This window comes from Sciurus vulgaris (assembly GCF_902686455.1).
Source record: "Sciurus vulgaris genome assembly, chromosome: 2".
In the NCBI taxonomy this organism is placed as follows: domain Eukaryota; kingdom Metazoa; phylum Chordata; class Mammalia; order Rodentia; family Sciuridae; genus Sciurus; species Sciurus vulgaris.
Window position 1 is genome coordinate 139,423,161 of NC_136462.1, and position 144,179 is coordinate 139,567,339.

Genomic DNA, 144,179 nt, shown 5'->3' on the forward strand with positions numbered 1-144,179 from the left:
TTCATGAGATTTTTTATCTTCTTTCTCCATCTCCCTGTACTCTTAGCATCTTTAAGGCATAGCTTTAAATTACCTTTGCAAAGGTTATATGTTTATTTACAAAGAGCTGGCTATGAATGGGCCTTCCAAGGGTGGCTTCCGGGGATAAACATCTTTAGCTCTCTTAATCATGGAGGCCAACTGAATAAGGGGAGGTCTAGTACTTCAGATATAGTGTAGATTATGGCCTCATTAACCACCTGATCTGCATTGTGTGCAAATTTCATGAAAGAAGGTTGCATGTTTATTCCCTGAGGTATGCTGCTTAGTGGTTTTTTTTTTTTTTTTTTTTTTTTTTTTTTTTTGCTTACAGGGAAATCATGAAAATTATCCTTCAAGGTAAGAGTTTTCATTTGCATACAAAAATATGTGAAATTTGGTCTTGCCTACATACAAATGTTTTTGACTGACAAACACCTAGGTACTAATTATATGCATAGCAATGTCAGGAATCTCAACCCCACCCTAGCTCACCCAAACATGTAAGTGAAATAAAACACTGGCATGACAAGCTGACTCACTCAAATGAAGGTTTCTATTTGGGGCCTCAAATATCTGACCATTTCGAAAAACTACGTGTATATTTTTAAATCCAAGATTTCCAGATAAGTAATATGTTTAACTAAAAATAAAGGAAAAAATAGGAAACAATCTGATTCATTTTGTCTTTATAAATAGCCAAATGTGGAAACAAAACCTCTTGGGATTTGTGTTTATGTGTGTCAAAATTAGACAACATGTCACTGAAAAATAATTTTATGTAGCAAACTTGTTCATGTGTGGGAAAATAGGAAACATGAAATGTTGAAAATTACAGTCTAGTTTTTGTTTATTTAGATAAGTATTTCTGAAATTGATCATCATCATGATAAACATTGGCCTTTCCCCTTGTGTTCAAGACCTTCCATAATTATTCCTGCCCTCTGAGGGAAACAATCTCCCCTCCTGGACACTCACCCTGTGTATTACTTTGTGTTTTTTCCAAAGCTCTCAAATCAAAAGTTTCTATACTGGCCGGTCTTTCCATCGGGTCTCTGTCTCTGTCACCTGCCAATCATTACCATTTAGTAATATATTAATTTTACATTTTCCCATGCATGTGCTTGCACGTCTTATTTCCCCAAATATATTGACAAATTTTAGTAGTGCTGAAAATGCATCTTTATAGCCACTTTCAGCATTTCACTATTAACTACCTCACCCATAATAGGTTTTCAATAAACCTTGTTTGTTTGATTGGCATTAAATCCAATAATGAGTATTCAGTGCTCAGTGTAATCTCTGGCACTTAGTAGGTGTTCTATAAATGCTAACAACTTAGCTAACCAAGCAAAGAGAAATATTTCTTGCTTGCTTAACAGTTGAATGGAAACTTGATGAAAAGACTTGTCATATACAAATAAAACAATGATTTCCTATTTCTCATGCATTTACTTTTCTCTTTATTATTAAGTACTGAATACTTCTTTGCCCAGTGGAGACCTCAGGGATCCATCCAGTTATCTCTAGCGATCTCCTAGGACAGATCATACATTTTCCAGATTGCTATAGAGAAACCTGTCACTTTTTCAATCTCCCGCAGCTATGCGTGGTGCTGGGGAATCTCAATGGGGGCTGCTGCTCCCTGATGCTTCCCAGCAGCAGGAGTCCCAGGCTGATACTGCTTTCTGAGACTTTTATGGCTCATCCTCTCACTTAGAGTGGTTCTGTCTAACTACCCCTTCCTAATCACTGAAATTAAAAAAAAAAAAACAACTCATCAGAACCTTTCAACTTATGTTGGAAAGTGTAAAATACTTCTTTGCACAAAGCCTAACACAAAATATTAGACTGACGGATTTTATTTATTTTTTCAATGCATGTGAATTTTTTCCACTTTAACTCTCAATTTATCTAGAAGTTTGCAGTGGAGCATAGCCATATTGCCCCCAGGATAATTATGAACAAGGGAAAAGTTTCCAGAAATTTTGGAATGGACCAGGCCTGTTCAAGACAACTAGAAAATTGTTTGCCTTAGGTCTTTAGGGGATGTAACAGATAATTCTAGTCTCTCTCTCTCGCTCATAACTTAAGACAAATAGGTGTGCTTTAAAAAATTGTGTGTTTTCTTTCTGCTTGGTCCATGGTCTGACAGATCTTTAATAGATTATTTTTGAACTACTAATAAGAATCCTAATGCAATCTTTGCTTTAGAGACAAGGGAAATCATTTTTATTGATGGAAAAAGGGGAAACCTACTTTCTCTATGAATTACAGACTTCTAAAGTGGCATGAAGGAGCTGATAAAGGAACCCAGTGATTGGGAAGAAGTTATGCCCCAATTCATTAATGGGATTAACACTTCTATAGAAGTGAGAAGCAGAGAATGATTCCTAGGAAATGAAGACTGAAAAAGTCATCATGAGGGAAAAAGAGATTTCCTCTTGATGCTATCAATTTACATTTGGTTGTGCAAGTTGAAGAAATAAATTTAGAGGGCATGATTTAGATGAAATTGAAGTAAATCATGCCTTCTAGAGAGATTTGTAGTGCACGACCTGTAATACCTCTTTATCTGATTGCGCTGCTTTTAACACAGTCATAATGGGGACACTGGAAAGACTGAAAGTTCTGCAACAGAACAGAGATTTTTATAAAGTTGTTTCTTTCCATGTATGCCAATGTGACAGGTTTCAGACTCTAAATTGGGTGCCTGGCCATGATTATGACATTGATGAGACCCAGTACCTTTGAGTCCAGCAAGCCCTCTGGTGGTCTAAAAGCAGGAAAAGGGAAGGACACTGTGGTGACTCATTTCAGGTGACAATGGTTGCTATCAATGATACTTCTCTCATAAGTCAGTAACTTTGTATTATGTAAATTATTTCTCAATCACATAAATACCCCCTGGGCATTTCAGGCGATATCCTTCAATGAGTGAGGGAGAGGCCTGAGTTTTTTCCACCTGTGGCTCTTGCTTCAATCAGCATGTGGTTGTCACAGGAGAAAAGAGCATAGAGAAGGGTTCCCTGAGAGGTATCTATTAACCAGGTCTGCAGAGGAGAAAGTATCTATTTCAAAGAGTTTTGGAAAACACTGCTTGTTTCACTATCATCTAAAAGAAAGAACATTGTTTTACTGACTTTCCTATTTCTGACCCAAATGACATTCAAGGGAAATATGCACTTAACAACTCTCTCTCTCTCTCTCTTTGCTTTCTTTTAAAACTACCTTGATTTATTTCACTTAGCAAATATCCTCCACTTCCATCCATACTGTTACAAATGACAGAATTTCCTTCTTTTTAAAGGTTGTGTAATATTCCTTTGTAGTCCATATACCACATTTTCTTTATCCATTCACCCACAGATGGACACTCAGGTTGTTTCTTATAGATGAATATCTATATGGATATGAATCTTCTATGGGTGCCGTGAATAATGTTGCAAAGAGAATGTGAGTACAGTTACTTCTTCAATGTATGATTTAAATTCCTTGGCATATATACTCAGAAGTGGGATGGCTGGAATGTACAGTAGTTCAAATTTATTTTTATTTTTAGAGGAACCACCATACTAAGGACATTGTGCAAGAAGACATTAGGCTGAGCAAAATAAGCCAGAAAGACAAATACTGTATTATCTCGCCTTCATGTGGAATCTAAACCAGTAAATCTTATAGAGTCAGAGAATAGATATGTACTTATTAGAGGCTAAGGAGATGGAAATGGAAGGGGAGACATTGATAGAAGGGTACAATGTTTCAGTTAGGCATAAGAAAGCAGTTTCAATCATCCATTGTTTTGCATGATGCCCACAATTAATAATAATATGATGTATATTTCAAAATCACTAAAGTAGCTTTTTTAATCTTTTCATCAGTAAACTGATAAATTAGTGAGATGCTGAAATCTTCCTATAATACATACATAGATCAGACTTCATATACTCCATGAATATACAAGATTATTATTTGTCAATTAAAATAAATAAATAAAAACCACATTGGGGTCCTGTGTGATATCTCTCATCCATCTTTGCCGTATTTGCAGAGAATTTTATCACCTTCAATTTAGTTTTGTTTACTAAGAAAAAACTAAACTAAAATTCTTTGCTGTCTCATTGTACTCACTACATTAAATTTAATACTCTGAAGATGCACACAGCCTCAAGGAAATGTGCCTGAGACCTCTGTGTTCTCCCCACACTTCATTTGCCTCTTCCTTTTGAAACACCAGCAAAGAAATCCTTGTCAGGAAGTAGTAAATCTGGTATATAGAGCCAGAGGGTCTTTTAATTTCTTGCTTTCAGACTTTCCTCTCTCCCTCCCTCCCTACTTTCCTTCCCTCTCTCTTAACTTGAGAGCTTGGGAACCTATATTTCTTGTTCATATACTAATATTTTTCATGTTTCCGTTCATGTTTACTTAAGCTTAAGACTGTGATTGACATGTGGAACTCTGTCCAGCCAGATCTGTGCCACCACATGCAGTTTCTGTCCAGGCAGTGTACCCACAGTGCTGCTTGGATTTTCTACATGGTGGCAAGCTTTCATCGTGCTTGTCCTGTACATCATCTTTCCCAATGTCAACGTTGGATGTTTCATTTAAATTCCACATTTCCTCCTTTATCCTCTGTAGCAACTTTCTTATAGACATGCAATTTGATAAAAGTTAAAGAACTTGTCATTATCCTCCCCATTTAAATGCCTTCCACACACCTTGGAAAGTTTTACACCTTACAGCATTCAGGTATGCTGTGGATAATGTGGTGTTTGCTGTCATTTCTGTAAGTCATTAAGCAGCAGAGCCTTGGACAGACACAGAATCTCCCATTATAACCTTGTTTCAATGGGAAAATCAGAGTTTCCTTACATCATTTGGAATTACAATGTCTTTTCCAGGAACATAATTCATGGTCAATGCAGAGACTGCTGGTAAATTGAGTGATAGCTGCTCCTTTCTTTCCAGGAGTGAGTGAAGGTTTAAAGAACTGGTCATGTTTATTGGAGACCAACTACGAGTGCCTACTGCTGGAGTTTCCTCTGTGTGCGTCAGGTTTTCCCTACTCACGCTGAGGAGATACTGCTGGAAAAGATGCATTCCTTTGTGCCCTGCTTCCCTGTTGTCTGATCCTAGTTTGGTCTGTTTGAGAAGTGTTTTGCCGACACCATTTAAGCAGTCATCTTGACTGCATGATAGTCCAGAAGTGTCCATCAACCACAAGCTGAGCTCACACCTTTTGGGGACAAAGTTCTGGAATAACTTTAAGAATGTACACCTGTGTTTTCACTTGATTCAGCTGGACAGCATGGCTCTACTCCACGTCTGTTCTATAGCTACTCTTAAGGCCTGAACCAGCCTGAAATTTCTTTGGATGACCAAGCCAGCTATAAAGTTGTGCTCTACCTCTCATGAGGCATATTTAATAAAAAATAGTGAACTTCTGTCACCATTGTATCCTGAGATTCTAGGATCCAAACGTAAGTGAGACCATTTCTGCTCTAAACTGGCTCATATACCTAAATGGGGCTTATTAAGGGGAGACAAACATATATACAAATACATGTAATAAAACAAGAGACTGGAGTAAGAGGACACGTCCAATGTAACTCAGAACATTCTATAATAATCTGGATACACTAGAGAAATCTTCTGGATGGACTTCACTGTCCTCATCCTGTATCTTTAGTGTTATTCAACAGAAAATCCAACCTCTAGGGTGTGAAAAAAACTCTCCCCATGATTTAAGGGGATTATGAAAATGTGTTCAGTGGTGGAAATGACTTTACTGTATAACTTATCTGTGGCTCTCTGGATTATCATGAACTGGAGGGTAACTCCACACACAGGTAGAAACTGGCACAGCTGATGAGCATGTGGGGAGCACACCCAGTGCATACAGTTTTACCAGGGCACTTCCATTCTACATCATTTTTAACCTTGATACTAGTCCTGTAATACTTTTTACACACTAAAAAATAATAGACTTCCTTTGAACTTCAGCATCTGTTTGCATTCGGACATTTGAAATTGGTCCTCTTGTGGTCATCCACTTGGCTCTTTCCTAAGTATATGTCACATCTTGTACCTGGCACTGTGTGGTCCACATTTTGAAACCCCATTTAATTGTTGATTGATGAATGGATAGGTGAATGAATTCATTGGTACCAAATTTCCATGTCCTCATTTCTGCAAGAATCTAACAGCTTCCCATTTTTCTATTTGGATTGTGTTTCCCTTGTAATTTATAAGCTAGTTGTTTTTCATTCAGAGTCATCGACAGGCTATTTCCTCATTGAAAACAGATTCAGCAAAATTTTCTTTATCCTCTTTGCCAAATCTCAAGGAAGGGATGAGAAGAAAAGAAGAGAGTAAGTGCTTCATGTAGGCCCTCGGTCTGCCTTTGTATGCTTGTCGCTTGCCTTCTCTTTCTGCATGGATAGGCACATACAGAATCACACTTTTTTTTTTTTTTTTTGAATGAGTAACATCTGTTTGAACCTGAATGGGTCAATGTGTTCCTTAAGAATCATGTTTACAGAATTAATTTGGTTATAAATATGAGAACAAATTTAGGGTACAAGTTTAACTTGGTCTCTCCCTAAGGCAAGTTGATTCATAAAATCAGAAATATTGTTCTGGCCATGAAGTAGTGTTTCCTCTAACTTCATAAGTAAATAGAAGAAGAAAACCTAATAAAGCTCAAATTCCCAGCAGCTGAAAAGTTAACACCTTTGGTGATGAAGAGTCAAACAAGAAAGAATCAACTCTTACCAGCACAGCAGAGGTCCCAAACCCATGAAACCTCTTTCTGAAAATGGTAACACTTTTCTTTCAAGTTATTCAACCTTTCACCTAATAGGTCCCTTTCACTGACCCTTGAACTATAACTATTTGTTTAGCATTGCAGTAATAGAGTTTCAAAATCTGAAAAACATTAAGTTAAATTCAAGGGTGTTGAGAAGGTGAAATTCTTTAAGCGAGTTGAAGCAATTCTATCTGGAAGATTTAAACATTTTTTTTTCCTTGTAAGATTAAGGAATAAGAAAAATGTAAGTCTCTGGAAATATTATCAAAGTATTTTTTTAAGTAAAGAAAAAAAAGTTGATAAAATGGATGAATAATAGAAAAAAGTTAAGTTCTCTTTAGTGGCTACTTATTTTGAAATTATTACAAAAGTAAACAATGAGACAGATCAATCTAAATTTTAATTGAAGTGTGATATATTTTCAAAAACACCAAAACGGAACAATGAAATTATTTATTCAATTGACTATAATTTCCAATCTGTGACATTATTAAATGAAGAAGGTCCAAGATTCTTACAAAGTAGATTTGCTTTCTTTGCTGTGCTTAATTTGAAGTTTCAGCATTAGTTCAAATATATTAAGCAGAATAAAATGAGGACCTGGTATTGTGACTCCTATGAAATAAACCTAAAAGTATGTTTTGACTATCCCCAAGTGTCATGACTAAAAGTATGAAAAACTTGAGCAGTCTTACCTCTGTTTCTTTATAATATCCTCCTCCTCTTCCTATTTCCTTTCCTCCTCATCAACATCATTTAGAGGTGGCTCTTTCATCCATATTTTTAACTTTTTGCCTCTGTGGACTTTCTTCTGCCAAAGGTTTTTGGTGTTAAGACTTTTCTGTATTATTCTTGATAGTCTAGAATTTAATATGTAGAGGACAAAACAAGAGATTCTAATTTTTTAGTTGGGAATTGGCAATAAAGGTTAAAATCCACCCATCTTTAAAAAAATGTTTTTTTCTTTTTGGTACTAGGTATTGAACTCAGTGTGCTTCACCTCTGAGACACATCCCAAGCCCTTTTTATATTTTATTTTGAGATAGGGTGTCTCCCTAAATAGCCCAGGGCCTCACTAAGTTGCTGAGGCTGGCTTTGAACTCTCAATCCTCCTGCCTCAGCCACCTGAGTTGATGGGATTATAGGCATGTGCCACCATGCCTGGCTATAACCTTGAAGGAAAGTAATAAAAGTAAGTATTATAACACTATATATATAGATCACAGTTTCTTTATCCATTCATATATATAATGGAATATTACTCAGCCATAAGGAATGATGAAATTATGGCATTTGCAGGCAAATGGATGAAATTGGAGAATATCATGCTAAGTGAGATAAACCAATCTCAAAAAAACAAAGGACAAATGATCTCACTGATAAGCGGATGATGACACATAATGGGGGGTGGGAGGGGTTTGTGTTAGGGTTAGAGTTAGGGTTAGGGAGGGGGGCAAGAATGGAGGAAGGAAGGACTGTATAAAGGGAAAAGAGGGGTGGGAGGGGTGGGGGGAGGGAAAAAAATAACAGAATGAATCAAACAACATTACCCTATGTAAATTTATGATTACACAAATGATATGCCTTTACTCCATGTACAGAGAAAAACAACATGTATCCCATTTGTTTACAATAAAAAAAGGTGAAAATAAAAAAAAAGAATATGTACCTTGTATTTTGCATATCTTATTATGTGACAGAGATCTCTGTTGGTGGCATTCAGTACAATAGGCAGCTTTCACCTGCCATATGGCAACTTAAGTCTATTAGACTGTGTTTTGCAATTTGTTGGAGGATGAGTCAAATCAGAGAACTATGCATAACCCTCTGCCCCAGTTACTGATAGTCTAGTCAAGAACAAATGTCTCCCTTCCTGGTTCCCACTCTACAGCTGTTTTATGTACCATATCATATCATCATCTTTAGGATGACAAATACTCTGACATTTGTTTGACCATTTGTATAAAACTCCCAGATCATTATATCCGCTGACATTAAACATCTAGGTCTTTTCAAATATTGATTACATTGCTATTTCTACACACAGAAGTAGTTTAACTTTTTTATTTGGTCAAACAACTAAGGAAGTCATCTAAGAGATTAGTTTGTCAGGTGTGTAATATAAGGTGAACCCAATACGTGTTTGTTGGGTTAGTATATTCACTTTGCCAATTAATTTGCATAAAATAGTGTCTGAATATTAGAAATTCCATGTGAAGGAGGAATTGGGATGTCAATGGTTATGTAGAAACTCTGCAGAATACAATATTCGTGCACAAGCATGGGGCAAATGCTCCTATGTTCAACAAATGTACATGCCAATTTAGAATCCAGGAACACAGATCTTAACCCAAAATACAGGAATAAAACCCATCAACATTTTGAAGGTGTATGTGGCAATTCTGCAGACCTTTTCCTACAATAAGATGATATAGTCCTTGTTTTCAAAGTTTCATTTACTTTATGACTTGGTTATTGAGTTGAATTCTGGGACCTGAAAAGAAGTAAAAGATTTTTTCAAACTCTGTACCAACTTCACCAGTTGATGCTTTTGAAAGAGTGACAATGCCATACATCCTATGCTGTCAGTCACAGTCTGTACCAGGAAACTGACTGCTAAGTTTTATGTATTTTTAAAATCCTACTTCAGAAAAAAATAAATACGTAAGCCCACAGTTATTTAAAAAAAAACAACAACACTGTTCATTGCTATTAAAAAAAAAAAAAAAAACCTGTGCTATCCAAGAGATTTTTTTATATTTGTTTGTTTAAATCAGGAATAATGCCAAAGATTGATATATTCCTTATATTAAGATGATAATTAGGACATAAACATTTAAATATTACCATGCTGATTGACAATTGTGTTTTGGTAAAAGGCATGCATGATTCTATTTATGGATTTATTGGGGGTAAATTAAGGGCAAGTGGAGTTTTTCCTTCTTAGATGAAAAAAAAAAGTTTAGCCGATGCTTTAAAGAACCATCTGTCTATCCCCTTTCCTCCTGGGGTTTAAAAAATGTAGAACCAAGGAATTTCATTGATCCTATTTTGCATCCCCAGGGATTTACTTCTTTAATGTCCTTTCCCAAGTATTTGTCATTTCCCATGAAGCTGTATCTAACTTTTAAGTACACAGAGTCTCTTTCTTGTTAATCCCATCCTGAGCCTAGAACTATTCTTAGCCACGGTTAACTTTCTTCTAGGGACTTATTACATTTTTTTCCTGTAAATCAGCTTCATTACAGAATATGACAAAATTATACCAACAGATTTTATAACTCAGTGATCTTTAGAAAGTTAATTCTTAGTTGTAATTTTTAAAAGTGATTTTTTCCAGTCCGAAATAGAATTTTCACCTCTCCACCCAACCTCCTTGTTTTCTATTTGTATGGCATTTCATCCTCATTTTGGTTTCATGCGTATGTGTTCCCAGACATCCTCTCTGTTCTCTACATATCGCTTAGCTTCAGTATTTACTTTTGTCATTGATTCCTACCAAAATGTCTTGGTAATTTGTGTTTGTTTGTCTTATGCATTTCCTTCCCACCGAGATGGCTCAGGTTCAGATCCACATGATTGCTCTCCTGTTCAGACTAATCTCTTAATTGAATTTTCAAGCCTCACCCTTCTCTAAGCAATTCTCTACACAGCTCCCTAAAACACAGCTCAGAAATGCTCATTTCCCAGGCACAATTTGAGAAACCTTTTAGTATTGCATACACAATAAAAGCAGCATTCTTGACCTCTCAAAACTCCAGCTGTGCGCTTCCCTCTCCCCGCCACTTATCTAGCACCCAAGCTACCTTTCTTCAACTTCCATGTGAATAGAGTGTGCTAAAAGATGGAGAACTTTTAGCACTGTCCTTCAATTACTATCCTTCCAGCAGAGAAGACTCTTCCCATAGGAAATTCAGTTATATAGGAAAGATCAAGGGCCTTCAGGTCAGACAAATGGGAATTAGAATTCCATATTCCATAATTTTCAAGTGTGCCAGTTCAAATATCTCAAGTGGAATATGGAGAGAAGCCAACCTTTGGTAGATGCAATAAATGTTAATGTGAAAATGCATGCTATGTGAATGAAAGCATGTATTATTAGTAGTAGTACATGGGATTGAAGGATTGTGCCCAGGAGCACTTAACCACTGAGTCACACCCCCAGGACTTTCTTTTTTTTTTTTTTATTTTGAAACTTGGCCTCTCTAAGTTGCTCAGGGCCTTGCTAAGTTGCTGAGGCTGGCTTTGAACTCATGATCCTCCTGCCTCAGCCTCCTGAGCCACTGGGATTACAGGTGTGTGCCAGAGTGCCCCACAATCAGCATTATTTATATAATCACCAGGTTGAAAAAAAAAAAAAGTGCCCCCAGTTCCGTTATTGTCCCTACTGCGATGGTCTAGCCAACTGTGTTCAGTGGGCTGGGTCCAGTTGCCTTAAGGCCAGTTTTTAAGAGATTGTGTTTCCAATCCCTGAAGGCCCCTAATTAGCAAGAGTCTTGCTGGCAGGTGGGGATTCCATGCCCTGGACATTGTTTTCACTAGCAAGTATCTTCTCATTAGTTTCTTCTTCTCAATAGCATCTCACTTCAGATTTGCTCAAAAGAGCAGATCAAAGAGAGTATGTGAATTTCAGCTTGGATGTGAAGATAAGGAAGGATGGTGACAAAGTACAACTCTTTTTTCCAAAGTGATTTTGTAAGGGCTGAAGATGTAAAAAAAGATCTTCCTCAACTTTCTTTTTACCTTCCACTCATTAAGGTCTGTGCTGCAACCCCAAAAGCAGCTAATTAGAAACTAAACAAGGTAACTTTTTTTCCTAATGTATTCCTACCAGCATAAGAAAATCTATTGGAATTAATCAAAGAGAAGTGAGTAGTTTAATAAAAATATGTAATAAATATGTAGGTCTGACTGGATTAAAAACTCATGGAAATATACGTTAGCTTCTCGACTTACTGTGATGGATGAATATGCATAACAATAATAAGACTTAGTGTTTTATTTATCCAAAGGACTGACACATTCAGCATGTTTGGAAATCATCCCATAATTTGGAACACAGACCATATTTTTAAAAAAGGAAAGATGGTACTTCTTCCTAAGTATGATCTCTGTTCTAACTTTTGTAGTTTCTCCATTGTAGACTGACAAAGTACTTTTTGATTATAGCAGTTATGAAGAAGAATAGTAATTTTGATTATTTTTTTTCAGTAAAAGTGATTTTTAAAAACATATCCCATATGATGTTTTTAAATAAATTGTAAACCTCTTACTAAGGAAAATTAGGGTAGTTTCTGTTAAAAGGAAAATGTTTAAAAATACACATTAACTCCAAAAAAAATGTTTATCTATTACCCATAGAACTATTTATTATTCAATGATTGGTACATTTTCTTTCGATGTATTTTCTTCTGCTATGTATTTCTTTTAAATACAGGGGATTTTGTTGTTCTTTTTGGTACTGGGGATATTTATCATTTACCACTGAGGTACATCGCCAGTTCTTTTTATTTTTCACTTGAAGTTGCTTAGGGTTTTACTAATTTACTGAGTCTGACCTTGAACTTGTGATCATCCTGCCTCAGCCTCCCAAGTCTCTGAGATTACAGGTAGGTGCCACTGTGCCAGCTTTTATATGTATTTCTTTTAATGTGTGTGACACCTGGACATTCTTGAATTGACTCTTCCCATCCATGATTATGTAATATTTCTATGTTTACTTAGAACTTTGATGTCTTTGTGTTTTGTGGTTCTCCATATATTGATCCTGTGTACATTTTATTAGACATTTTTTTTTTGTTTTTGGTGCTATGTTAAATAGTATTGATAAAAAAATCATATTCCAATTATTTGTAAGTGGTAGATAAAAAAGAAATTTATAAACCTTGGGTTTTGTAACCTTATTATTCTTACCTATTCACTTTAGGAGTTTGGGTTTTTTGTTTGTTTTAGGGTCCTTTAGATTTTCTATGCAGATGATCCTTTTTAAAATAAATGATGGCAGTTTTAGTCCTTCCTTTCCTACATGTATGTTGCTTATTGCTTTTCCTAGTCTTATTGCACTAGCTAGGATTTGTGAAATGCCATTGGAAAGGAATGCTGAGAGACAACATTCTTGTCTTGTTCCTGATTTCAAGAGGTCTAGTCTCTTTTTACTAAGCTTGATGTTGGCTCTAAATTTTTGTGGATTTTTTTTATTATAGTGAGAAAGTTCTCTATTAATTCTCGTTCCCTTAGGGTTTTTACATAGATACTGGATTTTGCCAACTGCTTTTTATTTTATTTTCCATAAATTGAAGGAGTTATATAATTTTCCTTCTTTATCTTGTTGATGTTATGGCTCGCATTGATTGATTTTCAAATATTGAACCAGACTTGCATACTTAGAATAAATCGAAGTTGATTACAGTATTTAACTTTTAACATACTGTTAGATTTAATTTGTCACTATATCATTGAAGTTTTTGCTCCCATTTTCTTTTGATATTTTAATTAGTTGGAGATTTATTGCCTCTCAAAAGTTGAGAGAATAACCAAAGAATCAGCAAACAAAGAAACTCTGAACAACATGATTAACTCCCTTGACCTAATTGATAAAAGATACTGATTTATAATTTTCCTATGCTATAATATCTTTATCTGGTTTTAGTATTAAGGTAATGGTAGTTACCTCGTCAGTATCATCATAGAGTATACTTTGGAAATGTTCTCTCTGCTACTACTTTCTGGAAAATATTGTGGAGAATTGTTATTTCCTTTTGAATATTTGATATAATTCACTGGTAAAACCATCCAGGCTTGGTGCTTTTTTGATGGGGCAACTGTTAATTAATAATTCAATATATCTTTAATAGACTTCTTAAATAATACAGTAGTAGAATAGAGATATTCAGTTTATTTTTTATTTCTTGTGTGAGATTTGACAGTTTGTCTCTTTCAATAAATCAATTCATTTCATCTATGTTAATTATTTTGTGGGGAGACTTTCTCACTGCATTCTTTAGTATTCTTATAATGTACATAGAATTTTTCAATTCTGCTATTGGTTTCTCTTCTGACTTCCTTTTGAGCCACGAGTTTCTAAAAACCCACAAATTCTATTTCATTGTTTAATTTCCAAATAGAGTTTTCAATTACTGTTAACTTCATTTAATTCCCATTTTGGAGTGACAACATCCTTGGTATGATTTCTGCTCTTTTAAATTTGTCAATGTGGGTCATCAGATTTTCAAACCAACAATTCTGTTGCATCAGTATACTGATGCATACTGATCAAATGATGCAGTATCATTTTCTATGGTTTGAATCTCTCTAACCATTCTCATAAAAATGATACATCGACTCTGATGTTCAGTTACTGACTTAAGGAAAATCATTGCAGCCAAGCAGCCCATTATGATGGCATTGGCCGTGGGAAGGTATTACAGGAGGTCGAAGTTGCTTGCTCAGCAATGGAGCCATAGACATGGCAGAGTGCCTTCTATGAATAGACTCTAATCATCAAGAAGAGAGTTGCTGCAGGTCTGCTCCAGGGCGTGGAGATGCACACCTTGATCCTAATCCCCTGGGAAGACTGAGGCAGAAGGATCGTGAGTTCAAAGTCAACCTCAGCAACTTAGTGAGGCCTTAAGCAATTCAGTGAGACCCTACCTCTAAATTAATATATATATATATATATATATTGTTTTTTTTTTTTTTTTAATTTGGGGGAGATTAAGAATGTGGCTCAATGGTTAAAGTGTCCCTGGGTTCAATCCCCAGTACCAAAAAAAAAAAAAAAAAAAATGACTGGACATGACTGGATTTTCATTCTTCCAACTTATCAAAGGGGAATCTCCTGGGGTTAGGTAATCAAAAATTCTGTGTAAGAACTTGAAGTGACTCAGGAGCTAGACAAAATCATTTTGTTTGAGACATCTGATCAGATATGTTGATTTTACCTTTCCTGCATTTTGGATGATCACTGTATTTTAACCTTTCCTGTCTGGCTTCTCTCTTCAGAGTTCTTTTATGTGATGGGTAGATCAAACTGGAACATTTTAACATATCTCTACAGTTTTAATTCTTATGCCTTGCTTAAGACATAAGGCAAATAGCACTATCATCTTCCAAGCTCTCCTCACAGTAGGTCTGCAGCTCTATTGTGACTCTCTGCATTTATTTTCTTGTTTCATCTTTTTCTGCATACTGATCTATCTTCCTCATCAGGTATGTTTATGTTGTATCTTTGTAACCTTTGTATGATTTTTGGAAATTGAAGGAATAGTCAATGTTCACCTCTATAATGTAGGTAAATAGAGACTTTAAAGCATGATAGTCATGTGTCTTCAAGATAGGATCAACAATAACAGAATTAGAGCTGTGTTCAAGTTAGGAGCTTTTCAAATTAACAGTGAGTGCTGATGGGACAAGAGAAAAAAGAAAGGCAGAGAAGGAAAAACTCTGGCATATGCTGATGGAGAATTAAAACTTGCATCAAAGCACTTAACTGGGGAGTCATTTGCCTAAGAAAAAGGTGAAGCAGTGCCATTCTTTCACCAAAATGCAACAGAAAATTGATTTTAAGTGTCCTTACACACACACACACACACACACATACAAATGCTAACAATGTGAGGTAATGCATGTGTTAATTACCCAGGTTTAACTATTCCACAATATACACTTACTTGGAAATATCTTGCAGTGCATAATACATATATGCCTACATAATTTTAATTTGTTAACTAAAATAATTATTTTCAAGAGGAATTGTCTGCACTCTGTATAAAACACATATATCCCTTAGAAAAATCCACACATATTTATATTTGTTGAAAATGGGTTCCAGCCCTGAAAGAAGCATTATATAAAAATATTCATGTTTCTGTTGGTTAGCCAATCTGGAACCTCCTGTGTTAGGTGACTCTCCTGAGTTAGATGCCATAAGAGAAGCAACAGAAGATAGTCAGTCATTCATAGTCTGATGTTTGGAGGTGAATTCTTAAGAACCTGGTTGGTGGCAATGGAGATTCTGAGTGCAACTAGTTCCTTCACTATCATTATATTAAGACCTAGAAACAATATCCCAGACAATTTATCATTGATGTCTACTTCCCACACACAAAAAAATAGAAAAACATACATACATTTAGAAGGAACAAAAATTAAAAGGACTGAGGGAGCAAACAATAGAGAATTTATGTACATTAACATTTTCTAGGTGAAGATGGAAAACATAATCTCTATTTTTGACTCTTATGTCCTATTAGAAACATTTTAATGCAAGAAATTTGAAGGTGACAAAGCTATTCATGAAACTATTTTTTAAAAAGCTTTGATAAAGACAAACTGAATCCATTTTTTTTTTTTTTTTCTGACCCACATGATGTTGGATGGTAGCTGGCTTGTTAGCTCTTTATGAATGCTTTAAAGTGATAAAGAGAATCACAACAGTTACAGCTGTAAATTGGTGGATTCCAAACCACCAAATCTGCTTCCAGTCGAGGCAGCCTTCCTTAGGGTTCCTGGTGGGAGTCGTGTTGGGGGTCCTCTCATTAGGGAACTGGAATAGTCAGCTGGCCCAGTCCACCTCTAGCATTCCTGTGCTCCTCAGTGATATTCCCTACGTTTCCCTGTAAAGCTATTGAAGATTCTGGGAAAAGATGTGGGGTCAGATACAAACTGCTCACAGATTAAACATCAAAATCAGAACATGACAGGAAGAACAGAGCAGTGAAAAAATTAAAGGCCTTCTAGGTAATTTAGGCAGCTATCACAGCTTCCAACCTCATCCCTCCCTACTCAATCTACCCATCTGGGGGTGTCTTAAAGAAGACATATTACAATTTCCTTAAAAAAATCACATATATGTTTCTAAATGATAAGCAAGAGAGTTTTGAATAATTTATCAAAGTCCCCTTGATCAAATTCATTGCAAAGGGATAAGCACACATATCATCTTTGTTTCTCCAGACTAGGCAGGGAGACCTCTCCATGCATCCTCTGGTCCCTTCTCTTGGAGGTTCCCAGAGAGGAGCCTGAGTTTTGGAAGTGTCAGAACAGTGTAAATGCTGATGTATAGGCCACAGTTGTTTCTCTCAAAAGGCCTTCAGAACCCTCCCCTTTCCTCTGTTCCCTTCAAGTTGGGAATGATTCATCAGCTGGCCTTCAGCAAGAAAAGAGGCCAGCCTGAGGTCTCGGGCCTTTGACCTCCGTGAAGAGAAAGGTCATACTGTGGGCAAGTGTGCAAGCTCCAGAGCAGGAGCCACAGGCATAGAAATCCAGGCAGGGGCGCCCGGCTGAGCAGAGGGGGATGGTGGGAAAGAGTGGGCGCTTAGAAAAGTGAAGAGTATATTTCTAAGAGACTCAGTGGATCAGCTGACAAGCAGGGTCAAGGGTCATATTTATGCTTGATTCCCGGAGCACGTTACAGTAACATCTGCTTATTAAGGGCCTTCAGGGAGCAGGCCTGGGGACCCAAGGCTGCTGACCTCCTTCTACAAAAGGGGGCCAGCTAAGAGATTAGGGGTCCCTGTTAATGTGTGTGTTTGACTTCATGGCTGCCCCCCACTCTCCTGGCAGGATTTGTCAGCTTCACCCCATTTCTTTTTATAATCTTGCAGAATATTTAAATAGGCCCAGGGTTATTAGTGGGACAGTTTGGAACTACCAAAAAGAAAGATTTTGACTGGAGAAAGTCTGGGTAAAAAGTATAGAAAGGGAAACACTGAGGCAGGGGAAGAGGGAATTCTTCATGTGCTAGAATCAAATCAATGTCACAGAAACTTCTCAACATTTTGCATCTTAAATAGAAAAAAAAAAAAAAAAAAAAAGAACAGTTTTAATTATGTGCTGTCATATTCTGCAGGAAACTTCCTAACAGGAGAAACAACTTGGTCATTCATGTGTCAAGATGTCATAATTTTTTGTGTCATTGGTATCTCAGATGTTGGCGTCCTGAACTCAAAGGGAGGACAGAACTCACAATCCCAGGGAAACTGAAGAATGAACATTGATTCAACCTCTTTACTAATCTTATTTGTTTGAATCATTTCTATGTTTAAAAAAAAAAATCTGGCTATTTTTCTCTTGTTACGTGAGAAGTGAGTGGACCATTCCTGTATAAATATTTTCCACCTCTAATTTCTCTGGCTAAATTAATAATCAACAGTAGCATCTAGTAATTTTTGCAAAACTGGCTGAAGAAGAAAATGCACCAGGCTGCTAAGTTATTTTTTCTTAATTTTCTGAAAGAATACTTGCTGTGTGTCTACTGGTTTCTAAAATACATGTTTTATAATGGCTATAATTTCTCAAACTTCCATGTTCCCATTTCTTATGACTTTCACATGGACGTTTCTGGAAGAACTCAGTTTGGTTTTATAAAATCTCCTAGTGCCACTGCAGGCCTTCATTTCAGGAGCATAAATAGTTGATGTCTTAGGCACTCATGTGACGCTTTTTTTAGCCTAAAACCTCCCATAGAAGAACACAACACAAGAGTGGGGAGAGGAGGTTAGAGATAGAGAACATTATTTTATCTAGAAAAAAAGTTAAAATAAGCAAATGAGTGATATCACGTAACAGCCTTCTCTGGTTTCCACATCCGTCCATGGCAAAGTTCACATGGTCCAATGTTCCATGCAATTGTAGGAAAACATCGTGTTTGCTATTTATAGGGAATTGCCTTGGGGAAATGAGCTCCTCTGAGGAAGAGAATAGACCCAGGGATGTGAGTAGATGAGCCCTCTTCAAAGGTAAGTGCTTAGATGCGCGCGTGTGTATATGTGTGCGTGTGTGTGTGTGTGCTTGTGCCTTTGGAGTCCAGGAATTTGGTGATGGGGTGGGTGATGGGAGCTGTCTAAAACCACTTTGTGATTATAAATAATAAAAAAATTCAATCGGAAGTGCGTTCTGCCAAACTTCACAATAAACCTCCTAGCAGGACATTGAGATTTTCTTAATCAGGGTCAGACCCACAAGCTTAAGGCCAATGAGTTCAGTGGGAAAAATGACTCTTCTTCCCGTTTTTTTTTTCCCCTTTCCTTTTTTCTTTCATTTGGAAGGGACCCCCTCATAAACATGCAGAGCAATTTTCCAGTACATTAACCCAGGAGGGATCCTCTCTCTGTCTGCTCAAGAGACAGAAAAGTTGAGAAACAGGGTGAGGGGAAGATGGATGGGCCTGGGATATAGGAGAGGGCAGTTTTTCCACTGTCCTGCCCTGTACACCTAGCACAAAGACTTCATTGACTGCAATGCTTGACATCAGCCTCATAAACTAGTAGTCAGCACAAAAGGTCTGACACTTGAAAGTACCAGTCCCTGCCTTCTTTCTATTGCAGCTGTGCACAGGGGCTGGGCCTAACAGTGGTGTCCCTTTGTCAGCCCATAGGACAAGAGGTGAAGATAAATAGTGTTGACTTTAATGTAGTCACACAATTTTGCTATTTCCCAAAAGACAACATTTCCTCCCAGGCCTCACATCCTGGCCCCAGGAGATGTAACTATCATCCATTTTGCCAGGGAGCAAGGCCAAACTTGGGCTGGGAAGCTGTGTGGGTGCAGAAGGGACATGTGGCTTGAGGGGGTAGAGGAGGGACAAGTAGAGAGTCGTGGGATCTGTTTCTTGCCCTCTAGGAGGAGGTGGAATGGTTTTCATGCATTCCAGCTTTGGCACAGTGGTTTCTTTCATTTTCTTGAGATCTTTGGAAATGGTTCTAAGGGGGAAAAAATGAACCCAAGAAGCAAGACTGAAAACGTGTGCAATTATATGATTTAAAATATTTTTTTATAAACCACCATGGTATCTTTTGATTATCACAAGACCAGAAAAAAGAGTGCTTTCCTGAGAATGTTTTGGTAACAGAACTTTAAAACAAACCATGTTAAATAGAAGGTGAGAATTCAGGTGTTCTATGTGCTAATGGCTGAACCACATCAGTCCTGTGATCCATTGCCTTCACTATTATCGTTAGTTGGTAGTTGACTGGGTGTCAGCAAAGATCAAAATTTGTACTATTTCTTTTAGTGTAGGGATTTGAAATACAGAACATGGAACCTATTTGGCTTTGATAGGTTATAGCCAGGTTGGATTGGCTGGAGAGCATCACCCTGCTTGAATGGCATCCTGAATCCTCTGACTGCAGATTGCACTTTGGATCTCCCTTTTTACTTTCTGAAGAGGGTCATTGGAAGACAATATCTGAGCTATCCTCAGGCATAAGCATCTGTTTGCAGTTAGGCCTCTCTCTATTCAGAGTGGGTTCCAAGAGCTTAGAGCATCCAGACTTGAGAGAGCTCTCCAAAGGCTTCTTATGTTCAGAGAGAGGGAAGTGTGAAAGCTCAAATACCTGCAGTCCCCTTCCACCCAGGCCAAAGTCTGAGACATGAGGCCAGACGAACATTCTAGTTAAAAACAACAGTGGAACTCAGATCAACTGCATGTCACCTGATTTTAATATTTAGCTGGAGTTCCCTTCCATTCTACTTCAAGTTTACATGTTTATAGCCTCTTCTATTTATGACCACTCATTGTATCATTTTACTTTTGAACATATTTTTAGAAATTACTGATTCAGAGTATTTCAAAAATTCCATTCTCTGCTACAATTGCAATCTAGAGAACTTTGCTTGAGGTTAAAATTTGAAGGTCTCTCCTTTGGTGGGAAAACATTTAAAATTTTATCCTTTCTATGAATGTTAAGCATGCCTACCCTAAAACCAAATAGTTGGGGAAACAAGTATCTTGAATATAAAGCACTGACCAGTGTCCCCTTCACACTGGCTTAACCTTTTCTTTAGAAGGATACTGAGGCCAGTTCATTTCCTCATGAACATAAATCATTTGTTTTAAGTTTATCATTATTAGCTTTTGAATGTAATGTGACAATAACTTTAACTTATTGGTAAATGTATTCAATTTTGAAGAAGATAATTTTCTCTTGTTTTTGCTTTCAGAATCACTGAATTCATTATTTTAAAGCTATATTTATGTTCATTATACTTAAGTAAAACTTTGTTTCAGAAACTTACCAGTTATCTCAGCATTCCACTCCAACTTTCATATCCCAGGCATGGTTTCTAGGAATACAGTAGTGTGAACCTAATTCTACCCCTCTGCCTCTGTCTGACCCACCGCCTCCTTCTTCTTCCTAGGCCCACTGGCTCTTTAGTTTCACCATCCTCTGGGCTTCTGAATCTATAGCATCATTTGGCAACTCTCAGACATGAAGTGCTGAGGTTACTTTTTTATTTTTTTTCAGCAAAGAAAAGCAAACAACTGAAGATGAGCAAACAGCAGCCCCAGTGAGGAGGGGAAGGAAAGAGAGAAAGTAAGGGCTGCATCTAGGGAATTTCTTGTGGGATGATGAGACATGAGCTACTGGAAAATTTTCTATGTGTATCTGTGACTTTGTGTCTCTTCTAGCTCATACTTCTGCAGATAGCAGGTAGTTACACAAGTTTGCAGTGCCAGGGAATGTATAAAGTAGAGAACATTATGAGCACATCTTCATACAACGAATCGTAAAGGTCCCTTTCTTCTGGAGATCTTCAATGTGAGAAGCAATAAGGTAGTTGAGAACACTTGGGGGTTGGATGCTGAAAAGACCCAACTCCTACTCTGTGTTCTCTTAACAGACTTTGGACAACCATTTCACCTCTCCGTTTTTTTTTTTTTTTTTAATCTGTAAAATGGGCAAACTCGACTTATACCTAAATAATTATTTTCTCTTTTTCTTTTGCTCCCCAGTTTCTAATAGTGACCAGAATCACAAGTAATGAAGGAAAACAAGACAGTGTTCTAGAAAACAACTGGACAGTGAAGAGCATAATCTCAGTGAAAGTATCACTGGTAGCACATCTAGAGAGGCCAGTGATTCTGATGTGTCTTCATGGATAAGCAATTCCCCTGTGCCATGGAATTGGAATGAATATGCCTTGGAGTTTTCTTAGCTCTACTTGGGGACACACAGTTTCATAATTGTAGCATTATAAATCAACTTTCCTGGAAGGGATTTTAGCATGTGGATGCCCCCGTGGGATTCAGTAATTGACCCATGTCTCTTCTCTGAATCAGAGCTAAACAAACAAACAAACAAACAAAAAACCAAAAATTTAAATAAACACTTGTTTTCTGGTTTATTGCAGATCTTCCATTTTGAAAACAAAACAAAACTATTTCTCTTTGTATGATACGAAACTTGTGTTTTAGGTCAAATTTGGATACTTCAATACGTTTGCATGTATTCCAATGTAGTTTGTAAAGACTCACGTACTCTGGTCTGTTTATTGGGAATTGCATGGAGCTGGCAATGCCTTCCTGTGTCCCTCACTCACTTGCTTCTAGAGCTGGAATACTGCTGCAGATAAAAGGAAAAGACTATTTTTGATCTCAACACCAAAGAATGGTCTCTGTGCAAAGAAACCAAGTAGACCCAAGGCCATGGTTGTATGATCAGAAAAAGAATGGCTTAATTAGTTCCTCACTCATATTGGCACCAAGATACTTTACTGAAGGCCTGTGATTACCTATGCTCCTGGATGCCAGCTTTACATGGACAAGGACCAGTTGAATTAGAGAGTTAATTGCTTCTAGTTCTCTAGCTAGAAATTCAACCTCACATGATAATACATTGTAAACGAGTTCAAACCTCAAGCTTGGTTTATCTCAAATTCATTTCCTGTCCACATTTTGGAAAATGGGCTCTGTTTTCTTTCCTCATTTAAATTCTTATTGTTTTTTTTTTGTTGTTGTTGTCTGAACCCAAAACTTTACCTTCACTTCTGAATAATTTTTTCTCTTTTTCATTTGTTTCCTGTAATCTAAAGCTGTTGAACCTTTTCTTCTTCTATACTCTGATTTTTATCTTATTTCTGTTGCCCCATTTAGTAGAGGTTCTCAGATTTTCATGCCTAAGCAGGACAGTAACCCCTAAATGAATTCCCTTTTATACCATACCTAACACACACATGAACACACGCACACACACACACACACATTTTTCATATATATTTAATACTATTCTTTGATATGAAACCATTTTTTCTACCTATACTTCAGTAACTCATGCCTTAACCTTGTTTTTTCACTCAGAATAAGATCCTCATACATTTCAACTCACCTTCCTCAGCAAGTTTATCTTGATTCCATTATGAACCCGATGAACACTTTTCTTAGATACTAACTCTATCATGCAGTTACCATATACTTCATTATTCTCATTTGAGAGAGCATAAAACATTCAAGGCAGTCTTCTAGGAGTTCTTAGAATTATTAAAATGATCACATGAGGATGATGAATCTGCTCAGGAAGTTGAGTATGGTGGTAGTAGTAGTAGTAATAATAATAATAATAATAATAATAATAATAATGGTGTGAGTTATCATTGATTGTCACTTATGTGCCAGAAAATATTCTGTATTTTTTTTTTCTCATTGACTCAATTCTACAGCAACCCTCTGAAGTGGTACTTTGTATCTCACAGATGTGAAAACAGAGGTTCTGGCAGGCTCAGTACAAAGAGGTACATGCTTTAATAAAGTCCCAAAGGATTACAAAAACCAGCAGGAGAGATAAGCTATCCAGCTGGAAGAAAGTTGTAAAAAGAGGTCATAAAGTAAGAGGAAAGTGACTTGGGATTTTTCATTTAATTAATTAGAAATTTGACATTGTTCATCTTATGTCACCTAGTTCTATGAGTTCATGGTTGTGTTTATAACTGATCCTCCTTGAGGATCAATATTAATTCTTTTTTTCTCCTGTATAGTAGCTAACCCATTGCTTTTCACATAGCAGAAATACATTACTTGAAAAATCTTACTTTTTCTTGTCTTGAGCACTAAGATGGTGTGTTTCATCTTTTGTTGCTGTTGCTACTGTTCTAGATACATACCTGGAGGGAGTCTGCTTATTTGGAAATAGGTTGCTTAGCATATACAACATATTTATATGCCAATATAAATGTAAATTATGATACATGCCAATATAAATATGAATTATGATATTTTCTGATTTTAATTTATCATGAAATATTTTTGGAGCTGCGTTTCTCTGTTTAGTCCAAGCATAATTATTTGCTAAGGAGTTTGATTTACAATAGTGAGGATTAGGCCTGATATAGTGATATAGGTAGGCTGATGTGAATCACCAAGAATTTTCACAGAATCATGGTTCTCTGGTGTTTCTCGTCTTGGTAAGTGTGTATTTGTTAGAGTGTCAGTGACTTTCATTGGAAGGATTAAATAGGATTAAAAAAAGAAAAGTGATAATGACGAAGTCCAGTACACAGTAGTGCTATATAGTCTTAAATGTCATTGTTATCATCTTCACCATCATCGCCATCATCTTCATTCATGTTCTTCGATTTCGAATTGTCCTTCAATATCAGTGTTAACCATGGTTCCTATACTAACATCAACACGGCACTTGGTGGTGTGATCTTCATAGAGGGTTTACAACCTTAGATTTCACTAGTTTTCCCAGATCAAAGATGAATACACCAGGTACCTTTGCTTCTCATGCATCTTATGTGATATTTTTCAGGGTAAGTACAGTGTCCTTTTCTTGGAGAAAGTACGTGATACTCCCTGCACAAACCTGCTTTTACCTCGAACTTGATATTTTACTACTTAGCATCCTTGATTCAAAAGTGGATTCTGTTTACATGCCATTTAATAAGTACAACTATTAGTTCATATTAATGTTAGTAAAAATTAATAGCCCTGAAATATTAGAACTAAAATTGAATTTATGAATAATCAGCAACTTTTTTACAAATTATTTTGTCCTTTAAAATGAATTCATCTAAGTATTATTTTATAAAAGAGAGAAGTTACTTGTGATTTAAATATAAAAACAAAGTTTAGGTGAAACATTTTGTGAGTTATCCATCTCTTCTTTCCAAGTCAAATGACATATATATGAACAGGGAAAAATCATTACTTGAATAACAACCAACCAGACTGTTTCATCCAGAAAGCTGCATGTGCAGAAATATTTATTTGGCTTTATTTTTATGAATTCCTAATATAGTCTTGGGTGCAGACAACCATTATCAACACATGATTCCTTTTAGTTCAAATTTTCTGTAATTCATATTCTTTCTAGTAAAAATTATTGACTATCACAGGAAATATTTAAAATAAACATCTTCCAAAATATATGTGGGTTGATCACACTGGAATTGTTCATTTTTATATTTGATCAATCCTAATATTCTACATTCTGGGATTACCCAGTATGTACCCTGCATTTAAAGAATATACCCACACAACTGAGTTAAAAAAAGGGAGGGGAGTGTGAATGATATAATTCAATGGTAGAGTACTTGCCTAGCATGCATGAAACCCTAGGTTTGTTCTTCAATACTGGAAAAAAAAACTTAAAGTGATAGTTAATGTATTTTATTTTTTATTTTCTAAAGATTCCTCCCATTCCATTTTTATGATAGCTTAAACATTCTTAAATGGATTTCTGAGTATTCAAAGAAATACAATGAAAGTATAGGTGAATGTTTAATCAGCTTCTTTTGCTGCTGTGACCAAAGTATATGACAAGAACAATTTTAGAGGAGGGAACGTTCATTTTGGGGCTCACGGTTTTGGAGATCTCATTCCATCGTTGACTGAATCCATTGCTCTGGGCCAGATGTGAGCAAGAACATCATGGTGGAAGGGCATGGCAGAGGAAAACGGTGCAGGACATGACACCAGAAAGCAGAGAGAGACTTCTCTCACAATGGGCAAAATACATACCTCAAAGACATATCCCAATGACCCACATCCTCTAGCCACACCCTACCAGCCTACAGTTACCACCCAGTTAATCTCTATCAGTGAATTAATACACTAATTAGGCTGATGATCTTATAACCCAATCATGTCACCTCTAAACCCCCTTGCATTGTCGCACACATGAGACACCTTGTACCTAAACCATAACAGGGAGGCAACATGTTCGCCTAGTACTTTATTTATTATATTTTTTTAAATTCATAGCCAGAAAAATGTGGAAGAATAATATTTTGGAATAAAGTTGAAATGATTAAGTACTTTTTATTTTTAAATATGTTGTGCTTACTTCTCTCATATTGCTACAAGGTTTAAGCATCTCTGAAACCGAGAAGCATCCCTATAGTACTTTCTTAAACAAGAGTGTTGTTGAAACACAAAGGAATGTTAGGGTAATTTTGATGAAAATATCTGACTGTGTGCTATATATAGTCCTCAAAATGTTTAAAATTTTTATCAAATAATAGTTACTATCAAGTTACTTCATGGATTAATTGATATAATATTAAATTGGATATTTTGTATTTTAATTGATATGTGATCAGAGAAAATCATAAATGAAGTCTATAGTAACAAGAACAGAGTCTCAGAAAAACACATATTCAACAATAGGTTTGAGAAGTGTTAAGAGTAACTTAACATTCAAATTTGCTTCTTTTTTTGTTTCAAACTATACATTTTCTTAATCAAAAAATTATAAGTATAAATTTTACAATGTGAAAAGATGGCATGAAAATTACTGTCTTCTGAAAAAAACCACTCTGAAAAAACCATGGTTAGCATATGCTTTAATTCTTTGTAAATGGTGTGTAAAGGAAACGTGAAAAATATTGAAGGTCAGTTCTGCGTGGTATTGACTGATGGGAAGTATCACCACTTGTAAAGTTCATCTGAATAAAGCATGTTTTGTTGAATATCATCTCTGTTGTGATATATATACATATATGTAAATATATATCCATAAGTAAGGTACTCATCCATACGTTTTTGCATTATTTATAATGTGTATACACAGAGTACACAATCTTATGAAGTTGTACATATTGTATACAATAATTATAATTTGGATAGTTAGAGTATTCCAACAATTGTTTATTTCTAATTAATCTGCAAAGACAAAATAATTGCTAGGCCAATTAGAAATGCAAATTGAATTGGTGTGGGAGGATGAATTTTTATACTACTTAATAAACACCTTCAAAGCACCTGTTTATTAACTATGCGAAGTATGCATCATTCTCAGCAAGATCATAGTGAAATTAAGAGAATTTTACTGGGAAATATTTTTTTTATTACTAAAAGGGTTACAATATAGAATTTTAAATAATCCACATGGTTTTTAAACTATTTCTTTGCATTCTTTACAAATACATTTATTTTTCCAAGCACCATCCCCAAGCAGTTATCCCTAAGATATATATATATTAAAATTTCATATGAATCTCAACTTTTTTTGTTTGAAAGCAAATTGAGCATATATAGAATGAATGTAATCAACTTTTTAGTTAAGAAGAAAAATTGTGTACTGGACACATTATAATTGGGTCAGTATCAAGGAATAGTGAAAGTTTTGCAGAGATTCTATTAGGAGTCAAGTTCACCCAGAATTCACAGATCAAGACTAATTGACTAAACAAGTAATCGGTATATTGTAAATTCAGATGGGGGTCTTAAAGTATTTTTGAGATATTAGGGGGAAAGCAAGGAGCTCTATCAGGGGGTTAATCATGGGGAGTCAGAATAGATTCACATAAGAACAACAAGGGTTCATGCCAGAGGTTGCCTTTGGTTCTGGAGTAAGCAGTGTGCTCTCCTTATTCTGAAGGAGGGTTCTTTGTTATTACTTACCATCTCCACTCATTGGTTATTGGAAAAGTACATTTACCTGAGGAGTCATTGAAATACTGATGCCTAGTAAGGAACTGACTGAAAATTAGGTATCAACACCCACATACTCTCTATCAGATGTGGTAAGAGTTCACCGAGTGCATTACTTGCTCACTTTGATTCTTATGTGACGTGAAAGTGCTCTGGGAAGACACAATTTTACATTTATTCACACCCCAAGATTTTCTGCAACAGGGAACTCACTTCATCAGAGAAGAACGATTTCTATCCTCATTTGTGTTTGAAACATGAAAACAACATAACAGCTGCATGCTGCATTGAATAAAGAAGATACACATGCATTTAAATCACTTATATCTTACTTTTTTATGATGCAATTGTGAATTATGTTCTTTTTGCATCTGTAATTAGAGGGCAGAACAGATGGCGAAGGCTTCGTTTAAAGTGATGTGTCCATTAAAATAACCTATGCTGCCAAATGATTGTTCACTATAACAGGGTATTCATTCACGATAGCTGGCACTTTGCTGTACTGAAATATGTTGCAAAGGCCCCTGGACTATACATGACGCTTATTATTTTTAAGGGCTTTCCAATAAAAGGGTTCACTGTAGCACAGCTAGCTTTGTACCTCATTTATCTTCTGAGCATATGTTTTACTATATTGTTCTAATTAAAAAGTGACCTTGTGTATAATGATCAGAACTCCATGCTGAAAATGATTCATATAGGAGCTGGGGATGTGAGAAGACAGTCCAAGCCACATTAAATGGAGCAGTGAGGTGGGAGTGGGGCCAGTGGTTGGTAGAACTGAAAATCTTTTCCTGAGATCACAAGTGCAAAGAGTTTAGAAGATTCAGTTCATCTCTGGGATATGTTAGTATTGTAACTTCTGCGTTCTTCAAAGTCATCAAAGATGCATTTTTTGTTTTGCTTTGCTTGGTCAAGATAAATGCCAGGTATTATTTTCTTTTGGCATATCAGATCCTGTCATCTATGATCATAAATATCATTCAACTGTCATTTTAATCACCTTTTAACAACACAGAACTTTCACATGTTATTTCATAGGTAGCCTAGAACTCTGAAAAATGATTATTATAATATTTTCACACTATAAAGGAGAAAACAGTTTCAGAGAAATCATAAGTAGCTTATTCATCCAGATGGGAGAAGTACTTCATACACCATAGAAAACAACAGAAGAAAAAACAGTGAATTTTTCAGTTGTAATTTCTGGAGAAAAGATTTTGTTAGCTAAACTTGATGGAAAAAAGCATAAAAGCACATAGTAAAAATTCCATAAGCAAAATTAAAATGCAAACACAAGTTGAAAAAAATGTATAACTGATACGAAAACTTTCATATCTTTAATATGTTAATGTCTTTAACATGCTGTCCTTAATACATAAAGAACACATAAAAATCATTAAGAAAAGTACTACAACTCCCACCAGATTGGCAAGACAAAAGCAGTTAGTTTACTGGGAGAAATACAAAGAACTAATTGAAATAACAAATAGCATTTGACTTTGTAATCAAATTATTTTCAAATAAATAACAAATGTAATATCTCCAACTAAAACTTTAGGAATTATGTTTAAACTATCCATACTCACTTCTGATGAAGAAGCAGTAAGAATGCCTTTGTGGTAAAGGAAATGTGTTGAAACTACCTGTCCAAAAATGTTTGAACAATTTGTATCAAAAATATTACAAGTTGAAGGTTTGGACCTACTTTTTCTTCTATAAGATGCAGGGTCTCTGGTCTGATTCCGAGGTCCTTGATCCATTTTGAGTTGAGTTTTGTGCAGGGTGAGAGATAGGGATTTAGTTTCATTCTGTTGCATATGGATTTCCAGTTTTCCTAGCACCATTTGTTGAAGAGGCTATCTTTTCTCCATTGCATATTTTTGGCACGTTTGTCTAGTATGAGAAAATTGTATTTATTTGGGTTTGTGTCCATGTCCTCTATTCTGTGCCATTGATCTACCTGTCTATTTTGGTACCAATACCATGCTGTTTTTGTTACTATTGCTTTGTAATAGAGTTGAAGATCTGGTATTGCGATACCCCCTGCCTCGCTCTTTCTACTGAGGATTGCTTTAGCTATTCTGGGTTTCTTATTCTTCCAGATGAATTTCATAATTGCTTTCTCTATTTCTGTAAGGTACATCATTGGGATTTTAATTGGAATTGCATTGAATCTGTATAGCGCTTTTGATAGTATGGCCATTTTGACAATATTAATTCTGCCTATCCAAGAACATGGGAGATCTTTCACTTGTTGGCTTAGGATCAGACTTCCTTAACAGGACTCCCATAGCACAAGAAATAAAAGCTAGAATCAACAACTGGGATAGATTCAAACTAAAAAGCTTTCTCTCAGCAAAGGAAACTATCAGTAATGTGAAGAGAGAGCCTACAGAGTGGGAGAATATCTTTGCCACTCATACTTCAGATAGAGCGCTAATTTCCAGAATCTATAAAGAACTCAAAAAACTACACCAACAATACAAATAATCCAATCGACAAATGGGCTAAGGAAATGAACAGACACTTCACAGAAGAAGATGTACAAGCAATCAACAGATATATGAAAAAATGTTCAACATCTCTAGTAATAAGAGAAATGCAAATCAAAACCACCCTAAGATTCCATCTCACCCCAATTAGAATGGTGATTATCAAGAACACAAGCAACAATAGGTGTTGGTGAGGATGTGGGGAAAAAGGTACACTCATACATTGCTGGTGGGGTTGCAAATTAGTGCAGCCACTCTGGAAAGCAGTATGGAGATTCCTCAGAAAGCTTGGAATGGACCCACCATTTGACCCAGCTATCCCACTCCTTGGCCTATACCCAAAGGACTTAAAATCAGCATACTACAGAGATACAGCCACATCAATGTTCATAGCTGCTCAATTCACTATAGCCAGATTGTGGAACCAATCTAGATGCCCTTCAGTTGATGAATGGATAAAGAAACTGTGGCATAAATATACAATGGAATATTACTCTGCCACAAAGAATGATAAAATTATGGCATTTGCAGGCAAATGGATGAAATTGGAGGATGTCATGCTAAGTGAGATAAGCCAATCTCAAAAAACTAAAGGACAAATGATCTCGCTGATAAGCGCATGAGGACATATAAGGGGGAGTATGAGGGGTTAGTGTTAGGGTTAGGGTTAGGTTTAGGGTTAGGGATAAGGAGGGTGGTAATAATGGAGGAAGGAAGGACTGTATAGAGGGAAAAGGGTGGTGGGAGGGGTGGGTGCGAAGGGAAAAAATAACAGAATGAATCAAACAATATTGCCCTATGTAAATTGATGATTTTTAATTAAAATAAATAAATAATTAAAAAATATTACAAATTTGGGGCATTTTATCTATTAATTCTACTTTACAAGTCACCCATAAGAAATCAAGCAGAAATACAGACAAAACAGTGCATTTAATAATAGTGTTATTTATTGAATTACAAAAACCTTGAAAAGCCCATAAATGCTAACATTTGGGTAACAGGTTGGCAAATTTTAATATTTGTGGCCAAATGTGAGGTTGTGTACCTATAATCAGACTGAGGCAGGAGGATTGCAAGTTCAAGGTCAACCTGGGCAAATTTGGGAGACCCTGTCTCAAAGTAAAATAAAATAGTGTGGGGATGTAGCTCAGTGATAGAGTGTTCCTGGGTTCAGTCCCAAGGATTGAAATGCTTTTTTCCTTTAAATATTTACATATAATACTGAAATATTTCAGCATTAAAAATAATGTTAAGATTTGAGCTCTGCTTGTCCACAAGAAAAAAATCTTGTATATGATTAATTTTGCATTCTGAAATTGGTGACATTCATTTCTGGCAAGCTGAATTCCATTTGAGGTATCCTTCTCTTAAATTTGGGTTAATCAATGTGAAATTCTTATACTTTGGCAAGTTTTCTACACCAGGCTTTCTGGGAGTAGTTAATGATCTGTAAACAACCATTTAAAGTCACCAGGGAAGTTTAACATTTAGAAGAACTCTGTAGGGAATTCTTTTGTAAAAGGAAAAGTCTTTGGATAATACAAATATTCACCCCTAAACATTTTTTTTATTTGTTTTTAATTTTACTTTAAAATCCTTTGGGGTGGAGCTGCCAGTCATGAGTATTTTTATTTCTGAAAAAAAAAATCATTCCCATTTTTCCATAGCAACTGCTTTCCCACCTTCTTAAGTAAGATTTAATTTCTCTTTGTAATGAGAGGATGCTCTGTGGGCATAGAGGAATTCGAACAACAGTGACTTGGTCTTTAGATTCTTTGCATTGCAATTTATGAAATTCCATAGATGTCCTCCCAGTCTTTTTAGGGTATGGCTGACCTGGCTTGGAACTTGGAGGTATAGTAGCAAGCACAGTTCAATTAAGGAGGTTTGCCCAGGTCTTGCGTTCTTTGGGGAACAATGTAGAAATTCCCAAGGGCTCTACACTGCTATGTAGATGCTGTGGAAAATCACAGCTGACCCTGAGGAGTAGGGCAAGGGCACCATACTGAGACTTCCTGCTATTTCACGAATCATCTCCCAGTATCCCAAAATGTCCCAAAGTAGAATTAAGATTATAAATACTACCAGGTTCATAGAAAAATCATGAGGGTTAAAGAGATGGTGGGTGATATTGAAATGACTCTCAATTTTGTTCAGGGAAATTGAGCACTTACTGTTTGATGAGTTTTGATCTCTTATCAACCCACCTTGAACAGGTCTGAGGCTTCATTCACCGTTTTTTTCCCCAGAGCTTAGTCCAGACATCAGATAAATGTTCACACATTTGTGTTTCATAAATAGGTGTTTTCTCCTTTTCCACTGAACTACACATAAGTATCTGCCTGTAGTTTCTGAGAGAAGTGTTATTATATTTTAAACTCTTTGGAGGATGCTCATATATTCCAAGGATCAATAGTTCTGCCAGTGTTTACACTATTTTTATTTATCAGCCTCTCCTCCATCATCATTACCTACTTCACACAAAGCACTGGACAAAATTTAAAGATGTTTACCTGTCCATTAGGGTCTTAGAATCTAGTTCCTTCATGACACGATGTGATTAATTAGTAATGAAGAGATTAAGTCTTTGGCATTCAAAGATCCAGTCTTTTTATAAATTGTGAAAGTATTCCAGACATATTCTTTATTGATTTAAAATGGAACCAGGACATAAAAAAATATGGGACTAATGCAGAATAAAAAATAGCTGTATAAACATTAAAATGTAGTTGCCAACTGTATTAGGAGAAAATTGTTGTGTTTTTTTTTATTGTGAAAACTCAATTTTAAAATATCAATATTTTATGCTTTAATTTTTGATCTCTGCCCGAGCGATTTGTCAATGTTGGAAGGCCCTTCCACAACCACGACGTGTATGCCGCCACATTGTGAAGTGGGCCTTTGGTGATCATTCTTTTTCACTGAATGCCTCTGTCTTCCAGGTTAAGACTTGGTTTGTACTCCTCAAAGGTTACATCTATAATAATTGTGTTACCCTACCTGCCAGTGGCCATTTCTCAATTATTCCAACTCAAGTATTTGTGGTTTCCTGGAGGAGCATATTTTCCATTTCTTTCCATACATAGATGTTTGGTTAACAAATGCCTGTGGTTTATTTCCTTTGCCCCAGAATATTAAGGGGCCATAGATCAGAGGAGAAAATGATAATTCAAAGGCTAGGCATGGCATTGTTTGAAGAATTTGTCAGTCTGGAGAGCTGCTTTAGAATTCAGTGGGGATTTCTTTGGCCTATGCAGGTTGCAATTCATTTAAGATCAATCTAGGAAGCTTTGCAGCTTTACCTATCTGACCACCCAGGTAAGCTCTATGCATGCATGTGTGTGCGCATGTGTGTGCACACACGCCTCCTGAGACCTTGAGCATTGCTAATTCTGATTGTGAGGGTAGGTGATGACTGACGTATTTTCACAGAGGACAGTGTTCAAGTCTTGAAGAGACCTGTTGGGATAAACACATTCACGATAATAGCATGGAAACAGGACAAAAGCAACATCATTGTGAAAACGCCTTCAACCTGAAACATTCTGATGGAACTATGCAGGAACAATGGACACAAACTGCCTAATGTGGTATGTAAAGATAGCAATAACCCTTAATGGCAACTGTAAAATGAAGCATTATGTTAGCCAGCAGAAAGGAAAATGCAAATTGATTCTCTTTTTGTTTAGATGTAAGTGCTTATCAAGGTTACTAGGTATTCAAGGTCTGCGACACCAGAATAATTTGTTTTATTATAATACATGTAAAAGGAGAGTGCTTGGGGCTTTCTGAGTGACTCAGATGGCCAGATAAAATTCTACAGTCTGGGCTTTAACAATTTCATCTCAGCATATCTTGTACTCTATCTGATGAGAGGAAAGTAGATTCAGAACTGAAACCCTTTCAAAAATGCAATGGGAAAATTAATTGTTATTAAGGGTGATAGCTGGTAATATTTCACTCCTTGGTGAAATTATAGGATTGAAACTTGCATTTTGACTTGTACTGTTTTACAGCTGCCCATTAGGCAAAGCTTTCCAGGGTTTTGTATCACGGGCTCCGGGACACCGGCAAGATGTTCATTCTTAACTCTCCCCAGACACCAGGACTCATTGGATAGTAGAGATCAGTGCACATGTGAATCCATTTGACTGGAATACAGTCATACCCAGTTCCACCACCAGGTCTCTATCTCCAAAAAACCTAAAGCCTATAGAATCCTTTATTTTTGGTCTGTCACCACCATAGACTAACAGCTTAATCTACAGATGCTGTCACATAGTGACACCTATTGTTGGATGAGCAATTTTGGGCAACACCTGTACGCATCTCTACTCAACTGGTGACTTAGAAAGAGGAAAGGCAGGAGGGCAGAAGGAATCACACTGATGGGCAAACCATTTCCTTTGAAATTTGGAGAGTTTCTGAACATCTTCCCTAGCTATGACTCCTCTCTAATGAACAGGCTAATTTATGGAGGTGTTGGCAATGGCAAATATGGTTCCTCAGAATTTTCTTTAAGCTGTAAAGGGGATGCCAAATGCAAATTAGTTATTTGTACATTAATGAAACAGGAAAAAGCAACCTCCATAAAATACCATAGATCTTTCTAGCTCTTTAGTAAGGTGTTATTAGGATCTTCCTCTGGTTGGTTACTTTACAGTAAATTGGACCTTTTATTCAGTGTAGAATGATGAAAAAAACTAGTTAGTTACAATTCTGGGGATTATATAGATATAGATGTAATGCTCCAGACATGCAAGATATAGCCACTTTCCTTAGGGAACTTAAAATCAAATTTTTGACTGAATGTTTGCTGGCCTTTCATGCTATTGCTCTCAAAATAAATGGAACCCCCTTTTTTTTTTAATTCTTAGAAATACATCATTATCTGTCAAGAGAAATTCACCAAGAAGATTTACAATAGTTAAAGCTAATAAAATATGAAAATAGAACAAACTTTTAGTGGTTTATTTGATTTGTAATCAGCAGAAAATAGCTTGAGCTAGTTTAAGCAGGAGAGGCTGTTTCATTGGAAGGAAACTAATGTTTTCATGAAAGGACTTGATTAAATGGCCTCAAAAAGCATGGAAACTTCAGTCCTGGGATCTCAATGAACAGTTGATTCCATCTCTTCCATTAGTTGATTTAGCTCCCAGAAATTTTTGTTAAAGTGAAGAAGTTCATGTAAGAGAAAGCCTAATAGGTTCAATTTGGCAAGGTGGTTGAATAATGCTGTGGCCAGAAGAACAGAGGGTAAAACTTACATGTAGCCACTGAATGTCTTTCCCTGCAGAGGGGAAAATACTCTCCAAGATGAGAAATATGTGAGTTGGATAGTCACCCCAAAATATGTTTTCCAATCATGAAATAATAAAGATTCTCATTTTCTGAAAACTCTGATCCTATTTCAGAGAAGCAAATGCTTTCTGAATGTGTTAGGATGATATAGTCCATGGTAATAAAAATTAGTCATTTGTAGCAGTACAGCACAGTTTAGACCATGATTGTATGTGCTCATGTTCTTCACTTTGTCCTTCTCAAACTTATTTTTATTCTCTCACTTTGCTAGACAGGTTACTGATGATCACACATATGGCCCAAATGGATCAACCAGAATCTCATGATCAAGTGACATCATGGATTCAGAAAAGGAAGCGATCTTGACCATAAACTCCAAATACCATACCATGGCATACAAGGCCTTTCAAAGTCTATTTTCCTTCCTTTCCCTTCTGGCCTCCCTTCCTATACCACCCTATTCCCTTTACATGTAGGGCAGGAAAATTTCCAGTCACACAGAGCTCTTCTTGTAGTTCTTTGAACACATGACATGTTTTCTGAGCTGTTACATCTTTGCTTCTACTATTTCTCTTAATCTAGAATGCCATTGATTTCCACTACCTGGAAAACTACTATTGACCCTTTAGAGTATTCACTAAGGTTAAAATTATCACCTTTTCCATGAAAGTCACATTTGTCAAGTGCTTGTCTCACAGTGTCTCTCTGGTCCTTAGAAAGTGTGCTCCAAAAATAGACTGTGCTTCTTCTTCATCTCCGTATCCTCCACATCTTACCCACTTTTGGCATGCGAAATGCTTTGTGCAAGAATGAATGAGGCAGTGAAAATGTGTATGTGAGCTAGAAACTTTTCAGTAACCTTTGCCTATTTCCCTGGAGCCTTGCAGCTGGACCTTCTTCCTACAGCCCATAGGTGGCAATGGGAAGTTTCTCTCTGATGTTTTGCTTTTCTTCAGGTCTGATGGCAATGACAGATCATTCAGAAGCATGCTGTGCTTGGAATGAAACCAACACAGCAACAGTGTTATGTACACTTCTATCCCTATCAGTCTTGACAGGATTGTTATATGGGGATTTTATGACGAAAGGTTTCATATCCCATCACACTTTCCCTGAGCCATCCAATCCCAGGGGAATATTAGCGTACAATTGCACAAAAAGCCAAGAAATCCTGCCACATAGTATTGTTTTTCAATGTAGGCAACCTCCCATTGTTCCTTTTATTGCCTACAAAGACCCATATGCTTGGGGGGTGATACATATACAATATGTACATTCTGTGCCTTTGCATATTCTCTTTGCAAAAATTATACAAACATAAGTATGAACATAGCAAACTTTCCTGGACCTACAGCAGTGGTAAATCATGTACACAAAAAAGAAAGGGAAAGAAAGGGAAAGAAAAACCCTCACCATTTTAACTGCTTTAGAGATAACCATCATTTGCATGTCAAAAGAGTAACGAAATTCTGAATGAATTGAGATTCCAACTGCTAAATTTTTGCATCTTTCTTTTTTTCTTTCTTTCTTTTTTTTTTTTTTTTTTGCACTGTGTCCATTTTCTTTAATTTGCTCACAACAATCAAGGCCAGTGTGCTAATTTGCCTAATCTGGAATTGGAGAGAAAAGTGGATTGATTTTGAACTTCTCTCTGAGTACAGAGGGGAGGGCCATCTGTTAGAATTAGCTAGGTGTTTAAATCCCTTTTGACTCATCTTCTCTGACAGCAGGGTGGAAGAGTAACTGGTCGACCACAACGTTCTCTCGATTCACAGTAAGAAATATACTTTCCTTCGGAGAAGTCCATCAGTTAATATTAACAAGGAGCAAGAGAAGGGATAACTTGGCAGGAAGCTCTGACTCTCCCCCTGATTCGATTCAAGAGATCATCAAGGAAGGAGTCTAACTGTAACATATCCCTCTCTTCCTCTGATGAGAGTGACAACCAGGGTGACTGGAATCAGAGGGCAGCCTACTCTCTTTTGGCAAACAAACACCCACTCTGGTAAGTGCCTTTTAATGTGCATCGAGTCTTTGTTTAGGAAAAGGATGCACAGTTGGCAAGTACAGAGCTGTAAAAGGATAGCTTTGACATGCTGATAAAGCTTCTCAGTTTACTTTGGACTTGACTTTATCATTTACTGAAGGATATTATTAGTGTGGAGATGATAGCCATTCTCTGACTTCTCAAACGAAAGCCAGGGAAATGTATATGAACAAAAGGTCTGTTATGGAGAATCCGACCCTGTTTGTTCAATGACTTTGGAATCCTAATCATACAACTTAATGGAGATAAGGTCTGTAGCAGAGGAAAAGAGCCCACCCACTTTGGGGCCCCCAGGAAGACTAGTGAAAGTCAGTTGTGTTAAAAATGGAAGTTCATCCAGTGCTGAGCATGTGTGTAGTTTTTTTTTTTTTTTTTTCTCCTTATTGCAAATTTGTATAAAAATAGATTTGCTCTTTGGAGCCAGATGGCACGCAGTACTTCTGAAGTTAAATCCAACCTTATGACAATGGTCATGGCCAACAAGAAACCATTTGGATCAGGAGACCAAATATTCGGTTCTTGGTGAGTCCTCTTCGTCGAGTAGACACTTCTGAACTTCCTTGAGCAAAGATACACATACCCCTTGACAACATGTGGATCTAGCTAGAGACATTTTTTGTCTCTTGTTTTAGGTGGGTTCTCCTTGGTTGTATTTTCATCCGTCTTATCTTTTTCAGAATAAAATAACAATGATTAAGAGCACATAAATAAAACCTTGACATGGATCATCTATTAGCTGGTTGCTTTGCAACAAGATTTTACTGCTCATTTTATGATGGTTTCATTGATTAACTGATTGATTGATTGATGTACCCATTCATTCAGCAGAACCCACAATGGTATACACACAAGATCCTAGGATCCAGAGTGAAAAGATACACATTCTGGTTGTCAAAACATGACTTATAAAAGCCGAGTCTTCTTGGCAAATCCTTTACAATTTTCTCAGCTCTGGCTTCTACATCTTATATATAAAATAATAAGAGTACTTATACCTAATATATCACTTATAAAAATGATTTATAAACTGTAAAACACCATGCAAATACCTTTTATTCTCAGAGTCTAAAACTACAACTGGGCTATTGTATAATTTAAGTGAATAAACATATTTTAGCATCCATGCTGGGCTCAGAACTATGTGAATTTTATAGATAAAAAAACTAACCTTATAGAGATCCTCTATGCAAGACGGCTAAAATCCAGAAGAAAATAAGTTGGTTTTAGAGAAGATAAAAATTTAGTCACTGAGTTTTCCTAAAATTTTTTGTTTTAGTAATTTACTTGCCATGTAAGACCACATTGTCCTTTTTCATGATTATGAGCCCTGACACTGCAGAACCTATGAATGAAAATACAGCAGTTAATTTAAAGTATTACACAAAACCTTTCTAAACATAAGAAAAAATTCTCTTTTATTTCACATGATATTCTGCTTGCTAAATAATTTCCCAATTTTATGGTAGTTAAGAAATTTGATGGCCACTGAATCCAGGCTTCTTTGCTCTGTACTTTTCAGAAATCAAAGTGGAATACTAATTGGATAATATTCATTTTTTATTGTTAAGAGAAAATATTGAATTGTATAAGTGAAATATCCAAATGTAGGCTTGCCAAAAAAATGTGGTATTTAAGTCTGAGCTATTCTATTTAATAGGAAGCAACTAAACCTTTTGTAATTAAGTTTCCTTGTTTGTAGAATGGGCTAATAATGCCCTATTTTAAAGATAAAACATAAAAATGTGTGTAGGATCTCTGTTAATTGAATGAGTTTCCAGAACAAAGACCATCAAATACGATGGCTTGAACAAATGTAAAGTTTTTGTTTCCTCACATGGCCTGCATGGTGGCTCACAGCTACTCAGTGGTGTGGGAAACCAGTGATGCTCCATCGTGGGTTACAATAATGACAAGGACAGCAGGACATGTGATCCAGACAAGGAAGAAGGGTCAAGGGCATCAGGGGCATCATTTTGCTGCCATAAGGATCCTCAGAGAAGCAATCACCTACAGTCTTGGATAACATCTTGTGGCCTAATGTGACTCCCTGGCACACCTCACCACTCATCCCTCTGAGCACCAATAGCATTTTTCCTTACGATACTCATAATTTGAACAATCACATGTTAGTGTTGTTGTTGTTGTTTTTTTTTTTTCCTACTGGTACAAAATGGGAAGAGGTAGCTTTTTGTGAAAATCTGGCTTAAAGTTGTAGGAACATTGTAGGGTGTGTGTGTGAGTGTATGTGTGTGTGTGTGTGTGTGTGTGTGCATATATATGCATGTGTGTGTTTGTGTGTGTGTGCATGTGTGTGTGTATGCAAACATTCTATGTGGTATGTGTATGTGTTTGCGAAGTAATTCATTCAACCAGACAGAAGGCAGCAGTTGTATGGGAGGCCTATTAAACATATCAGAGCCTGCTGGAGGAGTGTCAAAGGGTGTCTTTAGTTGGGTGGGATTTTTTGGACCAGGGTTGCCACTGCCCTCTGAGAGTATACATCCATCACCTCAGAGTCCATCAGGTTGCAGTGGAGGGCTCCCGTTTCCCCCAGAGGCCATGGGACTTCCCAGCTCCAAGTAGGTGTTACAGATGGTGCTGCAGGTAAGTGTCAGATGGGGAACCAGCATGAGTCCTTGTCACCTCTCCTTCCCCAGAAGCTACTTCCTTGAGTCTCTCCACGCTGCCAGCAGAGGCTCAGGTGCCTGGCTTTCTGCCCTGCTCCTGAAGTTCTTTTTGACATTGCTGCTAATGCACCCTGCCCTGTGCAGGGTGATCATTTGTCTCCCTCTGCCTGGGGATAGTCCTGGTTTACACCGCTTGTCAAAACATACTTATTGATAGCACTCAAAACCTGTCCCAGTTTAGATGGCAAATTGTCTGATCAAATTAGGAATATGGTATGTTTAAAACTGAATGCTAAAGGCCTTCTTTCTACACCCTCTAAGGAGCTCCTATGTAAAACATATTTGAAGAGACATCAACAGTCTCCATTGAAAGCACAGTAGGAATGCATTTGAGATATGAATATGGGGTCATCTTCACAGAGGTGACATCAGGATTTGAGGTGGTAAATGGTTAAGAGGATCTGACCCAACCTATTCTTCAGGATAGGCAATGAGGCACTCATGACCTGTACATTTGTTTTAGACTTGGTATTTTACATACTTCAGGCCCATTTATCATCTCAACTGATGTTCTGACACTACAACAAATAGGCAGTACCTATAATATCATCCCTGCCTTACCTTTGATTAAAAAAATTTGAATAATACTGAATTTCTAAGCACATCATAATAGTCAGAGGCAGAAACAGGATCCAAATGCAAATCCATCAGACTTAAATTCAAATCATTTCTCACCTGCAGTGCACAAGCAGAATGCTAGCCAGTGATTAACTTGTTCAGTTTGTTAATCTTTTGAAAACATTGATTTATATTGCCTGCCTGATGATATTAACAGTCATAGACTTAAATGGCTGGGTCCTGTTGAACCAGGTTTCCATTTAGCTTCTGCCATTTGCTGGAATCACAAGTACCTCTATCACTTTGGTTGTGTGTAAGGAGAATCATCCCTACTTCAGTGGTTTGGTTGTATTAAGTTAGATTGTGTAATACGCCTTAGGCATTTTGTGCAGGTGGCACCAAACAGATCATTTCTGCTGTAAAGAAGGTGTAAAATGCTTTGTTTTTAGTACATCTTTAAATTCAAGTTGTGATTTGTAGGATAGAAAGAATAAACGTGAGCTATTTCACTTTTTTTTTTTTTTGAGTGATGCCTCTCCTAAGCTTAGAGACCCAGTTAAACCAGAAGTTGAATTTTCCAGCAGATAATAATGCATGGATTTCATCTCTGCTCCTTACAAACACTGAAAAAATCTGAAATTCTCCACCACTGGAAAGAAATTTAATATTTAAAGGTAATTTGACCTGTACATGTGTGTACCATGAATATTTGATGAAACCTATAGCAAATGTATTTATATAGCATTAATCTGAGGATATTTATTTCTTATTCATTTTCTAGGATATTATTTCTTCAGCAAATGCAAAGTTACCCTCTGCAAAAGTGCTCAGCTCTCAAGGTGCACTTAGAAATTGTAGAGTGGAGCTATTCCTTTTCCTGTGACAACTATAGACACTGCATTGGCCCACCAAAAAGAAGAAACAATTGTAAGAAGATAAGAGCACCCCAAATTATCACCCCACGTTATTGGCATAGGGTTAGACCATCTTCACAAGTACCACTCAAATTTTTCATTCCATTTGCTTAAATGCTCAAAAACATCGATAGCGGAGTCTGACTTAATACTTTTCCTTTGATGTCATTTGTTTCACTTCTTTGTGATATTTCAATATGCTAGTGCTTTGAATTAAAGGGTATGCTTTGATTCTGTTTAGTTGGTAGTTAGTGTAATGTCTAATTCAGAGATTTAAAACATCTTTTTTTGGATTGATTGGTATACACACCTAGATTGAAGATATTTTTCTTTGTTTAGCTTCTCAATGCTGAGCACAAATGAACAACATCAACAGTAAAAGCAAGTAAAGAAAATGGCACTATGTGCAAATGCAATTTAGTATTTTTTAATGTTTTTACCAGATCAGCTGTTGCACACTTGAAGAGTAAAAAATAATGTATCTAATCATATTTTATAACTAAAAAATTCCAACATATTTGAGAGAGAAAAAGTTACAGAAAAATAAGTGTCAACTCCTTTCTCATCCTGTGTGAGCTAGAAAGAGTTGCCAATTTCTGGGCATGCTCACACTGGCCAAATAAGTCACTACCAGAAACCTGTTCGTGTTTTGAATAGTTCCCATTTGATCTTGCTCTTTAAAATGTTACTCTAGTCAGGAAAACAAAATCAATACTTATAATCAGCATACTCTTTTAAAATGTCATTAGCCAGATAGCATGTTTTACTATCTAATGGAGGAAAAATGAAACTTAAGATAGAAGTATAAGCTACTGAACTACTTAAATTGAGGAAATTCAAAAGGAAATATTCCAGAAGTTACATGTCTAAGAATTGTAACCCAGAAAAATTGATTATGTGTTCATTCTAGAAGTGTTCCTTGGTTAACATGGAAGGCTGGCTCATGTGTGACTTTGTTTAAATAGTCACCACATTCTGCTTTGATTTTTTTTTTTTTTTTTTTTTGGTGACAGTGATGATCCAAGGGATCTTAACCAGCCAGCACAGGGAGATGTTGTCTGCTGTTTAAGGATTTTTGCTACCCTGTTTATATCTACTTGTAAACTCTTGTCCCTTCAGATAAAGCCCCCCTTTCTTCTACAATGGGGACAGGTAGTGTGCTGTATGTGGCTGCTTGCCATATCAGTTAGTATGACACTAGTTCTTTGGTTCCTGTGGAAAACGGGGTCTGAGCCAAAGGACAACAGTCAGTTCTTGTGACTGATTTTGGATTAACTTTCTGTTGCCAGAAATGGGACTTAAAGCAATAGTGATCCAGCAGACACACATACGCACAAATGTATAATGGAAACAAATTTTTCAAAAATATCAATCTTTATTACCCATGATTACATGAATGTTTCTGTTCTAGATTATCATATTTCATTAAAAAACATGTGTCACAATTCACAGAGTTGATTTCTCAGCCCACAGGAGTCATGACTCACAGTGGGAGAAGCATTGGCTAAACACATAGAAAGGTGCGTTCTGTATTGGACTAGTATGTATATTTTGAACCACATAGATTTTACAATTTATCTTTTACAAAGGCCATGGGAACCCTTTCGCCACTGTCTCATCTTTAGTGAGCTCTTCTTTGTACAGTCCATAACAGAAATTTGCAGCACACTGAGAGTATTCTGGAGAGGAAGTTCTAAGTGGTGAGGGGACATAGAGATTTTTAAGCATGCATAAGATTGCCAGATAATACACAAGACATTCAAAAAGATGTGAATTTCAGATAAATAATGAATAATTTTAGCATTATTTTGTCCCAAGTATTACATGGATATCCTTACATTTGAAAAGTTGCTTTGTTGCTTATCTGGAATTCAAATTTACCTGAGCATGCTGTGTTTCTATTTGCTAAACATAGTAACTCTGAAGCCAAAAAACCATGTTGTCCATTTGCAGTCAGTTTTTGCCTGGAATATCACTTTTCTCACTTACAAAATGTGAGAATAGACTTGATTAGAATTAAAATTCCATGTAGGTGTACTTTTCTGATTTAATGTACAGAAATTTGGAATATATAGCATTAATCAATACTATGTGGTAAGCAAATAATACTGAGGAAAATAAATTTTACATTTATATTGAAGTTAAATCATGGAGCATACATTTAACTATGAAAAATTAACTAATAAGTTCTTTAAAGAGAGACTACATTAGTCTCTTTTGCTCACTGCTTCTTTAAACATGTATGTGCCCTGAAGTAGATTCTAGATGCCACTCCACGTCCGGTATATCCTAAGTTCTTACTCCTGTTGGCTTCTCATCACAGGTGAATTTTTAAAATTTATTTTATTTTATTTGTTCTAATTCATACTGCACGCCAGTAGAATGCATTTATACATTTTGATAGGTTAATTTTGCTGGCTGTAGCAACTATGAGCTGTGAAATTGAGAATATCCTTCGAAAAAGAACTTAACGTTCAACTTCAAGGAGTGCAGTCAGCTAGGAGTCTGCAGTTAATGACTCCTTTAAGCTTCATTGCTGCTTTTGAGCTGGTCCTAGATAGTCCTATCCCAAGCCTGAGCATGGTGAAGAGTGGTTGGGCCTGTTGTCTTCTTCTTAACAATGGACCTTCTAATGGAAAATCTTTATGCTGGAGCTCTCTGTTGGTTTGGTTACACTTTGTGAGATTTATGTCTCAGCAGAAGTCTCTCCCTGCCAGATTCTTCCTTTTCCCTCTTTATTCTTCACAAACACTAGCCCATAATAAACCTCATGCACCTTGAAGAGTTTTACCCTTGCCATGTGCTCAGAGTATGAAAAGGTGACTTGCTTCTCCCTAGCAGGCACCACAGCATTCCTGCTGCTAGGGGAGATATTGCAGAGTTTTTTCTACTTCTGCAGTGTCATGGTGTCTACTTCAGGAAGAGTTCCAACCTCTTTTCTTGGATGCCAAACAAAAAATATTCCGTGATTTGAAGAAAAAATAAGTCTTCAGATTAAAAAAAAATCAATGTGCATAGAGAAGAAAAATATTAAAGTAAAGGGTGTTAGTCAGATTTTCATCACTGTGACAAAATACTTGAGGGAATCAACTTACAAGACAGAAAGGTTTATTTTGAATCATAGTTACAGAGGTTTCAGTCCATGGTCACTTTGTGCTGTTGCTTTGGGCCTGAGGCAGCCCAGAACATCAAGGCAGAAGCAAGTGGTGAAAAAGGTTTGTTCATCTCCTGGTGCCCAGGAAGCAAAGAGGGAAAGATCAGAAGGGGTTGGTGTCCTAATATTCCTTTTGAGAGCATGCACCTAGTGTGCTTCTATGGGACATTCAAGGATTGACACTGTAGTAGAAAGAGAATTATATTTAACCTCATTCTAATGAGATTTTAGAGTCTGAAGAAAAACCAAAAATATTATTAACATTAGCACATAAAAAAGCAAGGCTACAGAGAAAGTGGGAAGAAGCAACTTTGCCCTCTTCATAAATCCTTCACAACAAGAGAATCACATCAATGTACACTTTGAAGATGAAATATTGTGCTCCAATAAAATACGTCAATGGCTAGAAGCTATGACTCATTCAAACGTGAAGGGCAAAAGTGCTCTCAGACCCACTGGGTCTGCAGAAGTAGATGGCTCTGAAATTTCTGTGATAAAAAATTACTTAAGGACATTTTCCAGTCAAATGAGAAATAAAATAAAATAACACACAGTAATTGGAAAAATGTTGGAGTAGAAAAGAAATAGAAAAAAACGAAACCCATAAATCTTGGATATTTTTTCACACATGCATTACAAAACATAGTAAAGAAATATAATGAATTTGTTAAAAAATAATAATTGAAAGATGGTATTAATAAATTAATAAAGATGGTATTAAGTAAAAACAATTCATAAATTCTAATCTAGATTTCAAATCAGACATTATTGAAAAGTACAAAGGAATGAGGAAAACAGAAGCCAGTCAACTCAACATACTTTGAGGTGTAAATGTTGTTTTATGATTGATATTAATAGGGGAGCAAGTGAGATTTGTAGCTTTCTAATCACTAGGGAAACAAGAGCAAGCAAAATATGTGAAGTGTTCATTTTTAAGAAAATATCCTTTTTTTTAGCAATTTTTGATGATTTCTTTCTAAGCGTATACATAATCTCTTTGATAGTACCATATTATATTCTGTTGAATAACTACTCCACAGCTTTTTAACCAACCTCCTATGTTTAATGCATTGGATATGCTGCCAAACTGTATTCCAGAGAGTTTTTATTATTTTACAGCCCACCAGCAATGAATGACAGTGACTGTCACCTCATATCCTAGCCAACATGCTGTTAGAATAAAAATATATCAGTACTGTCTCATTTTAGTTCAACCACTAAATATTTCATTCATACGGGAGGTTTTTCCTGCCCTGAAATAAAATGTTTAATTTTTTCCTTAAAAATGAGTTAGTGATATATTTATATGCCAAGTGTAGTTTTCCCCACAAAATAATTTAAAATCTGTCTTTCAGACTAGGACCAACTGCTAAATGCTTTTTCATTTGAGCAAATATTTTGTATTGGGCCAAAAATCATAGTCAAGCACCTTCAAAATATTTGGTAATAATTATCATCGTTCTATTTGATAAGATAAGAGCCCTTTGGTGAAAATAGTTACAAAAATTGTGTTATTAGCTTTGCAAGTAACATGTGTGATTTTAACAGCAGTTTTGGAATGTTCACTTTTATTTGTACCACCACATAAGGAGGATCATGATAATAAATTATTATATTTCCAAGAGTTTTTTTAAATACAAAACTTATGCCACCATTCCACCATCATCTTCCTTTTTCTGAAAATATTAAAATTTATGTTTTAAAATATATAAAATTAAGGAACTATCAAGAAACTTAAGAATCTCAGGTTAAAAATGTAATCTAACCATTACCATTGGTAAAATAAAATATTTAATTTGAAAAATTTAATAGCACCATAGAATGCCAAACTGGATAATTATGACTGAATATAAATTTATGTTCATGAAATATAAAATACACATATGTAAAATAGTGAAAGCATCATAGATTGCACTTTCAGTGGGCATTAGTAATCCAGACAATTAAATGAGCAAAAAATATGTATACATCTATATAGCAACTCCAAGTTATTCCTTGCATGCTTGGGTGAATCTAAAAGATCATGTGAATTGCCTTGAATTGCATACTGATATAAAAGTTGAGGTGTACTTATCTGATGTGACATTATGCAGTCATTAAGAAGAGTAAGAGGAATAAAACTGAAATGTGTTATATTTTTACACCACATAGATTACACACAGGTCAATGATATACATGAAAGACAACATTAAAATTAATGAAAGAAAATATGACACAATTTTTGCTACTCAGAAACATGCAATAGTTTTTAAACAAATTTTTCAAATCATACACTGTAAAGAAAAAATATTTTATTGATACTTAAAGTAAAGATTTGAGGTCATGAAACCATAACGTGGAAAAGTTAAGGATCTTTGTAAAATGGAAAATTGCCAAGAAAATAGTACCTTCCATATACAAGGAGATTCTGCCAATTAACAAGAGGACAATGGACCAACAGTTTGATCGGAAATTTACTGAAGCAGAAATCTAAAAATTCACAAGTTAAAGAAATTCAGACTGAAACAACAATGGAATATCACTTTACCTATTAAATCATGTAGAAAGTTGGATAATTGCAAATATGAATAGCAATACAGATGTGCAAAACCCTGGTGCCCTTCTGGTGGGAGTACGGATTGATGTAGCCATTCTGGAGAGAAGGTTGGAGGAATTTAAATATTGCAAATATGTGCATCTCACAAAAACCAATGGTTCTGCTCTTAGGCATCTATACTGAAGGAAATTCTTATTCAGATCCATACAGGGTCATGCATGAGTTCGTTTCTTTTTATGGCATGAGAAGTTGGAGGCAGCATCTGAACAGCTTTCCCTGGGACTGAATAAGTAGATGTACATCATGAGGTATCTTGTGGCTGTGGGAACAAAAGTGTTAACATGCACATACATGGATATAAAGCCAGTACTGAGGGAGAAAAGTAAGACATTGAATGGAAATAGTACAAGAAATGCTATAACTGGTCACTCTGTCTTCTTCGATGAATCTTGTCAGAATATAATCAGTTTTAATATTCTTTTCAAGTATGTAGCAATTGGCTGTTTGATTCCAATACATGGTAGCTTTATTTTCACAAGTCAATGGTTTCATTCTTATTCCCTAGCCTCCACTGTCCTTAGGTTCAATGTCTTACTCTTTGTCTAATTTATGATGTCAAGATGGTTTTTTTTTTTAAATGAAGACATTTTTTTTAAAGTAAATATAAGGCAAAATTTTTCTTTGTATGACATTAGATTCACTCCAAAACTTTGGAATCATTGTACTTCACTGCCACTTAGTTCAAAATATTTTTGAATTTTTGAATTACGTTGTGTGATATTTATAGTGTTTTTTTGTTTTGTTTTTTAATTTATGGGCTGTGTTTTGTTCTGTTTTTTTTCTTTTTGTTTGTTTATACCAGGCATTGAACCCAGGGGCAATTAACTATTGAGCCACATCCTCAGTCTTTTTCTAGATTTTAGTTAGATACAGGGTCTCACTGAGTTGCTTAGAGTCTTGCTAAGCTGCTAACGCTAGCTTTGAACTCATGATCCTCCTGCCTCAGCCTCCTGAGCCTGGGATTATAGGCATGTGCCACCTCACCCTCCATGCCTGGCCATTGATAGGCTATCTTGAAGTATATGGCTTCATTTACAAATAAATGAGAATTATTAAGCTATCTTTAACAATTAATTTCTTGTTTAATTCACCATAATCAGGGATGTACTCTGAATTACTTTACAATTTCAACATTTTAAATTTCCTTTTATAGCTCATTACTTGGGCAATTTTGAAAAAAATTCACCACACCCTTGTGAGTAATAAGAATGCACATTATATACACAATTCTGTTCATATCAATTACATCAATTCAGATAATCATGTTCAAATTCCCTAAACTTACTAAATTTTCATCATATAGTTCTATCAGAGGTTGAGGAAAATGTGTTAAAATTTATTTCTTCTTTCAGTGCTATCAATTTTGAGTTTATATATTGAGAAGCCATGATATTAGGTGAATACACATTTTTAATTATCATATTTTTCTTAATTTCTGATAACATAAGAAATGTCATCAGATAGCCTGTACATTTGTAATTATATTTTATGCCTTTAGTATTACTTTGTTTAACATTAGTTATACCAATTTTATTTTTATTTCCCTTGTATAATAAAAATTTTTAATTTGTTCTTTTTATTTATATATGACAGTAGGATGTATTTTGACATAACGCACATACATGGAGTATAATTTCCCATTTTTGTGGTTATACATGATGTAGAGTTACACTGGTCATGTATTCATATATGAAGATAGGAATGTTAAATCCAATTCATTCTACTGTCTTTCCTATAAGTTAGAATGACTCAGTAATAACTTTCCCATGTACTCTTTTATTAAATGTGTTTTTATGGCAAACAGTATACAGAATTTTTCCTTACACAGTTTGGCAAATATTTTTTATTTGGAATATTGATTGTTTTTGCAAATAATTTATGGTTGTTCTTGTGCTTTGTTGTTTCATTTGGTTCTGATTATTTGTTTTCTATCCATTCACTTTTTTCTTTTTCCTTATTTTTACCTTCTTTTGTATTTTTACCTCATCAGTCCATGTTTCCTCTGTTAATGTTTCTTTTAAAATATCTTATCATGTTTTTCATGTTTACCTATACGTACCAACCTATGTTCCTAAAATGCTGCAGTGCTCAAGAAACTTAGAATACTTCAATTTCATGTGCACTGAATGTTCAACTGTTTTATAGATAACATGTATTTTCATTTGGTCTGTATTTTAAATAAAATAAGGCATTATTACTACTACCTTATATAGTCCACAGTAATTTTATTTATTCACATATTGTCTTTTCCCCCTTTCCTTTCAATACTTCCATCCTGGCTCATTTTCCTTCTGTCTGAAGAACCATTCTTTTACATTTTCTTTAGTGCAGATATGCTGATATTAAATTTTCGGTTTTTGTTTGAGATCATTATCATTTTTTTTTTCAAATATGTTTGCATGTTCACTGAGTATAAAATTTTACGTTGGCAATAGAAATACTATTATAACACTTTGAAGAACTGAATCCATTGTTTTCTGTATGTCGCTACCTCCATAGAAGTCTGTTCTCAAGTTTATTGTTTCTTCTTTAAAAATGGCTTCCCTTATGTCTATTTTTTTTATCTTGATTTTTAGAAATTTTGATCTGATTTACCCAATTGTCATTTCCTTGTACTTTTTACATTTATGGTTTTAGGTACTTCATCACAGTTGAAAAGTCTCAGTTGTTACCTTTTCTACTATGGTTTCTGCCTCATTCTCCCTTGCTTCTCATTCTAGCAGTTCTATTATATGTGATAAACATTTCTACTGTGCTCACATTTTTCTTTTGGTTTTGTATTTTCCATCTATGTGTGTGTGTGTATGGGTGCACTGGATATTTTCTTTTAACCCATCATCTAATTCACTAATCTTCTCTTCAGCTGTATTTAATTTGCCAAGAGATTCATCATTTGTGTTATTAATTCTAGTTATATTATTTTTTATAGAATTTCTATTAATGCTTTCATCTAATCTTGTCATTTAATTCTTAACCTATTATCTTGAGCATATAAATTGTTACAAACATATTTCATTCAAGTTCATTACCAGTAACTTGAATATCTGGGTCTTCTATCATCTATTTCTATCATGTTTTTCTCTTGGGCTTTGGTAAGTTCTCTTTGAGCACCTAATAGCTTTTTAATTGAATGTTTAAAATCATGGATACTTAGAGAAAATTTGGAACTATGTAAGGTGTTATCTTCTTTCTGAGAAAATTTACTTTTGCAATGTAGGAAATGATGTATTTTCAGTTAATCTAATCATCAGTTATGAGGCCTAAAGGCATAGTTGGATCTTTGTGTAAACTAGTCTTTTTTCAGGATCCCATTAACATCTGAGCTTGTATTTTTTGAGAATCCTTGATGCTTCCTCAGGGGCTCTTCACCTCATGGCCTCTGAGCTGCAATTTTGTACTAAACTACCAAAAGCTTTGGAAAGCTTTATTAGCTTTTTAGTTACTCTGTCTCTCAACTGACCTTTCCTGCTCTATTGTCAACTGTCTCTAGAATCAGGAATTGCCTCAATTAGAAAAGTAATGTTAAATGAGATATTAATATCTCTGTTCTTCCCTTATTCTGGAATACTAGCCTCTTTATCTTTGATTCCTAAATAACTGTTGAACTCTCAAATTTCTGCACACACACACACACACACACACACCCAACCAAACTGAATTATGGAAATGGCTATGAAATTCTATTACAATCCTCTTGGCTATAAGATTTTAATTTTTGAGAATTCTTAAAAATATAAGTACATATGTATATAGATAGATAATTAGGAATTCATACTTATGTAGTTTGACTTTGACATTGAGCTTTTGTCAATATACACAATGCTTCTCTGATCATCACTGGATCAAAGAAACCTTTGACTAGGTATATAGTCATTTTTTGGTCTATTTCTCTATTGATTAATTAAAAAACCTAAATTAGAATTTCATTTCATATACAAAAGTTGAAATATAATGATTCTAATTTTTAAGAGTTTCCTGTAGCTCTAAATTCTGCCTCAAAAGAACACTTCAAAACTATTTATTTCAAAAGAAAATTTTCCATGTGAGAAAGATTAAGACGACTAATATTAAGAAGACTAATATTTTAAATTTGAAAAAATAATTGATTTTGGTGATAATTTTCTGATTTATACCTAATGACTAACCCAAATATTAGGTGATGCTGGAAAAGTTAATATTACATATGAAATTTTGCAGTGTATTTATGAAGTTATCAGTTGCATCCATATAAAAATAACACTTTTCAATTAAATATCAACCTATTTTGAAGATTTTAAAGAGATTTTTCCAGTTTTTTTCTTTCTTTTTTTGGTACTGGGGATTGAATTCAGGGGCATTCAACCACTGAGCCACATCCTCAGTTCTATTTTGTATTTTCTTTAGAGACAGGGTTGCCCACTTAGTAACTTAGCACCTTGCTTTTGCTGAGGCTAGCTTTGAGCTCACCTTCCTCTTGCCTCAGTTTCTGGAGCTGTTGGGATTACAGGCATGTGCCACACCCACCTGGCTCAATGTCCAAATTTGTGAACATTGTTATACGTAGGTTTGCTAAGTAGAGGTTTTCTCAACCAAGCTGAGTTATGAAAATTTTTATGGAATTCTACCCTAAATTTGCTACTACTCTTTTTGTTTATAAGAGTTTAATTTTTGAGAGTTCATAAGAAAATACTAAATATGAACATAATTAAATTAGCTTATAGGTATAACATAAGTATTTTTGTGAGAATATTTTTAAAATAAATTTAAAAATAAAAATTAAATAGAAAGCATGGATTTTTAAAAACATGCATTTGTTATTTCCTACAACGTAATTTGTCATTGTTGAAGCTGGTGTTTCTTAGTTTTGTCACTAAACCTGAATAGCAGGAAAAGTGAATGAGCAGATAAATCAGACTTAAAAATAAAGAGTTTTAGTTATTGGCAGATGTCAAGACAACCTGAGACTTAATGAATACTAAGCTGCATACTTGCCATCCTTATCTTTCTCCAACACAGTTGACAAAACAAGTTAGTCTTGATGTCAAAACAGAGGGGAAGGAAGAAAGACATAAGAAACTTGGGCAGACTTTTTCACTTTAAGTTTTCTTTTTTTTTTTTTTTTAAATTCTCAATTATCTCCTAGGCAATCTCTATGTGCACACTGAATAAAGAATTTACTAATCAACAGAAAATTAATCAGAAAGCATTCTGTACCACTAGTATCAACAATATGGCAGGGAAAAATCTTATTGATCACTTCTTTTCTTGTTAAAACCTTTGAAGTCCTTGTTGAGTCCTGCCCATGGCCATGGTGATGGATCTCTTCTCACAGAAGCACTCTTGCTTTGACTCCCTGATTGGTATGGTTTTCTTTCTTGTGTGTGTGTGTGTGTGTGTGTGTGTGTTTGCTTCCTCTTGGGGTTCATTACATGTTGAGTCTCGGAGGGTTCTATCCTAGACCTATTCCCCAACACTCCTCTCTTTGTTGATCATGATTTTCATGGTCATTCAGTCCAAGTTCTTTTCTGAGTGCAAGACTCACAAATTCAACTGTACAGTGATCAATTTCTTTAGGTTTCAGTGGCAGTTTTCTTTCTGTTTTAATATAACTTGTTCCTATCTACTCAAGCTAGAATCTGAGTCCTCTTAGTTCTTCTTAAATGTATTTATTTATTTATTTTTGGTATTGGGGATTGAACTCAGGAGCACTCAAACACTGAGCCACATCCCCAACTCTATTGTATTTTATTTAGAGACAGGGTCTCACTGAGTTGTTTAGCACTTCACTGTTGCTGAAGCTGGCTTTGAATTCCCAATCCACCTGCCTCAGCCTCCCGAGTCACTGGAATTACAGGTGTGCAACACCTGTGCCCAGCCTTCTTAATCTAAACCCTGTTCTCCATGACTATCTCTTCAAAAGATTTCCTTTTTCTAATTCTTATTTCTTAAATCTTTTTCTTGTGAAGGAACTGGGATGACTGCTTTAAACACATATCTATGGCTCTATCAGGTATTCATGGAATAGAGTGCAAATTCCTTCACAGAGTGTATGAGGCCTTTCCATGATCCCACCCACCTTAACTGCTCCGGTGATCTCCCTCTAGTCTCTACTATTTTCATTCATTCATCAAATGTTCACCAATTGCTTTTCATTTGTTCTTGTGAGTAAATGAATAACATTGTACTTTCTATAAGAAGCCTAGACACTGTTGGTCAAAAAATAAGCATAATTATCAATTGAGATAAATAAAATGTAAAAACAATAAATGTATTATGAAGAAACCTGATGTCGTCTGGGAAGTTGGGAAGGTCTTACTGAGCAAATGTCATCTTATCTGATATCTAAAGGACAATTAGGTGTAATTAAGGAGGCAAAGAAATAGAAATGGTGGGGGAAATATTTATGCCTTGGATATGATATTGGTGAAGTCTTTACTGTGGAGTGAATTGTGTTTAAAGAACTGAAAGGAGGCTGGTATGACTGGAACAGAGTGAAGGAAGGAACATGAAGACATGAGCAAGTGACATAAAGAAGGAAATAGGGACAGGATCTCTCTTGACCTCTTGGGTCCTGTTGAGAATTTGGTACTTAGAGAGAAAAATAAGAAACTATTGAAATTCATTCGAACTATAAAATAACATGATATATTTGAATTTGGAAAGACCCCTATGGTGAAACTGCAGAGTAAAAAAACCAGAGAAGAAAATATTGTGAACATTGATGATTGAAATTAAAAAATTGCCCAGCCAGTCTTGAAGACTTTTAATTTACCTTATGACTCAGAAACTGCATTCTTAAGTGTCTAAGCAAAAGAAATGAAAACACATGTCTACACAAAAATGTCCATAGTAGAATTATTCATAATAGTTAAATGTAGAAACAATCCAAATGTCTACCAACTGGTAAATGAATAAATAAAATATGATATCTCCATATACAATGACATAAGGGTCTGCAATAAAAAAGAAAACATACTTAAATACGCTTTAACATAGATGAACTCCAAAAATGCTATGCTAACTGAAAGAAGTCAGGTACAAAATACCATTTATTATATGAGTCCATGCATACAAAGTATTCAGAAAGGCAAATCTGTGGACACAGAGAGTAGAGTGGTGTTTGCCAGGAGGTGAAGGGGGACAGCAGTGACAGCTAATAGACACAATAGGTCTTTTTGGGGTTGTTGGAGGAGTTCTAAAATCAGACGGCATGATGGTTGCACAATACTTCAATAAAAATCACTGAATGACACATTCAAAATAGAAGTTTATGATATGTCATTCAACCCTGGAAAAAATTGCTGAATGAATAAACAAATGAGTAAATAAGTAAATTCACAAGTTGACAGAGAAACAAACTGTGTGTGTGGAAAACCCAGTCGGGAGGCCACTGTTGACAGCCTACGTAGAAGGGGATGGTTCTAGGGTGGTGGCCTATATGGAAAGAATGGGATCAGCTGGAGAAATGTTCAGGAATTAAACTTAGTAGGAATTAGAGGCAGACCTGACTGTGACTTGCACTCTTAGACATTCCAGACTAATTGTGAATGCTTGAGCATTCGTGTTCCTCAGCTTTCCCTGTGTTGAGGACCAGGCTCCTTGGGAGTATCTTCATGTACCACATCTACCTGGTGTACTCATGCCAGCCCTTCCAGACTCAGATCAGATGTCATCTCCCCTTTGACACATTCTCTGAGCCACTTCACCCCTATTGTGCCCCCAGAGCACTCCTTGCCCCCACCCGTGTTAGCATTTTCTTGTGCACATCTGTTTACCTGCCATTCCTCTTGATCAGTACTGCCAAACGCCTGAACTTATGTCTTCCCTTCCATCACAGCATCTTTTCCAGATATGGCCAATTGATCATATACTCCTGCTGAGACAGGATACCCCTACAATAGTGCCAGAGGTAGCCCCTTTGAACCAATTGGCATTGCTACATCCATAAAGTCTACCACCATATCTGCTCTTGACTGTACCACACTCTACGATGTGGCTCACTTGTTCATGAGAGCCCTGCATCAGGTACAATGAATGGATACAACAAGTGGGTAAAACCTGTCCAAGAAGAAGCTTCCAGATTTATCTCTGCTCAATAAGCAAAGCAGTTTTATTGCACTTACTACGTCTCTTTCACAGTGATGGCTTCCATTTTTTGCCCTCAGGTAGCAAGGCATTTGCTGAAAAATCATAATTTCTTCCCATTTTTTTCCTTCTAAATTCTGTGTTTTGTTAAGTATAGGCACAGGCCACCGTCTTCTATCAGAAACCACCACCAAAGTACAGTCCATAATGGGGCTTGCCTTTACACAATAGTCTTGATATTTTAGACATTGTGCCTTTGAGAGCTAAAGCTTTCTAAGTCAGGCATCAAGGTAATGATTTAGTTATTTATTCCTTTGAACCAGCTACTTTTGTGACTCATTTTTCTCCCTAACCCATGCTATTATGCACTAATCCATACATTACTTCCCTTCAATGCAGATGACACAGACTGTTGACTTAGGGTGATTTTGCAATATGCACATTAACAAAGACTTCGCGAGCAGGAAGAATACCAGTTATTCCACCAACTTTAAAAAAATAGCTGAGTGGGAGACCAGCTTAGCAGGGTGTTAAACATCCATTAATAATGGCAGGGAGACAAAATTGAAGGTTTTGATTTTGGTTCAGATAAACACTTTAAATTCAAGACTCAGATAACTGTATTTCACTGAGTTTCTGTTTGAGAAAACCTGGCCTGCTTGAAGATGCTAGCTTGCATGTAGAATAGACAGACATTTTTAAAGTAGTTAATGTAATAATGACTATGATGCAATAATGAACATTAAAATTATTATACATGTTGATCTTAGTGGGATAGTCTGGGTTTCAAATAAGTGACTCTGTTTTTCCCCAGGGTGACATTTCTCAGATCGTTATGTGTTGACTTTTGGTACAGAAAATGATATTTTTTAAAGCCTAAAGTTTTTGCTATATCCCCATTTCAAAATTGTAGACAAACTAGTTCCATTCTCAGTGACAAAAAATGTTCTTTGATTTGCATTGTTACCATGTTGCCTGCTGCACATGGCTGATTCCTCCTCCACCAACCTTAAGTTTTTGGAAACAGGGACCATGAAGTTTATTTTGTATTCCATCAGCACTTCTCTATTTCAGGTGCTCAACAGGTGTTACTGAAAATATGTATGTTAAAAAGATACTTTCATACTAATATCAGAGCCATTTCTTTATTGCTTGTGGGAAATTTCACCACTGTTGAACTGGTTAGTTCTCTAGTTTCGCAAAAGATGTGAACTTGTTTTTCTCATATGTGCTAAATGATTAATATGAGTCTGTCATGGTGATGGTCTCTTTGCATTAATTCCTTCTGCTGACACTCATGACTTCTCTTGGAAATAAGCAATATTATTTTTGTCCTTTCTAGGTAGGAGAATTGAACACAATGAAATAACCTGGCATTGTCATGCAAGTTGCTGAGCGGAAAAGCCCAGATTGAAAACCAGAATTTCCATTTCATTTTATTTACCAGAAAATATCTACTTCTTATTTCATATTCTGTGAAATGAAAACAAAAGTTTTGGTTTAGTTTGATTTTCTTTATGCATTCATTTTTTCCAAGAAAAATTAAGCCTTTTGAATAGGTATGGAGGTCAAAATCCTAATCTTCTCTATCTTTCCTATTGCTGATGATCTAGACCCTCAACTAATCTTGTCATCTCCACCTTCAAAATCTCTCCAGACTTTCGCCACTTCTCATCCCTTCTTCTGCCCCCACCCCTGGTCCTGAGCACCAGGAGCTCTCAATTGATGGTTACAATACCACTTCCTTTCACCCCTACCACTATATTTCTTGCTCCCCTATAGACAAATCTGTAGAAGTCAGTTTTTTTCAAAAAAGCAAATCTGATCATGTGGCATAGAGCTCCTAATCCCAACAACTTCCCATCTCACTCATAGGAAAAGACAAATGTCTTTCTGATGCTTCTACACAGTTTACAACTCCCATCTACTCTTATCTTTCTGATGTTGTCTTCTACTACTCTGCCTAGTAAGCCTTCAATCAGCCATGCCATCTCTTTTCTGCCCCTCCAACTCATGACATTCCCTACCCCAGGATCTTTTCACTTGCTAATATATCAGACTGGAATTCTCTTCTCCGGACAACTGAGTAGCATGTTTTCTCACTTCTTCAGGCCTTCAATTAATTCTTCCCTTTTTAGTGAGGCTTCTTCTAACTGGAATATTTTAAATTATTCCTTCATTTTTCTTTGTAGCACTTACATACTGCCTCACTGCATAGCTAATGTATCATAGATTTTAACCATCTGTTCAATGTCTGTTTTCACCCAATAGGATGTGAGCCCCCCCAGGTAAGTTTCATGTCTGTTGCCTTCTGAGCCACAACTCTAGAACCTGTGCCATTGCTTTGCATTTGAGAATATGGTGGAACCAGAAACTCTCTTATACTTCAATGTACAATAGTTTTCTACCTATGTCCTTTCAGCTAGATGAAGAAGATATTTTGAAATAGTTGGGGGTTGTTAATTACCACTTCAGATAGGAAAAGAGCAAGGATGATTTCCTGTGGTTAACTGGTTCATCATTTTACGGTTGTTTTCACTCAGATTTTCATGTAACTTATCCTTAGTTACTTCACATGAATTTATAAAGTTTCCTCTTGTCCCGAATTGCTTTTAACCTTAAGAAATGTAGATTTGTGCAGAAACAAACTCTAGTTTAGCCTTAGATTCTTATGACTTTCCCAGACACGTTTACACCCAAGTTGAGGAAACTCAATTTTGCTGATGCAAAAAGAAATCATGCAATAAGGAGGATAACCAAATTCAGGCTTTTTTTTTTTTTTTTTTTTCAGAGAAAGTAACAAACAGAGAAAGTAACAAAAAATATATTTTTATTGTGCATTACATAGTAATAATTCAGATGCTGAACTGGTTCCTTCTGAATTTCATATAAAATGCTTCAAACTTGAAACTTTCCACAATATTCTAAAGTATGCATTTTCAAAAGGCATAAAATGCATGATAATTTAGAATACTCTATTAAGATGATTAATGAAATTATTGAGCCAGAAATTAGAGAAATATCAAAGTATAAATCTTATGTGCATATTTTGTAAGCTAAGCTGTTGTCCAGATGAGTAAGGGTCAGGGTTTCCTTTGCAATTTTTAAAACCATGCATTCATTTGTGCCTAATTCATTCCTTGAATACTGTATTCATCAAACAATCTGCACTAAGTGTATGTAAAGCATAAAAAAATAACACGTAGGATTTCAAAGATTTTATAAACTAGATAGAATTATGTCACTGTTATGGTTTAGAGCTGAGGTATTCCCCAAAATCTCATGTGTGAAACAATGCAAAAAGGTTGAGAGGTGAAATGATTGGGTGTGAAGGACTGGACCTAATCAGTGCGTTGATTCACTGATAGAAATTAACTCTGGGCAGGTAGGCTGTGCCTGGAGGAGATGGGTCATTGAGGGCATGCTTTTCAGGTTTATATTTTGTCCCTGGTGAGTGAAAACTCTCTCAGCTTTCTGGTGGCCATGTCCTGAGCTGCTTTCTTCCACCACACTCCTCCATTATGATGTTCTGCCTCATCTTGGGCCCAGTGTAATGGAGTTCACTATCTATAGACTGAGACCTCTAAAACTGTGAGCCCCAAATAAAGTTGTCATCCTCTAAAATTGTTTTTGTCAGGTCTTTGGGTCACAGAAGTAAAAAAACTGACTAAAACAGTCACTATCATTATTATTTTTTAATTTATTTCAGTAGACATCAGATATCGAAAAACACTCAGCAAACTATTGGAGAAGTGTGAAGGTAAGAAATGAAGTGGTGCCTTGGAAATAGATGTCTCCATAACTGACACAAAATTAAAGTCTGGACATTGGCACAGCTTTGATCTTCAATAACCCCAAAGGTCCTTGTGTTAAAGGATTGGCGCTAGGCTCAGTGCCACTGAAAGGTGGCAAAACTTTTAAAGGCATGGCCTACAGAGGAAGGTAGGTCCTTGAGGGTGTACCTTTGAAGAGTTTATGGGGACTGTGACCTCTTCCTTTCTTTCTTTGCTTCTTGCCTACTGAAGGAGTTAAAATTTAAGTGCCCATAATTAAAGCACAGAATCTGTAGTCTAGCAAATGAACTTAGGAAAAGAAAAAAAGAGGGACAGGCCTGAGGCCTAAACAAACATACCTAAACAAGCCTAAAATAAAACTACCAAATCATCAAAAACTAACTGGCCATGGAGGATAAACAATCTCCACAAGGCCGTGGACCATCTGGTGTCACCCACTTTCCCCCTTCTTCCCTTTTCTTTAAGGTTAACTTGACCACCTGCTAACCAAAATAAACTGCCCTACCACATTGCTGGAATGATAATTTGCAGGTACTACTTGCTGATGTAACCATGCGCTGAAATTAGCCCGCTTATGTTTGAATCAGCCAATTATGTGTACCCGCGCCAAACTCCCTAACTTTTCCTATATAAACCCCTGATTTCTGAGCCTCGGGGTCGACTCCTCTATCTCCTGTGTGAGATACGTGTTGGCCCGGAGCTCCGCTATTAAAGTGCCTCGTGCTTTTGCATCAAGGCGGTCTCTCGTGTTTCCTGGAGCGCGCCATCCTGAGACTCGAGTAAGGGTCTTCTTTTTTGGGGAGGGGTCCTACACTACCATGACCCGTGAACAGGCCTCTTCTACTATATACTGCTGCCATGACATATGTGCCACCACAGGCCCAGAAACAGAGCCAAGTGTTCATGGACTGAAGTCTCAGAAGCTGTCACCTAAATAAACCTTCCTTCCTTATAAGTTGTTTATAACAATTATTTTGTCACAGTGATGGGAAGCCTAACTAGTAAAGGATACTTACGTGGTGTCAACTTCACTCTGAAAATTGACTTATCTTCACCAACACCAGATGAATGAGCTTGAAGGTAAAGGTCTTGTATACAGCAATCTATTGTCTAGCTTCCTTTCTCTAATAATTTTCAAAAACATTTCTAACCCTTCTCTAATGTGAAAGCTGATCATTGTCTGTTCCTTCTTTAAAATGCTTGTAACTCTTAGCTGAAGCTGATGAAGAAGTCATCTTCATGTCTGGCTTAGGAGATGAGTTGCTCCAAGTAGTCCTGACATTCCCCTTTTCCACTATTCCACAAATGTATCTTAACTTATTGAAATGATGTGCTAACCTGCCCAGTTTTCCTACTGTGATGATAAACTTAGAAAATCCTGGTGTCATTGCTCCCTTTTCTTCTTTGAGACACTCTGCTTAGCACAATACCTGCATTTAACTAGCTGTTTCATAAATATTAATTGAATAAATAAGTTGCATGATATCAAATTATAACTTAAATATTTGATTCAGAGTATTCATCTGCAATGATTTAGGAAGTAGTTAATTTTTAATAATTCACCAATGCTTAGGTGAACAGGATTACACAGTTTCAAAATATCTTAGTTGTATAGGAGGTGGGGGGGCAGGTTAATTCAAGCCCAAGACTCATAATAGTTCCAAAGGATTTTGTATAAATAAGTAATTTATTTTATAATTATTGTTGGTATTTTTGCTTTCTGAATCTTCAGAAAGATGGGCTGAAGGACCCAGAAAAGAGTTCAATTTAAGACAAATTAAAAATATGATCCAAGAAAGACAGAAGAGGGAAGTATGTAAAAATGTACTTGTTCAGTCTTGCTACTGTTTCCTGGAGTCAATCTCAGCTTAAAACATAATAAGTAGACCCCAGCTTGTCATACCTACTTTCTCCCAGGGGTTTGAAACTGTAATGAAAGCATTTTATCTCAGTGGTAACTGGATTAGAGTAATGCAAGAACCTGCCACCTTGGGACCTCCTGCTTACGTCTTGGCCTGAATAAATGTGCATGGAAATTGTTTTAAACTGATGGCTGTGCAGGATCACAAGTTATAGTAATGTTGACAGTCTCAGCTTGGAACCTGGAAAAATAGCAAAACCTGTGGAACAGGGATTGGAAACAGCTCATTTGCTGACATGAAAACTGCGCTCAGAGGTTTAGATGTACAACCTTTGCAGGTCAATGGTGACAATATTTGCAAAGTGCCACCAGCATCTCTACTGCAAATTGAAGCAACTTAATACAAATCCTTGCTGCAAATCTCAAGCAACTTGATTTCTTTTCCAGCCTCCAGTACCCATAAGAATCCATAAGAAGAAGTTTCTCAGACTTAAACTGTATGAAAGGATACTAAATCTTGCATCTCCTGGAGGCCGAATGGGAAATGAAAAGGTATAGTTGTCACATTCTGTCAGAGGCGAATATCTTGGAAATAATCCAATCAGTGTGTTCCCTTCAAAAGTAGTCAGTGTTTCAGTATGAGTTCCTCCTCTGTTATTTCACAGGTTTGTTGTAATCTGTCACAGAGGCAAAACATCTGTTGGTGAAGACAAGGGAATAAAAGGGGATTCTCCATCTTCCTTACGAATATTTGCAAAGAACTTTTGGTGAATATACTGCCATTGAAAAATGACAGTTTTTCATTTTCCAAGATTCCAGTTTCAGGGAGGCACCAAATAAGTCCTGACTAAGAAAAAAGAAAGCCTGCATTTTCTAAAACTGTGAAAATGCATTTTCACATAAAATTCAGCAAAATGGACACAGAAGGGAGGATTCAGAAGAGTCTTAGAAATCCAACCTGCTTCCTATAAAGCTGAGTTGTTCCCCAAAGAAGATTCATTTAGAATCCATCTTTTCATAGAACTATATTTAGTTCTGTAAAACCAGCAGAAAGCTCAAGTCATAAAGCCATCTATTTCAGCAAGATTTCTAAACTATTATGTGGTTCTTCTTCCTTTCTTCAAAGGGACTAGGCAGTAGGGTATCCATTTTACAGATGTGGTAAGTGGATTCAGAGATCAGATGTGTTTTGCCTGTGGCATATTGGTGATATGATTCTAAGTTGTAAGTCAGTATTATACCTAAATTTATCTTTGCAAAGGCCTGTGTCCAGGAGAGGGTCTAGTGCATAACAGATACTTTGCTTCTCAACCTCCCATTGAATTAAATCAGTAACCAGCTTGAAGAACTCATCTCCTCATAACTCTTTGGAAAGGAATACGTGCTCATAACTACTTAGAATGTTTATTTGTTTATACATTTGTGTCTTATCCTTTGCATGAGAACTGTGAGATGTTCAGAACACACACTTGATCACTTTAGACAGTTCAGGTTTCCAACTAACTTTTTCACATTATCAATGTAACTTGGTAGTGATTTTTCTTAATTTTTGAACTGGGATTAAAATAAGTGAAGTACTTAATATCAAATTGGTATGATGTGCCAAAAAACCATGCCTGGTTTCTCCAACCTTGAAACAGATAATTGTTTTTTTTTTTTGGACCGAAGTTAAAAAACAAAAACAAAAACAAAAATATGGAGACAATCTTAGAAGTATATATTGGTTCTCTTGTTAATTATTGTTTTCACCAGTTGTGTTTTTACACTCTGTACCCTGTAGTTTTCTCCTGTTCTATTAAAAAAAAAAATCAGAGCCCATGACACTAGGCACCATGTAAACCTCCAAGTTGGATGCATGGAACTAGCCTCTGCAACTCCCCAAATACAGTAAGAACAGGTAGCTCTTTCAAAGTCACATAATGGGTGCAGGGAGCTGGTATATTTAAGTATCTAAGGAGCAGCTTTTCCTTTTCTTGTTACTTTTTTCCCCTTTTCCCTCAGCAGAAGCTGAAACTTTATTATAAAACCACAGATAAGTATATCAACTGCTCAGAGGCTGGCACAGCAGAATACAAGGAAATAAGAGATAAGGGAATTTGGTCAAATACAAAAAGTACTGTGGAATTTAAACCAAATGACAGCAGATAAGGCTTTCTCTGAGTTTCTATTAAAAAATGTAATAAATAAGAAATCCAAAAAATTTCTTTCCAGGCACAGCACTTTTGTTCCTATATTGCTCGTCATAAATGTACAATATTTTCATCAATGCAGGGATTCTATTCACAGTTGCAAAAATATACTCTGCTGGAGTTGTGCTAAAGATATGACAGCCTCAGACTGATGCCCTGTGAGTCTTTCAGTAAAGTTTATTATTTGAATAAATGAGGATGTAGCTCCATAAGCCTGGATGGAGGCCTGGTGGTGAGGCAGGGGTGGTTCAATAGAAAGACTAGAAATCAAAACAAATTAAAAACAAAAAGGGTGGGAACTTTGCTTATGAATTTCCTTAGGGAAAGTTCCTCATTTTCTATTTTATCATTTTATTATTACTTACAGTGTAATATTTCTCTAAATATCCCAAGGTATCGTTAGTAATGGATCTTACTGATATTTCTTACTGTGAACTTGAAATTAACCTAAATTAGATATGTCTTAAAGTGGACAAGGCCCCTCAATGAATTTTCATAGATTTATGAAGATCATCTCAATGCCTTCATTCCTTTTGACTTCAGGGGAGGGAGAACGATTGAGATCTGGACCAAAAGAGACTCCAGGGTCCTCTGAGATGACAGGGTCTGTGACACCTGCAACTTGAGTGGCATCTGCAGTTTCTGGTGCCTGCTTCGTTTCTAGAGGGCAAAAACCCTAAGTCATATAGCATCTCCCTGCATAATATGACACATCTGTCTGCCTTAGCATCTCAAGCTCAGCTTATATGTATCCTGGAATGGTTCTTAGAAGGAGAAGACCACAGTATTTGGATGGTAGATGTTCAACTATTTCATCGCAATCTATCTTTTATTCTTACTGATATGTGCATTTAAACTTTTATCTACATGAATTTGTGTTTAAAAGCATTTATTGATAGATAATTTGGAAGTCTCATATCTATATATCATAGTAGACTAAAAAAGAATACACCAAGTCTTATGTAATTCTTTATACTTCACTTCTTGCCAGCTTGTGGGTGGGGAAAAATCTTACCAAATTTTAGGATTTGTTCCATTGACTGTGGCAATAGATCCTTCCTGGGCATAGTAAATCCAGTGCCACATATAAGTCACATTTTGTAAATGGTCTGAGCATCAAATCATGTGTGAGTATAACTATCAATAAACAAAAACAGAGTCCAATAGGAATGGGTTGTGTGAATAATTGTGTCATTTATAATGTCATAATGCAACATCCAGTTTTAAAAATAGTTCAAGTTTTAAATGTCCTGTTATTTTATATTATCGAATTTTAGATTTTCTGGGTGTACAAAGATGTTGGTATTCAGAAGATATTGAAGAGTCCATGCTTATATGGAACATGGAAGAAGATCAAATCTCCTAAAATTAACCACTAAGTTGCCTATAGAAATTTGAAAGTTAGAAAATCTCACTCTGATCAGTTTTTAAAAATTGCTTTTTGAATTATCTAATTCTCTCACTGAAATAATTTAAGATTTGGTATCAATAGAACATTTCCACATATTTTTAAACCAGATTCTCATAAATCTTTGCTGTTTTTGTTGTGTGGACCAGAATAAGAGATGAGTGTGAGATTTAAGAGAGACTGAACACCTTGATCTCCATATTTCCTGTTGTTTATGTGAAAAATCCACTTCAGTCTTATCTCTGAATAGCCACATAGAATTCCTTCTCATTTAATGAGAATTTTTTCATTGATGAATGACTAGGATTAAATGAACAGTCATGAATAAGGTATTTAGAATAGCATCTGGCATGTGGTACTCTGTTAGTGCTGATCATCCTACTTATCATTACTTTATTATTTTTATTGTCAATTTCTATTTCTATATTAGAGCATTAGGGTCATCCCATTTTTCAGAGTCTTCTAGCAAAATAGAACTTATAAAACCTGGGACTGTTGGTAGGCAGAACATGGAACTAAGTCCTTATTCTTTTTTCTACTCCATTTTTAAATTCTACTATTGACATTAAATTTAAAAAAAAATTTGTTCTATTTCTAACTTCATATGAGAAATCATTTTCTAATTAAAGAAAATCCTATAACATGAGAATTGATTTAAAAATAATTTGCTTAATATATTGATTACTAGACTATGCTATAACTTGGGGACATCTTCAGTTTCACTTACAATCATAACTTCGTTCATGGGAGAGTTTGTATAGGTGCAAATGGGTGTAGTTATCAGTTCCAGCTTCTGTGTGTGTGAATCTAGAATGCCCATGGACAAAGTAGAGCTCTTCCTTTGGGATTCGCTTATTCTGAGTACTGCTCATATCTATGAGATTCTCTGTGCAAGAGAGAGAGAGAGAGAGAGAGAGAGAGAGAGAGAGAGAGAGAGAAGAGAATTTTTCCCTTAAATTGTAGCTATTGAAAGTTAAGTTCTCTAGAGGCTATATATACAAATATATACATACACACACACACACACACACATGCACACACATATAAATATTTTGTATTAATCCATTTAATCTTATTTATGGTTATGTAAAGTGCTCTTGACAGACCTTTATTTTATTCATCTATTTATATGTGGTGCTGAGAATCGAACCTAGTGCCTCACACATGCTAGGCAAGCACCCTACCACTGAGCCACAACTCCAGCCCCTGTAAAGTGCTCTTTTGGGACTAGTTTTAGTTGTTCTAAATGAAACAAAAATAGGTTTTGTACTTCTTCAAAATGAAAGTATTTTGTCAGTATCTTTGAGTTTTAGCATGCTGTTAATAATTATTCAGGATATGCAATGATATCTGAAAATAATGTTATAATTATTTGTTTAATTAGATAAAAGCAGCACGAATGAACATAATCTACTTTAATTTTCAAATATATTTACAGTGATATCCATACTGAAAAAGTTCAAAATGTACCAAGCAGTAAAATAATTGGGGAATATATGGGGAGGAATGTAATTGATTTTAAATGTAGTTAATTAATAAATAAAAATTAATAAATAATTTCTTCTTAATAGTAATGTTTTTGATTTCATGTACCAAATATATCAAATTCTTGGTCATAATCTCATTAAGTATCATAGACTATTTTTAATACTTGACCATTTATGTTAGCTTTAGAGGAATTAAAGGGTTACCTAAATCAAATCAATGAACAAAATTATTGTTTGCTTTATAATTTGATAATACAAAGCAAACAATTTTGCAAAAAAGTAAGCACTTGTCAAGTATTTGAACTCTTATGAAATTGTTAAGGCATATTTCACAAAATAGTTTTATCTTGAATTAGTACACCTAACTATTGCTTTTTCTAAGCCTAAATAGCTTCCGTTTTCAAGCAATTCTGCATTTATTTAACAAATAAGTTCTATGATGTAATTATTAAGGAACATAGCTATATTATGTGGTTTCATAAGAATCCTTGGCAGTAAAAGATTGCAGTAAGCTGTTGCACTGCTGCCATTTCAGCAGACGTAAAGACACGCACACACACACACACACACACACATACAAACACACACACATGCTCAGTTCTTCAGGCCTTTACATTGTCAATGTATGGGTGTCTTTGTGTATGTCACACCCTCTAAATTCAGGTGGCCTCAAGCTGTGCCATATAATTCCAGCCTCAATTAAACTTTCCAAGGTCAGCAGCACTGTACCAGGTCAGACATAAATAAGACAGAGGATGGTCCTAGGGTACAGAAAAGCCATATTTATTCTTTATTCACAGTTCGTGGCTATCTAATGAAACCTTGAAAAGAAGAAAGACAGAAGAAAGGAGAACTCTCAAAAGATACTTTTTCACCTAGTGTAACCTGTGTCAAAAAATAAAATCAGTATATGTATAATTCAAGACACAATGGTTCATGGTATGTATCTTTTTTCTAAGAATACAGTTTTTACCACAGATTATTGAAGAATATGCTGATATGATTGCACATCATTACTTCAGAAATCAAGAGAACCAATTTCTATTTTGTTGTGTGTGTCACTAATCAGTAGGATAAACTTAGATACATATTTTATTACTCTCAGTTTTCTCTTGATAAAATAAGAAGTTTAAAACAGATAGATCTATTAGGTTTTCCAGCTCTAAGTTCTAATTGAATCAGAATTCCACTTGAATAATATTAGTAAATAAAAATCTAATAAGCTAAACAAAAATAAGAAATCGAGAGAATATATTTGATCATATATCATGCATAGGAATTAATTTTTTAAATTAAAAAAAAACTCCTACAGGACAAAAATACAAACTTAGAGAAAATGTGCAGATAAGCAGGGTGACCAAGAAACACTTGAAAAAATCTTCAGCTTCTTTAATAACTTGGGAAATGCAAATGATATGAGCAATATACCATTTTACAACCACTAGTTTAACAATTAATAAGTCTAACCATGTTGAGGAGGTTAGGAGTGAAATTCCCCATCATGCATGAAGGGCTACTGCATGGCAGAACAATCACAAGGGCTTCATAAAATATTTTTTAAAAATTGAGGAAACCACAGCAACATCTATTGAGCAGTGAGTGTGTGTTACCAGCTTAATGAAGTTCGTAGTTTCAATTTTAGATTGTGCTGTTTCCCTTTGATGATGTCAGATCTTTGCAAAGATGTTCAGTACTTGTAGTGAAGAGAAAACTGTGTGACTGACATGCAATTATGGACATTGCTAGGAAGAAATTCAGTTTGCTCTTCTCTGTATTGTCTAGCATGTACAGTACCCTCGCAGTGAGGTGAAGAAAGAGTTTGATCCTTCTTTTATTTTTTCCCCCTGTGGTGCTGGAAAATGAACCCAGGGCCTTGCAGATGCTTTACGTACTTACTCTACCATTGAGCTACATCCCAGACCCACAACAGTTAATTTACCCAGGAGGCAATCGGCTCATTTTTAGCCTATACTACCACATAATTTCTCTCATTGCTAGCTAAACAATTAGTGTTGCGTGAAAATGAATAAAAAGTAAAAAAGAAGAGAGAAGGCAAGGATGTGCAAAATGGATTAAGAAAAAATGGCAGACTATTAGGTGGATAGCATGGATTTTCATTGGAAGTAAGGGTGGATGATTTAGAGAAAACAAAACAAAACAGAAAAAGCAAAATAGGACATACTTATTTTGAGAAGTTGTTCATTGTTTATCTGAAATTCATATTCAACTGGAGATCCTATTTATTTGACAGCTCTACATGAAAATGATCAATAAGTTATAGGAATAGCAGATAATATAGCAAAGCAGGATTTTGAAGACTTTCAGGAGGTGAAGGGCAAACAATTCATCAGGTAGGAGTTAGGAGAGTCAAAGAGCTGAATCACTGCTCCTCTCCCATGAGAAGAAAGGTGCCGGAGAAGAAATTGCTGCAGTCCCTGCGGGAAAATAAGGAAACAAACATGAATTTTTGATTCAGTCAGGTGAGTATACTGTGAGAGCAAGAAGAAGAAGAAAGCCAAAATACAGGAAAGGCAAGCATGTAAAGAAAAATTCCCATGTTGATGAAAAGAAAATCCAAGTGAAAGAAGGCATTTTCAAGTGGATTTCAACAATTCATTTGGGGAAAGAGAAGATAAATTTGAGATTTAGCTTGACTGACCCAGAGATGTGTCAAAATAAGGATGGATACAAAGAAAATTTTGAGATATTAAAAGATTTGAATCCAATAAGCATCTACACAAAATTATTTTTAAAAATATGAATCACTTAGATAATGATTTGTTAATCATAATTTGTGTAAAATTTCAGATTATGTGAATCAAAACCAATAAAGGGGGGTTTAAAACAAAAGGAATCTCTGAGTAAGAAATGCATAACTCTTGACATGCATATTCAGAGAAAAAGAGATTTAAGTGTATTTGCAGTAATCATGATGGCAACTGTTAAAAATAAAGTGACAGTATTCTAAACCAACCAATTGTGCAGACATAATAAAGTGAAGACAAAAAAAAATAAATACAACAAAGGGAAGAAATTTTAATAAATAATAATAACACACATAATGTGACAATTCTGTTTTAAATCTTACCATTGAATGAAATATTTGAATTTTGAGTCAAAGAACCATAAAAATATTTTTACAATTTAAAAGAGATAATGGCAATATTTTTTAAAAAGTTAAAAATAGAGGAATAACATGCCCTTCAATTGACGAATGGATAAAGAAACTGTGGTATATATACACAATGGAATATTACTCAGTCATAAAGAAGAATAAAATTATGGTATTTGCTGGCAAATGGATGAAGCTGGAAAATATCATGCTAAGTAAAATAAGCTGAGCCCAAAAAACCAAAGGCCGAATGTTTTCTCTGATAAGTGCATGACAATATATAACGAGGGGGAGCGATGGGGGGAAGAAAAGAATGAAGGAACTTTGGATGGTGTAGAGGAAAAAGGGGTAGGAGGGGTAGGGATGGAAAAACAGTAGAATGAGACAGAAAGTATTACCCTATATATATGTATGATTACATGAATGGTGTGAATCCACATTGTGTACAACCATAGAAATGAAAAGTTGTACCCCTTTTGTGTACAATGAATCAAAATGTGTCTGTAAAAATAAAAAATATTTTAATTAAAAAAACCAAAAATAAAGGAATAACAAACATATCCCACAAACCTAAAAACATACATGGAAGCAAGAAAGTGGAATGGGGGTATGGAATTCAAGACGCAATGTTAGAAAGATAATTTCATGTAATTAAAAATCAGAAAGTCAACTGACAAAGTGTGTAAATATAGTACAAAACTGGTAAATTTGCAACAATAATGCAACTGTAATGGAAGAATTTAACTGATTAATGTCAATTTTTAGAGGTTTATGGAGACTTCCTTTCCCAAACCAGAGTTCTTTCAGGTGCCTTGGAAAATTTATCAGAATGCAACATATTGACCACAAAATCTCTCTAACTCTACAAAAGAGAACTTTCAGAGATCATAACATCTTCCCATTTTGCTGTCACATGCTCTTCAGAAACCTTCAGAAATGAAAACCTCAGAAATAAAGGGTTAAAAACACAAAAAATCACATATGGACAAGGGACTCTAAAAGCAGGTATGGGGGAATTTTAAAAAATATACATTCAATTTTTATTAATCAATATTGTTTTCAAATTCAAATGTAATGGAGCTTTATAAGAAAATATAAATTATAAAAAGTACAATTATAAATACTAGTGTATTAATAACTTTAGAATAATGTAACAAACAAGGACCACAAAAAGCAAAACAAAAACCCCAAAAACTATTTGGTCAATTTAGTATGGCAAATTCTGTAATTTACCAATGAAAATGTAAAAATCATGACAGATAAGAATATAGCATTTGGACGAAAACTTGGAAAATTTTCAGTTCATTTATGAATTGTTTAACCCAGATAATGCCAAATCTAGCATGCATGTGCATGTGGGACATTAACTTTTTTGGAGTTATATGTAGACAGTAAGACTTTTAATTTCATTAATAACTTTTTCAGCCAGGCATACTGGTGCAGGTCTATACTCTAAGAGGCTCAGGAAGATGAGGCAGGAGGATCCGAAGGTCAAACCCAGACTCAGCAGGGTCTTAGTGAGACCCTGTCACAAAATGAAAAATAAAAAAGGACTAGGATGTGGCTCAGTGGTTAAGGGCTCCTGAGTTCAATCCCTGGTACCAAAAAAAAAAAAAAAAAAAAAAAAAAATTCAAAAAAAAATTCAAAGTACACACATGAATATCAACAAATCTACAGTGAAATTCTAAAATATAATTCCAACATATTGCATTTATTAGCATGAATAAAACAACAGTATAATATACAGAAATGGAATTTAATTAAAATAAGTAGGATTATCTAGTAGAATCCTATTAATGGGATTCATTTAAAATCGGTGTCCAAAATAAGAAAAACAAAACTCTACACATGAACATATGGATAAAAACCAAATCATTTCCTATCCATTTTTAAATTCTCAAAAATTCGAAGTGGAGGGTATTTTTAAAAATATCATTAAGAATATCTGCATATAGCTACAATAATAGAACACTAGAATAGACTGAGGCACTATTGTTTATTTGGGTCCCATAGAGTTGTAACTGATGGTAATATGTGAACCTGTGACACCAGTCTTACATCTGTCTGACATCATCCACTCATGTTGTACATTTCTAAATATCTGTTTTCATCTGGAGCATAATTCCAATTAGAATTTGCAGTAAGATAAGTGACATTATTCATACTTAAAAATGTATTGTTAAGTAATATTGTATGACAAGAAAAAGAAATTTTTAAACAACATTTTAGCCATGAGAAGATAAACGTCATTATTTGCATCTACAAATATTTAGGTTTTTTAACCTGTCTAGGTTTTCATTATATTGGGAAAAAGACTGTCAACTGAATGGCACATTACAAGTATACAAATCATAAGCAAGTTTATCATTTCCTTACATACTCAAATAGAAGCAGTAGATCCCCCCCTCTAAAAAGAATCTACTTAAATAAATAAACTACAAAACACTCAAGAATATACTTATAAAATACTCATAAGAGTAAGATATATAATGTCACAAAATTTCCTTTGGAAAATACATTTTTAATACATGTTAAATATATGTTTATTTAGCAAGATTCTTGAGTTAGAAGAATCAATATAAACATGTCAGTGATTTATTCAGTTCTTCCATTCATTCATTCACTCAAGATTATTTATTGCATCCCTACTGTAGGCCATACAATAAACTAGGAGTCACAGACAAAGTTGTAAACATTCCAATTTGAGTTTCAGATTTGGGCAGAATGTTTCTGAAATTTACAGAGAAGAATACATGAGGAAAAGCTTGCCCTACTATTAGTATAACAGCCATCACTAAGTGAAAGACACATAATAGGAAAAGATAAGAAAGCCCTAAAACAAAAATTGCAAGTTAATTACTGACAATAGTGGATGTTGGAAAGTTTGGTGGGAAGGAGGAACTTTTGCATTTCTTTATAGAGTGATAATGAGCATAATTGATTTAGAAAGTACTTTGATATAACCTAGTAACACTGAAGATGAATTCATTTTTCTGCCTCACATCATCATTTCTTGAGAAATATTCACCTCTGTGCACATGAAGATAAGTAATGCCTACCACAGCATTCTTTTCTGTAGGAAAATTAGTGGACCACAGGATAAAGGATGTGCTTCTTTATATATGAGCATAAATGTCACATATAAAAATTATTATATGAATTATTTTTGTTGATATGCATTAAAAACTTGTCCAAAAGAAAGAATGCACACAACATAACATTTGTTTAACTTTTAAAAATGATAAAATAATTATAACTTTTAAAAATGATAAAATAATTATATATATAATTATATATATATTTCCAACCACATATATAAAGACAATAGAAACAGGCATGAATGAGAGTCATCAGCTTCAACGTGGTGGTCATCTCTAGCCAAGATGTTGGGGGGCCAGGTGAGGTGGTGCATGCCTATAATCCCAGCAGCTTGGGAGGCTGAGGCAGGAGGATGGTGAGTTCAAAGCCAATAGGAAGTGGGAGAACTTCCACATGGTAAAGATCTTCAGTAAACAGCAGGGTTTTGCAGTTGATGAAATTCTTTCATAGTTTTAATTAAATTAGATTATTATAAAAATTCCATGAGTTCAAGGATAAGATGGCCAACATTTTTCATGGGTGTGCTATTGCCACTTACACTGGGCACTTTAAATGCATTTACTGGTTTAAAATCATGTTTATTTTTAATTTTATTTTTACAGACTGCATTTTGATTCTTTGTACACGAATGGGGTACAACTTTTCATTTCCATGGTTGTACACATTGTAGGTTCACACCATTCATGTAATCATACATGTACATAGGGTAATGATATAAAACTATGCTTGTTTTAATCCTCACTTTGCAGGTGAAGGGATTGCTGTTTGGAGAGGGAAGGTGAAATGACCAAGCCACAAAGGCACAGAGGGCTGAGCTGGGCTGCACATCTACAGCAGTGAAGAGGCACAGTGTTATTAAGTCAAGAGTTGGCGCTGAAATTCTTCCTAGGGAGAGAATTGTTGTATGGCTATTTTGCTTAAGGCTTGATACAAGAGTTTTGCATTACACCTTGAAAAGATTTGCATTTCTTGATGCTAAAAGGCTGGTGGGGTAGTTCATAGTGGAATAAGGAGAAAAGACAATGAAGGAGGTAACCCTGAGAAACTTCTTACTGTGTGGTAGGCTTTTTCATCCTAAGTCACCATAGCCTATTAAACGTATGAATGTGGTTTTCTCTTTGTGTATTTTTTGTAGTGGACAATAAAGAGAAAATTTTATGTTGATGTGGAGGTGGTGAGAATAGAGAATAGTGATTAGAAAGTATATGGGGATTCAGGATGGGGATTATCATTCTAAAACCATGAGGGTGTGAAATGAGTATTAGTATAAATTCAACTTGACAATTAAAGAAGCTGAATTGTAGAATTTTTCCAAGACTAGCAAACCAGCCAGTGTTTTAAATCTATGGAGTCTGAGACCAGAGTCACCATGGTAAATAGGTATAAAATACAGCCTGCACAAAATGGTAAGATTGCTATTGCTTTCAAAAATGTAAAAAATTTTATTACATAAATAAAACAACTTTGGTCCCAATGATGAAGAGAAATCAGAAGTTTCTGTTTAAAGAGTTTGTTTTCTTTGTGACAAAGGGACTTATGTGTAAGATTAAGGACTTTAGAATTGGGACTAAAAATAAAGGAAGCAAAAAACGACTCCAAGAGTATATACTTTTAGAAAATTACATTGAAAGAAATTGCAACATACTGGAAAATTACTATGTATACATATATAGTAATATGCACATAGTATAATATATAGATAGTAATATATATATGTACATTTTTTACAATCATAATATCACTAAAATTGTCATGAGTGAAATGTGCATCTAAGTAGCTTGCTGCTGATGCTGATTATACTGGATAAAGAAGACAGAGGGGCAAATAGAATAACACTGGGGAGAATACTTTGCTTCTTGTAAACTGGTATTCAAAGGACCAGTCTAGGTAAAAGGGGTAAGATTTGGAGACTGAATCTATTCTGGAAGGTGAGCTCATGATTCATTGTAAGAAATGTTCACAATGATATTGAGTACCTGCAACTTTGATGCACTAATTAGAGGCTATTGCTACTGAGAATAGACATTGGATGCTCTGGAAAATAAGCACAGTCCTGGAAAAAAGTTAAATAGAAATTCTCAAAGCCAACAGATGGCAAGACACACCCCTCTTTGGAAAAGTGGGAAACACCTGAGTATTTCATGCCCTTTAAAAGTTTCCTTGATGAGCCTCTCTTGCTGCTCTGTCCCAGAGGCATGCCATCATAAGATCTTAATGCCTACCTTAATCAGAGTTTAAACCCACATATCCATTTTCTATTACAAAAGAGAAAAAAAAAAAAAAAACTAGAAACATTTGTTCTTATGATAATTCTGCACATTCTTTAAGAACATTCTAAAACTACCCCTCAGTTTTGGTTTTCTCTTCTGTAGAACAAATAATCTTATGTTCTTTTATCTTTCCTCAAAGGTTCCATTTCCCATGCTTTAATCATTTTTATTGTTTCCATTTGTACCTATTTTAATTTTCCCTACCCTTTTATGATGTGCATCTGTAAATTAGATACAGTACTCCCTAAATTGGAATAGATCTAAAATATCTATTGATCTGCTATTAGAATTATTCTATTTGGATAACTAATATATAGAAAATGATGGTATGGGCAAGAGGGAAAATAGGAAATATTAAATGCTACCCTTTAAGGATATTTTCAGCTCCAGAATGTAGTTCTAAGTGATGAAAATTTGTCCTGAAGAGAAATGAGGAAAGGCAGAACAATAGGAGGCAATAACTATTAAGGAAGTTTCATAAAAAATGAACACAAAAGTTATATCTATGAAATGATCACAACTGTGAAGTGTATGCCTGCATATAAATAGGTAAGCACAGAAATGGCCTTCACAGGAGAAACTATTTTCTTAGACTAGTATAAGTTTTGGCATTTTTTTTTTTTTTTTCAATTTTAGGAGAGTTGTATGTGCAACAACTAAAACTTACAATTTGAAAAGAACTATCTGGAGAATAAGAAAAGAAAGATTAGGACACTTAATAATGCAATAATACTTAAGAATAGGGAAAAAGCCTTGAATTACATGCAGATCTGTTCTATTATAATGCATTTAGCAAATCCTGCAGAGATCATCTCCTTTTGCTGTTTATGTTTGTAACAGAAAGTAAAAAATAGTTCCACATTGAGTACTCTGGGATACTTTGTCCTCCCCTCCAAATTAGGACAACAATTTAAAAAATTAAAAGAACAAAAAAGATGTTAAACAAAGAAAAATATGACTCAGAATAATAAAATTTTAGGTTTAGAAGTGTGCTGATATATCATCCAGTCTATCACCCTAATTTCACAGATGACAAACTCGGGTCCCAAAAGTAGGACTGAATTTCCCATGGTAATCTATCAATAGAGAAACACAGCTTACAAATGTTTCCTGTTAGAAGGCTCTTGCAGACACTTGCATGCCATCATCTGTTGTATACCCATCACAACCCAACAGTAACCAAGCCCATTAAATAAGAGTATTAAGACTGGGTCACTTCTCTGTAGATATCTCTGTTGATATCTTTGTAAGTGCACTCAATGCAGAAAATGACAGGTGTTTGAACTTGTCTTGGCTGAAGAAAAAAAAATATTTTATAAATCTATCCAAAAATCATAATTCAGTGAAACTCCATAGAATTCTGAGATGATTAAGAGAGAATTTTGTTATGGTTTAACAATGTTGTATTCTGTATGCTCTTATATAATTACCTAGCTAATTTTAATCAACTGTGTCTTAATATTTAATTCATACTTATAATTGTGTCTTGAAACTTTCCTGAAATGTAGATGCCCAGTTTTTCATCTTCCATCTTGGATCTATAGAAAGGTTTTCTTCTGCACCTCTTGATATCAATCCTAAAATTAAGTGTCATTTTTATAACCTTTCCTAAATTAAGAAGACCAATCTACTTTTTTTTTTTTTAATCAACAATAGAAGATAAGAAACTGGAAGTGAGGATAAGAGGAAGAGAACAAGGAACTCTAAAAACTCAGTATTTAAGTGCTGAAAAATCAAGGGTAACATGTAACCTTTTCTTCATCATTTTTACCCTTTATCTACATATCTTCTTCTGTCTATTCACCTGTGAGCAGAGGCTAGTTATGCTACAATACAGCTACCAGAGGCAACATACAAAAGTTTATTTTCTACTCAAAGTCGGTGAGGAGTCCCGGCCACAGTCCAGGCAGGTGGCCCCAGGCACTGGCTCTGCCATCCTGGCTGCTTTGTTCCATGGTGACTCCACCTCATCATTGGCTTCCACAATCACAGCAGCAGGGACAAGAGTGTGCCATCAGGAATCAAAAAGCAAGTGCCATTGCACCTGTTGTGTTTTGAATGTGTCCCTTCCATAATTCAGATGTTACCTGTGTGATAATATTGAGGAGTAGGGACTTTATGAGGTGATGAGGCCATCAGGGCTTTCACCCACGAATGGAGTCAAGTCCCCATAGAGGAATGTTCATTCCCTGTTCCCCTTCTGTCTTCCACCATGCAAGGTGTAGGAATCCTCGTGTGTTCCGTTGTAGCAGTAATAGTTGACAGCTTCTAAATGTCGAATATTACTTTCATTTTATTTAATTTTCCAGGAGTGATCAAAGAGCCTGGCAAATGAAATAAAATGAAGTTCATGTGTTAGGCAATGCAGCAAAGTTCAGAGATTAAATGATTAAATTATGAGGGCTGTAATCACATCAGTGGATTAATCCCTAGGATGGATTAATAATCTGAGTGCACTACTGGATGCTAACTGTGGACAGGAGGCATAGCTAAAGAAAGTAGGTCACTGGAGGTATGACTTTTGGGACCACATTTGTATACCCTTCTTCTTTCCTTTTGTACTTCCTGACTGCAATGAGCTGATTAGGAACTTTCTTCCATCATGCCTTACCTTGGGCCCAGACCAATGGAGTTGGCTGAACATGGCCTGAGAACTCTGTAACTATGAGCCAAAATGAATTTTTCTCCTTCTAAGTTGTTCTTGTCAGGTACTTTGGTCAAAACTGATGAAAAACTAATACACACAATAATTAAAAAATAATATCACTTTTGCCTATTAAATCATTTGAGGATAGAGTTTTTACAGTTGTAAAAGTTAAGATCCTCAATTCCATTAGTGCTACTGTGGTTTACCTACCCATCTGTCATGTACTGAACAATTACTATGAGCTAGGTCCCATGCTAATTGGTTTTAATTCACACTACTACTTTATGAGACAGTCAGTATTGTTTTCATATTATGAAAGAGGGAGCTGAGACTTAGTTAAGGAACAGGCTTATGATCATGCATTCAATATATAACAAAACTGGAATTTAAATAAAGCTCAATGTGATTGTAAAGTCTCAACTTGGTCCCTGGGAAGAGAGAGAAAAATTATTCAGAGGATGAAATCTTGCTAGTTTAAAATTAATTGGTTAAGGAAAATTTAAGGACTGATGAGAAATCTATCTAGTGTTTCTGAACATTTCTTTTTTTAAAAAAAGAATGTCTATAATAATAAATCAGCATTTTTTCAAATTGTTGGGGGGTCATAAATTTATTTATAATCTTAAAACTAATTTATCTCTTTTAAAATGTCTGTTCACAAACAATTGCTTTCAGAATAAAATAACATGAATCTAAAATATAATTATATTTTTTTCTGTGGTATTTCATACTAAAAATTAGTGGTCACATTTTTTGCAGGGGAAAAGTTACACAGATTAAACAAATCTTATGATGAGTTAAATTCATTCAGCAGATTTCTGGTTTGGGGTGACAAAGAGCAGGTTGTGATTGTGGCTTGATTTGGACATAATATGATTGACATCTTCAACATTTTGTCAACATTGATGGCAACAAATGTCAAGAATCTGTTCACACTGCTGCTGATAGTTGCAGAAACAAGCAGAGTTCCTGCAGTTGGCTTTGTCCTAAGAGGTTAGAATTGTTTCAAGGGACATGAGAATTTCCAAGATTATTTGAATTAATTGGTGGTTTCTTTTGTTTGCATTATTGATCTCATTTTTGGTCAATTAGCTATCTTTATACTCACTGCATAATTATCATAAAATGATATTATATTATCTAAATATAATGTCTTTGTGTGCCTTCAGGTGGATTCTAAAGATTTCTGCTCTCAGAGCAATTGAAAGGAGTTCATTGCTGTGCCTGGCACACAGTAGGATCTCAATAACACTTTGCAGAATAAATAAAAGGCATTAGCACTAATTTTTGTATAGCAGAAATTGATGTCCCATGCAATGTGACATTGATATCAGTGTTTCCTTCTGCTCCTCGCATGGCAACTTGCTAAATAAACCTTTGGGAAACACGTTTTCCAAATAAATATTTAACCATATTGTTTTTAAGTTTTCAAAAGGGGCTCCAAAATAAGAATGATATTTTGAAATCATCAAAGTATTCCTAACAGATGGAAACCTATGACTTACAATTAAGAGATAGCAGGTATTCCATTTTGTTGAACTCTGAAGGGAAATAGCTTAGCTGCCAAATTCTCCATGTTTGGTTCTAAATATTGAAATAAATGTCCTCAGTTGAATGATAATAGGCCCTACTTGCTATTTTAATGTTTTTTTGTTTCAAACCATACGAAGTTCAGTCATATACCTTGTGTGTGTGGCTTCTGAAACTCCTGTGATGTCATAAAAAACAGCTTTGTAGAATACATAAAAAGGTTTTTGAAAATCTAAGAATAGTCTCTCTCTCTCTCCCTCACACACACACACACATGGGCACACACAGACACAGACATGCAACTAACAAAGGATTTGAATTCTTTAATATCTTTTCAGGAAGAACAGATGCTGACTTCAAAATTGTATTATTAAAAAGACAACTTGCCAGGCATGGTGATGCACATTTGCAATCTCAGTTACTAGGGAGGCTGAGGCAGGATGATTCCAAGTTCAAGGCCAACCTGGGAAAAATTAGTGAAACCATGTCTCAAAATAAAATAAAAAGGGTTGGGGTGTAACTCAGTGACAGAGTTCTTGGATTCCTGGGTTCATTCCCTAGTACTGCAAAACAATAACAATGAAACTTGATACAAAAGAAAAGAGATTCTTTTTTCTCTTCCTAAAAGGAAATAAAACTAGCAATATCTAAGCCCTATCAAATTCCTTTTGTTATCTAAGAACCTAAAATGAAACCTATACAAACAAATAATCTTATACTATAAAAATATGTTTTTGGGTATATAAAATATATGAAACTTTAATCATTGTATCTAGATGTATTTTCATCAATCCAGTCAATGGAATGCCCCAGAATCTGAAGATGGTTGTATATAGTTAGGGACAAAAAGTAAGTTTCTGTGCCACTAATAGTTTGTTGGGAACTAACAATCTTCTATCAATGCAATTTAAAAAGAAAAAAAAAGATACTTGAAACACAATCTTCAAAATACTTCAAAGGAAGTTTATTTTTCTTTGTTCAGCTGTGCCATGAGGTGAAAAACCTTGCCTAAAATATCATCTCTCAAAATAATTTTTGATACAGTTTGAATTTAATGATTCCATTAGAAAAGTTTATTTTCAGCTCTGCAAACATGCAGAATTGAAGACTTCTTCCCAGCCTGTCTCCACCTTCCTACCTGCAGTGTGCCTTCTTAGTGGTCTGGCCATGAAATCCAACAGGCAGGAAATTGGGATTGGGGTGGGAGGGGGAAGTTTTCATACAGGAAAGAAAAAATAAGACTTATGATTTGAAAAATGAAACTTTGAGTTTTTCTTTGTTTTTGCTTTTGGCTGAGTTCTTTTTAACTCCATTAAAATGAATTTTCTAGTTTTAGTATCAAAGAAATTTTGGCAGAAGGTTTTAGTCCAAAGGTTTAAAGAAAAATTTAAATTCTGAAAGTCGCCTGGTTCTGAAGTATGGGAATCTAACAGTAACTCTGAGTGTGATGTTAGAGCTTTAGGAAAATAATATCATAATAATGTAAAGGGTTTTTATTCTTTTATGTGTGATTACTGTTATTTTTATGGTCATCTGTTGGTAACAGATTGTCCTTTATAAATGTTTACTTTCAGCTGGAATGCACCTTTCTCATAGTGTTTAAAAAAAAAAAAAAACATTTTTCAAACTAGAAAACATACATTTTGAAGCAAATGAGAGCATTTGCCCTGGTTTCTCTTCTTCTCCCAGGTATGATAGTTTATTGTACAGCAATAGAATACGAAAATGAGTTTATTAAGTTTACTTAGAAATGATTCACAGATATCCATGTGAGCTCCTTGAGCTATGTCAACATTTTCTTGAGAGATACCTGAGATTATTTGATGTTTACTTTTTTAAGTATAGTATTTGTAAGTTAAAGTGCAGAGGAACATTTTATTACATTTTAAATGTAATTCCTGATCCCCAGATGCTGTCCATATAAATCTGAACAAACCGAAGACATCACTATCTATATTAGATCGACAAATCCTCTCAGTTCCTGGGCTAGTGTTAAGAATAAGCAGCAAAAGTGAAATTCCTTGGTAATAAAACTTCTGTTTCTTGACAAGTGTGATGTAAGGACATTTTTTTTTTCCTGCTATGCTGCCTACACTTTTCAAAGTAGGTTACACTCTACGGTATGATTATGTCTTCCTGTAACCTCTATTTCAAAAGTGCCTGTCGTGTAAATAATACACTTCTCTAACAACTGCTTTAATGGTCACTGTTTTTAAGGTCATCTTCATGTGAAATTCAAAACTGTGAAATGCTGAAAATCCAATTTTGCTTCACGAAAGGGATGTTTTCTTTCTTCCTTTTTTTCTTCCTTTTTGGTTTTTATTCCTATTCCTTAAAATGGCAATCTTGATGAGAATTGGCATACTCATACATCAAACTTCATTTGTGCCAACATCAGGTTAAATAATTTCTCTAAGCTTTAAGAGCACCATGAAATTGGGCATACCTATGTGGGCTATTGCTATTGACTTCTCAAATTATTACATTACACTTTTCTTCCTGAAACCAGAGAAATATGATATTTTCAGGGCTAGAAGACATAAATTTATCTCTTTGTATTGCCCCTCAAAGACATTATAGGATGCTGTGTCTTCTGGTTTGTGCAGACTAAATATACCCAATTACTGCTTCTGGGGGCACCCTTGAAATGATTTCTAAATCTAGTCCCCCAATAACTGCAGGGCCTATGTAACACTCAATATTATTTTCTGATTATGACCTGTTATTGTAGAAATTTGAAAAATTATCTGAAATTGTAGAAGGAAGAGAAGACATCATTTGTAATTCTGCCTAGATACCCACAGATTATATATTGAGGGGTAATAATTCTGTGCCAACCCCAGCTGAGCCAACCAAAGTATTGAGATGACACTGTTTTTTATCATTATGCAAAAATTTTAAATTCCACAATCTATTTACATATTCTGGATTCAGTTCAATCTTCTTAAATAAGTGCAGCATGAAGAAATTTCTTTAAACTCCATATTTTAATATAAAAATAAAAGAACAGACATGCAAAATTTTGCCTTTGTACAAAGACCTGGAAAGGGTATTTAAATTGCTAAGCTGTCGCTGGCTCTTTGCGGTTCCAAAATCCGTGGATATTTGTCACCGCCTGCAGCAACAACTTGCACGGGTCTTATGGGTGGTGGAGTGGAAACTGAGGCACTTCTATCTTTCTCTTTAGTGCACTGCTTTCTTGCTTGTTTGTTTATAGAGGATAGAGGAAACGAGGTTTACTTGCTTTGAGAGGAGAGAGAGAGAGACTTTGCTTAAGAGAGACCTTGAGAGAAGGACAGGCTTTGCTTAGAGCTTAGAGGAAGAGAGACTTGCTACGCCTCACTTAAGGTCTGCTGCTAACTGGTGTGTCCTGCATCCTGTGAACTAAGGGTACATTTACCTAAGGTGTTTTAGTGATGCGTCCCAGTTCTCTGCTCTGCAATCTGCCTTCCACCGCTGCCCCTACTCGCTGCTGCCGCGCGTATTTTTCCTTTCTTCTGGCTGCTGTTGCATGTGTCCTTACTAGCTGCTGCCGTGTTCCTTTCTTTCTTCTTGCCCTATTCCTGCTAGCTACTTTTCTGCTAATGGCTGCTGTCTCTCTGTCTCGCTCCGCCTACGCTTATATCACCTCCAGGAGGCAGAGCGCAGGGCCACGCCTCTTACGCAAAGATTAGGCGAGACCCTCTGAGCAGGCAATTAGTGCTTGAGAACACATGCGCATACATTGTGTGCGTGGATGATAAAATCACCTGAGTGTGCTTATGTCAATTAACCTCCTCACTGCCGATGTGATCAACATGGCACAGCCCCCAACACTAAACTTTGTTAAAACAAAGGGGACACAAAAGGCCAAAACCAATAAAATCCCAGTATAATTTTTAAAATTCAAACTGGGGTAACATTTTTATAATATAAAGTTAATGGAACACATTGGTTTTAGCATGCACTGAATACTGGGGAAAAAAAAGATTTATGATTGAAGTGAAATCAGCAGTATGACTAATTACCAAAACACATCAAAACAGAGAGTTTTTAATGTTTATCTTTCAATTTGCAACAGATTACATTTTATTCTTTAAGTGTAGTGCATTTTATTATTTTCGAATAAAACTCTATTTTCCATGAACTTTTGGTATAATTTCAGTTTTGTCAGAGTCCCAGGAATTTATCTTTTAATTTCATAAGGATCCCATACAAATATTCTCCCAGTCTTTGGGATTTATATATTATATTTTTACAAACCAAATAAACTTGTATTTCACAATTTACTTTTCCTGCTAACAAAATAATGTAAATCTTTGTTTTTACTCATAATGTGGTATTCACCTCTAAATAATTTGAATGGCTACATAGATTTCCATCAATGAATATATATAGTTTATGTTAGATATCCGTTTTTGACTATTAGTCTTTCTTTTCTACCATTTTTGTCCATAATAAATAAAGCACAACTAATATCTCTGAATTTAAACATTGGGCATAGTTCTGATTTCTGTTTTTAATATAAATCCCTCTAAGTTCAACTAGAAAGTCCACAGTATCCCATCTGAAGGTCTGTGATACCTCTCACCATTTGCTCAAAAAGAATATTGTATTGTCCTATGTCTTCCTCAGTTGTCTATGATACTGCATGAAACTGAATATTACAATTAAAACATTTTGCCAATATTACAAAGGAAATAGTTTACCTTACTATTATACTAATTTGCATTTTTGAGTAGCAGTCATTTAAACACTGTATATTTATTTTTCCATTTTCTTTTGTGAATGGCCTTTTTTATACTTTCACATAAATTTTAAACAGAGACATTCTTTTCTGAGCTCTTTATAGATATAATGGTTAGTAATTGTCTTTTGTTTTACTTTTCTTAAAGTGATCATTAACCTTTTAGTTGATTTAAAAGTTTTAATTAGAACACAGAAGTTTGCATTTATATTTAGCCAAACCCATCCATCTTTTCTTCAGGGTTTCTATATAATTGGAACATCTTTCATTTTTATTAAATCCTAAAATCAAATATTACATTCCCAGTAATACTTTTATCAGGATCAATCTCTGAGTTTCTTATGACTCTATTTAGACTCTTTCCTACATGTACTCAGGAGAAAATTCCAGTTAGCCTTTCTACTAAAAGAATTTTTCTCTCTTGGGAAAACTGAGAGAGCTAGTTCCTCTATTGGCTAATGACTTTTGGGCTTGGTTTCTTCTTCCTTCCAGGTAAATCATTCCCCCAGAAGCCCTAATTCCTGGAGCAAACATGTCTCTGCTCAGTACAGACTACCAGTTCACCAGCACACTCTGACATTCAAATTTCTGTTCTGCCTAGCTGCAACCCCTGCCATATTCACATATTTGCAATCCAGAGGTTAAGTCCTTTGCCATATGCCAAAGGGATTCCACCAGGCCTAGAGGTGGGCATTTATCCTAGTGTCTGAAATATCATTGACAATATTCATTGTTCTGAATGGTGGTATAATGTACCTTTTTTTTTTTTTTTTTTTTTTGAGTTTCTAAATGAAAAAGTAGAAGTAAAATTAGCAGCCCACACTCTTCCATTGCATTCTTAACTCAAAAGTTTTCCTCAAAATAAATTTTAATATTTTCGAGCTGAAATAAACTCTCAGACTATCAAAGATTATAATACTAGAATGCATGTTAAAATAAGTTCTTTCAACCAACAGAAATTTATAGCAGATGGAACTTAGGATCTACTGCAGGAAGGATCGAAGAATACCAGAGGAGGTAGGTATCTTTCTGTGTTGTCAGTTTTTTGTTGCTATGATCAAAATACTCATAATAAAACTTAAACATTTTATTTTGGTTCATGTTTCAGAAGTCCATGGTTGGTCAACTCCATTGCAGAAATATCCTGGCAGAAGGGTATGGTGGAGGAAAGTTGTCAAGTCATGGCATCTGGAAAGAAAAGAAAGAGACTGGAAGGAGCCAGGGACAGATGTAGCTCCTTATAGTCCTAACTATTGCCTAAAAAGCCCACCTTGAACCCTGCAGCTTGGGAGATCCCACATGAAACATTTCCTTTATCATTCAAAACAATGAAATATTTGAGTATAAATAAATACTGAGATTTCAATTATTCCCAAATTGATTTATCTTTTCAATAGAATCCCAATTTAAATCCTGGAAGGTTGATTTGTAGAAATGACAAATAAATCCTAAAATGTACATTCACATGCAAAGGCCAAAACAATTTTACAAAATTCAGTTCTAGAGGACTTACAATACCTGAATTAAAGGTTTTTAAAGCAATAATAATCAAGACATGATTTGGCTTTATGGATAGATATGTTGATAACTGAAATTCAATGAGATACCCATAAATAGATACACATAAATATGGATGATTGATTTTTGACCCGTGTCATTGTAATATTTTAAATAAATATTTTTAGAACAACTAGAAATACATATGAATAAGCAAGGAAATTTCAGTCCCTAATATCCCTAAAAATTCTACAAGAAAACATAGAAGAATATCTGCACAACTTTGGTATTAAAGAGTATTTCTTATACAAAGGTCTAACAATAAAATCTATGTAAGTATGAAAATTTTCAAAATTAATAATCTCTGAGATGAAAGAAATTAAAAGGATATGTATAGGAAAAGAACTCAAACTAATACTATTTGCTGACAGCATGGTTCTACATTTAGAAGATCCAAAAAGTTCCACCAGAAAACTTCTAGAACTAATTAATGAATTCAGCAAAGTATCAGGATTTAAAATCAATACCCATAAATCAAATGCATTTCTGTACATTAGTGGTGAATCCACTGTAAGAGAAATTAGGAAAACTACTCCATTCACAATAACCTTAAAAAAAGAAAACTACTTGGGAATCAATCTAATACAAGAGGTGAAAGACCTCTACAATGAAAACTACAAAACACTAAAGAAATGAATTGAAGAAGAGCTTATAAGACCTTAGAAAATGGAAAGATCTCCCATGCTCTGGAATATTGTCAAAGTGAACACAATACCAAAACTGTTATACAGATTTAATACAATTCCTGTTAAAATCCTGATGACATTCTTCATAGAGTTAGAAAAAACAATCATGGAATTCATTTGGAAAAATAAGAGACCAAGAATGGTCTCTTCCTCTTTCTTGCAATCCTTAACAAGAAGAATGAAGCAGGAGGCACAACAATACCAGAACTTAAACTATAATATAGAGCAATAGTAACAAACACAGCATGGTATTGGCACCAAAACAGACATGTAGATATATTCATGTACATGTACAGAATAGTAGACACAGAAGCAAACCCAAATAAATGTGATTACCTCATACTACATAAAGGCACCAAAAACTTACATTGGAGAAAAGATCTCCTATTCAACAAATGGTGCTGGGAAAACTAGAAATCCATATGTAGCAATATGAAATTAAACCTCTATTCCTCACCCTACACAAAAGTCAACTCAAAGTGAATCAAAGACTTAGGCATTAGAACATAGACCTTATGCTTAATAGAAGAAAAAGTAGGTCCAAATCTTCATCATGTTGACTTAGGACCATACTTTCTTAACAAGACTCCAAAGTGCAAAAGATAAAATCAAGAATCAATAAATAAATGGATTCAAACTAAAGAGCTTTTTCTCAGCAAAGGAAGCAATCAGTAACAGGAGTCTCCAGAATGGGAGAAAATCTTTACCACAGGCACCTCAGATAGAGCATTAATTTCCAGGATATATATATAAAAAAAAAAAAAAAAAAAAACTCGAGAGGTTTCAAGATGGCGGCCTAGAGGGTGGCTGCATTTCATGTTGCTCCAGGACTCAGGATTCAAAAGAGGAGATATTGAGACACTTGGGACCAACTCAAAGCAGCCGGGTGACTCTCTCCCGTTGGGAAGGCGTCCCGGATGGGACGGTGGTCCCGGAACGCAGAAAACTTTGTGAAGTAGAGCTGCCGGCGAGACGCCCCTCCCCCCGCTGGAGCAGTGAACTCGGACAACTGGGAGCGCCGTAAAGGAGGCCACTCGGCACAGCGCTGGGACTCAGAGCAACCACTGGGGCTCCGGCGGCTGCCCAGGGGAGGAGTGGCGAGGAGAGCTGTGTGGACTCAGAACACTGGGGCCTGCCCTGAGGAGGAGGAGGAGGAACATGGCCGCTTGGATTCGGAGTGACTGCACCAGAGCGGCAGGCGGTTGCCAGAGGAGGGGCTGCGTGGCAAGCTGTTTGGAATCAGACCACTTCTGAACACCGGGGCCTGCCCGGAGGAGTAGGAGGAGGAGGAGGAGGAGCACGGCGGGTCGTTTGGACTCGCAGTGACTGCATTAGTGCTCCAGGCGGCTGCTCAGAGGAGAAGGCGAGTGGTGAGTTGTTTGGACTTAAAGTGACAGCGCCTGAACACAGGGGGGCTGCCTGGAGGAGAAGCATGGTGGGTCGCTTGGTCTTGAGTGGCCGCACCAGAGCTCCGGGCGGTTGCCCAGAGGACCCGTGCAGCGGGTCACGTGGATTCAGAGCCACTCAGAGCGACCGCTCCTGAACACCCGGGAGGTTATCTGGAGAAGGAGGAGGAACGGGGAGGGTCACTTCGACTTGGAGTGATTGATTGCCCAGGGCTACGGGTGGTTGGTGGGAGGAGGAGGCACACAGTGAGTTTCTTGGACTCCTAGTGAACGCAGCGGAATACTGGGCGGCTGTCTGGAGGAAGAGGTGTGTGGCGGGTCTCTGGGACTCAGAGCGATTGTACGGGGCCCCAGGTGGCTGCTCAGAGGAGGGGCCGCATAGCCAGGCGATTAGGTGCAGAGCAGGGTCCCAGGATCTAGGAGGCTTCTTGGTGGAAGAGCCGCACAGAGACTGGCTTAGGGCAGAGCAAAGGTTCCAGGCCTGTGGGCAGATTCTCTGAGGAGGGGCAGCCTAAGGAGATTCATCTGCGAAGGGTGAGGCTCCCAGGCTCAGGAGGTAGGGCCGGGCCCCTGGGAACTTTGCAGAGGAAGGCAGCCCAGCCCAGATGGTAGCTGTAAATTGAGGGGAACCTCTAGGAGGGAACTGACCAGCGAGACCTCCCCACTGGGTGAGTCTTCCCTGCCGGGTGAGGTTTCCCCACAAGGACGATAAAACCAGAGACTCAGGCCCAAACAGGCCTTGCCTCAGCCCGCAGCCTAGGACCCCTTTGGATGACCATTGGTCAACAAGTGGAGGCACCTCTGCCCACTAGCAGGGATTATACCCCACCTGAAGGCCACCACTCCTAGAGAGGCAGCTTCCTTGTGGAGCACTGCATTATCAACTTCCTCCAAGACTTCAGCCTACTGAAGGCTAAGGGGGGATATATATAGAAATCTTCAGGGACATTGTAAGTCAATAGAGGAAATCTGCAATATCTCAGCAGTCCACTGATACCTGAACAATATGAGAAAACAAGGAAAGAAAATGCTGCAAACAAATCTAGATGTTACATCAATAAAACCCAATGACAGCATGGCAGAAGAAATGACAGAAAAGGAGTTCAGAATGTACATAATTAAAATGATCAGAGAAGCAAACGATGAGATGAAAGAGCAAATGCACGCAGTGAATGATGAGATAAAAGAGCAAATGCAAGCATTGAATGATCGCACCAATCGACAGTTAAAAGAGCAAATACAGGAAGCAAAAGATCATTTCAATAAAGAGTTAGAGATATTGAAAAAAAAACCAAACAGAAATCCTTGACATGAAGGAAACAATAAACCAAATTAAGAACTCCATAGAAAGCATATCCAATAGGATAGAACACCTGGAAGACAGAACCTCAGACATTGAAGACAAAATATTTAACCTTGAAAACAAAGTTGAACAAACAGAGAAGATGATAAGAAATCATGAACAGAATCTACAAGAACTATGGGATATCATGAAAAGGCCAAATTTAAGAATTATTGGGATTGAGGAAGGCCTAGAGAAACAAGCCAAAGGAATGAACAATTTATTCAATGAAATAATATCAGAAAATTTTCCAAATCTGAAGAATGAAATGGAAAATCAAGTTCAAGAGGCTTATAGGACTCCAAATACACAAAATTACAACAGACCCACACCAAGGCACATTTTAATGAAAATACCTAACACACAAAATAAAGACAGAATTTTAAAGGCTGTGAGAGAAAAGAACCAAATTACATTCAGGGGGAAACCAATACGGATATCAGCAGATTTTTCAATCCAGACCCTAAAAGCTAGAAGGGCCTGGAACAACATTTTTCAAGACTTGAAAGAAAATGGAGGCCAACCAAGAATCTTATACACAGCAAAACTTACCTTCAAATTTGACGATGAAATAAAATCCTTCCATGATAAACAAAAGCTAAAAGAATTTACAAAAAGAAAGCCAGCATTACAGAACATTCTCAGCAAAATATTCCATGAGGAAGAGATGAAAAACAAAGAAGCAAATCAGCAAAGGGAGGAATTATCCTAAAGGAATTATCAAATAAAGGAGGAACCAAGTTGTGTCAAACAAATAAATAAATAAAATTAAAAAATGAACCAAATGACCGGGAAACCAAATCATATCTCTATAATAACCCTGAATGTTAATGGCCTGAATTCATCAATCAAAAGACATAGACTGGCAGATTGGATTAAAAAGAAAGATCCAGCAATATGTTGCCTGCAAGAGACTCACCTCACAGAAAAAGATACCCATAGACTAAAGGTGAAAGGATGGGGAAAAACATACTATGCACATGGACTCAGCAAAAAAGCTGGAGTATCCATCCTCATTTCTGATAATGTGGACTTCAAGCCAAAGTTAGTCAGAAGGGATAAAGAAGGTCATTTCATACTGTTTAAGGGAAGCATAAATCAGCAAGATATAACAATCATAAACATCTATGCCCCAAACAGTGGCTCATCCATGTATGTCAAACAAATCCTTCTCAATTTCAGAAACCAAATAGACCATAACACAATAATACTAGGTGATTTTAACACGCCTCTCTCACCACTGGACAGATCTTGCAGACAAAAATTGAACAAAGAAACCATAGATCTCAATAACACAATCAATAATTTAGACTTAACGGACATTTATAGAATATACCATCTAACCAAGAGCGAATACACTTTCTTCTCAGCAGCACATGGATCCTTCTCTAAAATAGACCATATATTATGCCACAAAACTAATGTTAGCAAATACAAGAAGATAGAGACACTACCATGTATTCTATCAGATCATAATGGATTGAAGTTAGAAATAAATGAAAGAGTAAAACACAGAAACTATTCCAACATCTGGAGATTAAACAATATGCTATTATATGATGAATGGATAACAGAAGATGTTAGGAAGGAAATTAAAAAATTCTTAGAGGTAAATGAGAACAAAGAAACATCGTATCAAAACCTCTGGGACACTATGAAAGCAGTACTTAGAGGGAAATTTATTTCATGGCGCACATTTAATAAAAGAAGTAAAACTCAACAAATAAACGACCTAACACTACAGCTCAAAGCCCTAGAAAAAGAAGAACAGAACAGCACCAAAAGTAGTAGAAGACAGGAAATAGTTAAACTCAGAGCTGAAATCAATGAAATTGAAACAAAAGAAACAATCGGAAAAATTAACAAAATAAATAGTTGGTTCTTCAAAAAAATAAACAAAATTGATAAACCTTTAGCCACACTAACAAAGAGAAGACGAGAGAAAACCCAAATCACTAAAATTCGGAATGAACAAGGAAATATCACAACAGACAGGATTGAAATACAAAACATAATTAGAAGCTATTTTGAAAATCTATACTCCAACAAAATAGAAAATTTTGAAGACATCAACAGGTTTCTAGAGACATATGAATTGCCTAAACTGAAAGAGGAGGACATAAACAATTTAAATAGACCAATTTCAAGTACTGAAATAGAAGAAGTCATCAAAAGCCTACCACAAAGAAAAGTCCGGGACCAGATGGGTTCTCAGCCGAGTTCTACAAAACCTTTAAAGAAGAGCTCATTTCAATACTTCTCAAAGTATTCCATAAAATAGAAGAGGAGGGAACCCTACCAAACTCATTCTATGAAGCCAATATCACACTGATACCTAAACCAGACAGAGACTCATCAAGGAAAGAAAATTTCAGACCAATATCCTTAATGAATATCGACGCAAAAATTCTCAACAAAATTTTAGCAAATCGCATAAAAAAATATATTAAAAAGATAGTGCACCATGATCAAGTGGGTTTTATCCCAGGGATGCAAGGTTGGTTCAACATCAGGAAATCAATAAACGTAATTCACCATATTAATAGACTTAAACTCAAGAATCACATGATTATTTCAATAGATGCAGAAAAAGCATTTGATAAAATACAGCACCCCTTCATGCTCAAAACACTAGAAAAAATAGGGATAGTGGGAACATTCCTTATCGTTGTAAAGGCCATTTATGCTACGCCCATGGCTAATATCATTCTTAATGGTGAAAAACTGAAAGCATTCCCCCTAAAAACTGGAACAAGGCAGGGATTCCCTCTTTCACCACTTCTCTTCAACATCGTTCTTGAGACTCTGGCCAGAGCAATTAGACCGAAGAAATTAAAGGGATACGAATTGGAAAAGAAGAACTCAAACTATTCCTGTTTGCTGATGACATGATTATATATTTAGAGGAACCTGGAAATTCCACCAGAAAACTCTTAGAACTCATAAGTGAATTCAGTAAAGTAGCAGGTTACAAGATCAATGCCCATAAATCCAACGCATTTTTATACATAAGTGATGAATCTTCAGAAAGAGAAATTAGGAAAACTACCCCATTCACAATAGCCTCGAAAAAAATAAAATACTTGGGAATCAATTTCACAAAAGAGGTGAAAGACCTCTACAATGAGAACTATACAACACTAAGGAAAGAAATTAAAGAACACCTTAGAAGATGGAAAGATCTTCCATGTTCTTTGATAGGAAGAATTAATATTGTCAAAATGGCCATACTACCTAAAGTGCTATACAAATTCAATGCAATTCCAATTAAAATCCCAATGACATACCTTACAGAAATAGAGCAAGCAATTATGAAATTCATCTGGAAGAATAAGAAACCCAGAATAGCTAAAGCAATCCTTAGCAGGAAGAGTGAAACAGGGGGTATTGCAATACCAGATCTTCAACTCTACTACAAAGCAATAGTAACAAAAACGGCATGGTATTGGTACCAAAATAGAAAGGTAGATCAATGGTATAGAATAGAGGACACGGACACAAACCCAAATAAATACAATTTTCTCATACTAGACAAAGGTGCCAAAAATATGCAATGGAGAAAAGATAGCCTCTTCAACAAATGGTGCTGGGAGAATTGGAAATCCATATGCAACAGAATGAAACTAAACCCATATCTCTCACCATGCACGGAACTAAACTCAAAATGGATTAAGGACCTCGGAATCAGACCAGAGACCCTGCAGATTATAGAAGAAAAAGTAGGTCCAAATCTCCACCTTGTTCGTCTAGGATCAGACTTCCTTAACAGGACTCCCATAGCACAAGAAATAAAAGCTAGAATCAACAACTGGGATAGATTCAAACTAAAAAGCTTTCTCTCAGCAAAGGAAACTATCAGCAATGCGAAGAAAGAGCCTACAGAGTAGGAGAATATCTTTGCCAATCATACTTCAGATAGAGCATTAATCTCCAGAATCTATAAAGAACTCAAAAAACTCTATTCCAAGAATTCAAATAATCCAGTCGACAAATGGGCTAAGGAAATGAATAGACACTTCACAGAAAAAGTTCTACAAGCAATCAACAAACATATGGAAAAATGTTCAACATCTCTAGTAATAAGAGAAATGCAAATCAAAACCACCCTAAGATTCCATCTCAACCCAATTAGAATGGCGATTATCAAGAATACGAGCAACAACAGGTGTTGGCGAGGATGTGGGGAGAAAGGTACACTCATACATTGCTGGTGGGGCTGCAAATTAGTGCAGCCACTCTGGAAAGCAGTGTGGAGATTCCTTAGAAAACTTGGAATGGACCCTCCATTTGACCCAGCTATCCCACTCCTTGGCCTATACCCAAAGGACTTAAAATCAGCATACTACAGAGATACAGCCACATCAATGTTCATAGCTGCTCAATTCACAATAGCCAGACTGTGCAACCAACCTAGATGCCCTTCAATTGATGAGTGGATAAAGAAACTGTGGTATATATATATACAATGGAATATTACTCAGCCATAAAGAATGATAAAATTATGGCATTTGCAGGCAAATGGATGAAATTTGCAGGCAAATTTGCAGGCAATTGGAGAATATCATGCTAAGTGAGATAAGCCAATCTCAAAAAGCCAAAGGACGAATGATATCGCTAATAAGTGGAGGATGATACATAGTGGGGGGGGGGGAAGGGTTAGTGTTAGGGTTAGAGTTAGGGTTAGGGAGGGGGGCAAGTATGGAGGAAGGAAGTACTGTATAGAGGGTAAAGAGGGGTGGGAGGTGTGGGGGGAAGGGAAAAATAACAGAAAGCATCAAACAACATTACTCTATGTAAATTTATGATTACATAAATGGTATGCCTTTATGCCATATACAAACAGAGAAACAACATGTATCCCATTTGTTTACAATAAAAAAAAAAACTCAAAATACTTAACACAAAAAACAAATAACCCAATCAATAAATGGGCTAAGGAATTGGACACTTCAGAGAAGAAGAAATATAATTGATTAACAAATATATGAAAAAAAAAGTTCAACTTCTCTAGCAATTAGAGAAATGCACATCAAAACTAAGATTTCATCTCACTCTAGTCAGAATGGCAATTATCAAGAATACATGCATTAATAAATGTTGGCGTGGATGTGGGGAAAAAGGTACATTGATACATTGCTGGTGGGATTTCAAATTGGTGCAACCACTCTGGAAAGCAGTATGGAGATTCTTCAGAAAACTTGGAATGGAACCACCATTTGACCCAGCTATCCCGCTTCTCAGTTTATACCCAAAGGACTTAAAATCATCATACTATAGTGACATGCCACATCAATGTTTATAGCAGCTCAATTCACAGTAGCTAAACTATGAAACCAACCTAGATGCCTTTCAACAGACGAATGGATAAAGAAACTGTGATAAATATGCACAATGGAATATTAGACTTTAAGATGAATGAAATTATGGCATTTGCAAATAAATGGATGAAGTTGGAGAATATCATGCTAAGAGAAATAAGCCAATTCCAAAAAAGCAAAGGTCAAATGTTTTCTCTAATAAGCAGATGCTGATCCATAATGGGGAGGATGTAGGGAAGAATGAAGGAACTTTGGATTAAGCAAAGGAGAGTGAAGGGAGGGGAGGGGGTGTGAGGGTGGGAAGGATGGTGGAATGAGATGGTTATTATTATGCTATACACATGTGTGACAATACTACCGGTGTGACTCTACACTGGGTACAGCCAGAGGAATGAGAACTTGTGCTCCATTTGTGTATAATAGATCAAACTAAATTCTGTCATGTACAATTAATTAGAACAAAATTTTTTAAAAATAAAGGAAAAAAATTAATCACCTCTGTACTTCAAATTACTTCATTATATGTTAGAAATATATGCCATATCACATTTGTCCAAATCTTTTTCTAGCATTATTTACAGTATCCTCCGAATAAATTATAAAAGGACACAGAATTCAACTGACAACCAGTAAAGATGCTCACCAAAGAGCATATGAAAATAAGAAGGTGCTTAGTATATGTAGATACCGTGCAAACATACTTTAAAAACAACCATTTTGTAATAACTAGAGTTAAAAGTAAAACCTGACAACACAAAATATTGAATCAATGTGTGAAAGAACTGGAATTCTCTGATATTGCCAGCAGAACTTGCCAATGGTACAACCACTTTGTAGAATTAGTGGTATTGATTTAATCCTAGGTACTTGCAAAAGAGAAGTAAAGCATATACCTGCACAAAGGCTTATCAAGAATGTTCATACCAACCTTATTCACTATAGCTGAAAGCTGATGAAACCCCAACAATCCATTCAAACAATAATAAATACACAGTTTGCAACACTTCATGCAGTGAAATAATAAGGAATACTGAGGAATGAAGCATGATATACACAACGATATGGGTAAAACTCAAAAGCAATGCATCTCATGGAAGAAGAAAGATCTAAAAAAAGTCCACGCTATTTGATGCCATTTACATGGATTTTGAAAGATTTAATATTAAACTCCAGTGATAAAAATGTGTTGCCTATCACATTTGAAAATTGAGTGGAATTTGGAGCAAAGGATCATCCCACCATGATAGAAATGTTCTTTTTCTTGTTTTGATTGGTGGTTACCAGTGTATATACATATGAAACAACTCATTGAACTGAACACTAAAATGCACTGTGCATTTTACTGAACATATTTTCATATCAATTAAAATTAAACATATATTTTAACATAAAATAATTCTTTAAAAATGTTTAAAATTGACACATTTGCCCATTGCACACTGTACCTCATAAAAGTAAATATATTTATAATAAGAAATATATAATGAAAAAATACTTGGGAAGTCAATAAAGAAATAGAGAGGAATAAAGAAGTGTGATATCAGAGAAAACTAAGGAGAAAAAAATGCTAAATAGTTTGAAAGGCATCAAATGCATCAATAACTGTGATAAATATAAATGAACTAGATTTCCAAATTAGAAGACAAACATAGTCAAATTGGATTGTGAAATCAAAATCTACCTGGATATTTTTTACAGAGCTACAGAAAAGTAGAGATTAGGAGGACAGATATGTATGTTTACGTGCATGCACATACGTGTATGCATATGTGTGTGTGTGGTAGACAAATATCAAACAAAAGCTATTTTACACCACACTGGGTTTAAAAAGCATAACATTACCACAGGTATTTCAATGTACATAAATAATGTACACAAAGAAAACATATGTATAGAATTATATAGAGAAAATACCCTGATCTGAATCAATGAAAGAACACCAAATGGTTTATTATTAGCATTACTGTGAGCTTTGCCTTCTGCAGTTTGTACTGATAGAGGAAATCAACTTTTGGATGCTAGGTCACTTAGAAGGTAGTTAATGCCACAGTAGACTTCACCTGTCTACTGTAAGATTCAGTAAGAGGGATAAGGTATATATTTAAGTATTAAGGATTTGGATCTATTTGTATTCAACATGTAATATATATATATATATAGTATAGATTTTATATATATAACTATGTAGCTATAGATGGATATATACAGTCTCATATTTAGTCTGTAAAATAATATGTAATTGTATGCTTATCTATCTATCTATATGCTATGTATGTACATATGTTTGCAGGCAGAGGGCAAGGTGAGGTCTTGGTTATGATAGATGATATGGGATAGGTATTTGATAAATATTTCCTTAATTTTATATTACTTTTTAAATTATGGAGCAATGGAGTAGCTTTGTCTTCCCCTAACACAATTTTGTGTTTTTATTTTAAGTGCCTGGTATTGAACCCAGTACCTTGTGCATGCTAGGCAAGCACTCTGCCACTGGGTTACATCCCTAGCCATCCTAATAGACTTTTGAAGCTAGTAATATTGTCTAATTTTACAGATCAGAAAACTGAATCATACATGGTTAAGTAGTTGTATGAAATATATAAAATGCCATTTTTCTTTATTTAAACTTCTGCTTTTATTATTCACTTTTATTGAATACAAAATGACTTGCAAATAGTGGATCTAAATTTTTTATACAAGTCTGTAACTAAAGAGCATGACCTTCATCACTGTAATTTCCTGCCTCTCATTAGATGGTTCAAAAATGAGTCACTGAGTCAGACTGAACCTGGATAAAAAGTTCATACGTGGATGTTGGTCCCAAGTCCCATACTTGGACATTCATGTTAAAAGTCAATAATTTTAAGTCATAAAATCAGAGTGATATTGAGTATATATATTACTATAGTTTGGATCTAGAAATGACCCTCCAAAACTTTATGTTTTAAAAGCAGGTTTTCCAACATAGCAAGGTTTAGAGGTGGGTCTTTCAGAAAAAAATGTGATGATGCAGACTATTCTCCTCAGTGGATTAATTCTTTTGACAGAGTAATAATTTGAATGAACTACTAGGTGGTAATTGCAAGGCCGGTGGGGTGTGGCTGAAGGAAGTAAACCCCTGGGAGCATACCCTTAGGAATTATGTTTTGTCTTTGGTCTCTCTCTCTCTCTCTCTCTCTCTCTCTCTCTCTCTAACTCTCTGTCTCTCTGTCTCTCTCTCTCTGTCTCTCTCTCTCTCTCTCCCTGTTGCCATTAGCATGCTCTGACAGTTTTCTTCCATAATGTTCTGCCTCATCTCAGAGCAATAGAGTCAGCTGACCATACACTGAACCTTTAAAATCTTTAAAATAAACTTTTCTTTCTCTAATTTGTTCTTTTTGGGTATTTTGGTCACAGTGATGAAAAGCTAACCAACACATACATGATGGTAATTTTTTTTTAAAGTACATATTAATACTAAAAATAATACAAATCTCCAAGTCTCTCAATGGTACAGGAGCCAGAGGAAGATACTGAACATTTATAGCAAATAAAGGATGGCAGATGGAAGTTTCAATACATAGCATTCATTATTGCTAGTTAAATATGTCATTGATATTATCTTTTTTCATGTGTTGCTTTTATGATTCTCTTTTACAGGACATAAAAATATTTTGAGAGTTTTCAGTTGCAGGTCATCTGCAACCTCTACCCCTTAAACCTATTTTGGGGGTCATTATTAATGTCACCATGAGAACTGATGGTGTCTGAGCCATCAGGATGAGTTTTATGGTGACCATCTGGAGCAGCTGCAGCAAGACACACCCTGGGGACTCCCTGATGCAGACACTGCCATTTGCAGGAGTGGGTGACCTCATTGGATTGATGCTCTTGCCTTGGCCTTGGGCTTTCTTGGTCTCCACCTCTTTACTTAATTAGTCATGACTCATACCCAGACTGAGGTAAGACTGAACTTCTTCAGGAGAACCATAGAATGAAGGCATCCCAGAAGGTTCTGGGAAGAGTGGAATGGAAGACACTTGGAGAACTTAATCTTTAGCTATTCCCTTTCCCTATACCAATCATGGAGCCAGTTTGGTCTTCCCTGATTATAAAAGAGTTGCAAATGTTTGTGGAGCTCTGAATCTGGAAAGGTACTAAAAGCTAGGTATTGAGAAGGTGTGGCCAAGGGAACAAGGATTACATTTGCATATTTAAGAGTGTAAAGGGGCAATCTTAACAACATTATTATGCACTTAATATGATTCTGTAGGAGCAAAGTGAGTGCAGCCTCTGCACATTCCATTCTCTTATTGGCTTCCTGTACCATTATTACGATGATTACGTGTCTACTGTTTGTGATTTTAGCTTGAGTCAATGCTATCAGTAAATGTAGATAATTCACATATACTGTATCTTAATCTAATTTACATCAGAAAGGTGAGAAAATCATTCTTGAACAGAGAGAGCTTGGAATATCCCCTGTTTAATTTTTTTTTTTTTTTACAAATTATTTGAATATTGTTCAGGTTTGTCAGGAGCAATTGATGAAAACAGTTCTTTATTAGTCAGCAAACATTAAAAGATTCGCTTGTGGCTTTTTTGCATGGGATAAAAGCAAACGAGTAAAAATTCCACTATGAACAAATTTTACATGATGAACTTCCCTTGCTGTTGTCTTATTATAAATTAATGAAGTCACATTCCAAAAATACTAAGATATTGAGTTTGGTGAACAAAGGAGAAGTGGAGGAGTTTGAAACCCTGATTCAAAAATAAGAGATGATTCTTATATGAGCAACATGTGATAATAGCTGTGTGTGGCAGAGCGTAAACACTAGAAAATAACACCGTGGTGGAGTTCCCATTACTTAGGGACAGAGATGATAATAAGATTTCTGAATAGGTAAACCCAGTGTATCTTTAGACCTATATATGATAGAGAAATGCTACATTAATTATATGGACTGGAATTTTCTCAGCAAAACTAAAAACGTAAGTCAGATGGGAGCTATTCATGTTCACATTTAGTAAAAGTGTGTGTGTGTGTGTGTGTGTGTGTGTGTGTGTGCACATGCGCTTGTGCACGTGCACATGCACAAGCCTAAGATGCTACCATTAATAGAGAGGAGATGGGGTGTGGGAAGCAGCTTTAATTTTGCAATAATGTAGAGATCAAACATATTTATGTGATGTATACAGCATGACCTGTAATTAATTATAAACTGGCAGTCATATTTTTTAGCTGCTTTTAGCCACTATGATCACTGATTCATCGATGATGTAAGATTAAGAAATAGCCTTATTGTTTAAAAAAACTGATAAAAAGGTTCATCCATTGTAAGGATGAGAGACAGAGACAAAATAACTCGTCTGTAATGCAGATTTATTAATAGTCATTCACTGATTTTCAGTAAAATACTCTTCATGTAACCTTGACTTTATTAAGGAGTCCTTAAGGTGCATTTGGAAGACAGATAATGAGTTTGGGGAATAGCCTTATCTACATCAAGCTAATCTTTAACAGCTTGGAAAGGAACTGGCATAAAGTTTTCCAATTTGAGTGACAGAAGCATGTTAAGATGAAACCATTTAAAATGTCCTTTTAATATGAAGACTTTATGGTACACGGCAATATTTTTATAAGCATGCTTCATGGAGCAGTGGGAACATAAAATAAATAAGAAATATAGAAAACCATAGAGTCTTAATACTATTCTTGAGGGTCAAATGAATTGCTAGTTAAGAGAATAAAGAATTCTACTGTCCGAGGCCTCTGAGCACACTTTGTATCTGGGTTAATAAAAGCAAGTCAGACGTCCCCAAGGGGGTAAAAGTGTTTCATTCACGTTGGCTGTCTCCTTTAAAGGGAGGGACAATCTGAAGGGAGCGATTTTGAGTGGCATGTCATTGTCGAGACTGCACATGCCACATTGTCCAGGCTTCTATGGAGAGAAATCGCCAGGAACCTCTCTGACCCTTCACAAGTGCAGGACTCCAGACGTCTGTGTGGGTGTGCGTCAGAAGGCTGGGAGCCCAAAGAAAGAGGGAAGAAAAGAAAACTAATTGAGAAGTATCTTTCTAATGAGACAGCTCATATTTACCCATGTGCAGATTCCCAAGTTCAGATTTTTCTCCTTTAGTGAAAACGCCAGCGCCCTTCTTTAGCATAAGAGTAGACAAGCCATGAGAAGCTTTTTTTCCCTGGGCTTCTGTGCTAGAGTTACATCACACACAGAGCTGAAATAGGCTACGGTTTTCAAAGCCTTACACTTGTTCATTAGTAAAGCTTTCATTCATGTTGTTTCTTGATAACCTTATTTTAAGTCTTTTACTTTTTAGTTTGTTTGTTATTTGTTTAGTTTTTGTCTCCCCCTTCTTGCCTCATTGGACTCGGGCTGTTTCTTATTCCTGTGTTTAGTCCTTACAAACTTGGAATTTCACCAAAAATATCTTCAGCCTGGAGGCCATGCCACAGAGGTCCAGACAAGAAAGTTTCTGCAGTTTTTTGAGAATGCACTATTATAGAAGTAAGATATTCCCAAAATTTGCCTGAGAGAGGCTTTCATGCTATTTCAGCATTCATCCAATTTTTTCTAACTCTGATATAAAATTATTTCTTCGTCTGACCCAAATGGATAATTTGTAGATATTAGCCAAAGCTAAAAAGGGTCATTACAGATTTATTTGCAGTGGATAAGATGGAAAGTGAATGTGAGAAAAGCAACTCCTCCACTCCTCAGAAATTTCAGTTGTGGAGGTAAGAAAGCTGGGATTTAGTGATTTGATTGAGCTTTTTTCTTCTTTTTTTCCTGTAAGAAGCAAGTGATAATTCATCTGCAAACACACCTTTCTTTGCTCTGTTGTCAATAGAAAAGTTGTTTTGCTAATGGTTATCTGTCTACAAGTCCTTGACCTGCTTGTAAACACATTTCTGCAGGAAAACCCTGGGCCATGGCCTCGGGACTTTGCGTCAACAACAAGAGATAAAGTGACCACAACTTAACCTGTTCTGGCCTGGAGTGCCCTCTGCTGCCCCTGGGCCAGGCGTGTCCCTAATCTCTGCTGAAGGAACATGCAGCTTGGAGGGCTGGCCATGACACTGCTTGACCTGCATGGCTGCAGGATTCTCTCACTTGTTTCTAAAGCTCCATCTTCTTCTGTCAAGGAGCATTATAACCCTCTTTTCATTAACCCAGAAGATGGGAGGAGGTTCTATCAACTGATATAAATTGGTCAGATCTGCATCTTCATGGTTCCGAAACAATTGGTCTGAAAGTGAAGAAATGAGTCCAATAGGTTGATCTGATTATAGAAGTGAGGGGTACTTCTGTCCTCCTCAAGTCATTTTGACTGAATGAAGACAACTTTTCAAAAACACAATATGTTCGAATGCCTGTAATCTCAGCTATTTGGGAGGCTAAGGCAGGAGGATGGTAAATTCTAGGTCAGCCTCTGCCCCTTGGTAAGAAACTGTCTCAAAATTAAAAAACAAAAAGGGCTGGGGATGTAGCACAGAGGTAAAGCATACCTGGGTTAAATCCCCAGTAGCACAATAAAGAAACAAAAAAACAAAACAAAACTACAACAACAAAAAACCATAAAATGTTAAAATCACCAATGTGTGTATAAAATAGCTTGATGTATACTCAGTTTTAGTCAAAGTAATTTCACAAACCAATTTCTCTTTCTCAGTTGACCAACTCTTATAGTCATTTAAACTGAATCCCTCCATAATTTAAACACCCATTCTCTTCATCCATATTCTTTTCTTTTGTTTTCTCTCTTTTCTTCTTTCAGCCTCCCACCTTCTTTTAAAGTTAACTTTGCAAAGCAAACCATAGATTAAATGTTTCTAAAATGTTTGATTGTAGTGGAATTCTGTGTTGGTCCCATCCACCAAGGGAGCCTATTTGATTAACCACTATCCTACCCTACCATGGTGCTCTTAGAGTTAAGGAAAGGAAATAGAAAGGAAAGGGAAAGGAAACGGAAAGGGAAGATACAGGTTCTGTCCTCAAGAAGTGAATTTGTTTTGATAGATTTGAAGTGACAACCTAATGAAAGGAGTGTTTGATAAAGTTTTTGCCCATCAAAAAAGATTAAAAGTTTGCATTCTTTGTGATTTTCTTTTTGTTGTTTTAAAAATTAATGAACTCAATAATTAAGCATTCTATGGTGATTTAATTATAGATTATCTGCTATGACTTTATCTGTTCCATGTTTCAAGCAATATTCTCAAAGTTGGAGCATGAGAAAATTTCTTGGTATATTTTTGGTGGCTAAGGCCATTGGCTATGGTGTGGAATACCCAGATTCTAACATGATCTTAAATAAATATTTGAATTCATATCACATAAAGGTTTTACCTTTTGTTTGTCTCTAAAGTGATATCTCCTTTACTGGAAGTATAAGTAAATTATGAAGGAAGTTCCCAAAGTACTGTTTTGCATTCATTAACATGAAACTAGAATACTGATTCTTTAAATACCAGTTTTTCACATTTGTGGTATGGACATCTGACATGATAATTTACAACTCTATTTTGTCAAGGGAAATATAATTAGAAATGTTTTATTTTAAAAAATGTAAGTGAAAATTGTGCAGAAAATGATACAAAACAAAGATACGCAGTTCCCAAAATGAATATCCAGGAAGGCTCCACCCATGTTGGAGAAACAGGCCAAGTTCAGCCCCCATGGAAGCTGCTTTCACCCAGTGACAATCTTCTACAATTACTTTTAGAAGTACTTCTTCTAAAAGTAACTGTTAACTTCATGATTAGTCACCTGCTTGTGTGGTTTTGCCACCTAACCAAGAATTTTAATCACTAATCACTATTTTTTTTTTTTGCATGTGTTATAAATGGAGTCAAATAGTATTTATTCATTTGGGTCTGTTTTTTTTTATCAACATTATCTTCATGTGAATTATGCCTTTGTGTGTGTGTGTGTGTGTGTAGCTCGACTATTAATTTTATTTCTGAACAGCATTCCATTTATTATACCACAACATAGTTATCCATTTGACTATTGATACATATGTGTTTTTGCTGCTTTTTCTATATCTCATGAGTTATTCATATTACTTTTATGTTAATTACTATGCTGACTAGTATACCATTTGTATTAACATACTACCATGTATTTATTCATTTTCCTATTGATAATACATTCTTGAACATAATATTAGTTTTTGTCTACTCCTTTTGTTTTCATTTCTTTCTAAATCTCTCATCTTCCATCTCACATTGGTTTTCTTCTGTTTGGAAGTATTGTTGAAGACTCCCTTTTATTTAAGGATGCTGGCAATAAGTCCTCTTAATATTTCACTAAATGATGCCATAATTATTTTTCATTTTGAAAGGATAATTTTGAATGAATATATCATATTAGGTGGATAGTTATTTCTTTTTAACTTCTCAAAAATACATTCCATTTCCTTCTTTCTGCTGTTGCAGTTGAGATGTTACATGTGCATCTTATTGTTCTTTTACAGGAAATCTGTCTTTTCTTCTCTCTAGATTTTTAAAAAAAATTTTTTTTCAGTTTATCTTTTTTTTCCCCCAAAAGATAGATTTTTTAAAATATTTTACATTGCTATTATGTTTGTCTTTAGTAGAAAATTTGGAGGAAATTACCTAGTACACTCTAACTGACTTGGACAATATTATTTATCCGACATTAAAACCTAACAATTATGAGATACCTCTATGACCTAAGTTCTTCTATTTCAAAAGAGAAAACTTACTTTACTTACTTCTGTTTGGAATTGATTCTTACTTGAATCCTCTGTACTATGAAAACTATTTGTTGCCTTAATGATTTTTTTATTACTCTTTAATCAGCTTTTTCTCTGCTGTGGGTAAAAAGACCCAATAAGAACAATGTCAGAAGGAACAGTTTATTTGGGGGTTCACTGTTTAGAGGTCTCGGTCCCTGGTCAACTCTAATCCTTGGGGTTCGAAGTGAGGCAGAACATCATGGGGGAAGAGTATATTGGAGGAACATAGGTCAGGACATGGCCATCAAGAAGCAGAGAGAGATTAAGCTCAGTTTACAGAATATATATCCCCACTGTAAGTCCAAAATGACCTACCTCTTCCAGTCACACCCTACTCACTTTCACTAACTTAATCCCTGTCAAGGCACTGATTCACTAATTGGGTTAAGGCTCTCATTTCCCAATCATTTCACCTCTAAGCCTTCTTGCACTGTCTCACACATGAGTTTTTGGAGGTCATCTAACATCAAACCATAAATCTTTGAGTTAGACATTAATTATTTCCAATTTTGTAGGTGTTAGTTAAAAAGTCTTTCATCTTCTCAAGGATTGGAATTGGCCTTTGGAGAAATCAGTCCCTTTTTTTCAGTGGCAATTATATCATTAGTCCCACTTTCAGAAATAGGTATATTTGGAAAGATCCATTTCCTGTAAAAATGGTTGTAGTAATTTTTCTACATTCATGAAAATGCTCATGCTTAAAGGGAAAAAATTGAAAATTATCCTGTTTTAGAAGTTGTTTTCAAGTATTCTGAAGAATGGAAGTGAACATTACTTACATATTTGGTTCCTATCCATCTATTATAGAGTGGTGGTGAGAATATCTCACAAAAACATATTTAATGCAAAAATAAACTTGAAAGATTGTACAGTGTACAAATATTTTGTACTAAATTATTGTATAATGAATACATGTATAATATAACTTTTTAAATCCTCCTATATCTATATTCTTGGGTATATTTGATTACAAGGAAGACAGACCATTCAGACTGATATAAATATATATAAGGAAAAAATAATTGGTTAGAAAAACTCATAAAATCCAAATTAGATTAAAAAAAAAGTTCATTTTCATATTGGATCTGGGACTTCAGTCAGAATCTAAGATAAACTTCTTGTTTCTGTGGGTACAAAGAAATTTCACATTTTTTCTTCATTCATTTCTTTGCTTCACTTTCTACTTGGAGAATAGCTCCTCAACTCAGGCAAGAATATGGGTAAATACTACCACCAAGTCTTTAATTTTCACCATTTCCCTGTTCAATCAATTAACAGAAATTTACTACCATTCTGTACCCTATTTCGATGCTTCTAAGGGAAAAATCTAATTGGACTGGATTCAGTCAAAAGGTCATCATGCTTTAAGAGGCTATGGCCAGAATGAAAGATGATCATCTACACATGGCCTTAAACTATGACAGGAAGAGAAGTGCTCCATCAATAATATGTGAGACCTAAAGTTATACATTATATTTTCTGCATCAAAACTGTTAATTCTGAAAGAATTAGAAAAACAGAGTCTTTGTTAAAAAAAAAAAAATCAATTCTATCCTGAATTTTGTTCTTAAATCATGTTTGTATCCTTGTATTCTGATACTTTCCCCTCTTTGTCTGCCTGTGCAGTCATTGGTCCATTTGACCACCTTTCTTTTCCCAAAATGACTCATCTCCTCCTACATCCAAGGTATTAATGTGCCCTCATTCTTATCAATGGGACTCATCTACGCAATGCTCATTTTGGGGTCCAATTGTTTTGTTACATCTTTATGAATTTTCTTAGGGAAAGAACTTTATTGTTTTTCACTTAACTCTTTCTTCTGGGTAGTTCCTCCATGTTTCAAAGATAACTAAAGATGGATTCTCCAGTGTAATGAATGAGCCACATCAAAGAAAGAGTTAAGAGATTAGGGGCTGTACAACCACTGGATCATTCAAAATGAGGAGTTGTCTCTTTCACCATTTCTCAGGAACCATGTTAAAGAAAATTCTAGGGAATCAAAAGAGTAGAGTGAGACCAACCAGAGCACAAACTTGACAGAAAAGGGTATTACCAGCAGAGATTGTTAGGTTTTAGTGGTGTTGATTGTTGGGGGCCTTGGTCATTGTGAAGACATAACTGTATTTTTCTAAGGTCTTCCAGAATACACAATTTATTAGCTTAAAATATGGTTTCTTTACAATCTTCTTCAAGGATTATTTTGTACAGGAAATTTGTAAAAGCAGCTGCATGAAATGTTGAAACTTATATTAAATCTTGGCAATTTCCTTGCAGTGTCCAGTGTGGACTACCTTCCCACATATTTCAAAGTAGCACATTTATGGTCGTTAGTGGGATTGATTCTGTAATTATAAATAGATCATGAGTATTCATTATTCAGGCATTGCACTTTATGCATGGAACTGGCATATAGGAATATTCAGAGCATGTGTTTTGTATTTATTAAAGCAATTTGTGCTTTTATTTTGGTTTATAAATCAATTTATAAATTAATTTATATCTAGGCAGCACATGAATAATTTATTATAGTCAGTTATAATATGCATATATTAAATTATAAAATCTATTGTAATCTTTCACATTCCTTTAATTTTTTTTGTTTTTCTAGATGAAATAAGATCTTATATAGTGTTCATTGTTGATTAGTACCTTGTTTTGTTATTGTTTTCTCTCCTTGTCTTAATCTCCCAAAATATTTATTAATATCTTTTGCAATAATTTTTTAATTTACTTCTTATTTCTACCTCTGTAATTCACAGATTATCATGATCTGAGTGATAATTTTAAAATATTCCATTTTGATATTTATCATATTTCATGTCAATGTTATATATTAGGTTTTTTCCCTAAATTTTGGAGTCATTTGAAAGAAGTATAGAGAGAATTATAATTTTTTTTCAAGATAGTCAACTCTGGTAATTCCTGAGCTGATTATACTAGTTTATCTGACTTTTCTTAAACTAGACAAAGTTCTGGACTTCCAAGTAATATCATGACATTTTCTTTACATTTTCTAAGCTTGAAAACTTAGATTTGGGAAATTTGGGGCCAGCCGAATTTTTTTATTTGTTTCATGACTGATGCCTCTCAACCCATTTGAAATCTCTGTATAATTTGACAACATTGACTGCCAGAGTTCTCTCAAAACTGTCCTATTCTTTGGATTATCTTTTATCTTGGTTTTCTTGATATTTCAAACTTGATTCATCTCCCAACAGCCTCAATTATATAATACTTAAAAATATTCTTTACCCACATCTTTGTTCCTTAACAGCCTTATAAATTTTATGCTGCAGGTATAATGCCAATGTATTCATCATTTCAACTGTTTTTTTTTTTTTTATCTAGATGGTTGCAATATTGTCTTTCTATTTTTTTTGTATTTCTCCATATTATAGATAATTTCAAACCTTAAAATTTTTCCCAAATTCCATTTGTTTACCCACAATAAACAAGTTTCTGTTCTATTAATCATCCATATATCATCTCCTAACATTCCTGAAACTTCCAAATTGCAGCTACTCATGAAGAATAGTCATGTGTTTTCAGAATTCCCTGTTGTGGAGAGCAAGTGCTCCATCCTTAGAGTTCAATGTTTTACTCTACTGAAATCATGTCCATGTATGTAATGTAGTTACAAGGATGCATTTTATGCTATGTGTGTCTTACTAAACTTCTTGTTAAAAGTTTCATTCTTAGAGGCCCAAATCAAATGCAACCCTCTATAGAAGCTTTCCTATTTCCCATGACTTAGATGTAATCACCTTCTCCTTTCTGTTCATGTATCACATTTTGTGTCTTATATTGCGTTTGTTTACACACCTATGCTTTTCAGAAGAATATATATGTTTATGCTGCCCTTGGACTCACATAATATCTAGAAAAAATATTTAGATGGGTGAAGACTATGTATGTGCATGGCTTGGAGGAATTGAAGAGGTGCTCAAGAGCTTAAAATATGTAGTGACTGAAAAGTGTATTGGTACAGGAAAGAGAGGAAACAGAAAAAATTCTAGTAAGGACCTTGAGGGGTAATGGCCTGGGAAGACACAGGGGTTCCCTCAGAGTAGCACTTAGAGTGTTCCAGTCAGTTTTATTCACATGTCAAAGGGAAGGAGAGCCTTTCATGTCATGTGGCACTTCATAGCAGTCAGCATCATAAACTGTTATTTATTTAATTAGAAATGTTATTCGAATTAATAGAAAAGCCCAGATTTGGATTTGCTTATTAAAAAATCAAAATCAGAATGGAATTCTTAGAAGCAACATTTAAGTTTACAAAAGTGAACATGTAAGTAAGAAAATCTTAGGAACTCTCGCCAAACTTTTACAGGATGAATTGCCTTAAAATTGCATAGATGGAGACCCAGACTACAAATAACAAGGGGGTTAAGTAGATTTGGATGTCCAGTTGGCCATTCTCAGAAGAGATGACTTTTACTTGTGTGCTATTGATTAAAGAATTTTTCTTCTGTATAGAAAAAGCATCCAACTCAAATACTGGATCTAGGGTGGATATGAAGAAGGTCCACTTTGGCATGGCATTTATATCAAACAAAGCAGTTTACAAATAGTCCCAATCACTAGTTCTCAGAAGAGTCTGTCTTATGCCCTAGCTAACCACTGTGACATTACTTTAAAATTATTAGCAAGATGGTTTCATTCTTTTTCCTAAAAATCTCTCTTTATTAATCCCTTTATCTCTATGAAGATCATGGCAACACATTGTGAATGTGCTGTGTACTTCGATGAAGTAAAATATAATTAAAATGGCTACTTATATATGTATTCCTTTATTTATCAGAACAAATTATGGCATTTTCCAGTAAATAGATGGAAATGGAGAACATCATGCTAAGTGAAATAAGTTGAACTCAAAAATTCAAAGGTGGAATGTTTTCTCTCATATGGGGAAGCTGGTAAAACAAAGGAAAGGGGGGGGGAAGGATAGGACAACAAAGATAAAGGGATGATCAGTAATGTAGAAGAAAGAGATTGAGCAGCAGAGTGGGGAGGCAATGGAGACTGAATTCTTAAAAAATTAGGCTACATGCATATATAAATATACAACAGGGAATTTCACCTTTACATATAAATAAAAAGAACCAATCAAATATAAATAAATAGCCAAGTGAAAGGAAGTCTGGTAGAGTAGAGAAAGGAGAATGGGAAAGGGGAGGGAGGTGGGAGAAAAAAGGAGAAGGAAAAGCAGAGTCATGAACTGAAACCAAATTCCATGAATGTGTGAGTTTATGGGGATGAATTCAACTACTATGTATGACCATAAAGCTCTTCTAAGAAAAATGCAGGAAAAAAGTACATCAACACAATAAAGGTTTACTTTACTTTCTATTGCAATTTACCTATGAGGCAAGTTTTTTATGATTCATAAAATATATTCAAGTGGTCTCTCCAGCAGACTATACAGAAGATTGTGATTGTAGTTCCTATGCATACAATTATTAACAATACTTAATGAGAACAGTCACTTGTAATGTTACAATTAGTGGCCCCTTTTAAAAATGGAATTGTTTACAAATGCATGTAGCATTTGATATGGGCCTATCATGAGTTTCTAAAAGTCGTCTTTGTAAAATACCTATGTTATTTCCATAGAATCTACACCTTGAGAAGTTGTTACCATTGCTTTGTACTTAAGAATATGTTTTTCTGAATTTTTAAAAACTCATTCAAATTTTCAAAGCTCTAACAAACACTATACCCTTTCAGAGTATAACTTACTTATTCTGGACATCTCTGGGCCACCAGAAACATAAATATGCACACTCTAAATAGCAATAATATTATTGCTATTTATTGCTATTATTGTGATAATTACTCTCATGTGTCAACTTGACTGGAATACAGGGTGCCCAGATAGTTGATTAAACATTATTTCAGGATATCTCTGAGTAAAGCAGATCACCATTCCCAATGTGATTGGGTTTCATCCAATCCATTAAAAGCCTGATTAGATGTCTGGGTAAAAAAGAATTATTTCTCTCCCTGACCTTATTTTAGTTAGGACTTCAGTTCTCTTCAGCTTCAGACTTGTACTGCAACCTTACATCACTAGCTGGCCTGGGTCTCCAGCCTACCAATTGCCACAGTTGCAATTCTTAGCCTCCTTAAATGATTAAGCAACTTCTTATATCTTCAGAGAACCCAGATTAATGCAGTAAGGAAGGTGAAAACATTTTAAACAATAGATCTGTATACCAGTGTATCAGTCGTTTTCTAAAACCCATAGGGAAAGACTGCACATTTCAGGCTGATATCTAATTTTTTTCTCTGTATACTCAACTATTGATTTCATTTTGCAAGAAAAAAAAATTTGCTCAGTATGTAATTAGACATAGGATAGAAACATAGTTTTTAGGTGACACAGTATGATTTTATGTACCAATTATTTTCCTTTTTTCACAAGTCTACACATATGTATATTTACATGCATTCATGTTTAAATAACAGATAAGCCATAGGCATTTGAGAGTAATTATGTTCATAAATTAAGCTGAGAAGAGCAAACATTATTTGCTCTTCAACCATGTGATTATATGGTCTTAGCATGACTCATGGTTAAACATGACGGCTTGTATGAACACTAGATTATTCATAGAGAGTAATGTATAAAAGACACTTTTCTGTAATTGGTCCCAGGGCAAAGGGCTGATGGCTTGTATAAAAGCCTACAGATATGCATTTGGTCTGGCTTCTAATTAGTGAAACAAAAAAGAGCTGAACTTTGGAAATTGTGATGAGTCCCTGATCTTTTTTCCTTTAAGGAAATAATCACTTTGCCCTTGAACTCCAAAAGGCCTTGAAATCAACTGATTCTCCTCTTAAGCTCCTTAACAAGCATGGGGATTAGAGGCAAGCACTGTAGAATGGTTCATATTAGATATAAATGGTAACGGACAGTAGAAATTCACCTATGAATAAGTACAGGCACCTTGGGCAAGTTCTTTCTTTTCACAGAATTTATTTATTTATTTTATAAGATTCTGTGATTCTCCTGTTGCAAGACCACACATACTGCAGATCAATAAGACTATGGAAGAGAGTGAAATGAATGCCCAGTTCTACTCAATGGCAGTTCTTTATAAAATATAAGTGGTAATAATATTAAATCAACTAAACCAAGTAAGTCACAAAAGTAAAAATATAATAAAAGTGACTGTTTACATATGTACTTATTTGTCAAAATGAATTAGTCTGACTTCATCGCTTTTTTATTTTCAAGTCCAAAATCTTGTGTGTATTTTAAATCTGTTCTAAAACACATTTAGAAGGTAAACAAATATCATATCCGAGTGATCTTTTTGTACCAGATCCACTTTGGCCATGGTTCTAGTGATCGATGTGTATAATTCTTTTACAGACTGTTGATCCTATTCTCACTCCTTAAATGGAGAGTCTGACTTAGTACCATTCACCTTGAAGGGAAGCATTCTGCACATAATCCGAAGATGCGGCATGAATTACTTCTCCCTCTGTCCCCCTCCCCCAAAGAGAATAAAGTGTAATGGACCAAGGAAGAGGATGGGGAGAGGGAAGGATGGGGAAGTAAAATACAGCAGGTTTGGGAAAAAAATATAGCCTCTGTGATTAATATTAAAGTTCTGAGCTCACAGTCATCAAATTTTATTCTCTCTTCCTGAAATTTGGATGAACCTTAGCCATACCTAGCTTGATACAAGAGACTCATACTGCTACTAAATATCAGAAATAAAAATGTCCTTAAATGATCTGCTTTTTAAAAAAAACCTGTGAAGTACAGCTGTACCTTATAGGCTTTAGTACTTGCCAATATCATATACATATTTCTTTGACCCCTCCAGTCCCTCCACCCCCAGCACTCTTTATATTCTGTGTATAACATCTTTAATTCTTGTTTGGATCCAATTAATATTCAGATGGATTGATGTGTTCATTTCAGAATGAACCTGAAGCTTAGCTGATAGTTGACGTTTTAACTAGAAGCTTCCAGTTATAGAAGTTAGTTTGTAGTTATATATTAAGTCAACATATATTGAGCACACATCATATTGCAAGCACTTTGCTAAGGGCTAAGGCAAAAAGATGAATAGGATCTGGGCACTGGTCTCAATAATTTCACTGAATGAGGGTATAGGCCAGGTGCCAGGTATAAAGGCTGACATTAGGGGAGGGAAGTGCAGAGGAAGTTGGTGGAAGTCATTTGTATTTATTATGTAAAGAAAAGGGCTGTGGCAAAATAGAGTGGGTGCTGTATTTAAAGAGAACAGTCAAAACTCCGCTTCAGTCAATCATTTCCATGTAGGAAATGCTAATCAATTGTACTAGATATTCTGAAGTTTTAGGAAACCTGTCAAGTCTATATTTTGCAAAAGATTGTATACTAATTTCAGTTCATTCAATTTCTTAGAAATGTTATCACAAAATATTTTTGGCCTTTGTTATGTAGCTTATCCACTAGTGCAATTTAATTTCATCATATTATTGCTGACTATAATTAGAAAGCTACAACCAATAAAAATATAGACTTGCTCCACATCAATCATGACTTTGCAAAACGAGATTTTGTTTGAGTAGGAAGACTTCCCATTTATTAGTCAGGATAGACTAGGATAAGATTAACTAACGACTGAGCCCATCATCTCAATGGCTATGACAACAAAAATGTATTTCTTACTTTCATTATATATTCATTTATGGTAGGTAATAACTTTCAGTTTCTCTTCTCTTTGGGTCCCAGGATGATCAGCCAGTCTCTAGAACATTGGTGGCCATCAGGGAAATTAAAAAGCAGTAAAATCTAGCTCAGAAAACTTCTCTTGGAATTGACCCCAACACTTTGAAACATATTTTATTAGTCAAAGCAAGACACTTTTCATGGGGAAGTATAATTCTTACCTATCACAATGACCAGTAATATTACTGTAAACATATTTTTATTCAGTTTAGTGTCACTGTGGATATGCCTTGGTGGGGGTAGGGGTTCAGCAGCTTGTTTAGGTTCCTGAAAGTAAAACCTTTGGTGCCCTGAAGGATGACTTCTTTTATTTTAGTAAATTACCAGGGGTGGCTACCTAGTGAACAGAACAAAAGCAAAGATCTCCTCTTTGTTCCTGGAGGAAACTGAAATTCTCTGACATTTGAATGCAGTTATTATAAAAATGGAGATGCTAAATTCACAATTTAGTAACATGAATAGGAAAAATCTTTTACCCTTGTTAAAGTTAGAAAATTATTCCAAAAGAACAAAGTGATACTTTTTATGTGGAGTTGCTTAAAAACTTAGCATCCTAGATTAAGGGTCAGCAAACTAAGCCTAAATTAGTCATCAGCAAACTAAGCCCTTGCACCCAACCCTGACTGCAATGTGTTTTTGTTAATAAATCTTATTGAGACACAGCCAGTTCCACTTGCTTGTAGACTTATCTAAAGTGGCTTTCATATCACAAAGGTATAGTGAGTTATTGCAACAGATTTTGAGTTCTGCAAAGCCTAAAATACTTACTACAAAATTTCAGGGGAAAGGTTTATTGACCCTCTTTCTAGGTTAAATATTATTTTGATTATCTGAGCCACAAATATATTCATTCTTAAAAAAATACATGTTAGCATTTATCATTATATGGCTAATTCTGTATAAGATGTTTTTGTATTAATAAGCAAAATAAAGTCTTGCTCTCATACAAATTATAGTCTAGGAGAGAAGACAGACATTAAATAAATGATCCCTTACATAAATCTAAAATTTCACACACAGGAAGATGAAGCAAAGAATAAGGGTTCACAGATACAATAGCCACTTAAAATAAAGGAAATATATTTAGAGTGGAATATTTTTTTGAGATTTAAAATCTGACTTAAAGAAATAAAGAAAATAGCATGTGCAAAGATCCTGAGGAAGAAAAGGAAGCATGCTAGGAGTCATATCATAAAATGAACTATGGTAGCTGTGAAGATGGACAAAACAGAATGGTTTTAAGAGACTATGAGGAAGTAAAATAAGCAAGACTTGGTAACAGAAAAGAGACAAACATAAGTGAGAGAAAGGAATAAAGAAGGGCATCTAGGTTTCTAACTTGCACAGCTAAGATGGATAGTTAATAAAACAAGAACATAAAGAAGACCAGATCTGGGAAAAGAGTTCACACAAAGCCCAAGTACATGTAAGAACAAGATAAATATACTCTGAAAATGGGTTTGGGGGTCTAAATCTCAGAAGTAAATTTGAGCTAAAGTGTAACTTGAGTTTCAACATAGATGATTCTATGTACAAAAAAATATATACAGAGAGAAGGCTCTTGGGATTGAATCTTGTAATAGCTAGGATTAAGAGGTTTAGTGTGCCCACAGAAGACCAGAACATTGCTTTACTAGTGGAAGAGTGTTTGAAGAAAGAGTAAGTAGCTCCCGGATGTGCTGTTAGGGCATTAAACCCATGATGATAATTGAATCGACCTCTTCAGATCCTTTGTCCTAAGAAACTAGTGTAAGAAATGACAACTATGGTCAGAGGTGGATTTTGGGAACAACAGTGTGAATCAGTCCCATCAAGGGAGACAAGATCTTGTGGAAAGATGACTATACTTTCTGTAAAGTTCAATAGTACCTTCATTTTTTAGAGTATCCCTGGTATGAGTCTTTGGGAATATCTGAGGAAGAGTTGGATTCCTGAGATTTGTGGGGAGGGACTCAGATTTGCAATGATTTAAATATTTAATTGACATCATCATTTTATTTTGTTCTCGTTTCAGTCAGCTTTTGCATTGCTGTGACTGAAAGATCTGATAAGAACTATTAGAGGAAGAAAAGTTTACTTTGGCTCACAATTGCATAGGTGTAGTTCATGACTGGTCAACTCCATAGCTCTGGGCCCAAGGTGAAGCAGAACATCATGGCAGAAGAGTGTAGGGGAGAAAGTAGTCCAGGTTATGATAGCCAGGAAGAAGAGAGATCTCTGCTCATCAAGACAAAATATAAATCCCAAAGTCACACCCCAGTAACCTACCTCCACCAGGCATACCCTATCTGCTTACAGTTACTGCCCAGTCAATTCATCAGTGGATTAATCCACTGATTTGGTTATACCTCTCATAATCTAATCATTTACTTCTGAAAATTCTTGCACTGTCTCACATGAACTTTTGGGAGACATCTCATACCTAAATTGTAACAGTTCTCCAAAACTATTTTACATCTCAATGATCTATTCACTTAATCAAAATTGAGCAAACAAAAATTTCAGTAAAGTTTTCTACATGAAAAAGGAGTTGGTGGATCATGCACAGAAAAATGAATTCATTCTTTAAATTAATTCATAGAAGAAGGGGATTGAAAACCAAAGGTGACCAGGAATATGTTGCCTTTTCAGAATTCATCAGGATATTGAAAATGATGGTGAGCTTTTATCTGAAAGGGTAATGGGTATTTACAGAATTTCATCTAGGGAGAGCTCAGGGTTACATGAGCTAATGCTTGGGATATGTAAGAAACATTCTTTTCTTTTAGAAAAGACATATGTAAACAAAATAAAGAGGGAGGCAAATGTAAAAGACTACCTTTCAAGTCAGTAAGAATGAGTTTAAATCCTTTTTACAAAAGTGAGTCTGCATAATTAAAACTCTGGGGAACATAAATAACAATGACTGAGATGAAGAATAACTTCTAGGGCAGGAATTTGTTTGTTTGCTTGTTTTAAAAATTTACACTGATTTGTATTTATTGTAGAGGTTGTTTTCTTCCAGAGTAAACTTTGCTTTAAAATATACCATTAATGTTATTTTGAGCGTTTTATTTTATTTCCTTAGGTTATATGTGTCCCTGCCTGGATAACCATACTTTCAAATCCCGCTCTGTTCAGAAACTTCCCACTATTGGGATGCTTTGTGGTAGGATGTCCTTGAGATTAAAAGGAAAGTGAGTGACACTTTGGGAGTCTGACTGCATCTCACATTCATGTTCTCTAACAGTGTTCTGCAATCTGATCCTATACATTTTATAAAATCCTAATGCTGCCTTCTTCCCCTCTCTGCCAGGTAAGCCCAATGTAATCAGAAGGGTCCTTATGAGAAGGAGGCAGGAGTTTCAGAATGTGAGACAAAAGAGGGGAAGATGGAAACACTGCTCAGAGAGAAGGGACAGTGCTACACTGCCAGCTTTGAATATGGACATTTAAAAAGGCAAAAACATGGATTGTCCCCTAAAGTCTCAAGAAGGAACCAGTCATGTTGACACATTGATTTTAGCCCAATGAGATCCATTTCTGACTTCTGACTTCCCAAATGTAAGAAACATGTGTCATTTTTGTGCAAGGTGAGAGATAGGGGTTTAGTTTTGTTTTGGTGCATATGGACTTCCAGTTTTCCGAGCACCATTTGTTGAACAGGTTATTTTTTTTTTCCATTGTATGTTTTTGGCTCCTTTGTCTAGTATGAGGTAACTGTATCTATGTGAGTTTGTCTCTGTGTCTTGTATTCTCTACTATTGGTCTGCCTATTTTGGTGCCAATACCATGCTGTTTCTATTACTATTGCTCTGTAGTGTAGTTTAAGGTCTGGTATTGTGATACTACCTGCTTCACTCTTCCTGCTCAGGATTGCTTTGGCTATCCTGGGTATCTTATTCTTCCAGATGAAGTTCATGATTGCTTTCTCTATTTCTATGAGGAATGTCATTGGGATTTTAATTGGAATTGCATTGAATCTGTATAGTGCCTTTGGTAGAATGGCCATTTTGACAATATTAATTCTGCCTTTTCAAGAACAAGGGAGATCTTTCCATCTTCTATGATTTTCTTTAATTTCTTTAGTGTTCTGTAGTTTTCATTGTGGAGGTCTTTCACCTCTTTTGTTAGATTGATTCCCAAGTATTTTATTTTATTTTTTTGAGGCTATTGTGAATGGGGTAGTTATCCTAATTTCTCCTTCAGAGGATTCATCACTTAGGAATAAAAATGTATTAGATTTATGAGTGTTAATTTTATGTCCTGATACTTTGCTGAATTCATTTATGAGTTTCAGAAGTTTTCTGGTGGATTTTTTTTGGCTTCTCTAAATATAGAATCAAGTCATCAGCAAATAGTGATAGTTTGAGTTCTTCTTTTCCTATTCATATCACTTTAATTTTTTTGGTTTGTCTAAATACCTCACCTTGCACAAAACTCAACTCAAAATGGATCAAGAACCTAGAAATTAGACCAGAGACCCTGCATCTAACAGAAGAAAAAGTAGGTCCAAATCTTCATGATGTCAGCGTAGAACCAGACTTTCTTAATATGACTCCCAAAGTATAAAAAATAAAAGCAAGAATCAACAAGTGGGATAGATTGATTCTACAAAGCTTTTTCTCAGCAAAGGAAACAATCAACAATGTGAAGAGAAAGCCTACAGAGTGGGAGAAAATCTTTGCCACACGCACTTCAGATAGAGCACTAATCTCCAGAATTTATAAAGAATGCAAAAAACTACACCAAGAACACAAATAACCCAATCAATAAATGGGCTACAGAAATGAGCAGACACTTCACAGAAGAAGATCTACAAGGAATCAACAGATATATGAAAAAATTTTCAACATCTTTAGTAATAAGACAAATGCAAATCCAACTACCCTAAGATTTCATCTCACACCAATTATAATGGTGATTATCAAGAATAGAAGCAAAATAGGTGCTGGTGAGGATGTGGGAGAAAAGGTACACTCATACATTGCTGGTGGGGTTACAAACTGGTGCAACCACTCTGGAAAGCAGTATGGAGATTCCTCAAAAAACTTGTAATGGACCCACCATTTGACCCAGCTATTCCACTCCTTGGCCTATAACAAAAGGACTTAAAATCAGTGTACTACAGAGACACAGTCAATCAATGTTTATAGTAGCTTAATTCACAATAGCTAGATTGTGGAACCAACCTAGATGCCCTTCAATTGATGAATGAATAAAGAAACTGTGGTATATATACACAATGGAATATTACTCATACAAAATGAAGGATAAATTACAGAATTTGCAGGTAAATGGATGGAGTTGGAGAATATTATGCTAAGTGAAATAATCCAATCCCTCCCCCCAAAAAAACATTCTGATAAGTGGATGATGATACATAAGGCGAGGGAGGCATGAATGGAGGAAGCATGGATTGTACAGAGGAAAATGAGGGGTGGGGAGGCCACGAGGGGAAGAAAAGATAATAGAATGAGACAACCATCATTTCCTTATGTACATGTATGATTACACAAATGGTGTGACTCTACTTTGTGTACAACCAGAGAAAAGAAAGTTGTACCCCATTATTGTACAATGAATCAAAATAAAATAAAATTATAAAAAGAAAGATTAAAAAAAATTTGTCATTTTAAGGCACAAAATATGTGAAAATTTGTTGTTAGCAACTAATGTAACCTCCATTCTGCATCCTTACCTAATCAACCCCTCTGTTCCTTTTATAGGAACATTTTCTTCAGAAAATCCTTTTATCACATTCTTTATCAGATCAAATCTGCCCTCCCCTACTTTTCCTTTAGAGCACGTGTTACCATTTGAATTGTGGATTTGTCTGCTCCCATAGTTCTATTAAACTGTACTACAGCAAAGCTGTTTTCTTTACAAAGCAATGAAGGAATGAACAGATTAATATTGTAGAGGGAATGGCTAATTATATTTGGTCTAAAAAAAGTGAGTTAAGAAAGGAAGTAGAAGGCATTTTTTTGTCATATTTTGTTTTTGTTTAGGGATTTGTCCTTATACAGTGGTCCCAGGAAAGAATGAAAAAAGTAGGACAAAGAAGTCATCCTTCTCTTACTTCTGCAGAAGGTGTGCAGGCTCATAAGTAGTGGCTTAGTGTATCTGCCTTCACCTTCACATGCATTGAGCTTTACTGATGAGGTGTGATGAAATCTAGAAATGACAAAACTTTAACAGCCACTATCCAAACTCGAAATACCGAAATTCAGCCGGTTCTTCAAGTATAATGAACTTAACTACTTTGTTGAATGTTTAATTAAAACATTACCTTATTATTGAGTATTGACCAGCAACAAACCAACTGTGTGAAAACAGGAAACAAGGAAAAAAAAAATTTTAAAACCACCAGAGAAATGGAAAGAATGGAGAAGAAAGCATAGAACATAGGAGCTAAAAGATGCTGCGTAGCAGCCAGGAACACGCATGGATTTATGTGACACTCATCCTCGTGAACAGACACCACTCCACCCCGTGCCCCATGCCCAGTAATATCTGTTGTTCTCTAGACACCATGATGGCACTGTAGATTCCTCTACTCTGGAAAACTAGATGTTGCTGAGGCACAGTGAAGTGAAGTTTCTTTGCCCCACGATCTGAAGAAAGAGACTCATGGACAAGGGAGGTTAAAGTGACAGAATTTCTGTCTGTCTTTATATAGAGAGGAAGGGCAGCTCACATAAGGAAGGGGTCTTGAATGGGTTGCCACCGAGTTGCTACTGTCTAGGGGTCTACAGAGTTTTGCTGGAGGTGACCTTTAAAGCTATTGGCTGTGATTTTTAGGGCAGGGAGTTTCTACATCCGATCAGAGTGAGACACTTGGTGAACATTTGCCCCTTGTCCAATGAGGATATGGATCATGTGCTGCTCCAGTACTTGTTCACATGCTTCACTGAGTGCTGTCTGGCCCATCAGATACTTTTTCCACAGAATTATAGCAATGGAGGCCCCAGTCTGTCTGCCTAATATGTTTCTAACCCCTTCTAACTGCTACTATTATCATGGTGCTGTCACCAAAAGAAATGGTCCCCTGCTTCCCCTAGAAGCATCATTGGGTCCCAGTTCAAGTTCCACAAGGCTATTGGCTGGCTTTAGGGCATGTGTCTCTGTCCTTGATGCAAAGGAAAATAAGGAACCAGTCTTTACAATGGGAAGGGGATATTGTCTAACAAGGCTTTATTTTGAAAGAAAGGTCACCAAGAATAAGTTTAAAAATTTAAAAAATAATATAAGGTTAATACCCATGTGAGCAATATCTCTTAGACTGAAGAGGGTTAAGTCATCAATTTAGAGTGTAGACAGAAGCAGCGAGGCCAGCTCCGGCCCGTCCAGCTGCCAGCTCCGGCCCGCCCGCAGGTTGCTTCAGAGACCAGCACAGGGTGCCAGGGACTCCCCCAAGCAGCCTAGCCCCCTCCGGTGGGAAGCGCCTCTCTAGGCTAGCTTCCCGGGGCAGACGGCCCAGTGAGAGCCTCTCGACGCAGAGCCAGCCACAAGTCCCCAAGCCAGTTGAGACATCCGATACACAAGCGGCTTCTGGGACCAGGGCTGGGCAGCCAGAGACCTCTCCAGGCAGCATTGTCCCCCTCCAGCTGCAGGCTTTTTCCACGGGGTGATCCAAGATGGCGGACTAGAGGGTGACTGCATCTCCAGTCGCACCAGAACTCAGGATTCAAGAAGGGGAGGCATTGAGAGACTCAGACTAAGATAGAACCACGGGGTGAGTCTCCCCCACCCAGCGAAGCTCAGCTGGGTGGCAGGCCAGGATTCGAGTGGCTTATTAGAGTAGGACAGGGCAGATAGCGTCTCCCCCAGGCAGCTCTGTGCAGTCTGGCAGTGGGCTCCGCCCACAGGGACATATCCTCCAGCCTCTTGGAACAGGCCCCCCAGTGAAAGCCCTTCTGCACAGAAGCAGCACGGCCAGCTCCGGCCTGCCCCGCTGCTAGCTCCAGCCCGCCTGCAGGTTGCTTCAGTGACCAGCACAGGGAGCCAAGTACTTCCCCAAGCAGCCCAGCCCCCCTCTGGTGGGAAGCGCCTCTCTAGGCTAGCTTCTCGGGGCAAATCGCCCAGTGAGAGCCTGTCTACACAGAGCCAGCCACAAGTCCCCAAGCGAGTGGAGATCTCCGACCTACAACCAGCCTCTGGAACCAGGGCTGTGCAACAAGAGACCTCTCCAGGTCTCTCTCCCTGGAAACAGTAGCGGGCTAGGGGCAGCGTTCTTTGGAAGCACTGCATTATCAAATTAATCCAAGACTTCTGGCTACTGAAGGCTGGTAGGTGATACACTGGAAATCTACAGGGTCACTATAAACCAATAGAGGAAATCTACAATATCACAGAGTCCCATTGACATCTGACCAATATGAGAAAACAAGGGAAGAAAATGTCCAAACAAACCTAGATACTATATCAATAAAACCCAATGACAGCACAGCAGAAGAAATGTCAGAAAGGGAGTTCAGAATGTACATAATTAAAACAATCAGGGAAGCAAAGGAGGAGATGAAAGAACAAATGCAGGCATTAAATGAACGCACTAATCAACAGTTAAAAGAGCAAATAACGGAAGCAAAAGAGCATTTCAATAAAGAGTTAGAGATACTGAAAAAAAAACCCAAATGGAAATCCTTGAACTGAAGGAAACAATAAACCAAGTTAAAAACGCCATAGAAAGCATAAACAATAGGATAGATCACCTAGAAGACAGAACCTCTGATATTGAACACAAAATATTTAATCTTGAAAACAAGATTGATCAAACAGAGAAGATGGTAAGAAATCATGAACAGAATCTACAAGAATAATGGGATATCATGAAGAGGCCAAATTTAAGAATAATTGGGATTGAAGAAGGCTTAGAGAAACAAACCAAAGGAATGAACAATCTATTCAATGAAATAATATCAGAAAATTTCCCAAATCTCAAGAATGAAATGGAAAACCAAGTACAAGAGGCTTATAGGACTCCAAATATGCAAAATTACAACAGACCTACACCAAGGCACATTATTATGAACATACCTAACATTCAAAATAAAGACAGAATTTTAAAGGCCGCGAGAGAAAAGAATCAGATTACATTCAGGGGTAAACCAATAAGAATATCAGCAGATTTTTCAGTCCAGACCCTAAAAGCTAGAAGGGCCTGGAACAACATTTACCAAGCCCTGAAAGAAAATGGATACCAACCAAGAATTTTATAACCAGCAAAACTTACTTTCAGATTTGACGATGAGATAAAATCCTTCCACGATAAACAAAAGCTAAAGGAATTTACTAAAAGAAAGCCGGCATTACAGAACATTCTCAGCAAAATATTCCATGAGGAAGAGATGAAAAACAATGATACAAATCAGCAATGGGAGGAACTAGCCTAAAGGAATAGCCAAATAAAGGAGAAACCAAATCATGTCAAAAAACAAAAATGAGTCCAATGACTAGGAATACAAATCATATCACAATAATAACTGTGAATGTTAATGGCCTGAACTCATCAATCAAAAGACATAGACTGGCAGATTGGATTAAAAAGAGAAATCCAACAATATGCTGCCTGCAAGAGACCCATCTCATAGAAAGAGATACCCATAGATAAAGGTGAAAGGATGGGAAAAAACATACCATGCACACAGACACAGCAAAAAAGCTGGAGTATCCATCCTCATTTCAGATAATGTGGACTTTAAGCCAAAACTAGTCAGAAGGGATAAAGAAGGACATTACATACTGCTTAAGGGAAGCATAAATCAGCAAGACATAACAATCATAAATATCTATGCCCCGAACATTGGCTCATCCATATACGTCAAACAAATCCTTCTCAATTCCAGAAATCAAATAGACCACAACACAATAATACTAGGTGATTTTAACACACCTCTCTCACCGCTGGATACATCGACAAACAAAAATTGAATAAAGAAACCATAGATCTCAACAACACAATCAACAATTTAGACTTAACCGACTTATACAGAATATACCATCCAACAAAGAATGAATACACTTTCTTCTCAGCAGAACATGGATCCTTTTCTAAAATAGACCATGTTTTATGCCACAAAGCTACTGTTAGCAAATACAAGAAGATAGAGATACTACCTTGTACTCTATCAGATCATAATGGACTGAAATTAGAAATAAATGACAGAAATAAAAACCAGAAACTTCTACAATATTTGGAGATTAAATAATACACTATTATATGATGAAAGGATAACAGAAGACATCAGGAAGGAAATTAAAAAATTCTTAGAAGTAAATGAGAACAAAGACACATCATATCAAAATCTCTGGGACACTATGAAAGCAGTACTTAGAGGAAGATTTATTTCAGGGGGCGCATTCAACAAAAGAAGTAGAAATCAACAAATAAACAACTTCACACTACAGCTCAAAGCCCTAGAAAAAGAAGAGCAGACCAACACCAAAAGTAGTAGAAAACAGGAAATAGTTAAAATCAGAGCCGAAATCAACGAAATTGAAACAAAAGAAACAATCGGAAAAATTAACAAAATAAATAGTTGGTACTTTGAAAAAATAAACAAAATTGATAAACCCTTAGCCATGCTAACAAAGAGAGAAAGGGAGAAAACTCAAATTACTAAAATTCGGAATGAACAAGGAAATATCACAACAGACACGAGTGAAATACAAAACATAATTAGAAGCTATTTTGAAAAATCTATACTCCAACAAAATAGAAAACCTCGAAGACATCAACAAGTTTCTAGAGACATATGAATTACCTAAACTGAACAAGGAAGACATACACAACTTAAATAAATCAATTTCAAACAATGAAATAGAAGAGGTCATCAAAAGCCTACCAACAAAGAAAAGTCCAGGGCTAGATGTGTTCTCAGTTGAGTTCTACAAAACCTTTAAAGAAGAGCTCATTGCAATACATCTCAAAGTATTCCATAAAATAGAAGAGGAGGGAACCCTCCCAAACTCATTCTATGAAGCCAATATCACCCTGATACCTAAACCAGACAGAGATACATCGAGGAAAGAAAATTTCAGACCAATATCCTTAATGACCATTGACGCAAAAATTCTCAACAAAATTTTAGCAAATCGCATACAAAAATATATTAAAAAGATAGTGCACCACGATCAAGTGGGTTTTATCCCAGGGATGCAAGGTTTGTTCAACATCTGGAAATCAATAAATGTCATTCACCATATCAACAGACTAAAAGTTAAGAATCACATGATTATTTCAATAGATGCACAAAAAGCATTCGATAAAATACAGCATCCCTTCATGCTCAAGGCACTAGAAAAAATTGGGGTAGTGGGATCATTCCTTAACATTGTGAAGGCCATCTATGCTAAGCCCATGGCCAATATGATTCTAAATGGTGAAAAACTGAAAGCATTCCCCCTAAAAACTGGAACAAGGCAGGGATACCCTCTTTCACCACTTCCATTCAACATTGTTCTTGAGACTCTAGCCAGAACAATTAGACAAACCAAAGAAATTAAAGGGATATGAATTGGAAAAGAGGAACTCAAAGTATCCCTGTTCGCTGATGACATGATTATATATTTAGAGGAACCTGGAAATTCCACCAGAAAACTCTTAGAACTCATAAGTGAATTCAGTAAAGTAGCAGGTTACAAGATCAATGCTCATAAATCCAATGCATTTTTATACATAAGTGATGAATCTTCAGAAAGAGAAATTAGGAAAACTACCCCATTCACAATAGCATCAAAAAAAAATAAAATACTTGGGAATCAATCTCACAAAAGAGGTGAAAGACCTCTACAATGAGAACTACAGAACACTAAAGAAAGAAATTAAAGAAAACCTGAGAAGATGGAAAGATCTCCCATGTTCATGGATAGGAAGAATTAATATTATCAAAATGGCCATACTACCAAAAGTGCTATATAGATTCAATGCAATTCCAATTAAAATCCCAATGATGTACCTTACAGAAATAGAGCAAGCAATTATGAAATTCATCTGGAAGAATAAGAAACCCAGAATAGCTAAAGCAATCCTCAGTAGAAAGAGTGAAGCAGGGGGTATTGCAATACCAGATCTTCAACTCTATTAGAAAGCAATAGTAACAAAAACAGCATGGTATTGGTACCAAAATAGACAGGTAGATCAACGGTACAGAATAGAGGACACAGACACAAACCCAAATAAATACAATTTTCTCATACTAGACAAAGGGGCCAAAAATATACAATGGAGAAAAGATAGCCTCTTCAACAAATGGTACTGGGAAAACTGGAAAACCATATGCAACAGAATGAAATTAAACCCCTATCTCTCACCCTGCACAAAACTCAACTCACAATGGATCAAGGACCTCGGAATCAGACCAGAGATCCTGCATCTTATAGAAGAAAAAGTAGGCCCAAACCTTCAACTTGTTGGCTTAGGAGCAGACTTCCTTAACAGGACTCCCATAGCCCAAGAAATAAAAGCAAGAATCAACAACTGGGATAGATTCAAACTAAAAAACTTTCTCTCAGCAAAGGAAACTATCAGTAATGTGAAGAGAGAGCCTACAGAGTGGGAGAATATCTTTGCCAATCATACTTCAGATAGAGCCCTAATTTCCAGAATCTATAAAGAACTCAAAAAGCTCTACACCAAGAATACAAATAATCCAATCAACAAATGGGCTAAGGAAATGAACAGACACTTCACAGAAGAAGATGTACAAGCAATCAACAGATATATGAAAAATGTTCGACATCTCTAGTAATAAGAGAAATGCAAATCAAAACTACCCTAAGATTTCATCTCACCCCAATTAGAATGGCGATTATCAAGAACATAAGCAACAATAGGTGTTGGCGAGGATGTGGGGAAAAAGGTACACTCATACATTGCTGGTGGGGTTCCAAACTAGTGCAGCCACTCTGGAAAGCAGTATGGAGATTCCTCAGAAAGCTTGGAATGGAACCACCATTTAACCCAGCTATCCCACTCCTTGGCCTATACCCAAAGGACTTAAAATCAGCATACTACAGAGATACAGCCACATCAATGTTCATAGCTGCTCAATTTACTATAGCCAGATTGTGGAACCAACCCAGATGCCCTTCAGTTGATGAATAGATAAAGAAACTGTGGCATATATATACAATGGAATATTACTCCGCCATGAGGAATGACAAAATTATGGCATTCGCAGGCAAATGGATGAAATTGGAGGATATCATGCTAAGTGAGATAAGCCAATCTCAAAAAACTAAAGGACAAATGATCTCGCTGATAAGCAGATGAGGACATACGGGAGCGGGTAGGAGGGGTTAGTGTTAGGGTTAGGGTTAGGTTTAGGGTTAGGGATAAGGAGGGTGGTAAGAATGAGGAAGAAAGGAATGTATAGAGGGAAAAGAGGGGTGGGAGGGGAGGGGGGAAGGGAAAAAAATAACAAAATGAATCAAACAACATTGTCCTATGTAAATTTATGATTTTTAATTAAAATAAAGATAAATAAATAAATAAAATGACTTGAATTGTGCCTGAAAAAAAAAATTAGAGTGTAAGTGCTCCTCTTATGAAATAATCACTTGCTTTGACTTCTCTTTCTGTGACCATGGGCACCTTATATAATCTTTATCCCCAAGCATAGTGCAGAGCCCAGGTCTGGTTCTCAACACAGATAACCTATTATTTATAATTGAAGATGTGTCCATCCTTTTGGACAAAGTCAGAATAAAGCAGGAATGTCTTGCATTTTTTGAGAGTCAGTTTTCTTGGAGGGAGAAATTATGTTTCACTCATTCTGTTGGCTTTACAGCATATTGGGTATGGTTACTATATTCAAACAGGGTCCCTAGTGATTTTCAATTCAACCTGGATTTTTTTTGGGGGGGGGGATAGGCAGCACATAAAAGAGATCTATCGAGTTGCCCAATCAATCAATCAATGTAAGTTTATTATTGCTTACCCAAGTGTTTAATAAACCCATCCCCATCCTGGGCATAGCTTTAAATACTTCATTGACTGTAACAGAACTGTTCTTTTCTTTCTGGTCAAAGTGGCCATATAAACTATAATTAAGTACTAATTATGGGCTCTACTGGTCATATAGGAGAAGGCAGAACCTGCAGAACAAGCCCTTGGAGGGGACTTTTGCTGTTGGAAAAAATGATTGAATAAACAAATGAAACATACAAATGAAAATAAAATGGAACTTTGAGTTTCTTTTCTTCCATTGTGCCTGATTTCTGTGATATGGCCATTGACTTTCTATATTACTTTTCTGTTTTATGAAACATAATGGTAAAAAGAAAACAGTATTTTTAAAATGATGGCCCACTGAAGATGACTCATATTTTACACAGTCAGTAGACTTTCTACCTTATGGAAAATATTGAAACAGGATAGAGTGATCTTGTAAGTTCTTAATATTTGAGAAAACTCAACATTCAACTAGTCTCATGCATGAAAGGTAAGTTTGAAAATTAATCTTTAGTTTGCAGATATCATTAAAAATATGGCATGCACTTCTATTAGACATTTTCTTTGGACAGAACTATGTGATTTGAGCAGAGAAGTGTAGCACACACACACATGTACAGATGCACACACAACTGGGCCACCTGCACTGCCTCACAGGCAGCTTGAAAACATCTCTGTGATCTCACCCTGCTATGTGTCAGGAAGAGTGTCCCAGCCACAGCCATGGGCATACTTTACAGGAGCTTAGCATAGAAAGGACATATTTAACAGTTTATAACTGTCTCAGTGACAGCAAGTTCTAATTTAAAACTCCTGTGTAATACTTGTTAGGAAGTTTTAATATCAAAAGGCCAGCCAAGGTCTTCCATGAAAAATTTCTAGACAGTGAAAGAAGCTAATCCTTTCTCGTGATGTTTGACTTCTCCACTGCAGTAGGTGATCTTGATTTCATATTTTATATGCATGGTTGGCTAATGAAATGTTCTCCCTTAAAACCCTACAAGAAAGGAAAATGGCAATATGCTATAATAAACATATTGAGTGAAATTCATATAGAACGTAAAAACTATTGCTAAAATTTTAAAATAGTTTGGAAAAATGTATTTCGCTTTCTTGAGGGATTTCTGTGTCTTTGACACACTGACCCAGTGGTGAGTTGGCATTGGGACTGCCTTGCTGATGTGCATCCTTTGTAAAAGAATTAGTATGATCTCCATGTTCCTAGAGCTTCTCTTCAGGTGATGTGGGTAACCTCCCCCTTGTGCCCTCACCTATAGAGAATTTAATGCTTGTTACAATTACCTTGGGGTGTGGTCACAGGTGAGGAAAATAAGCTGCCACACAGCACTCAAATCCCACTTGACAAAGAGCCACTTGTCTAGTTTTCTGGGAGTGGTCCTGGCTCACACAGTACAATAACCAGGAAATGTGATAGCCTCTTTCTATAGTTGCCTTCCAGAAAAATATTTGTATCCCCACACAAAGCAAGTAAATATACACTTGTGCATTCTGAAACTCAAACATATGTATATGTGTGAATGTATGTGAATATATGTGAACATTTGGGTCCTTTGGGTTGGAACAAAAGGCAGTATTTCAGGTTCTTTGTTGTTGTTAAGTACTATTATAATAATTCTTACATGTAGTGATAAAAATATAGAGTGTAAATGGTCTAAAAGATGGGAAACTGATTTCTAGAATGTTTCTTATTTCTATAGTACTCTCAAGTTATTTGATAGTTGGTTGAATTTTAATCTTCTTTGAAATGGACTACCTGGGCAAATAGAACTATTAAGGAATCATATCTATAGAGTACTTTTATGTTATGGAATGAAAAGCAACAACTACTAAAGAACATGATGCATTAATTGTTCCTTTTACCATTTATATGACAGGCTTTTTAAAATAGTAATATATGTCTTTCTCTGATTCCTTTATTTATCTATTTTTGTCTTAGTGCATTGTATGCATATTTTATAAGCTGTCTCAAATTCTCTTTGGAAAGAATTGTGTGTACGTGGGGAAAGGATCACTGTAAAGATGGGTAGTAAATAAATAAATAATATCTGATTTGTATGGGGCACTTTAATTTTTTAGACAATGCATTTAACATTATGTTAGCTCAATAGATGGCATGCATTGATATGATTATCATTTTCTTTCTTTCTCAATATAATGAAAAATGGGAATAATCTTTAATACTAATGAGCTTGTGTTTAAAAGCATTATTGATTTCTTTTAGCTAAGACATTACATTTCTTTATAATTCATGCTTTACTAAGATTTATTAACAAATACAGTAGAAAATGGATTTCACAGACACTGATTAGTGGGTGGGTAACAGTCCAGAAGCACACAGCCTTTGGAAGTTTGTGTTAGGAGAAAACACAATGATATTTTGACCAGATGGTGGTGGGTAATAAGTACCTAAGAAATTGAATAATCCTGTGTCTATTCTCTTCACCTACTACCAGTGTCATAAGAGATAACCATTTTGAAATCCATCATAATGTCCTGTGGTTGTGCTGGCTCCATTGTGGTGAACGAAGCCCTGGTCTCTGGAGTCAAGTAGCAATGTTTTCTCCTTTGCTTACATGCTTTTCCACCTTCTCTTCTCCCTAGTCTTCTCTGACATGCAGTTTGCCATGTAAGACTACATCATGTGTAACCAGGAGATTTCAGAGTTAGGTGTGTTTGTTCAAACAAAGATGCTCATGATGGAATGTCCTCTCATGTAGCACTTGAGAGTCATCAGTACCTTCTAAGTTGGGCAAAATGTAGATGAAATGAATTCCCACAGAAGATAGTTTTCCCCAGGACCAAGAATTAGATATCACAGGGTATAAAAACAAAATGGCTGGCATCTATGAGCATCCACAGCTTGAAACCTCCTTACTTTTCCAGAATTTTCTGCCATTCCCAGTCCAATACTTTCCACATAAAATGTCCCACTTTTGCTAATAAAATATCTTCTGTAGTTCCACATGTGAACTAAAGGCCATGCCCAACTGCTCATCTCAAACTTCCTGCTCCAAGTCTTGTAAGATCTTGAAAGACAACCCTGGCAGCTCTGGTGTAGTCACTCTTTCCATCAAATTTCTCTAGAACACACTCTGCCTCATTTCACATTTGGCCTCATTATGGTCACTGACAGTAGTCTTTTCTGATATTTTTCCCACCAAACCTGCTGATCTGACTCTCCCCACTCCCTGTGCCTATGGGATCCCATAGCTTCTGTAATGACAAAGGCACCTTGCATGTGATAAAGGCTAACTATCTTAAGGAATTGAACATTTGCTTGAAGGGTCTTGAGTTGAGTAGCCAGGGGAACTTAACATTTTTGTTCACTTAGTAGTTTCTAGTCACATCACCAAACATTTCACATAAGCCCTTCCTCAAAATCTCAGAATAGCCCTGTGGGTGGATGGTTTCCTTATTAGAACACTGAGGTTCAAAGTTTGGTACCTTGCCTACAGTCAGCCCACAGGAGAGGAATGGGCTGTATAACCAGATCTGTTGCCATGCTCACTATTGAACCACACTACAGTAACCAAACAATGCTAAAGGAGGAAGTTATCCACAGCCACAGGTCCATGGAGTGGCCAGAATAGTTTTATAAAAACACAAAAAATAGTTTTATAATAGCATTCTCTGGTTCATAAGCCATCACTGGCTTCATATCATATTCAGGATAAAATTCAACTCTCATTCTGAAAGAGCTCTGAAGTTCATGGACTTTGTATATCTTATTTCTTCTGCAACCCCAGCACTTAGAACAGTGTCTGGAATTTAGTAGGTTCTCAGTAAACCAGTAAGTAAATATTCAGTGAATGATTATTCCAGTAGGACCTGGTGGGTGATTGAGGGCTGACTTTGGTCTTACTGTATCATTTTCATATATACAAAGAAGAATGGCATGTGGAGTTCACAGAACTATATGACTTGAATATCCAATCAGGACATATGATCCAAGCAAATGTTGTTCTTTTTAATGGTAAGAAAGTTTTGAAATGAATTTTCTATAAGAAATCCTAAAACCTAAGATGACTTTCACATTGTTTAACACTTGTCAGAAGAAATAGATGTTACATTATGACATTACCAGTTACAGTTCTTTGGCTATAAGGAAAGAAGTCACATTTTTTTAAAGAAGACTAACATTTTTAGTTTAGGTAGTGCATATCTGAGTAGAGAATAGTCACAGCATTATAATACTTTATGTATATTTCTAAATTTAGCTTCCATGAAATCCATGTTGTCTTCCTCCCTCCACAGATAAGTCAAGGGCCTTGTGGTTGAAGAACTTGTACAAAGTGAGATTGGTAGAGTCAACGTTTGTAAACAAGACTGTCTGGTTCTGCAGCTCTAGCACAAAAATCAGGATCTGATCCAAAGTCACATATCTCTGTATCACATGTCCGTGCTCCATTCACTTTCCATAAAGTCACACTGCATTTCTAGCACCTCTCCCCTCAACATCAATACACAAAGGTGCACACACAACAAAGCAACCTCAAATCTATGGAAGACGGCCAAGGATTTGAGGCTGAGGCTTCCTGTGCCAAGCACTCTCCTGCTAAGCCAGGAATATAACACCTCCTTTTGGCTTTAGTAAAGCTTCAAGACAAATCTTAAACCAGATACATTCCTTTTAATCCTATTGTTACCATCTTGTGTGGTGCCAAAGTAAAGAAAGGGCGTGCTCTTAAAATGGGGACTCTAAGAAGATATAAGTAGGATACACAAAACACACACACGAAAGCAATTCCCAATGGGGTTAATGCATGATCTCCTTTAACCACACTTCCTCCTTCCTCTCTCCCTCTTCCTGTGCAGTATTAAGTAAACAAATGAACCAACAAGCAACACTCTATTCTGTTTTCTTTTGAGAGGTAAAAGTTTAGTCATTTTGTTATTTTTCCCTGAAGGAAGCCAATGGACCTACTGTGAGAAAGACACAGGGGTGGTCCCTTAACATAGATTGTATAATTTATCTTTATCACAGCCCCTTAAAATCAGGCACTAATCACAAAGCAACACCAGTTCAGAGAGATGAATTGATTTAAGATCAAATAAGTAACTTGACTGGGATTTGAATTCAAATTTGATGATTCAAGCATCCAGATTTTTTTTTTTCACTTCCCTCCAATATGCACAAAGATGCAAACAAATAAACCAATATACATGTGTGGGGTGGGTTGGAGAAAGCTGACTTTGTAAATTTTCATTATTTAATGGAGATAAGGCTAAAGTAAAAAAGAGTGGGGCAGGAAGTAGTAAAGATGGCTGCACTGGGCACACATGGTGTCAATGTGACAAGTGCTAAGATGATATGTACTTGCTGGAAGGCATATATCTCTGTATTTTACCTTCTGCCTGACCCATTTAGGGAGGTTGGCAATAGTTGACACAATCAAGCAATAAACTGCCTGACAGGAAGTAGTTTCTGTGCACTTCTAGGCTCTCTGGCTGGGAGAGGGGACTTCCTGGTGAGTAAAGCTAACAGCAGATGAGTTAGTGCTTTTTACCAGCAGGAGTTCCAGACCCCTTCGTTTCTGAGGTGAAACCACCAAATACCAACTCAATCATGTCAGTACGGTGACAACTCTTTGTCACACATTGACATGTGCTTTCTGAGGAGAAACTGGAAAGAAGCAGATGTGAAATAAGTGTTTATCAAAGCACATAGAAGCATAAAAGAATTGATTTTTTTTTATCCAGAATTACCTGGAGTGACTAACAGGGACTTGAACTGTGCAGAAAGTTGAGTGTGTGGTTAACTGTATTGTATGGACTATTAAAACCTATGTACTTTCTTCCAAGGGATCAATCAGCCATCAACAATGCAGTTTTTTCTCCAAATGGCTGGCATGGAAAATCAACTCCACTGATGACATGAAAAATCAGAGACACAGTGTGCAGCCTTGAAGGAACTCAGTTTCATATAGATAACTGGAGGATATAAATTACAGATTCACTTCTCTCACAATTTTTAAATGAGGGCCATTTGAGACATTTACAGAAAAAAACCATTTTTCCTTTTTGTATTTTTTATTAGTGAGCAAAGTCTTGAACCTGATTCTCTTTTCTGTCATAGAGAACCCGGTGCAACTATCAAATGGAGCCAACTTCAGATTCTAGTCTTTTCTTTCCCAAATTCGTGCAATATGCTTCACCATGCAAGAGCTGTAAAATATGATTTGATACCATCATTTGCCATAACTATTGAATCTGAGTGATTCCTTGGATTGAATTCTGCAGTCTTCTTAATACCAAGAGTAGAGATGCTAAAATGACAACCCTCAGGTCAGATATTAAAATGTACAACCTCTCCTACTCTTGTAATGCTTGGTTGATATGCAGTTATTGTCCTGAAAGCCAGTCATTGGAGTTGAAAGATAAATATTATTCCATATCTTATTGAATAAAATATATTATATCACAGGTGATGGAGACAGATTGACTCAATAAATTCTAATAGTGTATGCTGAGAAATAGTGGCAATAAAAATGCTGATGACTTGACACAGGGAGAATATTGAATGTCATTAACATGCTATTTCCTCTGTTCTGATCTCCCTGTCATGTTCTTCACACTGTTATAATCTCTATCAGTGGATTTTTCTGTGGTTTATTGGACTGAGAAAAATGGCATTTTTTTAGTACTTTAAATTATCTACTATTCAACTGATTACAGAAATGATTCAACAGACTAAAAATACAGAAAATTAATATAGTATTTTTTTTATTAAGTATGCCACAAAAATGTAATGCATTGAGCTCTATGGTTTGGGCTCTCCACCAAATTTTGCCAAAGCAGTCATTTTTGCTTATTTTTACTCACCGAATCAGTTCAAAAATAACGAATGAGAAATTTTAGAAGGTTAGTTGAAAGAGTTCAGTTTAAGAGGTCATTTTAAAAGGGTTAGTTTTGTGGGACTTATTTTATGTAGTGAGGTGTACTAATGGAACTTTTAAAGTTTGTTTTAATTCTCATTGTCTTTGCATGTTGTCTAGGAGAGATAATGAACATATGTACCTCATGCTGACAGAATTTAATGTTTTAGTCACACCTCCTAAATTGATATAAAAGATAAGTATTAATTTAGGAAAATAGTAACTACCTGTCAGCGATGAGGTCTTACATGTGCTATTTCACAGACTTCTAACCAAAGATACCTGACCCCAATTATTTCCAGTTGTCATTCCAGAGTTCTGGGTGAAATACCCTTAGGGTGATGAAGCTCCTTGAATTATCCACAAATGCCCAATCTGGAAAAAAAAAGAAAATCTCAAAGTAATCGTTCTCCATAAAAAACTATTCCTCTTCCTTTTTTTTCTTATCTGAGGAACACCACTGTCTTATGTGCAGCCCAAACCAGACCTTCATATCATCTGTGTCCTCTTTTTCATGATAGTATCAATGAGCAACTAGCAAAGATGTAGGGTTTCCTTCACCTTATCTTTAAAATCTATCTAATTCTTCAAATCCTAACTGTTCCTGGTTACACTACTATCATGTCTGCAGATTGTTACAATAATCTCATAACTCTTCTTCTATCTTTCAGTTTGTCTCAGTTCCTCCAATCCCCAGTCTCCTCCATGGATGCTTTGTGGCAAATCTGATCATGCCTTGTCCTGGTTGGAATTCTTTCCATGGTTCTCTTCTATCTTCAGCAGCTTATGCAAGGGTTCCACCAAAGGTCTTCAAATACTTCTTGCCTGTAAAGGCAAGAAATGAAGCCTATTTAAATTTTTACTTTAAATTAATAACTAAGATCTCAAAATATTACCTCTTTTAAATGAAATGTTTTGACAGCCTCCAACAGTGACTTTCTGGAGTTGTTGGGTCTCAGATAACATTGTTTATGAACTGTCATTCACCTTTGTGACTTATATACTCTGAGATACTTGAATGGTTATAGTGTGCAAGTAAATTTCTCTGTTCTTAAACTTACTTTATACCCCAAAAACTACTGACTACAGGAAGGACTGTTGATTGATTAAAGGAAGATGAAAGCAGTAATGAAAATATGTGTATTAATAAGCAATGAGAAAACATGATTATTTACTGAGCTTTCGTGGGCTGATAAAGCAAAATTTACTCTATTATTGTTTCTATAAAGTATGGTGAATCTAATGATCCAAAACCCAATAACAGTATAGGGAAATACAGCAAAAAATATAATATTTGGCCTGTCTTCATTTATTATTAATTTATTGGCAATAAGATAATCTATCTGCACCCATAATATTTTATTTGTGGAAAAGTGCCTTCCACTAGCATCCTGCAGCTTATAGTTTAGAAGCAAATTACCCTCAGTTGAAGAAAACTACCTGGCCCAAGTTTGCACTTCCTCTCAGTGGTAGCACAGATCCATTGACTGATAATTTGATAGGTTTAGCCCTTTTGACTCAAGACAGACTACTCCAAAGTGATGACCCATCTCAAAACTCTCCAGGTGAACTTACAATGGTTTCAATGACTTCTAAATAGCATTTCTCTTTCTGAACAGTTCTACTTCCTTTTCTCCCTGAAGGGAGTTGATTCTGAGGGCACATCTCAATAAACTCTCTGTGTACACATCTCTGTCTGTGACTGTCCCAAGAACCTGACTTAAGATGCACTCTGTGCTCTGTAGTCTCTAACTATGTATTATGGACATCATTAGAGATTGTGCTAAATGAAATCAATGTTACCAATATCCTGATCCAAATTTAAATATTTATGTGATTTAGAAATAAATTTGATAATATGCCATGAAAAATAACAGAAATTTTGAAGAAAAAAAACTAAGAGTTTGGGAGATGCTGCTGCTGTGAAATGAATTTATAAATCTAGGAAAGTTAGTAAATGCTGGCCTACAGGTTCATTTCCAACCATTTGCCCCTCACCTTTAACCTTGTATCACAATTTATTTATGACCCCATAGTGAATCTTGCACTTGTAGGTGTTTTGACCTGTAGTCTCTCCTTTCATGTAGCAAAGTGAAGTGGCAAGAGGAGAAAGGTCTTTCTAACAGTTATATTGAGGTAAATTCACTGTGAAAGGACTGTCTCAAGAACTAATTAATATGAAGGTGCGAAGCTTATATAACACTTTCTTTTCTTTTCTTTTCTTTTTTTTTTTTTTTTTTTTTTTTGGTACCAGGGATAAATTCAGGGGCACCCAACAATTGAGCCACATCCCCAGTCCTATTTTGTATTTTTTGTATTTTATTTAGAGACAGGGTCTCACTGAGTTGCTTAGCATCTCACTTTTACTAAGGCTGGCTTTGAACTCTCCATCTCTTGTCTCAGCCTCTTGAGTGGTTGGGATTACAGGTGTGCATCACTGCACTCCACACCTGGCAATGTAACCCTTTCTAATCTAACCTTGTCCAGTGGCTTTTGCCAGCCAGATCCAGCTCTTCAACCTAAAAATATATATATTTTTCTGGCACCAGCGATCAAACCCAGGGCTTTGCATGTGATAGGCAAGTTCTCTATCACAGAACGGTATCCCTTAAAATACTTTTACAATCATACATATTTATGGGGTACAGTGTGATAATTTGATACGTGTATACAGTTTGTAAATTCAGGTCAGGGTAATGCTGTCTTCATTAGCATTTTTATTTCTTTATACATCATTATTTTGTGCTGGGAATCTTCAAACTCCTCACTTCAAGTTCTTTATAAAATATACCAAAAAAATTATTGTAAACTATATTCACCTTCTTTCTTCTGTGCCACAAATTGCTAGAACTTATTCCTTCCATACTGCTGCTTTTTGGTACCTCTTGTCCAACTTTCCTATAATCCTCCCATTCCCTAACTTTCCTAGCCTCTAATAACCACAAATTTTCCTCTCTATTCCTATAAAGTCAACTTTTTTAGCTTCCACATGTGAAGGAAAACATAGTAGTATTCTTTCTTTCTGTACCTGACACTTTAGTTTAACAGAATATCCTTTAGTTCCATGTATGTTCAGAGCTTCTACTTTGATAAAGAAAGAAAAAAGAGGAAAAAGATGTGTGCTAGTAGAATACCATTCAGAACACTTTTTGTTGGTTCATAAATTTTTTATGAGTACAGATGTCCAAACTTGGATTTGAGATGTCAATCCAACTCAGCTTCAGTTATTTGGGATTTATTGGTGAGGGTCTGTCAACCATAGGCTTCAGGGCTCCCTTAATGGACTAATAACTAGCCTAGGACTTGAAGTACAGGAATAGCAATGTAAACAATTGACTTACCAAGGCTAAAGTTACAAACAATGTACAAATGAATGGCATTGCACAATCCTGTAATTGGTTCAGGATTACAGTTGGTGAAACAAAATTTGAAAGAGGACTTAGGAGTACCCAACACATCTTGCTGGGGAGTGAGGGAGGGTCTGTTATGGTTTAGATGTGAGGTGTCCTCCCAGAAGCTCACGTGTGAAACAAGGCAAGAAAATTTAGAGGAGAAATAATTGGGTTATGAGAACCTTAACACAATCAGTGAATTAATCCCCTGATGAGATTAACTGAGTGGTTACTGAAGGCGGGTAGAGTATGACTAGAGGAGGTGGGTAATTGGGAATATGCCTTTGGGATATATATTTTGTATGTGGCCAGTGGAGTCTCTCTCCCTCTGCTGTCTGATCATCATGTAAGCCACTTTCCTCTGCCATACTCTTTAGCCATGTTATTCTGCCTCATCTGAAGCCCAGAGGAATGGAGCCTTCTGTCTATGGACTGAGACTTCTGAAACTGTGAGCCCTCAAATAAACCTTTTGTCCTCTAAAATTATTCTTGTCAGGTCTTGTAATCACAGCCATGATAAAGCTTATTAAAACAGGATCCTTCATTAAGGAATTCTTACCTTGAAAGTGTACTGTAAAATAAATGGGTCCTTGAATAGAGTTACAAGTTAGATTTCCATTAAAAAAATCAGAACTCCCAAATCATACATTTATAATTTGGTGTTACTTCCAATTACAGATTTTTCTAGTATAAGATTTACTTCTATTCATAAATGATGAATCCTCTGAAAGAGAAGTTAGGAAAACCACTCCATTCACAATAGACTCAAAAAAGAAAAAAAGTACTTGGGAATCAATCTAACAAAAGAGGTGAAAGACTTCTACAATGAAAACTACAGAACATTAAAAAAAGAAATTGAAGAAAACCTTCGAAGATGGAAAGATTGCCCATGTTCTTGGATAGGCAGAATTAATATTGTCAAAATGGTCATTCTACCAAAGCCTCTATACAGATTCAATGCAATTCCAGCATTTCTCATAGAAATAGAGAAAGCAATCAAGAACTTCATCTGGAAGAATAAGAGACCTCGAATAGCCAAAACAGTCCTGAGCAGAAAAAGTGAAGCGGGAGGTATCACAATACCAGACCTTAAACTATACTACAAAGCAACAGTAACAAAACAGCATGGTATTGACACCAAAATAGACAGGCAGAGCAATGATACAGAATAGAAGGCACAGAGATGAATCCACATAAATACAGTCACCTCATACTAGACAAAGGAGCCAAAAACATACTGTGGAGGAAAGATAGCCTGTTCAACAAATGGTGCTGTAAAACTGGAAATCCATGTACAGTAAAATTAAATTAAACCTCTACTTCTCACCCTGCTCAAAACTCAACTCAAAATGGATCAAGGAATTAGGAATTAAACCAGAGACCCTGCACCAAATAGAAGACAAAGTAGGCCTGAATCTTCATCATGTCGGCTTAGGATCAGACTTCCTTAACAAGACTCCCAAAGCACAAGATATCAAAGCAAGAATCAATAAATGGGATGGACTCAAACTAAAAAGATTTTTCTCAGCAAAGGATACAATCAATAATGTGAAAAGAGAGCCTGCAGAGTGGGAGAAGATCTTTTCCACATGCACTTCAGATAGAGCACTTATCTTCAAAATTTATAGACTTACAAAACTTTACACCAAAAATACAAATAACCCAATCAATAAATGGGCCTAAGAACTGGACAGACACTTTACAGAAGAAGACATACAGGTGACTAATAAATACATGGAAAAGTGTTCAACATCTCTAGTAATTAGAGAAATGCAAATTAAAACAACTCTAAGATTTCATCCTACTCCAATTAGAGTGGCTATTATCAAGAACACAAGCAATAATAGATGTTGGCTTGGATGTGGGGAAAAAGACACACTTTTCCATTGCTGGTGGAGTTATATATTGGTGCAGCCACTCTGGAAAGCAGTATGGAGAATCCTCAGAAAACTTGGAATGGACCCACCTTTTGACCCAGTTATCCCACTCCTCAGTTTATACCCAAATGACTTAAAATTAGCATACGACAGTAATGGAACCACATCAATATTTATAGCAGCTTAATTCACAATAGCTAGATTGTGGAATCAACCCAGATGCCCTTCAACAGATGAATGGATAAAGAATTTGTGGTATATATACACGATGGAATATTATGGCACTTGCAGATAAATGGATGGAATTGGAAAATATCACACTAAGTAAAATAAGCCGATCCCAAAAAACCAAAGGCCAAAAATTTTCCGTGATAAGTGGATGATGATATGTAATGGGGGTGGCAGGGGAGTGGGGAGTGAAAGAAGAATGGAGGAACTTTAGGTTTTGTAGAAGAAAATGAAAGGGAAGGGGGCTATGAAAACTCATGGAATGAGACGGGCATTGTCTTATGTACATGTATAATTACATGAATGCTATGAATCTACATCGTGTAAAACCATAGAAATGAAATGATGTACCCCATTTGTGTACAATGAATCAAAGGGCAATCTGTAAAAAATTTAAAAAAAAATAATTAAAAAAAATAAAAGATTTAGTTCTAGAGAATAAGGCATGACTTCCACCCCCAGGATATTGAGGAAGCCAATTCCAGATGTGGTATATGAAATGTTGTCAAGATAATTTAACAAATGCCTTCAGAAGAATAATACGTTCTGTCCACGACAGAAATTCTCTATCACAAGGCAATTTGTGGACATGTTGTCCTATTCAGTCATAATTTCTTTCTTAGGTGAATCATTCCTCTCTACTCAGTGTGGTCCTGGGAAGCCCTTAATGCATGATACACCCAAGTTCTGTCCATACTTTCTCACCATAGCTGTTTGCTTGTGACCCAGGCTGGGCTAATGATAGAAATCTATCTCCCTAGATCCAAATACTTCTTCCAAAATGAGCATATTATCTAAGCCAGGACAAGCAGAATCTTCCCTTAGATTGTTTCATAATTATTAGAATAAACAATAACCTGTTTTAATTTTTATTTTAAAACTAAGAAGAGCCAGGCATGGCGGTACAAACTGTAATACAAACTGTAATCCCAGTGGCTGGGGAGGCTGAGGCAGGAGAATTGATAGTTCAAAGCCAGCCTCAGCAATGTAGGTAGGCTCAAAGCAACTCAGAGAGATCCTATCTCAAAATAAAATATGAGAAAGACTGGGGATTTGGCTCAGTGGTTAAGCACCCATGGGTTCAATCCCTGGTACCAAAAACAACAACAATAACAAAACCTAAGAAGAGATGCTCAGTGGTGACTATTGGCTGTGTATCTATCAATTTATATTGTATAAAAGATAGATAAACCTATAAAATCTTCATATCAAATAAAATGAGAGCTTATATATAGGTACAAAGGAAGATCCCTGATAGTATTTCTTGAGTCATTGAACTCGAGGAATGACTGAACATTTAGCTAGCTATTCTCTTGGACATTTCAATTAATGAACCAATGAATTCTTTTCCGGCTTGTTTATTTGAATTGGGTTTTTAAGTCACATTGAGCTAAAAATATTCAGTCTAATGTAACAAGTTATTTGGATGAGTTGTGCATGAGTTGAATTACTACTGCTTAATTCACCCTCTTCACCCTCTCCATACCTTATTCAAGTCAGACTAATCTAGAAGCACTGCACACAGTTGTGTTATTTCTATCTAATGGGAGACATGCGCCAGGAAGGTTTTCCTAAACTAACTTGTTTAAGGGGAGAATCTGCAGTGTCCAGTAGTTTTTTAAAATACCCCTTGAGCCCTGCTCTATCCATTTAATGAAAACATGAAAATACTAAGTGAATAATTCCAATGTCATGCAAATGGAGATATAATAAAGAATATAGGCTCTGCTTAGTAAAAAAAAAAATAAAGTAAAATTCCTAAAGAAAATAATGTACAGAAGTTGAAAGAACATGACTTTAGAGGAAGCTGCAGAAGTTCATCCTCATGATAATAGGAAGGATTCATTTATGTATTGGTGCTCTTTATTTTTGCCTAAGTAATACACGAATGTGTGCTTTCTGCCCTGGGGCAGAGCTGAACAGAAAGGTAATAAAGTAGGGTGGAAAAGCTGTGACTGGGAGGTGACACATTCTGATACACTCTTCCAGGGTCAGAAACCAGAATAACTTAGAGTTCTAGAATTTCTCTTCTCAGTGATGAACACCTAGACCGTAAAAATGAAGAAAGATGTAGATAAGAAATTGTCTATATTTTACCTCCAACATTCAATTTCAGCTTGGCATGGTGATGCTCACCTGTAATCCCAACAACTCAGGAGGCTGAGACAGGAGGATCACAAGTTCAAGGCCAGCCTCAGCAACTTAGCCAGGTCCTAAGCAATTTAACAAGACCCTGTCTCAAAATAAAAATAAAGTAAGATTAAAAAAAAAAAAAGGTTGGGAATGTGGCTCAGTGCCCTTCATTCAATCCCTGGTACAAAAAAAGCATCAATTTTACATAGTTCAACATAATAGTAATTCAATTCTATTTCAAATATTACTACTCATAACAGTGCTAGCATTGATAGCAGAGGTATACCTAGCAGAAAGCAGGCACTACAGTATGTGCTTTTATAGTTAAACTCAGGATCTTCATAACATTTATCAACTACATCAATATATATGTATATGTATACATATATATGTATAAATCCCTTATTACACATATGATGGAAATGAGTCACAGAGATATTAATTAATTTGCTCAAGGCAGCAGAGCTAGCATACATGAAGCTGGGATTTGAATCCAGTTGGTTTAATTCCTGAGCCTGCTCTTAGGCACTCTGTGCTCTATTTTCCCCAAAGGGAACACACTTGATTTCTGCTTTATATTTCTCCCTTTCTATACAGAAAGCAAGTACCAGGTAAAAGAGAAGGGCTTCCTGGAATATTTTGTTCTCTGATTTCTTTCTCAGGTCATCAATAAGGTAAGACTCCACTTTTGGTGTTGGCAAACTTCGGGCCTTCTCTGAAGGTCTGGTTTGTTCCTATGTCCACAGAATTAAAATCCTTACTTAATGAAAATTAATCTTTTTAAAGTTCTGATTCAACAGTGAGGGACGAATTCCCACCAGAGTGGAACACACGAAGATACCTATCACACGACAGATGAGACCAGCAGCAGTTTATTGGTCACATTTACTCACAGCCAAGGGATTAGGACATTGCATGTGACCCAGGGCCACGGGCACTGCACTCAGCAACAGACTGCAAAAGCAGATCTGTAGAAGGCAGCCTGCAGTAACAAGAGGGCAAGATGATCTCTGTCTCAGAAGATGAGTTGCTTGTCAGAACAAACTACTATTAGGAGATAAGTGAGAACTGCAGTTGGTCCCTTAAGGGAGGTGCCTGGGCTAGGGGATCTTAGCCATGGGAGCAGAGTTGGGGAGAAAATTTGTAGTTAGGCCACTTGAGGTCCTCCCAGAAAAGGCAGAGCATGATACAGGCCTTAATTTTAGACTTTACGATGTAATCATGTAGCTGGTTATCTTCAGTAGTGTCTTTAAAATAAACTAAAAGAACCAGAAAAATACTCTTTCATATCTTTGGACTAAACCAAGCAAGACAACTTTCCCTGTAATCAAAAGAGCTAGAAGACTGATAACTCATTAGTCATAAAAAATGGATAGAGGCACTGCTTCAAAACTGTGTGATCTTTAAGTCTTACTTTAACTTTGTTTGAGGATTCCTCAATGTTTTATTGAGATGTTCAATTTGGGGTGGAGGGTTCGTAGTGCCAGAACAAAATATCTAACATCTCTCTTGAAGGTCCTCCAGCATGAGTGTGACTCTAGACTGTGGGTTGTTAGCTATATAATATTGGACTACTATTTCCATTTTGTAAGTCTCAATTGTAACATCTTTGCAATATTTTTCTCAGAAAATTTGATGAAGTTTGAGTCCTTTAACAGATATGAATGAGCTGGCACTTCAAAAGACTCAATAAACATTAGTCCTTTCTTTCTGTCCTTTTATTTAGCAAACCCTTTTTGCCTCTATACATTATTGACCATTTTTAGTTGTTAACTTGCTATATTACTAAGTACATAGCAATTCAATCTCATGTCATCCATGAAATCTCCAAAGTCTCAAAGTTGAGACAAAGGAAGTCACCAGAGTGGAACAAAATTGGCAATGCTCTCTGTATTCCATTTGCAACATTTAAATTCTAAACAATGACTAATGGTACTTGTGGGAAGTGAAATACCAATATTCCAGTCATTTATCAAATATCTGTTTGCTAGGTCGAGTTGAGGGTAAATGTTAGACTCCAAGATTGTTCTATAACACTTTTATATTAACAGTAAATTTTAATTTCATATTTTTATTTAAGTAGGGAGCACCTGTTTTATGATAATGATTCTATCAACTGTCTACTAAACATCTCCATCATGATAGCCCACTGGTACCCAGACTTAACATTAACATTGAAAATCTCATATTCCACCCATCATCCAAATTCTCTGTCTTTTCTTTACCCCTTTTTAAATGAAGCACATTTTTTAATATAAGGCAAACTAAACAAGAACCAGGGTTTGCTCACTGACCCTTCCTCTCTGACTCCTGTCATATCTGATCCTTCTAATAGTTCTGTCAATCCTTACTCATAATCCACTTTTGTCTTTTATTCCAGTGCCTCTTCCTTTGTTCAGTCTACCTGTGGCTTGAAAAGATAAAACAATTTTATTATATAGATTTTTCATATAGCAACTAATTTTATATTTGATTTCTATGTGTTGGGAGATTGAAGATGTTTTGGTACTAGAAAGATGATATAGGAAGAAATATGTTATAGATCATTTTCAGTCCATTCCTTACATTAATTACAACTAAAATCTCAGGACAAACTGCAAAACAACTCTTTGAAGACTTTGTAAAAGTAAACAAAAGCAGTTACCCTTAAGCAAAAACATAGAGAAGCAACTGCACAAAGGTAAGTTTCATTGCTTTTTTTTTTCCTTGCATGCAGTGTCTCTCCTGACCCAGTCATTATGCAGTATGGTAGCAGTGATGAAGCCTTCAGTAAATCTCTGAAAGGAACCCCATTATTCCACCCAAAGGAACCACAGAAAGAGGTCCCCAAAGGTCAGATATAATTGGGGGGATGATGGAAGGGAGAGGAGAGGCTCCTCCAATTCTGTGTATAAGTACATAGACTAAGCCTTGAGCTATACACATGGGCCTAGACACACACTGGCTTAGCTATGTCTGGCAGAACTGGAGAGTTGAAAGTCTTTCAGCTCAGTCCCTGATGTGTATGCATCAGGAATAAACACAAGCCAAAGTGGTGGAAGGAGAACTGAAATGAACCACCTGCACAAATTCCTGACCAACTTCTGAGTCGTTCACACACCAGACAGACTCAAATAGGGTAACAAAGACTAAGAAATTTGACCTAATAATTCACCCATTCCCAGAGAGAAGAAGACACAATTTATTATTTAACCTAACTAGGTTGATATCCTGGTAAAAGTAAAACTTCAACTTTCTCCAGTGCATTTTAATAGGATCCAGGGTACAGAAACATAACATTCACGATATCCAGGGTATAATTCTAAACTAACCAACACAGAAACAGAGCCAACAGAAAGCCTATAAAATGTGACAAAAGTAAAAAGGCAAAAATAAGCACATGACATACCTGAGATTATTCAGATGCTGGACATAGAAGACATTTCTTTGGAGCAGCGTTTATAATTATGTATGCAATGAAAACCATACTAGAGGTGATTAATAAAAATT

At 35.9% G+C, this 144,179-nt stretch overlaps 2 long non-coding RNA genes across 7 annotated transcripts; both read left to right on the forward strand.

Moving 5' to 3' along the window:
- The first annotated feature begins 18,460 nt into the window (after nt 1-18,460).
- LOC306654858 lies at nt 18,461-67,016 on the forward strand. Its single transcript, XR_013762105.1, has 6 exons — nt 18,461-18,564; nt 33,410-33,567; nt 60,076-60,172; nt 61,401-61,505; nt 63,686-63,937; nt 66,838-67,016. It is a non-coding gene; the product is annotated as an uncharacterized lncRNA (long non-coding RNA).
- On the forward strand, nt 36,906-48,645 carry LOC306654857. Of its 6 annotated transcripts, none has more exons than XR_013762099.1 (6): nt 36,906-37,283; nt 37,731-37,847; nt 41,098-41,244; nt 41,352-41,497; nt 42,498-43,004; nt 47,385-48,645. It is a non-coding gene; the product is annotated as an uncharacterized lncRNA (long non-coding RNA). The 6 variants fall into 6 exon arrangements; XR_013762100.1 differs by having other exon boundaries at nt 42,951-43,004; XR_013762101.1 differs by lacking the exon at nt 42,498-43,004.
- Nucleotides 67,017-144,179: the final 77,163 nt, after the last annotated feature.